General features: G+C 42.9%; 1 protein-coding gene and 1 pseudogene across 7 annotated transcripts; one reads left to right on the top strand and one right to left on the bottom strand.

Moving 5' to 3' along the window:
- Positions 1-31,909: 31,909 nt before the first annotated feature.
- Positions 31,910-140,372, top strand: UGGT1 (UDP-glucose glycoprotein glucosyltransferase 1). Of its 7 annotated transcripts, none has more exons than XM_065525342.2 (42): positions 31,910-32,102; positions 36,008-36,133; positions 37,884-38,019; positions 45,319-45,401; positions 49,746-49,876; positions 51,789-51,901; positions 55,535-55,709; positions 57,371-57,467; positions 58,490-58,568; positions 62,768-62,868; positions 63,919-64,018; positions 65,942-66,002; positions 70,172-70,263; positions 71,980-72,130; positions 76,429-76,548; positions 78,137-78,222; positions 82,409-82,544; positions 86,753-86,884; positions 92,439-92,603; positions 99,491-99,611; positions 102,178-102,276; positions 103,082-103,105; positions 103,938-104,032; positions 106,439-106,645; positions 107,386-107,517; positions 108,141-108,271; positions 111,397-111,492; positions 116,923-117,025; positions 117,844-117,923; positions 119,416-119,605; positions 120,623-120,781; positions 121,603-121,688; positions 123,627-123,711; positions 124,641-124,729; positions 125,285-125,389; positions 126,617-126,701; positions 127,720-127,902; positions 128,944-129,104; positions 130,476-130,590; positions 134,406-134,522; positions 135,160-135,325; positions 137,707-140,372. In XM_065525342.2, the coding sequence occupies exons 3-42, from the start codon at positions 37,898-37,900 to the stop codon at positions 137,730-137,732; spliced, it is 4,599 nt and encodes a 1,532-aa protein (XP_065381414.1). In that variant the 5' UTR covers positions 31,910-32,102; positions 36,008-36,133; positions 37,884-37,897; the 3' UTR covers positions 137,733-140,372. The 7 variants fall into 7 exon arrangements, with proteins under 7 accessions (XP_065381414.1, XP_005572889.3, XP_015287419.3 ...); XM_005572832.5 differs by having other exon boundaries at positions 31,910-32,135; XM_015431933.4 differs by lacking the exon at positions 36,008-36,133.
- Positions 83,427-84,271, bottom strand: LOC102146535 (spermidine synthase pseudogene; annotated as a pseudogene).
- Positions 140,373-143,710: the final 3,338 nt, after the last annotated feature.

The following is a 143,710-nucleotide window of genomic DNA, read 5'->3' as shown; positions in this document are numbered from 1 at the left end:
GATTCCAGTATCAACTGGGAATCTTGTCCTCTTACAGCAGAGCTTCTCTGCTGAAGTTGGTCCAATGTTCTATGAAATACTAAAGAACAAGCGTGGACCGCCCCAGCTAGCACTTGCAGTTTCTTAAAACCATATACTCATTTTACTAAAGGAATTACCCTTCCCAACTGTCAGTTGAACCAATGTAATCCAGCGCAGATTACCATCTCTGCTCCCCAGAGTTCTTCCCCTTCATTAACCATTTCTATGATATAGGAGCAGAAGTGTCGGGGAAGGACCCCATAGGATCCTTTGAACTGTGCTTCATTGCTTCCCTACCTCCTGCACCCCCTTCTCCCTCTCCTAAGTTCTCTGCTAACCAAACCTTTTCTCATTATATACCCAATGGTAAAACCAAAGTAGCTGTTGTAGTGGTTAAAGATTTAAAATAAATTATAGCAATTGAAACAGGGTATCAGGACGCAAATGCTTGGCTGGAATGGATTAAATATTCTGTTCACACACTAAACAAAAGCGACTGTTATGGTTGTGCGACAGGCAGGTCAGAGACCCAAATTGTCCCCTTTCCACTTGGGTGGTCCTTTCCCGACCGGGCGTGAGCTATACGGTAGCTCTCTTCCAGAATCCCACGGCTGGAGGCGATGAGTCATGCAAGACTCTTTCACTGCTGTTCCCTGAGGTCAAGAGCCCTGTGGGTCAGCCCTGAGGGCCATCAGACCTCCAGCCCCTGATGTTAACTTCACCTCGTGCCTTTCACGGCAGGGGGATATGTTAGAATTCCTTGGAGACTTAACAGGGTTCATTGAAACCAAGCCCTTTCAAGAGCTTACCAATCAGTCTGCCCTTGTTCATCCCCGAGCAAATGTGTGGTGGTATTGCGGGGGACTATTGCTGGGTACTCTGCCAAGTAACTGGAGCAGCACTTACGCTCTAATCCAATTGGCTATCCCTTTCACCTGGCATTTCGTCAACCAAGAAAGTTGGAAACAGAATATTGTAAAAAGAGAGATGTCTCTCATGGATCCTTTGATCCTCATGTTTTGTATAGATCCTATCAGAGTACCATGAGGGATACCAGATGAATTCAAATCCTGAATTCAACAACACTTTGTTAATTATACTAGAGATGCTATGAAAGGAAGAGTTGAACAATTAGGCCCTACCAGCTAAATGGTCTGGGAAAATAGAATAGCCCTTGACGTGGTATTAGCTGAAAAAGTTGGGGTTTGTGTCATGATTGGAGTCCAATGTTGTACTTTTATTCCTAATAACATCATCCCCAATGGAACAATAACAAAAGCTTTACAAGGCCTTACCTCCTTATCAAATTAGTTAGCTAAAAATTCTAGAATAAATGACCCCTTTACAAGCCTCATGGAAAAATGTTAGGAAAATGGAAAGGAATTATGACCTCAGTACTCACCTCCCTTGTGATCATTATAGGTGTGCTCATTCTTGTAGTATGCTGTATCATATACTGTATTCGTGGTTTAGTGCAAAGATTATAGAAACAGCTCTCACCAAAACCTCCCTTAGTTCACCCCCAGCTTATTCAGATAAACTCTTCCTTCTAGATGCCCAAGAAGAACAACAGAGCTGAGATATGCTAAGGCATTTTGAAGAGAAACAACTATAAAATCTAGAGGGGAAAATTTGCAGAGATGATAAATTCCTCTTCAAAAGGTTTTAATACCCTGTTCTTCCAGTTCTTTGTTTCTCTAGTTTCTATAGTTACCAGTGCTTAACCAACCCTTCCCACCCTTGCTGTGCCCTGACATGCCCTGAGAAGCCTTGATATGCCTTCAGATATGCCTAGACATGCCTAATGGATAGCCTTCCCCTTCCCACCTGGAAAGCTGTGTTCAATTTCAAACATTGGCCAATTGGGTTAGTTTAGACTGTACAGTCCAACCCCAGTCAATGAAGAAAGAACACAGCAGTAGGAACCTATTTCATTAGGGGTAAAAATGCCTGCCCTATCCTGTTCCGTGTGCTCTTGCGATAGTGACCGATGCAAGCTGCACCCTTCTGCAGAAGTAAATTTGCCTTGCTGAGAAAATTTCTGTTCGAGTGCTATTTCTTTTGTGGCACCAAAACTTGTTTCTAACACTAGCTCAGTCTTAGGCCAGCCCTATAAAAAAACAAAAACTAAAGCTAAGCAGGGACACAGCAGAGGAATCCTCCAGGGAAGAGGAGGCATCAGAATATGGGAAAAGTGATGTTCGTATGCAGAAATGCAGAAATGATTCTCTAAAATATGGCACTTGGACATGCTGAGTATATCTGAAAATCTAAATGCCTCAGGAATGAGCCCCAGAATCAAGGACCCTCTAATCTTGTCTCATTCTTTCTCCCCTCCTGTCCCCCAAAGGGCACAGAGGGACTCTCTCTGAAATTTTCTTATCTACACTAAGAAAGCTTCTTATCAAAAGAAACACAATTGCCTTCTAAACCCCTTACTGAATCTCATTTCAGACCTAGGGATGTTTGAATTACTAGGTGCAAAAGTAGTTGCAGTTTTTGCATTGTTGGAATTTGCAATTTGATATTGGAATTCATTCTTAAATAAATGTGATTATGGGTTGGGCATGGTGGCTCATGCGTGTAATCCCAGCACATTGGGAGGCCGAGGTGGGTGGCCTCTGAGAGGTTGCTGAAGAACTCAACGTCAAACATTCTATGGTCATTCGGTATTTGAAGTAAGTTGGAAAGGTGAAAAAGCTCAATAAGTGGGTGCCTCTTGAGCTCAGGGAAAATAAAAATAATAAAAAAAATTGTTGTTTTGAAGTGTCATCTTTGCTTATTCTATGCAACAGTGGTGAACCATTTCTCAATCAAATTATGACAGTAAAAATTGGATTTTAGATCACTTGAGGTCAGGAGTTCCAGACCAGCCTGACCAAGATGGAGAAACCTTGTCTTTACTAAAAATACAAAATTAGCCAGGCGTGGTGGCTCATACCTGTAGTCCCAGCTACTCAAGAGGCTGAGACAGGAGAATCACTTGAACCCAGGAGGTGGAGGTTGCAGTGAGCCCAGATCGAGCCATTGCACTCCAACCTGGGCAACAAGAGCAAACCTCCATCTTAAAAAAAGAAAAGAAAAGAGAACAAAAGAGAAAAGAAAAGAAAAGAAAAGAAAAGAAAAGAAAAGAAAAGAGAAAAGAAAAGAAAAGAAAGAAAAGTGGATTTTATACAATGACTGGTGATAACTAGCTCAGTGGCTGGACCAAGAAGAAACTCCAAAGCCCTTCTCAAAGCCACACTTGCCCCCCAAAAAAGGTCATGGTCACTGTTTGGTGGTCTGCTGCCAGTCTGATCCACTACAGCTTTCTTTCTTTCTTTTTAATTATTTTTTTAAATTTCCATAGATTATTGGGGAACACGTGGTGTTTGGTTACATGAGTAAGTCTTTGGCGGTGATTTGTGAGATTTTGCTGCACCCATCACCCGAGCAGTATACACTGCACCCAATTTGTGGTCTTTTATCCCTCACTCTTTTCCCACCCTGCCCCCCTGAGCCTGCGAAGTCCATTGTGTCTTTCTTTTATGCCTTTGCATCCTCACAGCTTAGTTTCCACATATAAGTGAGAAGACACAATGTTTGATTTTCCATTCCTGAGTTAATTCACTGAGAATAATGGTCTCCAGAGGCCAGGCGCTGTGGCTCATGCCTTTAATCCCACCACTTTGGGAGGCTGAGGTGGCTGGATAACCTGAGGTTGGGAGTTTGAGACCAGCCTGACCAACATGGAGAAACCCCATCTCTACTAAAAATACAAAATTAGCCAGGTGTGGTGGCACATTCCTGTAATCCCAGCTACTCGGGAGGCTGAGGCAGGAGAATTGCTTGAACCCGGGAGGTGGAGGTTGCAGTGAGCTGATATTGCACCACTGCACTCCAGCCTGGGCAACAAGAGCAAAACCCCATCTCAAAAAAAAAAAAAGTCTCCAATCTCGTCCAGGTCACTGCAAATGCCATTAATTCATTCCTCTTTTTTTTTTTTGGAAACAGAGTCTTGTCTTGCTCTGTTGCCTAGGCTGGAGTACAGTGGCACAATCTTGTCTCACTGCAACCTCTGTCTCCCAGGTTTAAGCGATTCTCCTGCCTCAGCCTCCTGAGTAGCTGGGACTACAGGCGTGCACCACCACACCCAGCTAATTTTTTTTTTTTTTTTTTTTTTTGAGATGGAATCTCACTCTGTCACCCAGGCTGGAGTGCAGTGGTGCAGTCTCGGCTCACTGCAATCTCCGCCTCTAGGGTTCAAGAGTTTCTCCTGTCTCAGCCTTCCAAGTAGCTGGGATTACAGGCATGCAACACCACACCCGGCTAATTTTTGTATTTTTAGTAGAGATGGGGTTTCACCATGTTGGCCAGGCTGGTCTCAAACTCCTGACCTCAGGTGATCCACCCACCTCGGCCTTCCAAAGTGCCAGAAACACAGGTGTGAGCCACCGAGTCCGGCCCTCTTTGTTTCTTTTAACTGCTGTTGCTTTAAAGTTTGTTTTGTCTGATATAAGAATAACTACCCCTGCTCTCTTTTGGTGTCCATTTCCATGAAGTGCCTTTTCCCACCCGTTTACTTTAAGTTTATGTGAGTCCTTACGTGTTAGGTGAATCTTCTGAAGAAAGCAGATGGTTGGTTAGTTCTTATCCATTCTGCTGTTTTGTATCTTTTTTTCTTTCTTTCTTTCTTTTTTTTTTTTCTGAGATGGAGTTTTGCTCTTGTTGCCCAGGCTGGAGTGCAATGGCATAATTTCGGCTCAGTGTAACCTCCGCCCCCTGGGTTCAAGATTCTCCTGCCTCAACCTCCCAAGTAGCTGAGATTGCAGGTGTGTGCCACCAAGCCCGGCTAATTTTTGTATTTTTAGTAGAGACGGGGTTTCACCATGTTGGTCAGGCTGGTCTTGAACTCCTGACCTCAGGTGTTCAACATTCCCTCTATCCACCTCAGCCTCCCAAAGATGTATCCCAAAGATACAGATGTCCGGCCATCTGTATCATTTAAGTGGAGCATTTAGGTCATTTACATTCAAGTTAGTATTGAAGTGTGAGGTACCATTGCATTCATCATGCTCTTTGTTGGCCTGCGTACTTAGTTTTGTTTTTTGTTTTTGTTTTTGAACTTGTATTTTTGTTTTACAGGTCCTATGTGATGTATGCTTTAAAGAGATTCTGTTTTGAAGTGTTTTCAGGACTTGTTTCAAGATTTAGTGCTTCTTTTAGCAGTTCTTGTAGTGGTGGCTTGGTAATGGCGAATTCTCTCTCAGCATTTGTCTGGAAACAATTGTATCTTCCCTTCATATATGATGCTTAGTTTCACTGGATACAAAATTCTTGGCTGATAATTATTTTGTTTGAGGAGGCTGAAGATAGGGCTCCAATCCCTTCTAGCTTGTAGGGTTTCTGCTGAGAAATCTGCAGTGAATCTGATAGGTTTTCCTTTATAGGTTACCCGGTGCTTCCATCTGTCTCACAGATCTTAAGATTCTTTCCTTCATCTTAACTCTGGATAACCTGATGACAATGTGCATAGGCGAAGATCTTTTTGCGATGAATTTTCCGGGTGTTCTTTGTGCTTCCTGTATGTGGATGTCTAGGTCTATAGCAAGACTGGGAAAGTTTTCCTCGATTATCCCCCCAAATATGTTTTCTAAGCTTTTAGAATTATCTCCTTCCTCAGGAACACCGATTTTTCTTAGTTTGGTCATTTAACATAATCCCAGACTTCTTGGAGGCTTTGTTTATATTTTCTTATAATTCTTTGTCTTTGTGGGATTGGGTTAATTGGAAGACCTTGTGTTTGAGCTCTGAATTTCTTTCTTCTACTTGTTCAGTTCTATTGCCGAGACTTTGCAGAGCATTTTGCATTTCTAAAAGTGTGTCCAAAGTTTCCTGAATTTTTTATTGTTTTTTCTTTAAGCGATCTATTTCATTGAATATTTCTCCCTTCACTTCTTGTATCAACTTTTGGATTTCCTTGCATAAGGCTTTGCCTTTCTCTGGTCCCTCCCTGATTAGCTTAACAACTAACATCCTGAATTATTTTTCAGGCAAATCAGGGATTTCTTCTTGGTTTGGAGCCACTGCTAGTGAACTAGTGCAATTTTTGGGGGGTGTTGACGAGCCTTCTTTTATCATATTACCAGGGTTGGTTTTCTGGTTCTGTCTCATTTGGGTAGGCTCTGTCAGAGGGAAGGTCTAGGGCTGAAGGCTGTTGTTCAGATTTTTTTGTCCCACGGGGTGTTCCCTTTAGGTAGTACTCTCCCCCTTTTCCTGTGGATGTGGCTTCCTGTGAGCCGAACTGTAGTGATTGTTGTCTCTCTTCTGGGTCTAGCCTCCCGGCGAGTCTACCAGGCTCCTGGCCTGGTACTGGGGAGTGTCTGCACAGAGTCCTGTGATGTGAACCGTCTATGGGTCTCCCAGCCACGGATACTAGCACCTGTTCCAGTGTAGGTGGCGGGGGAGTGCGGTGGACTCCAGGAGGGTCCTTAGCTTTGGTGGTTTCATGCTCTATTTTTGTGCTGGTTGGCCTCCCGCTAGGAGGTGGCGCTTTCCAGAAAGCATCAACTGTAGCAGTGTGGAGACGGACCAGTGGTAGGCAGCGTCCTGGAACTCCCAGTATTATATGCCCTTTGTGTTCTGCTACCAGGGTGGGTAGGGAAGGACCATCAGGTGGGGTCAAGGCTAGGCACTTCTGAGCTCAGACTCTTCTTGGGCGGTTCTTGCTGCAGCTGCTGTAGGGGTTGGAGGTGGAGTTCTCAGGTCACTGGACTTGTGTACCTAGGAGGATTATGGCCGTCTCTGCTGAGCCATGCAGGTTGTCAGGGAAGTGGGGAAGACGGGCAATAACAGGCCTCACCCAGCTGCCACGCAAACTGAAGGGCCAGTCTCACTCCCACCGTGTCCCCTGCAATAGCCCCAAGTCTGTTTCCAGGTGGAGGGTAAGATGGGCTTGAAAACTTGCCCATGGCTTCCCACCTCCCAGCTGTGAAAGAATTGGGCTTTAGTTCCTCCTCCGCCTGTGAAGTCGGTCAGATTCGCACCCTACCGCCACCGCATTCGGTTCTGGCCAGGAGGCTTCTCGCCCGGTTCAAATTGTTACTAAGTTCAGCTACAGAACCCCTTCTCCCTGTGGAGTTTTACCGCCTGGGTGTCCGGCGTTGGTTCCTTCCAGTGGGTTCTTGGTCTCGCTGACTTCAAGAATGAAGCCACAGACCTTCACCATGAGTGTTACAGCTCTTAAAGGTGGCACGGACCCAAAGAGTGAGCAGCAGTAAGATTTATTTTGAGGACACAAAGCTTCCGCAGCTTGGAAGGGGACCCGAGGGGGTTGCTGTTGCTGGTTGGGGTGGTGGGACAGCTTTTACTTCCTTATTTGTCCCCACCCACATCCTACTGATTGGTCCATTTTACAGAGCGCTGATTGGTCCATTTTACAGAGTGCTGATTGGTCCATTTTACATACCTATAGCTAGCTACAGAGCGCTGATTGGTGTGTTCTTACAGAGCACTGATTGGTGCATTTTACAAACCACTAGCTAGCTACAGAGCACTGATTGGTGCATTTTACAATCCTAGCTACAGAGTGCTGATTGGTCCATTTTACAATCCTCTTGTATGACAAAAAAGTTCTCCAAGTCCCCACTTGACCCAGAAGTCCAGCTGGCTTCACCTCTCACCTGCTCCTCTGGCCACCCTCCTAATAGATCCCTATCGTGCTGGGCAGGAATGGGCTGCTTCGGGACCCAGTGAGCTACCAGGGCCTTTCTGCTCCTTCCTCTACCCCTGTGTTTCACTGGGCTTGGCTCTAACTTGACTCAGCTCCAGGTAAAGTCGGGAACTTCTCCTGTAAACAGACCTTCAGCTTCTCCAGTGGGGGTGTGTGTTCAGGAGAGGGGGTCTCCCTTTTCCTCTTCTGCAGTTGGGGCGCTCACCGTATTTGGGGTGTCTCACAGGTCCTGCAGGAGCAGTCCACTTCCTTCAAAGGGTCTGTGGGTTCTCTCAGGATTGCTGGTCTGTTCTTCCAGTGGATCTGGAGCTAAAATTCACAGTGCAAGCCTCCGCACACTGCTCTGTCCAGAGCTGCAATCTAGTCCTGCCTCCCATGATCCAGCCCCAGCCAAACATCTATTTTTTTTATCCATTCCAGCTTTCTGAATCCTTGTGAAACTATTACGTCTGAGAAGTATGCTCACAAAATTGATGAACTGCACCAAAAACTGCAACGCCTACAGCCAGCATTGATCAACAGAAAGGGTCCGAATCTCCATGACAATGCCCGACCACACGTCGCACAACCAACGCTTCAAAAGTTGAACAAATTGGGCTATAAAGTTTTGTTGCATTTACCGCATTACCCTGACTTCTTGCCAACTGACTACCACTTCTTAAAGCATCTCGACAACTTTTTGCAGGGAAAATGCTTCCACAACCAGCAGGATGCAGAAAATGCTTTCTAAGAATCACGGACTTTTTTTTTTTTTGAGATGGAGTTTCGCTCTTGTTGCCCAGGCTGGAGTGCAATGATGTGATCTCGGCTCACTGCAACCTCTGCCTCCTGGGTTCAAGCGATTCTCCTGCCTCAGCCTCCCAAGTAGCTGGTATTACAGGCATGCGCCACCACGCCAGGTTAATTTTGTATTTTTAGTAGAGACGAGGTTTCTCCATGTTGGTCGGGCTGGTCTCAATCTCCCAACCTCAGGTGATTCACCCACCTTGGCCTCCGAAAGTGCTGAGATGACAGGCATGAGCCACCACGCCTGGCCCTGAAGCATGGATTTTTATGCTGCGGAAATAAACAAACTTATTTGTCATTGACAAAAATGTGTTGATTGTAATGGTTCCTATTTTGATTAATAAAGATGTGTTTGAGTGTAGGTATAATGATTTAAAATTCATGGTCCAAAACTGCAATTACTTTTGCACCAAACTATATCTGGATGAACTTTTACACAAGATTAATGCATGCCTCTGAGGCTCATTCAAAATCCAAACAGAATCATTTGCAAATTAATTTTTATTCCCCTTGTCCATTCATTCTCCCTAATTATCATTTACTGCCCTTCAAAAGAATTGTCTACATTCCCATGTCCTCCCTCTCCTATGAAAAAGGATAGGTACAGCCAGGCACAGTGGCTCCTGCCTGTAAACCCAGCACTTTGGGAGGCTAAGGCGGGCTGATCACCTGAGGTTGAAAGTTCGAGACCAGCCTGACCAACATGGAGAAACCCCGTCTCTACTAAAAATACAAAATTAGCTGGGTGTGATGGCACATGCCTGTAATCTCAGTTGCTTGGGAGGCTGAAGCAGGAGAATCACTTGAACCCAGCAGGCAGAGGTTGCAGTGAGGCGAGATTGTGCCAGTCCACTGCATCCTGGGTGACAGAGCAAGACTCTGTCTCAAAAAAAAAAAAAAAAAAAAAAAAAGAAAGGAAGAAAGGTTGATCAAAGACTCAAAAGGATACAGGCACTTGCCTTTTACCTATGCACACCCTTTTAAAAATTACTTCTTCTCTTGGCTGGGCGTGGTGGCTCACGCCTGTAATCCCAGCACTCTGGGAGGCCAAGGTGGGCGGATCATGAGGTCAGGAGATCGAGACCATCCTGGCTAACACGGTGAAACTCCGTCTCTACTAAAAATACAAAAAATTAGCCTGGCGTGGTGGCGGGCACCTGTAGTCCCAGCTACTGGGGAAGCTGAGGCAGGAGAATGGCCTGAACCCGAGAGGCGGAGCTTGCAGTAAACTGAGATCGCGGCACTGCACTCCAGCCTGGGCGACAGAGTGAGACTCTGTCTAAAAAAAAAAAAAAAAAATTACTTCTTCTCTCTCCAATACCCTCCCTTTTCCTTTTAAATATTGAGACCCCTTAGACTCTCTTTGGAAAAAGCATGGACCACAGTTTTTCCTGTGGACCTAAGGTCTTTCCTGGGAGTGTCCTTAACTTTGGCAAGTAAGCCTCCTCAAACATTGAGACTTACCTCCGTCATTTTCTTTGATTTACAAATGGGAGAAAAAGATTTGTGTGACTAGTTGGGTATAGAGACTCTGGATATTTTTGGTATGAATATTCATATTGTCTGACCCCTTTCCTCCCAGAAATAGTCTTGTCATTTGCCACTGTCTTTCTGTGTTGTCCCGTCCTAAAGAGAGATACCAGGAGGGGGAGAACCTGGCCTGAAACCCCCGTAAGCCCGTTGTTGCAGTTGGCGCTGCACGCTGGTCAGTTTTGTGGTTCTGACCACACTGGCATCCATTTAGATAAACTTCGTTGTCGGTCCCCAAAATAAAAAGCCTCATCTTGTTTTAGGTCCCTGAGAATTTGACTTGTGACCGAGTGGGAATACTCTCGCTCTCCACCATCTGAAAGGTGTCATTTTTGGGGCATGTCCGGTGGCCAATCTAAAAATGGCTGAGAACCTGGAGACATGTAAGGTTTTAACCAGCACACTCTTTGTTCCAATCCGTAAGAGTCTTTTGTCATCTCAACTCTTATTTCCTGGTTCGTCCTGGGGAAGTCCAAGCCCAGGAGGACCTACCAGGTGTCATAGATTAATGGGTCCCTGACTGGTGGCCCTCCACAAATTTGTGGGATACTAGAGGTATTGTGTGCACAAGCACCATCCTTAACCTTCTGTGGCAACAAGTCTTTTGCCATCTTAGCCTATTCCTGGGAATGAATTTCTTGAAGTGAGGGGGTTTGATCATCAGGACTGCCTCTTTGATTTCCTCTCCAGGAAACACCCAGTTTACATGGTAAAAAGTTACACTAAACCAGGAAAACTACCTCTAAGTTTTCCATGAAGAAGCTTATTGAATTGAGTCACTATTGGAATGAGTACAGCATGGGAAATTCTAACCATCAGTGGCCAAAAGATGAATCCTATCAATTAGAAAGACCCTTAAATTGAAGAAAAAAAAAAAAAGATTTTAGAGCGATCTCTTGTTCTAAACAATCGCCCTTTTTTGTTTGTTTGTTTGTTTTTTTGAGACAGAATGTCACTCTGCTGCCCAGGCTGGAGTGCAGTAGCGCCATCTCAGCTCCCAAAGTGCTGGGATTATAGGTGAGAGCCAATGGCCCAGCCAAGACCCTGTCCTTTTTCTTTCTTTTTTTTTTTTTTTGAGACAGAGTCTCGCTCTGTCGCCCAGGCTACAGTGCAGTGGCCTGATCTCAGCTCACTGCAAGCTCCGCCTCCCGGGTTCACGCCATTCTCCTGCCTCAGCCTCCCAAGTAGCTGGGACTACAGGCGCCCGCCACCTTGCCCAGCTATTTTTTTGTACTTTTTAGTAGAAACGGGGTTTCACCGTGTCAGCCAGGATGGTCTCGATCTCCTGACCTTGTGATCCGCCCGTCTCGGCCTCCCAAAGTGCTGGGATTACAGGCTTGAGCCACCGCGCCCGGCCTCTTTTTTTTTTTTTTTTTAAGTCTGTTTTTTAAGCCACCCAGTCTTTTTAAGCCGCTGCAGCCTCGGCCTCCTGAGTTCAAATGATTCTCTTGCCTCAGCTTCCAGGTAGCTGGGACTACAGGCACGCACCATTGCAACATACCACGTAGGGCCAGGAAGCATGATTTTAGCACATTCAGGATATTTAATGGCTCAAAGGACATTATTTTTACAGTAAGTTAAAAAATAAAAAGGATGATTGCCTTAACTACAATATGAAGCAACCATTACAGTGGAGATAGGTTGAATAAACAAAATGGGAGGTATTGTTACATCTCACATTATCTGTCTTACTTTAACTTTTGCTCTTGCCATTCCACAAGAAAAATGTGAAACATTAAAGAAAAATATTGAGATAAAAGTATCCATGTGTTGATAATTGAATTAAATGCGGAGCCTGAAGGACAAGCTGATTTCTTATTTACACTAAGGAATGATTATGAAACATTAAGATGAAAAAATGTAACTATCAAGTAGAAAGACTGTAGTGTTATTATTATCACTGTTTCCAGTGACCTTCCAATGTCAAACACAGAGGCAACCCTGACCTGATTAAAGTCAAAAGCGAGTCCTGGCTCTTGTGCCTGGTGTATTGTCCACGTGTTTCAGGCTGTACTGAATTTATCAAGAAGCAAGGACACTCATTACAAAATATATGGAAAATATAATGTAATATATACATTAATATAAAACTATAAAATATATGATATAAGAAATTTTTTTTCCGAGTGGAAGAGAAAGGATTTGTTGATCTGTTTGTTATGTACTGAAGGGTTGTGTGTCTCCTCACATTCCTATATCCCCGTTGTGATGGGATTTGGAGGGGGTCCTTTGGCAGATAATGAGGTCATTAGTGCAGAGCTCTTATTATGGGATTAGTTCCCTTATAAAAGAGTCACAAGACAGATGATCCATCTCTCTCTCTCTTTACCATTTGAGGATACAAGGAGCAGATGGCGTTCGCAAACCAGGAAGAGCGCCCTTAGGAGACACTGCATTTGCTATTGGACTTCTAGCCTCCAGAACTGTGAGAAATAAACGTCTGTTGTTAGCCACGTGTAGTGGCATGCACCTGTAGTCTCAAGCTACTGCTGGGACAGGAGTCCAGGAGTTCCAGGCTGCAGTGTGTTACGGTCATGCCTGTGAATAGCCACTGTACCCTAGCCTAGGCAACGTAGACAGAGCCTGTCTCTTTGTTTGTTTTTTTGAGACAGGGTCTCACAATATTGCCCGGGCTGGAGTACAGTGGCAGCATCACAGCTCACCGCAGCCTCAACTTCCCAGGTTCAAGTGATCCTCCCCACTCAGCCTAACCAGTAGCTGGGACTACAGGCACATGCCATCAGCCCGGCTAATTTTTTCGTATTTTTTATAGAGACGGGGTTTTGCCATGTTGGCAAGGCTAGTCTTGAATTCCAAACTCCTGACCTCAAGCAATCCACTCACCTTGGCCTCCCAAAGTGCTGGGATTATAGGTGAGAGCCAATGGCCCAGCCAAGAACCTGTCTTTTTTCTTTTTTTGTCTGTTTTTTAAGCCACCCAGTCTATGGCTTTGTTATAGTGGCCCAAATGGACTAAGACACTGCTGTATTTAAAGAATATTTTGGGCCGGGCACGGTGGCTCATGCCTGTAATCCCAGCACTTTGGGAGGCCAAGGCGGGCAGATCATGAGGTCAGGAGATCAAGATCATCCTGGCTAACATGATGAAAACCTGTCTCTACTAAAAATACAAAAAAAATTAGCCGGGTGTGGTGGCAGGCACTTGTAGTCCCAGCCACTTGGGTGGCTGAGGCAGGAGAATGGCGTGAACCCAGGAGGTGGAGCTTGCAGTGAGTTGAGATCGCACCACTGCACTCCAGCTTGGACGACACCTGTAATCCTAGCACTTTGGGAGGCTGAGGTGGGCAGATTGCCTGAGCTCAAGAGTTCAAGACCAGCCTGGGCAAAAAGGTGAAACTTCGTCTCTACTAAAATACAAAAAATTAGATGGACGTGGCAGCGTATGCCTGTAGTACCAGCTACTTGGGAGGCTGAGGCAGGGGAATTGCTTAAACGCGGGAGGTGGAGGTTGCACTGAGCCAAGATCATGCAACTGCACTCTAGCCTGGGTGACAGAGCGAGACTCTGTCAAAAAAAAAAAAAAAAAAGGAAGAATGTGGCCGGATATGGAGTCTCATGCCTGAAATTCTAGCACTTTGGGAGGCCGAGGAGGGCAGATCACTTGAGGTCAGTAGTTCGAGACCAGTGTGGCCAACATGGTGAAACCCCATCTCTACTAAAAACACAAAAAATTAGCCAGGCGTGGTGGCGGGTACCTGTAATCCCAGCTACTCAGGAGGCTGAGGCAGGAGAATTGTTTGAACCCAGGGGGCAGAGGTTATAGTGAGCCAATATCATGCCACTGCACGGCAGCCTGGGCAACAGGGCGAGACTTGGTCTCAAAAAAAAACGAAACAAAGAATATGCTTATGTAAATATAATTGTTTTTCCTTACTGTATATTACGGGTAGGATAATGTTCCCCCTAAATTCATATGTTGAAGTCCTAGCCCCAGGACGACAGAATGTGACCGTATTTGGAGGCAGAGCTTTTAGGTGATTAAGTTAAAATGAGGTCATTAGGGCAGGCCCTAATAGAATCTAACCAGTGTCTTTTTTTTTTATTTTTTGAAATGGAGTTTTGCTCTGGTTGCCCAGGCTGGAGTGCAATGGAGCGATCTCAGCTCACCGCAACCTCCGCCTCCCCGGTTTGACTGGTGTCTTTATAGGAAGAGGAAGTCTGGACGCAGAGCAACTTCAGGAGCATCCAACTACGTGGAGGAAACATCATGCGAGGAAGTGGCTACCACGAGAAGAGAGGCCGGAGAAGAAACCAGCTCTGCTGAGACCTTGATCTTGAACTTCCAGCCTGCAGAACTATGAGAAAACAAATTCTGTTGTTTGAGCCCCCCAGTCTGTGGCATTTTGTCATGACAACGCTAGCAAATTAATGCACTATATGGAGTAGAATATTCTTTTCTGAAATTGCAGTTTCAGCTGTGAGTATGTGTACTGGGTGTCAATACAAGATGCATTTCTTTTTTTTTCTTTTCTTTTTTTTTTTTTTTTGAGATGGAGTCTCACTGTGTCACCCAGGCTGGAGTGCAATGAATGGCATGATCTCGGCTCACTGCAACCTCCGCCACCAGGTTCACGCCATTCTCCTGCCTCAGCCTCCCGAGTAGCTGGGACTACAGGCACCTGCCACCACACGGGCTAATTTTTTTACTTTTAGTAGAAACGAGGTTTCACTATGTTGGCCAGTCTGGTCTCAAACTCCTGACCCAAATGATCTGCCTGCCTCGGCCTCCCAAAATGCTGGGATTACAGATGTGAGCCACTGCGCCCAGCCAAGATGCATTTCTTATTATGGGATGTAGGTCAAAATGTTTGAAAAATACTGAGCTAGAAGAAAGGAAAGCTTTTGCCTCTCCCTCTGAAAGAAGACGGTTGAAGTAGAAACTTCCACAAGGCAAACTTAGAGAAACCCTAGTCCCACATTTCCCAGGGAAGGACTGAGAAAAAGAAATGGCCTCTATGGCTTTGGATTCTGTAGGTAAAAGACTCTAGAGCACTGTTCTAAAGTGGAGTCGTCGAGATAGGATCTAGTGGGTCCGTGAACTTGGATGGGAAAAAAGTGCATATTAATTTTCATCAGTGTCTCTGAAAATTGCCATTTCCTTCCATTATAAATACAAGAACAGATTTTGGTAATATTAGCAGTACCTGTAATTTTGTCACCAATAGAAGTTACATGTATTTTCAAATCACATTGCACAAACTCTATGTCAAAATACAAATTGCAATCATCACTATCTTGAAGGTATATTGGTTATTAGATTTACTGATAGAGGTTGCTCCTTAATACATTGATAAAGAAGCATAGGTATTACTATGCACAAATTTGCCTTGCCTTGCCTTTCCCTTCCTTTCCTTTCTTTTTTCTTTTCTTTTTCCTTCTTTTCTCTTCTATTCTCTTCTCTCTTTGAGACAGGGGCTCCCTCTGCCACCCAGGCTGGAGTGCAGTGAGGCAAAATTGGCTCACTGCAACCTCCACCTCCCAGACTCAAGCAATCCTCCTGCCTCAGCCTCCCAAGTAACTGGGTCTACAGGTGTGCACCACCACATCCGACTAACTTTTGTATTTTACTAAAGACGGGGTTTCACCATGTTGGTCAGGCTTGTCTTGAACTCCTGACCTCAGGTGATCCGCCCGCTTTGGCCTTTCAAAGTGCTGGGATTACTCACTGTGCCCAGCTAATTTTTAAATGTTTTTGTAGAGATAGGGTCTCACCATGTTGCCCAAACTGATCTTGAACTTCTGGACTCAGGAGATCCTCCCACCTCGGCTTCCCAACATGCTGGGATTGCAGGCACGAGCCACCATGCCTGGCCCAGATTTGTTTTCATACATTTTGATAATAAACATGTGTGTATATAATTTGTTCCCTTTGGGGCCCTATGTATTTTATCTTACACACTTAAGGACATTTTTCTTTTTTCTTTTTTTTTTTTTAAATTGAGACAGAATCTCGCTCTGTCGCCCAGGCTGGAGTGCAGTGGCTCGATCTCGGCTCACTGCAACCTCCACCTCTGGGGTTCAAGCGATTCTCCTGCCTGAGCCTTGCGAGTCGCTGGAACTTCAGGCGCCCTGCTGTAGAGAGGGGGTTTCACCATGTTGGCCAGGCTGGTCTCGAACTCCTGACCTCATGACCCGCCCACCTCGGCCTCCCAAAGTGCTGAGATTATAGGCGTGAGCCACTGCGCTGGGCTGAGGACGTTTGTCTTAAAAGGATGATTGGGTTTCTTAAGACTGTCAAAGGTGGTCTGTGGCAAATAAAAGGTTAAGGACACTTCTACAGCTCTATTCTTAGAGACTCAGGCCCTGCCTCCTCTGCACTTCACCTTGATTCTTGTCTTATCTGTTTCTTTCAACTTCCATCCTTTTGGCGACTACGAGAACTCTCCTTCTGACCAGTCTCTTTTAACTGAGGATTTCTTTGGTCCTAACATTGACTTGACATCTTCCTGAGGCTGCCTCTTCATTTTCCATCTCTGCTCTGGCAGTGCAGCTCAAGGGTAGCGGTCCTGCTCTGGCACCTGGCCCAGGCAATGACCCACAGTGCTGTGACTTCAGGACTGCCATGCACCAGCCAGAAGATATGTTAGCCACCCAAGGCTACGAGGCCACCCAAGAAGCCAATCGCCCTTAGAAAAACAGCTAATAGCATCAGGCTGGGAGTGGTGGCTCATGCCTGTAATCCTAGCAATTTGGGAGGTCGAGGCGGGTGGATCACTTGAGGCCGGGAGTTCGAAACCAGCCTGGCCAACATGGTGAAACCCTGTCTTTACTAAAAAAAATACACAAGAAATTTAGCCAGGCATGGTGGCAAGAGGGAGGCTGAGGTAGGAGAATCGCTTGAACCCAGGAGGCGGAGGTTGCAGTGAGCTGAGATTGTGCCACTGCACTCCAGCTTGGGGGACACAGTGCGACTCTATCTTAAAAAAAAAAAAAAAAAAAAAAGAAAGAAAGAAAAAGAAAAACAGCTAATAGCATCAGCAGTACAGAATGGGAATTCCTGTGGCCCCACGCCCCGTGGACCTGTTCCTGCCTCCGGAGGGTGTTGGCCCTACTTCTGTGGCTTCCCTGACCATGTCATTTCATATTTTGACACCTGGCTCATGACCTGCATTTGTAGTGCCACACATGGCCTTCTAGATTGAAGACGTCCGCATTTCCATTGCTCACTTAACCCCGTCAGTGGCCATATGGAACATATCCACCTCCCACAGAGCATCCTTGCATAGCCCGTCTGCCAGTTCGCAGTAATTAGGTTCGCCACTCCCTTGGTTTTCCTTAGCATTTCCACTGTGGCACCTGCTCAGCATTTGGAGGAATTCCACGCTCCCATAAGACCAGAATGATGCCTTCAGGTGGCTGGAAAGAACCACTCCTAAATCTCCAGCCAACCAACCCCATTTGTAGGAGAGGTCATCCCAGAGAGAACCCTGTGCAGCTCAGCTCCTGCACTCCCCGTGCGTCAGTGGCACACTCTGGCCTCTAGAGGGATCTCCAAGAACAAGGAAGAGAAGGAGGCTCTGCACTGTCACAGAATGGGGGTCCAGGAGCTTACCTCACCAGCTGCCCTGGAAAAGGGGGCTCATGTCCTGACGGTGTCTCTAAATGCACTGATGTCCTTTGGTATCCTTTGGGCAAGCACGTCCTACTTGATTTACCCCGCCTGGCCTGTTTTTTCTCTCTGGCCGCTGGCAACATTCATCTGTGACTGCTTAGGCTGAGCCTGGCCTCACCATCAGTACCCAAGCGCTCCCTTAATGGAGACTCCAGAGTTTGGCCAGGCGCAGTGACTCACTCCTGTCATCCCAACACTTTGGGAGGCCGACGTGAGTGGATCACCTGAGGTCTGGAGTTCGAGACCAGTCTGGCCAACATGGTGAAACCTTGTCTCCACTAAAAGTACAAAAATTAGCCAGGTGTGGTGGTGCATGCCTGTAACCCCAGCTACTCAGGAGGCTGAGGCAGGAGAACCACTTGAACCTGGGAGGTGGTTGCAGTGGGCCGAGATCACGTCACTGCACTCCAGCCTCGGCAACAGAGCGAGACTCTGTCTCAAAAAAAAAAAAAAAAAAAAAAAAATCCCGAGTTTGACAAACAGGTAAACCAGGTACAGTGGATATATCTAGAAAGCAACATGGGCAAATGTACATATCCAATCTCATCTAGGCATCTGTCTAGGATGAAACAGTGTTCTGCATTATGTTTAGTTTTGACTTTGTCCTTTAAGTTTACTGTCTGAAGTACTTAAAAATATTTTTCTTTTTCCATCTTATTTTGAAATTTCCAAACATCATAGAAGAGATGGAAAAAAAAGTATAGTGAGCAGCTATATTCCACCTACCTAGATTCAACCTTTTTTTTTTTTTTTTTTTTGAGACAGTTTCCGTTACCCAGGCTAGGCTGGAATGCAGTGGTGCAATCAGGGCTCACTGCAGCCCCAAACTCCTGGGCTCAGAAGATCCTCCTGTCTCAGCCTCCCAAGTAGCTGGGATTACAGGGTGCATGCCACCACACCTGATTATTTGTCTGTTTGTTTGTTTTTTGTAGAGATGGGGGGATCTCACTTTTTTTTTTTTATTTTTTTTGCCCAGGCTGGTCTCAAACTCCTGGCTTCAAATGATGCTCCTGCTCGGCCTCCCAGAGTACTGAGATTCAAGGTGTGAGTCACGATGCCTGGCTGATTCAACCATTTTTAACATTTTGGACATCTGCATTTCTTGTACCTTCAGTCATCCCCCTATACATGTATATAATTGTGTACATTTGTATACACCCACTTTTTTCCCCTGAACTGAATATACGTTCAGTCGTAGTTGCTTCACTATAAAATACTTCAGTAAGCATCCCCTAAGAAGGATAATTTTCTCCAACACTGACTTGCTACAATGAGCTCCAGGGTCCCCAGAGAAACTGGGTCCTTTATTATTCAGTTATCCCCGCAGGTGGCTTCTCAGCAGGTGGATCAGTAGGGGCAGGCAGGCACCCAGTGCCAGGCTGTTGCCTCCAGCTGTTCCCAAGGGCCAGCCACTGAGCCTCTCTTTTAATGGTTCGGTGGGGCCTAGTCCTGATTCTAATTAAGAGGCCAGTCATTCAGATTCCAGGCTTCCCAGGAACAAAAAACCCAGTAATCCCTTTATTTTATGTTTCACATTTTATTCTTTTTCAACAGGCCTTGCGGCCGGGTGCTGTGGCTCATGCCTATAATCCCAGCACTTTGGGAGGCCGAGGTGGGTGGATCACTTGAGGTCAGAAGTTTGAAACCAGCCTGGCCAACGTGGTAAAACCTCACCTCTACTAAAAATACAAAAATTAGTTGGGCATGGTGGCGCACGCCTGTAATCCCAGCTACTCGGGAGGCTAAGTAAGGAGAATCGCTTGAACCCAGGAGGCAGAGGTTGTAGTGAACTGAGATCATGCCACTGCACTCCAGCCTAGGTGACAGAGCGAGACTCTGCTTCAAAAAAAAAAAAAGAGAAAAGAAAAGAAAAAAAAAAAAGGCCAGGCATGATGGCTTACACCTGTAATCCCAGCACATTTTGGGAGGCCAAGGTGGGCGGATTGCCTGAGGTGAGGAGTTCAAGACCAGCCTGGCCAACATGGTGAAACCCGATCTCTACTAAAAAAAAAAATTAAAAAATTAGCCAGACAGTGGCTTGTGCCTATAGTCCCAGCTACTCGGGGGGCTGAGGCTGGAGAGTCTCTTGAACCAGGGAGGCAGAGGTTGTGGTGAGCCAAGATTGCACCACTGCACTCTAGCCTGGGTGACAGAGTGAGACTCTGTCTCAAAACAAAACAAACAAACGAAAAATAGGCCCTGCATTCACACATTTTAAATGTATGTACATGGCAAAGTCTTCCCACTTCTGCCTCTTGCTTGCTCACTTCCCTCTGGAGGAAACCAAACTTACCAGCTCTAGTGTGTCATTCCCAAGGTTGCCGACATGTTTACAAGCAAATCTGTGTATATATATATGGTCCTTTTTTGTTATAGAAACAGTAGCACATTATATATGCTGTTCTGCACGTTTCCAACAATACTTTAAAAGCATGTAACTAGAATGAGGGTCTAAGTCCACGCAGCCAAAGACCATGGTTAGCAAGATAAAGATGTGCAGATGAGCCGGGTGGGGTGGCTCACACCTGTAATCCCAGCACTTTGGGAGGCTGAGGCAGGTGGAGTACCTGAGATCCAGAGTTGGAGACCAGCCTGGCCAACCAATATGGTGAAACTGGCTACTAAAAATACAAAAATTAGCTGGGTGTGGTGGCGGGCACCTGTAATTCCAGCTACTCGGGAGGCTGAGGTGGGAGAATCACTTGAAGCTGGGAAGCGGAGGTTGCAGTGAGTCAAGATGGAGCCACTGCATTCCAGCCTGGGAGACAGAGCAAGACTCCTTTTCAAAAAGAAAAAAAATGAAAATAAGGTCGGGCGTGGTGGCTCATGCCTGTAATCCCAGCACTTTGGGAGGCCGAGGCGGGCAGATCACGAAGTCAGGAGATCGAGACCATCCTGGCTAACATGGTGAAATCCCGTCTCTACTAAAAATACAAAAAGTTAGCCGGGCGTAGTGGCACATGTCTGTAGTCTCAGCTACTTGGGAGGCTGAGGCAGGAGAATCGCTTGAACCCAGGAGGCAGAGGTTGCAGTGAGCAAAGATCATGCCATTGCACTCCAGCCTGGGTGACAGAGCAAGACTCTGTCTCAAAATAAATAAATAAATAAATAAATAGCATGTGACCAGAGTGAAGGTGTAAGTCCAGGCCGCCAAAGAGTATGGTTAGCAAGATAAAGATGTGCCGATGAGCTGGTGCAGTGGCTCACACCTGTACTACTAGCACTTTCGGAGGACGAGGTAGGCAGTTCACTTGAGGTCAAGAGTTCGAAACCAGCCTGGCCAACATGGTGAACCCTCATCTCTACTAAAAATACAAAAAATTAGCCCGGCGTGGTTGTGGATGCCTGTAATCCCAGCTCCTTGGGAGGCTGAGACAGGAGAATCACTTGAACCTGGGAGGTGGAGGTTGCAGTGAGCCGAGATTGTGCCGTTGTACTCCAGCTTGGGCAACAGAGCAAGACTCCATCTCAAAAAAAAAAAGATGTGCAGATAAGAGCAGAAATTAACCAAAAGTCGATAGAAACTGCAGAAAGAAAACACCTCAAAGAGTTGCTGAGAGCTAAATTAATTGAATGTGGCTGGAATTGTAAAAGTAGTTAAAGAACTGGAGCACAGGCCGGGCGCGGTGGCTCAAGCCTGTAATCCCAGCACTTTGGGAGGCCGAGGCGGGCGGATCACAAGGTCAGGAGATCGAGACCACAGTGAAACCCCGTCTCTACTAAAAATACAAAAAATTAGCTGGGCGTGGTGGCGGGCGCCTGTAGTCCTAGCTACTCAGGAGGCTGAGGCAGGAGAATGATGTGAACCCAGGAAGCGGAGCTTGCAGTGAGCCGAGATCGCGCCACTGCACTCCAGCCTGGGCAACAGCGTGAGACTCCGTCTCAAAAAAAAAAAAAAGAACTGGAGCACATTACTGTTGATGACTTGGTGGTTGAAATCACTCCAAAAGGCAGAGCCCTGGTACCCGACAGTATAAAGAAGGAGCTCCTGGCCAGGAGCAGTGGCTCATGCCTGTAATCTCAGCACTTTGGGAGGCCGAGTTAGGTGGATGGCTTGAGCCCAGGAGATCAAGCCCAGCCTGAGCAGCATAGCAAAACCTTGTCTCCCCACCACTAAAAAAAAATTAGCTTGACACGGTGGCACATGCCTATAGTCCCATCTACTTGGGAGGCTGAGATGGGAGGATCACTTGAGCCCAAGAGTTTGAGGCTGCAGTGAGCTATGATCACTGCATTCCAGCCTGGGTGATAGGGCAAGACCCTGTCTCAGCAACACACACATGTAAAACAAAGAGGGCGACTGTGGTTTTGACTGCTGCTAGTTAGTTTCCAAAGTGTCAGAGGCCAAGTACAGGCCAAGCACCATTAGAAATAGGGTCATCTTGCTGGTCCAAGTGCAGTGGTGTTTACAAACAATTGATCAAAACCAGTGACAGATTTCTTTGTTCCTTCTCCACTCCCACTGCATCTCTTGACTAGCCAAAAAAAGAAAAAAAAAAAAAAAAAAAAAGAAAGAAATAGGGTCATCATTATCATAGTGGACAGTAAGTATGGATGGACAATAATCAGAATGACTTTACTCAAGATATTCTCCCCGATGTCTCACTGATTGTGATGTCCCTAGGCATAAAACATACGGGAACTGCACTAAAGTCTTGCTTTCTTTTTTTTTTTGAGACAGAGTCTTTCCCTCTCTGGAGTGCAGTGGCGTGATCTCGGCTCACTGTAACCTCTGCTTCCTGAGTTCAAGTGATTCTCCAGTCTCAGCCTCCCGAGTATCTGGGATTACATGTGCGTACCACCATGTCTGGCTAACTTTTGTATTTGTAGTAGAGATGGGGTTTCACCATGTTGGCCAGGCTGGTCTTGAACTCCTGACCTCGGGTGACCCTACTGCCTCAGCCTCCCAAAGTGCTGGGATCACAGGTATGAGCCACCGTGCCTGGCCTTACTTGATATTAAGAAGTACAAATGTTCTTCCCCCACCCCTGACCCCCCACCAATACAGGGTCTCGCTCTGTCACCCAGGCTGGAGTGCAGCAGCATGATCTTGGAACCTCTGTCTCCTGGGCCTCAAGCCATCCTCCTGCCTCGGCCTCCAGAGCAGCTGGGACTACAGGCATGTGTCACCACTCTGAGCTAATTTTTCTATTTTTTCAGTAGAGACAGGGTTTTGCCATGTTGCTCAGGCCTGGTCTCTTAACTCTTGAGCTCAAGCAATTCACCCAGCTTGACCTCCCAGAGGGCTTAAATTACAGGCATGAGCCACCGCACCTGGCCAAATAAGTACAACTGTTATAATTATGGAGTCCCCAGACCTGATTGTAGGGTCATTATCCCTCATCCAATTCTCACACCTGAGCCAGTTTATAGACTTAGCGCTTCTTGAATAAAGGGGAGGAAAAGCCCCGGGGAGGATGACCCTGCAGCGTGGCCACACAGACATATGCCCTCTTCTTCCTTGCCTTCCCACGGGGGATCTGTGGCCTTTTACCATAGAGATGGTGCATTGTAGAAAGGAAAATACCCAGAATTGTCAGGGATTGCTGGATGCGGTCTCTTAACTGATGCTGTGTCCTGAGGAACTTTTGTGTGGTGGGCTGAATAATAACCCCCCAAAATGTAGTCCACTTCCTAATCCCTGGAGTGGAAACTGGGAATACGTGGCTTGGCAGATGTCATTAAGCTGAGGATCTTTGATGGGGGCATTATCCTGGATTATCCATGTGGAACCAACGTGATGGCAAAGGTCCTTATGAGAGGGAGTCGGGAAGGTCAGAGAGAGAGAAGGACGTGCGACAACAAAGGAGAGGTTGGAGTATGTGGGGCTATGATCCAAGCAACGCGGACAACTTCTAGAGGCTGGAAAAGGCAAGCAAACAGACTCTCCCCTAGAGCCTCCAAAAAGAATGCAGCTGGTCAACCCATTTTAAACTCCTGACCTCCACAACGGTAAGACTTTGAATTCTAATTGTTTCCTGAAAGGGCTGTAGGCACTGTGCATATTGACTCGCGCAGGTAATTCTAGTATTTTGGGAGGCCAAGGTGGGATGACTGCTTGAGCCCAGGAATTCGAGACCAGCCTGGGCAACATAATGAGATCCCATCTCTTAAAAAAAAAAAAATCACTGGTTGGCTGGGCGCAGTGGCTCACGCCTGTAATCCCAGCACTTTGGGAGGCTGAGGCGGGTGGATCACTGGAGGTCGGGTGTTCGAGACCAGCCTGACCAACATGGAGAAACCCCATCTCTACTAAAAATACAAAATTAGTCAGGTATGGTGTCACATGCCTGTATTCCCAGCTACTCGGGAGGCTGAGGCAGGAGAATCACTTGAACCGGGGGGGGGGGGGGGGGCGGTGGTTGCCGTGAGCTGAGATCGCACCACTGCACTCCAGCCTGGGTGACAGAGCGAGACTCCATCTCAAAAAAAAAAAAAAGTAAAGGACGGTTGAAGGCAACCCTCCAAGGAGAGTACATGAGTCATGGCCTATAATTTGATAACATCAAGGTTGACACGCTCTTACGCTAAAGACAGTAAATAAAGTGGAAATCCTGGAGGCATTCCCAGGACGCGGGTTAATCAGAAGTCAACATGGAAGATTAGCGTCCAAGATGGAGTCACTAGAGTCTCCACACTGGTCAAAGTGGCGACTTTTGGAGTCATGATAAATGGAGTTATCGTCTACGTTCATCCCACAGTAAGTCTAGTGTTCTGCGAACTCACTGTGTATTTTTTTTCTATACTCAATAACTGGTAAAATCCTCACAATGGCTCTCTGACCCATGGAAGGAAAGCTGCTGTTATGGTACGAAGTGCCAAGTGGAAGCCCCGAAATTGCCCCCACACCCCTTCAAAAGCAATACAGCATCCCTTGGGAAACTTCAGAGATTAATATCACCATTAAAGAACACAAAGATTCTTTGTGAATTAGTGATTCCTCACTTCATTTACCTATTAGTTCTGTGCAAAAAAATGATTTTGAGGAGGACAATGGATTGTTGTAAATTTAAATTCCAATTGTGGCCGGTCGTGGTAGCTCATGCCTGTAATCCCAGCACTTTGGGAGGTCGAGGTGGGCAGATCACAAGGTCAGCAGATTGAGACCATCCTGGCTAACACGGTGAAACCCCATCTCTACCAAATATACAAAAAATTAGCTGGACATGGTGACGGATGCCTGTAGTCCCAGCTACTCGGGAGGCTGAGGCAGGAGAATGGTGTGAACCTGGGAGGCGGAGCTTGCAGTGAGCCAAGATCGTGCCACTGCACTCCAGCCTGGGCAACAGAGCAAAACTCCATCTTAAGAAAAAAAAAAAAAAAATCCAATTGCTTGCTTGCTTGCTTGCTTGCTTGCTTTATTTATTTATTTATTTATTTATTTATTTTAAGATGGAGTCTTGCTCTGTTACCCAGGCTGGAGTGCACTGGTGCAATCTCGACTCATGGCAACCTCTGCCTCCCGGGTTCAAGCCATTCTCCTGCCTCAGTCTCTCAAGTAGCTGGGATCACAGGTGCCCACCACCACGCCCGGCTCATTATTTTGGTATTTTTAGTAGAGATGAGGTTTCACCATGTTGGCCAGGCTGGTCTTGAACTCCTAACCTCGGGTGATCTGCCCGCCTTGGCCTCCCAAAGTGCTGGAATTACAGGCGTGAGCCACCACGCCCAGCTGCAAATGCTTTTTTCTAACAACCAATTAAGAAAAACCGTAAAGTGTTACTTGTTTTCACCTAGAAAGAATAGTGGTCCTATTTGCTGGAAAGCATTCAGCTCTTCTAAGGGACTCCACTTCACTAAGACAGACTGTTTGGCCATACTTTTCTCCCTCCTGCTCTGAAGTCTAGGAATTAGAAGGAAAACAACCCCCAAATCTTCTTCTTCTTTTTTTGGGGGTGGGGGATAGGGTCTTGCTCTGTTGTCCAGGCTGGAGGGCGGTGGTGCAATCATGGCTCACTGCAGCCTCGACCTCTTCAGGCTCACATGATCCTCCCATCTGGGCATCCCAAGTAGCTGGGACTACAGACACGAGCCACCATGTCTAATTTTTTTGTAATATTTTGCGGTGGGGGGTGGTTCACCATGTTGCCCAGGCTGGTCATAAACGCCTGGGCTCAAGCGACCCTCCTGCCTCGTCCTCCCAAAGTGCTGGGATTGCAGGTATGAGCCACCTTGCCCAGCCCTCAAATCTTGATCTCAGTGATTTCCTCCTGTTCCTCTCTGATGAACTAATCTTCCCCCTCTGGGTTACCCTCTGCTTTTCATGGCTGAACAAGTTTCCCCCGGGATGGGTACTCTATGGAGCATAATATTTTAGTGACCATAACACTTTTTCTGCATTTTGTCTCACCAACTTGGAGTGCAAGTGATGGCCTTCTCATGTGTCACCTTTTGCACATGTGCAGTCCATCACTATAAATTTTTTTTTTTAGACACGAGTCTTGCTCTGTCATCCAGGATGGAGTGCAGTGGTGTGACCTCGGCTCACCACAACCTCCACCTCCCAGGTTCAAGCAATTCTCCTGCCTCAGTCTCCCAAGTAGCTGAGATTACAGGCACGCACCACTACACCTGGATAATTTTTGTATTTTTAGTAGAGACAGGGTTTCACCATATTGGCCAGGCTGGTCTCGAACTCCTGACCTTGTGATCTGCCCACCTTGGCCTCCCAAAGTGCTAGGATTAAAGGCATGAGCCACCACACCCGGCCTCATCACTGTAACTCTCACTGAGTTGCACTCCTTTTCCATCTGGAAATCAAACATTAAACGGCAACTTTGCTTTCCACAATCAATTTGGCTATTGTATTAGGCCACTCTTGCATTGCTATAAAGAAATAACTGGGACTGGGTAATTTAAAAAGAAAACAGGTGTAAGTGGCTCACAGTTCTGTTGGCTCTACAGGGACCACGATGCAGGCATCTGCTTGGCTTCTAGGGAGGCCTCAGGAAGCTTCCAATCATGACAGAAGGTGAAGGGGGAACAGGCATGTCACATGGTGAAAGCAGGAGCGAGTAAGGGGGGGGATAAGGTGCCACCCACTTTTAAATGACCAGATTTTGAGAGAACGCACTCAGTATCACGAAGATAGCACCAAGCCTTGAAGGATCTGCCCCCACCCCAGACCCCTACACCTCCCACAAGGCTCCACCTCCAGTACTGGGAATTATAGTTCAACATGAGGTTTGGGTGGGAGCTTAGAAACCTAGAGGATTCTATGCTGTGTCTCCAGCAGCTCAAGGGGCATTTACTGATTTCAAGGTGTGTCCTTTGCCCATCAGCCACCTGGATGTGAACAGAACAGCCGGCCAGCTCAGTTGAGTGTATCCTCATGGATAGAGGAGGGAGGTGCAGAGAGAACTGTTCATCCAGTATTGGTTGAGCAATGTCCTAGGGGCTAAGGATGTAGCACTGAACTAAATGATGTCCCTGTCCTCATGGAGTGATACCTACGGGGGGATGCAAACTATCAACATACATAAAATGGGAAAAAATTAAAAAGGTGGAGGAGCGATAGTAAGTTTGAGGACTGAACTTCAAAAAGTCAGGAAAGGTCCTTTGTTTTTGTTTGTTTGTTTTTTTGAGATGGAGTCTTGCTCTGTCCCCCAGGCTAGAATACAGTGGCATGATCTCAGCTCACTGCAACCTCTGCCTTCCGGGTTCAAGTGATTCTCCTGCCTTAGCCTCCCGAGTAGCTGGGATTACAGGCTTGTGCCACCACGCCCAGCTCATTTTTGCAGTTTTAGTAGAGATGGGGTTTCACTACATTGGCCAGACTGGTCTGGAACTCCTTTGAGATCAGGTGATCCACTCGCCTCAGCCTCCCAAAGTGTTGGGATTCACCGCGCCTGGCTCTGGTGAATAGTTCTTAGACACGTCACTAAAAGCAAGATCCATAAGAGAAAAATGGATAGACTGCACTTCACCAAAATTAAAAACTTTTGCTCTAAGAAAGATCCTGTTAAAGGCACGAGAGAACAAGCTATACACAGGGCGCAAGTGTTTCCAAACAACGTATCTGACAAATAACCTGTATCTAAAATATATAAAGTACCCTCAAAACTCAATAGTGGTAAACCAAATAATTTAATTAGAGAATAAGCTAGGGCATGACGAGGCATTCCACCGAAGGATATACAGATTGCAAATGACCATGTGAAAATATGTTCATCACTACCATTAGGGAAGTGCAAACTGAAACCATGATGAGGAATTACTATATGCCTATCAAAATAACAAAAATTTTTTAAAAATGACAGTACCAATTGTGGGTAAGAATGCAGAGAAAATGGATCTCTCATACACTGGTGATGGGAATGTAAAATGGTACAGCCATTCTAGAAAATAGTTTGGCAGTTCCTTACAAGCAAAATGTACATTTACCATATGATCAAGTAATTGCACTCTTGGTCATTCATCTCAGATAAACAAAAACTTAGGTCTAGGCCAGGCATGGTGGCTCATGCCTATAATCCCTGTATTTTGGGAGGCCAAGGCAGGCAGATCACTTGAGGTCAGGGGTTCGAAAACAGCCTAGCCAACGTGGCAAAACTCCATCTGTACTAAAAGTAAAAAAAGTAGCTGGGTGTGGTGGCACACACTTGTAATCCCAGGTACTCGGGAGGCTGAAGCAGGAGAATCGCTTGAATCCAGAGGCGGAGGTTGCAGTGAGCTAGATCATGCCACTGCACTCCAGCCTGGGTGACAGAGCAACACTCCATCCCAACAAAAACAAAAACATACAAAAAACTTGTGTCTATGTAAAAAACCTGTACATAAGGCTGGGTGTGGTGGCTCACAGCTATAATCCCAGCACTTTGGGAGACCAAGCGGGGAGGACTGCTTGAGCCCAAGAGTTCGAGACCAGCCTGGGTAACATGGTAAGACCTGATTTATTAAATAAATAAATTTTTTTATTTGAGATGGCATCTTGGTCCTCACCCAGGCTGGAGTGCAGTGGCGCAATCTCTACTCACTGCAACCTACTCCTCCTGGGTGCAAGCAATTCTCTTGCCTCAGCCTCCTAAGTAGCTGGGATTACAGGCGCCCACCACCACACTCAGCTGATTTTTGTAATTTTAAATAAATAAATAAATAAATGAATACATAAATACATAAATAAAAATACAAATCTGTACATGAATGTTAATAGGAGCTTTATCTGAAATAGTCCTGAACTAGAAAAAACCCAAATGTCCTTCAATAGGTGATGCTAAAATGAATCCGTGTTTGTACCATGGAATATTACTCAGTAATAAAAAGGAACAAACTATTGATATCTACAACTTGTATGGCTCCACAGGTGGCTATGCTGAGTAAAATAAATAAATAAGCTACACACTAGATGATTCTATTCATATAACATTGTAGAATTGGAAAATCTTATATTTAGTGATCAAAATGATGGTTGCCACAGTCTAGGGGTCTTGGGGGTGGGAAGGTAGTTCTGACTTCATAAAAGGGTGGCACGAGGGAGATCTTTGTGGTGCTGCAATAGTTGCGGGTCTTCATTTTGGCAGTAGTTACAGAAATGTACAGACACATACAAAACTATGGAAATACCCCTGTCTCCCCCACACAATGTACCAAGTCAATTTCTGGTTTTGATACTGTAACATAGATACTTGAAATGTAATCATCGGGGGAATGGGCTTAAGGGTACAAAATACCTCTGTGGGCTGGGCACGGTGGCTCACGCCTGTAATCCCAGCACTTTGGGAGGCCAAGGTGGGCGGATCACAAGGTCAGGAGATCGAGACCACGGTGAAACCCCGTCTCTACTAAAAATACAAAACATTAGCCAGGCGTGGTGGTGGCGCTTGTAGTCCCAGCTACTCAGGAGGCTGAGGCAGGAGAAGGTCGTGAACCTGGGAGGCGGAGCTTGCAGTGCAGCCGAGATCGCGCCACTGCACTCCAGCCTGCGCGACAGAGGGAGACTCCGTTTCAAAAAAAAAAAAAAAAAAACCTCTGTGTACTATCTTTGCAACTTCTTGTGAATTTACAATTATTTCTAAATAAAAACTTTAAGTTTTTTAAAATCTGTTTTTGTTCAAGTAAGGTAGCACTTTTCAGAGAAAGGTTTGGAAAAGGTGAAATCCAACTTTCTTAGAAGCTCTGCACTACCACTTAGTTGTATTTTAAAACTAAGCAAACTTTGGTTTTGTTCATGTATCACATAGCAGAAGATCAAGATAAGGCCAAGAAAAAGTATATAATCAACTTTGTAATATGGTGAATTAACAATTTCCTTTTTATGGAAGCATTAGCTGATGTGATTTTAAGAGGGCTAGAAAACACGCTAAGGAAAGCTAACGCAACAGCTCCCTTGTGAAATAAATTTTAAAATGCTCATTGTTTTTTCTTTTTGTGTGTGTACACATTTAGTTTTATTGTAACAAAGCAACTTGTACACTTTTAACCCTTAAAACTGAGCATGAGCTTTCCTTTCCAGTGAAACAAAATTTAAAACTAAACAGCAACAAAATTACAATCGAGAATGTCAATTCCAAATAAGATCCTAGGGGTTCTGCTGATTCTCCCACTGAGTGGCAGGGCTCAAGTCATCATTAGGAGATAATTTATTTTAAAAGTGTCATCTTACGCAAGGATGTCTATCAAACATCACAATTAAACATGCCAAAGGAGAAGCCATGTTGTAAAATGTCCACTGAACCCATCCAAACATCTCAGACCCATTCTTTGCTGAATTCTAGAATCCCATTTTTAAAAAGTTTTTCTTTCTTTTTTTAAACAAGAGAAAGTAGACAGAAAGATGTTGGTAAATGCTAACTGTCCATATTCACTAGAGACCCAGTGTACTCTCCGAGCCCAACATACAGAGCCAGCAGGAAGAAAGCTAGAATTGAAGGCTCTGCTACGCAGGGGCCTAGAGCCCTCCAGCTTCCAGCAGAGCGAAGGAGGTAGGTTTTTCTTTTTTTCCACAGAGCTGGGTGGTGGTGATTCCATACAGTTTTTGCTCAGACAGGCAAGGGATAAAAATGAATTTCGAACAGAAAGCGTTAGAGCCTCTTTTCCCATTGTATTCTGCTCAAGGTATTTCCCCCAAAATAAGTTGAGAACCAGAGTGTAAAGAAACCTCAAGAACAGGGAGACTGAGCACAAGTAGAGGGCGGGGGGGAAAGACTGCAACTTGCTCCCAGGGACTGGAGAAAATGTAAAAAAAAAAAAAAAAAGAAAAAAGGAAGGCTGGAATCCATCAGTGTTCTATTACTCATCTCCTTCATCCTCCTCTCCTTCCTCCCCTTCATCATCATCTTGGCTCATGTTTATTTCCTAAAATTATCTTGGGCCGGGTGTGGTGGCTCATGCCTGTAATCCCAGCACTGGGGAGGCCGAGGCGGGTGGATCACCTGAGGTCAAGAGTTCGAGACCAGCCTGGCTAACAGAGTGAAACCCCGTCTCTACTAAAAAGACAAAAATCAGCCCGGTGCGGTGGCGGGCGCCTGTAATCCCAGCTACTGGGGAGGCTGAGGCGGGAGAATCGCTTGAATCCGGGGGCGGAGGTTGCAGTGAGCCGAGATTGCGCCACAGCACTCCAGCCTGGGAGATAGAGCCAGACTCCAAATCCAAAAAAATACAAAAGTATTTTTGGCTTTTCATTCACTTTGACTTAATATAGTTAAACACATACCCTCCAAAGAGACATTCATTTCTGGGTGGGTTAAATGCTACCTATTGCAAAACAATTTTAAACTGGTTTACATTAGTTAAAAATAAATAAATAAATAAATAAAAGGACAAAGCAGTCCCTGCAGACTAAGCTGCCGCTGCCCGAATAAGATAAGCTAAATCGGCTCCTAAAATTTAAAAAGTCTTCCTTTCATCATGCCCCCTGGAAGGTAGCTATCAACATTTTAGGGTTTAGTATAAAGTCGAAGATGCTCAGAAACATTAAGCCAAGTGTCCTTACTGTGCCACCGAAAGGCTAAAGGGAGTCAGCTTTTAACAAACGTTTAACGGAGTAGGTCCCAGAGTCCAGATTGGATTTTATCGACTGTTAAAGGTTTCGGGTCTCAGCTGCTGGCACAACGAACCTTCCCAAGACCTTGAGGACTGGCAGCCGACCCGCCACCCAGGAAAGCGGAAGTGCGGAGAAACGCCGGACGCCCCCGCTCGGGGATAAGACGCCGACCGCCCGACGCTCTGGCCTGCTAGGTCTCGACTCGGTAGCCGGAAGTCCTCTAGCGTTCGCCTTTAGGAAGCGGAAGTAAGAGGGCGGCCGGCAGCCGGGCAATTGCTTTGCGAGACTGGGTGTTGAGCCGAGCCGCGGGAAAGGCGCGTGTCGGCTTCTCACTGGCGCAGCCTGCACCGCCGCTGCAGCCCCGCCCCGCCCTGGCGTTGTCCCTGGCCCTGTGGCGGACTAACCACGGCCCGGGCATAGGCGGCAAGGGAGACGCGAGCGGTGCGTGTGCCGCGGCTGCGCTGCCGGTGACAGGTACCCAGGGGTGGCGTGAGGAGGCCTCATGGATGGAGAGAGGGTTTGGAGCGCAAGGCGACCCTGTGCCCCCGTCACATTGAGCTTTCGCCTCTACCGTGACTCAGTTTCCCCTCTGGTGTCCCATCCCTTCCCCTATTCGCGAGCGCCCTGAGTTGCCCTCAGTGGTGGTCTTGGCAAGGTATCGCTTCCGCGGGGGTGGCGGCTGGCTCTGTTCAGAGATCTTGAACCTTTTCTGAAGAGCTTTGGATCCTTGTGCCCAAGTGCAGAAGGAAGTGGGGGAAGTGTCCTACCATGAATTTAGACCAAGCTTGATCCTCAGTGAGTTGAGAACCAGCACTTTGCTGGACCCTGATTGCAGAACGACGTGCCTTTTAAAATAGATTTCTATTTTTCCTAAAATGAATTCGGGTTGATGTGCCTTGGTTGCTGTTTTCGTTTAATACTGTGATCTGTTGGCTGGAAATTGGATGATCCGGTTTCACTTTTAGTGTGGGACCTGCCAGATTGAGATCTGCAGCGTCGCCAATAACTTATAGATATGAACTGTTTTTGTTCCTTGGCCAGAATCTGCAGTTGTTTTGCATTTCTTGCCAGATTTGAGAAGGAGCATATTTTGTTCGTTTGAAGTCCTGGGGTCTTTTGCCTTATTGTGCCACACTAACTGTTTCGGAAACATTCACTGATGCACTTGCCAGCCAATTTTAGTGTAAAGTGCGCTCTTTCTTTCAATAATCTTACACTTGCAAGCGTTTGAAGACAGCACCAAAAAACTTGGAATGATTGTAGCCTTTCACTTTGTTTTTTTTTTTTTCTTAAAGCAAGTCGAATTTAGCAACACTTGACTTCCTTTTGATAAACTTAGCTGAAGCTTATTTTTTAAAAATTCTTATTTATTTTTTTGTAGAGACGAGGTCTTGTTATGTCCCAGTCTGATCTTGAACTCCTGGCCACATGAAACTTATTAAAGGAAGTGAGCATAATACTCGCATAGTAGCATAGCACATTTATAATGCACATTGAACTTCAGGGGAATATATTAAACTATGAAGAAAATTCTTTTAGAATTTTCCTGCAGCTGTCTGTGAGCATTTTCTTTTTTAAGTTTCCCTGTAACAATACAAGACAATGTGATAATTTTCTTTTTTCTTTTTTTTTTTTGAGATGGAGTTTCGCTCTTGTCTTCTAGGCTGGAGTGCAATAATGAGGCGATCTCGGCTCACTACAACCTCTGCCTCCGCGGTTCAAGTGATTCTCATGCCTCTGCCTCCCAAGTAGCTGGGATTACAGGCACGTGCCACCACGCCCAGCAAATTTTTTGTATTTTTTGTAAAGATGGGGTTTCACCATGTTGGCCAGGCTGGCCTCGAATTCTTGACCTCAGGTGATCCACCCGCCTTGGCCTCCCAAAGTGCTAAGATTGTAGCAGGACAAGCCACAGACAAAACCCCTCAGACACCGAGTTAAAGAAGGAAAGGTTTTATTTGGCCGGGAGCTTTGGCAAGACTCACATCTCCAACAATGGAGCTCCCCAAGTGAGCAATTCCTGTCCCACTTTAAGGGGGTCCGCGTGAGAGGATCGTGATCGATTGAACAAGCAAGGGGTATGTGACTGGGGGCTGCATGCTCCAGTAAGAACAGAAGAGAACAGGACAGGGATTTTCACAGTGCTTTTCTATAGAATGTCAGTAATCTATAGATAACATAACCCATTAGGTCAGGGGTCGATCTTTAACTACCAGGCCCAGGGTGTGGTGCGGGGCTGTCTGCTTGTGGATTTCTTTTCTGCATTTTAGTTTTTACTTCTTTCTTTGGAGGCAGAAATTGGGCATAAGACAATATGAGGGGTGATCCCCTCCCTTAGGATTACAGGTGTGAACCACCACGCCCGGCCTGATGTGATCATTTTCATATCAGATGTATAATAACCACTTCTAGCTGAAATTAGATTTATGTGGTTCACAGGAAATGGCTTTGCTAATAGATACATAGTAAATGTGTGTTATGCTTAATAATTTGAGAAGTTAATTTGTTTCTTTAAAAGGATACTTCCTAATATTTTTCCTTGCTACTATCTCATATATAGAATCTCAGATGGCCGTGTATAAACTTGCAGATTGCATTTTTTTTTTTTTTTGAGACAGCTGTCACCCAGGCTGGAGTGCAGTGGCACGTTCTTGGCGCACTACAGCTTCTGCACCCTCCAGGCTCAAGCGACCACCATGCCTGGCTACTTTTTGGTATTTTTAGTAGAGACGGGGTCTCATTATGTCTCCCAGGCTGGTCTTGAACTCCTGAGCTCAAGCGATCCATCCACCTGCTTTGGCCTCCCACAGTGCTGGGATTACAGGTGTGAGCCACCCTGCTGGGCCTGCATATTGTTTTTTAAGAGTCTGTTTTTTTTTTTTTTTTTTTTTTTTAACTAAAAAAAACTATTAGTTTAAAAACGGGAAAAGAAAAAGTTGGTGATGACTTAGAATTTTCATGCCTCTCCTGTTTTCCAAAAAGGGTAAAGGATTTTTTTTTTTTTTTTTTTGAGATAGGATCTCACTGCCCAGTGTGCAGTGGTGCTGTCCCTGCTCATTGCAGCTTTAAGCAATCCTCTGATTTCAGCCTCCCAAGTAACTAGGACCATAGGCGTGTGCTACCCTGCCCTGGTAATTTATTTTTTTTTTTTTTTTTGAGACGGAGTCTCGCTCTGTCGCCCAGGCTGGAGCGCAGTGGCCGGATCTCAGCTCACTGCAAGCTCCGCCTCCCGGGTTCACGCCATTCTCCTGCCTCAGCCTCCTGAGTAGCTGGGACTACAGGCGCCCGCCACCTCGCCCGGCTAGTTTTTTGTATTTTTTGTAGAGACGGGGTTTCACTGTGTTAGCCAGGATGGTCTTGATCTCCTGACCTCGTGATCCTCCCGTCTTGGCCTCCCAAAGTGCTGGGATTACAGGCTGCCCTGGTAATTTTTAAATTTTTTTGTAGAGATGGGATCCGTGTCGCTCAGGCTGGTCTTGAACTGACCTCCAGCAATCCTCCTGGGTTGACCTCCCTAAATGCTGGGATTATAGGTGTGAGCCACCATGCCTGGCACATAATATTTATTAATATTCCCTATATTTTACTGCAGATAAATAAGCAAGAGATAGTGTTTTAATTTTTTTATTTTTATTTTTTGTTCGTGAGACAGAGTCTTGCCCTGTTGCCCAGGCTGGAGTATAGTGGCATGATCTTGCTCGTTGCAACCTCCACCTCCTGGCCTCAGGCGATCCTCCCCGCTCAGCCTCCTACAGATGGTTGTTGATAGTTGGGCCTAGAACTTGTTAAAGAGTGTTTTCTGTTTATTCATCATGCCGCAAGTATAATGCCTATGATCATGCAACACCACATGGCACATTCTGATGGCCATTATCTCAGACTGTTTGTCTTTATAAGCAACATTTAAGGACCCCTAGGGTCAGAGTGATAAGGGAGCCTATAAAATGAAGACATACTCAAACCAGAGACCGCTCCTCTTCCCGTTCCTCTTCCCCTTCTCCTCCTCCTCCTTCTTCTTTCCTCGTCCTCCTGTCCCGCTCTCCTCCTGTCCCGCTCTCCTCCTATCCCGCTCTGTTGCCCAGATGCAGCATGGACCTCCTGGGCCCAAGCTATCTTTCCACCTCGGCCTCCCAAGTAGCTGGGACCATAGGTGCATGCCACCATGCCTGGCTGATTTATTAATTTTTTTTTGTTTCAAAAGAAGCTGGCAGTGCCTAAACTTAAAATGCTTCTAAAAGCCACTTTTCTATTTGGTGTAGTTTATTTTGCTTTTGCCCATCGTTCTTCAGAGATATTGTGTGTTATATGAAGCAGGATGTTAACACAAATGATGCTTTTTATAAAAGGAAGGTATTGACTGGTCCCCAATGTGGACGGCCTCCCTCAATGATAGATTTTATAAGCAGTACGAAGGAACTGGGATGAGACGGAAGTGAACCTTAGCAGAGCGAACATCCTGAAGCCAAGGACAGGTTAGTGCTTCCCACATAGTCATCCCCCTTTAGCTCTCATTCAAATGGGTAGAGCTTGGATACTGACTTTTCTGTGGCTCAGGGGAGGTCTGATTAGGGTTCTGTTAGGTGGACTTTTGGGATGAAAATCAGAGACATCTGCAGCTGGACACCTTTTTCTGAAATTGTCTGGATGCTGTCTGTGAGGATCTTGACAGGCTTGGAGCGGCTACTGAGGGAGTCAGGAGGCCTGCATTCTGTGGCCATCCACTTTGCCAGTGACCCCAGATCCCTCATTTTGTGGATGGGGACGGTTGGCTTGGCAAGCCACTAAAATTTTACATTTATTTCAGAACCTGTCTGAGTTTACATTTGAGACCCGTTATGTTCGTTTCCTAGGGCTACCACAACAAAGTATCACAAACTGGGTGCCTTAGAACAACAGACATTTACTGTCTCACAGGGCTAGAAATCCTTAATCAAAGTTTCACAGGACCATGTTCCCGCTGAACTCTTCTTAGGAGAATCTGTCTTTGACTCTTCAGCTTCTGGTAGTTTCAGGCATTCCTTAGCTTACAGTATAATTTTAGTGTGTGCCTCTCTCTTCCCCTGGTGCTTCCCTGGGTCTCTACATAGTTGTCCCTCTGTGCTGTCTATCTCTGTCCAGATTTGTCCTCTTTATAACGTCAGTCATTGAATTAGTGCCCACCTAATAACCTTGTTTTAACTGATGACCTCTGTAAAGACTGTATTTACAAATAAGTTGACATTACGAGGTACTGGGGGAGAGGATTTCCATATCTTTTTTGGGGGACACAGTTCAACCCTTAATATCCATCATTTATATTTTCATCTATCTCAGCTTTGCTTTCCTGCTTTATAAAGAATGGTTGTGTGCAAGCTGGGGTGCCACCAACTGATTTTTATACCCCTGTATAGTGTAGATTCCTTGGGAAATGAAGCAGAGCCTTTGTAGGAAAGTATGTAATAACCTAAATGCCTTCAGTTACAGTATCAGTCACTCAGCAAATATCTGTTGGACTAGCTAGATATTAAGTGCTATTATATGTCAGAAGCATTTCTGTTTTGCTAACTTATGTTATTTTTTTTTTTTTTTTTTTTTTTTTTTTTTTTTTTTTTTTGAGACGGAGTCTCGCTCTGCCGCCCAGGCTGGAGTGCAGTGGCCGGATCTCAGCTCACTGCAAGCTCCGCCTCCCAGGTTCACGCCATTCTCCTGCCTCAGCCTCCCAAGTAGCTGGGACTACAGGCGCCCGCCACCTCGCCCGGCTAGTTTTTTGTATTTTTTTAGTAGAGACGGGGTTTCACTGGGTTAGCCAGGATGGTCTCGATCTCCTGACCTCGTGATCCGCCCTTTGTGTCTCCAAGTATTAGCATTGTTATTTTGTGTCTCCAAGTATGAGGTTAAAATTACTTTGTAGCAGGCCGGGCGTGGTGGCTCATGCCTGTAAGCCCAGCACTTTGGGAGGCTGAGGCCTGCAGATCACGAGGTCAGGACTTTGAGACCAGCCTGGCCAACATGGTGAAACCCTGTCTCTACTAAAGATACAAAAAATTAGCAGGGTGTGGTGGTGCATGCCTGTAATCCCAGCTACTCGGGAGGCTGAGGCAGGAGAATTGCTTGACCCTGGGAGGGGGAGGTTGCATGAGCCGAGATTGCACCACTGCACTCCAGCTTGGGCGACAGAGTGAGACTCCGTCTCAAAAAAAAAATTTCCTTGTAACAAAACTTTTTTTCTTTTTTTCCTTTTAGGAGTTTGCTATAAAATGGGAGTTCTGATTGTACTCACTGTTCTGTGGCTGTTCCCCTCAGTAAAGGCCGACTCAAAAGCCATTACAACCTCTCTTACAACAAAATGGTTTTCCACTCCATTGTTGTTAGAAGCCAGGTAAGAGAACGTTTTTTTCCCCTCCACGTATTTGAGTATAAATATAGGCTCTGACAGTGAACATTCAGGAGCTTTTTAAGCAGTGAGATTATCATCAAATGCATTTATGAAGAGCCTCTTTCAGTGTGCACTGTGGTATGTACTGTACAAAGGCTGTTAGGGCATAGCATCATTCAGTAGGACAAGGGCTATGTGGGTTTATAGAGATATGTAGAACTTTAGACAAATAACTGTTGGATAAGTTAGTATGTTACTTTCCAAAAAGCATAACAAGGGAAGACAGAGTTGTGTTTATTTATTTATTTATTTTTGGAGACAGGTCTCGCTCTGTTTCCCAGGCTGGAGTGCAGTGATGAGATCTTGGCTCACTGTGACCTCCACCTCCTGGGTTCAAGGGATTCTCATGCCTCTGCCTCCCGAGTAGCTGGGATTACAGAAATGCTCCACCACACCCTGCTATTCTTTGTATTTTTAGTAGAGATGGGGTTTCACCATGTTGGCCAGGCTGGTCTTGAACTCCTCAGTCTCATGTGATCTGCCCACTTTGGCCTCCCAAAGTGCTGGGATTACAGATGTGAGCCACTGTGCCTGCACAGCTGTATTCCAATTTTCTCCTTATTTGAAGGAAGTTTTAAGAGGTGATTGATAAAAGGAAAAGAAGAGGGCTTAGCAACGTGGGGGAAAGAGGACTTATTTCCCATAAGAACCTGGAAGAAGGCTGGGTGCAGTGACTCACGCCTGTAATCCCAACAGTTTGGAAGGACAAGGTGGGTTGATCACCTGAGGTCAGGAGTTCGAGACTAGCCTGTCAACAATTAGCTGTGCATGCTGGCGCGTGCCTGAGCATCAGATTAGGAGGTTATGCCCATGCAGTTCAATCTTTCTTTTTTTTTTTTTTTTTGAGACGGAGTCTCGCTCTGTCGCCCAGGCTGGAGTGCAGTGGCCGGATCTCGGCTCACTGCAAGCTCCGCCTCCCGGGTTTACGCCATTCTCCTGCCTCAGCCTCCCGAGTAGCTGGGACTACAGGCGCCCGCCACCTCGCCCGGCTAGTTTTTTGTATTTTTTTAGTAGAGACAGGGTTTCACCGTGTTAGCCAGGACGGTCTCGATCTCCTGACCTCGTGATCCGCCTGTCTCGGCCTCCCAAAGTGCTGGGATTACAGGCTTGAGCCACCGCGCCCGGCCTCAATCTTTCTTTTTAAATGATAAAAATGGTGGCTAGGTACAGTGGCTCATGCCCTGTAAATCCCAGCACTTTGGGAGGCTGAGGTGGGTGAACTGCTTGAGTCCAGGAGTTTGAGACCAGCCTGGGCAACATGGGGAAACCCTATCTCTCAAAAAAAAAAAAAATAGCTGTGTGTGGTGGTTCGTGCCTGTAGTCCCAGCTACTTGGGAGGCTGAGTGAAAGAATCACTTGAGCCCAGGAGGCGGAGCTTGCAGTGAGCCAAGATCACGCCATTGCACTCCAGCCTGGGCAACAGAGCAAGACTCCGTCCAAAAAAAAAAAAAAAAGAGAAAGAAGTTACCTTACAATTAAAATGGGTAGAATTTTTCATAAAACAACAGTTGTCTTAAAATTAGTGAAACACAATATAGTAAATAATTTCATGAGAAATTTTGTATTCCAAGTGTGCTTTTCAGTGAGTGTTTGTAAGTAAATATAATGAGATATCTGTCTGTATAGGTAGGGCTTAAATGCTTATGGATGGAAACTTATTTGATTGTATCTCAAGTAACCTAGAGGTAGAACTAGCAGAGACTATCCAAAGGATAAGTGTGGGTAGACTGAGCAGCAAGCACTTGGTAAGTCTCAGCGTTTGAATGTGCTAGAAATTTGGGCTGTCACATCACTTCGATCAGCCTTGTGGTCTGCCTTCTTCATCTTCAATTTAGAATTTTTTTTTTTTTTTTTTTGAGAGTTTTTGAGACAAGGTCTGTCTCTTGTTTTTCAGGCTAGTGTAGTGGTGTGATCTCAGCTTACTGCAGCCTCTGCCTCCTGGGCTCGAGCCATCCTCCCACCTAGGCCTCCCTAGTAGCTGGGACTACAGGCGTAAGCCACCACCCCTGGCTTATTTTTGTATTTTTTATAGAGACGGAGTTTTACCGTGTTGGCCAGGCTGGTCTCGAACTCCTGAGCTCAAGTGATCCACCTGCCTCGGCCTCCCACAGTGGTGGAATTACAGGTGTGAGCCACCACGCCTGGCCTCTAGAGTTTTGTATTCTAACATTTTCCCCTTAATTCCTGGAAAAATGTGGATGAAGAATTTTGCTATGTTGATTATGTGAACGAATGGTTGCACCTCTTAAAGAGAAAGCCCCATTTGATATTGCCAAAAGGACCAGTGGGAAGGGGCATGCAGCAGCCGGTCTTGACTAGCTCAGGAGACTAGCAGACTTTCTGCTAAATAGACTTCCTTCCATCGCCTCTCTCTGCCTTTCTTTCTCAGCATGGAAGTGGCAAAACAAAGACAAAACCATTGTATATATTTCATAGTGATAACTAACTTGATAAATGGGTCCAGCTTCTCAAATGTCTGAACTTTATTAGATATGGCATAGTAGTAAATGTGAAGTGGCTCTTTTTTTAGAGTTCTTATGGTGGGGAAAAAAAGCCCAATAAAGCAAATAACAAACAAAAGAACAGTGACTGAAGATATTTTGAGACTGCCTGAGCTAGACCACCTGAGCTTGGACCCTAAAAACTAAAGTTTTTCTTTTCCTTTTTGCTAATCTTATTTTGGATGATTTGTTTGGTATAAATCTGTCATTGAGATTTACAACCCCTCCCCCCAGCCCCACTTTGTTTTTGAGACAGAGTCTCATTTTGTCGCCCAGGCTGGAGTTCAGTGGCGCCATCTTGGCTCACTGCAACTTCTGCCTCCCAGGTTCAAGCCCATTCTCATTCTCCTGCCTTAGCCTCCCGAGTAGCTGGGATTACAGGCATGTGCCAGCACGCCTGGCTAATTTTTACATTTTTAGTAGAGACGGGGTTTTACCATGTTGGCCAGGCTGGTCCGAACTCCTGACCTCAGGTGATCTGCCCGCCTTGGCCTCCCAAAGTGCTGGGATTACAGGCGTGAGCCACCGCGCCTGGCCAAGATTTACTATCACTTTCTGATTCATTTTGTAAAATTAACTGTAACAGTTGTTTTTGTGAGAGTCTGTTTAACATTCTTTTTTTTTTTTTTGAGGCGGAGTCTCACTCTGTCGCCCAGGCTGGAGTGCAGTGGCGCAATCTTGGTTCACTGCAAGCTCCACCTCCTGGGTTCACGCCATTCTCCTGTCTCAGCCTCCCGAATAGCTGGGACTACAGGCGCCCGCCACCATGCCCGGCTAATTTTTTGTATTTTTAGTAGAGACGGGGTTTCACCGTGTTGGCAAGGATGGTCTTGATCTCCTGACCTCGTGATCCGCCCGCCTCAGCCTCCCAAAGTGCAGGGATTATAGGCGTGAGCCACCACGCCCGGCCAACATTCTTTTTTTAAGATGGAGTTTGCTCTTGTTGCCCAGGCTGGAGGGCAATGGCGTGATCTTGGCTCACCGCAACCTCCGCCTCCCAGGTTCAAGCTATTCTCCTGCCTCAGCCTCCTGAGTAGCTGGAATTACATGCATGCACCACCACACCTGGCTAATTTTGTAATTTTTTTTTTTAGTAGAGATGGGGTTTCTCTATGTTGGTCAGGCTGATCTGGAACTCCCCACCTCAGGTGATCCCCCCTCCTTGGCCTCCCAAAGTGCTGGGATTACAGGTGTGAGCCACCGTGCCCGGCCTCTGTTTAACATTCTTACCCCGAATTACATTTCGTTACTTTCACTTTTATTTACACTAACTTCTTGATATTTGTACATTCTTGATCATTGTACTAGAAGATTCCTATGGCATAAAACTATGGAGTTTTGAGAAAGAATGCTAAATTTGCCAGCCCTAATTGCTCGATATTTTCAGTTTCTTTGGTCACTGTGAGGTGAACAGGGTATACTGTTTTCTTCATCAACTTGCTTATCACAAACATTTCCCCCTTTCATGATATCCCTGGTCATTTGCCATTTTGTTTTATTTTTATTTTTATTAATTTTTTTCCTTGGCATGTGAAGTAAGAGCCACATTTGCCATTTTGGTTTACTATTTTTAGGCCCCTTCTCCTGTGGCTGTTTGTATACAGTTTGCCAAGGTAATACGACATGTAGGCAACTCATAGAAATGAACTATGCTTATTTGAATCCACTTGGTATTCACCTCCAGAGCTAGCAGAGGCCACTATTCTTCATTCTCATGTCTGTGGGAGACCCTGATGAAGGATCCAGGTACTCTGTCCATCTGGTTAAGGATGAAGGGTCAGGATCTTTTACTACACTTTATGGCATGCGGCCACCACAGATCTTTTGCCTTCCTTGCATCTATCCCTCAGGGACTAAAAATATTCCTGTTGTGTATTTTTAGATTGGACCTGATGTTTGTGAAGGAGTTGTAGCTTTGTGGTTGTCAATGAAGTGATACTTATCTTTAATTGAAGTGAAACACTAAGTGTGTTTTCTGCAGCTGTAGCTACAGAAATATTACATAAGCAGGTATTATTAAAATCAAAACTAATAATCATTTATTGAGTGCTAAATTTTGTAATGACCCAGAATGTAGCGTGATAGAAGTATAAATTAAATGGACATGAATTTATATTCCAGCTTTTCCATTGACTCACTCTATGTCTGTAAGCAAGTTAGTAGCGTCTCTGAATTACAGCTTATTTACTTGAAAAACGGTTATATCTGAGGGTGGCTGTGTGGATTTGAGGACACAAGTAAATATGCCAAGCTTAGTGACCGTCACGTCATAGACCCTCCTTAAATATTAGTTTCTTCTCTCCTTCTAGTTCTACATAGAAGGAAGACCAATGCTGATCTCCCACAATAGCTTTGGAAATCTAAGAAAACAAGTTGCTACCCTATTTGTACTATCTTGTGGGCATTCATTCTGGTTGTTTGTAGCTTTTTTTGTGTTGTAGATTAAAAATTTGTCCTAGATTATGGCATTTCAAAACATTTACATATGGAGAGAATGGTATAATGTACTGTCTCTGCACCCATCACCCTGTTTTAACAATTATCAATTTAAGTACAATAACCACCATCACCACCACCTTCTCTCCTCCCGCACTAGAATATTTTAAAGCAAATCCCAGACATCATATAATTTGTAAAATCATGATTTTTGGGGGGAGGGGGAGGGAGTTTCACTCTTGTTGCCCAGGTTGGAGTGCAATGGCATGATCTCGGCTCACTGCAGTCTCCCCTTCCTGGGTTCAAGTGATTCTCCTGCCTCAGCCTCCTGAGTAGCTGGGATTACAGGCGCCCGCCACCACCCTCGACTAATTTTTTCTATTTTTAGTGGAGATGGGGTTTCACCATGTTGGCCAGACTGGTCTCGAACTCCTGACCTCAGATGTTCCACCTCTGCCTCCCAAAGTGCTGGGATTACAGGTGTGAACCACCGCGCCCGGCCTGTAAAATCATAATTTATACTCGGTGGAATAAGTGTTAGATAAGAAGCTAAAAAAACAAAAAGCAACAAAAATATGCTTTTAAAAAAGGCAGCATTTCTTTTTTTTTTATTTTATTTTTTTTTTGAGACAGAGTCTCGCTCTGTCGCCCAGGCTGGAGTGCAGTGGCCGGATCTCAGCTCACTGCAAGCTTCGCCTCCTGGGTTTACGCCATTCTCCTGCCTCAGCCTCCCGAGTAGCTGGGACTACAGGCGCCGCCACCTCGCCCAGCTAGTTTTTTTTGTATTTTTTAGTAGAGACGGGGTTTCACCGTGTTCACCGGGATGGTCTCGATCTCCTGACCTCGTGATCCGCCCGTCTCGGCCTCCCAAAGTGCTGGGATTACAGGCTTGAGCCACCGCGCCCGGCCTTGGCAGCATTTCTTTAATAATATCTTGTATTCTTCTCTCCCCTGGGTTGTTTCAGTGGATCTAGTAAGCAATATTAGGACTGTTCCAAGTTTAGACCTTGTAAGACTTATGTAGGCAGTGGGGTGAAAAGAATGTATGTTTCAAGAAGCTTCCCTGTAATTGTATGAAAAGCATGTATTTGTGTGTGGCCTTTACTGGGAGAGTCTTCGCCTGATTGAATCTTAGTTTTCACCACACTGGTGAGTGTGTCACCTTCCCCCTCTCTGCTTATCTTGTGAATGTGCCTTTAATTAATTAATTTAGTGTTTATTTGCACATCCTGGTTTATCTGTCTTAGTACTTGTTTTCTTAGACTATAAGCTATGCTAAGCTTGGTGTGTTGTCTATGTCAGTTACTAGAAAGCCTAGAAAAATACTACTCTCAAGGAGGCATTAAGAAATTTAATATATTATGATAATGAGTATTTTCAGAAACCTATTTTTAGAGAAGCTGTGCATCACCAGGAAATGTGTCTTATTTTCCCATATTTCTGTGTCTAGCTGTGGAGTAGAGTGAGATTGTACACCTCAGTGTTCACAAGTAATGGGAAGGTCTTCCTTTGGCTAGGTAAGCTGAGGTCCAGATCTGTAGTTTGCTTTAAGACAGTGAAAGATCACTACTGCATTAGTATTATGGCTCAGAGGAGAAGAGAAGCAGTTGACATGAGTCATTCAATTACTACATGCATTTCCTTTTAGGGGTTTTAGACTCTTGAATGAAGGGAAATTTAGATTGGCCATTATTTTAGTAGTGTAAAGTTGAAAAACAATTAAGATGGCATTAAGTTCTTGGATCTGATTTTGTTAGATCAGTGCTAATTTTAAACTAAGTTTGGTGATCTTGAAAATTTGGATTTAGGGGTGTTAAAAGATTACAACATGCTGCCTTTAGTCTCCCAGAAATTTTTCTGTGGTTCATATTTTACTGTGGGAGAACTTTAGGCAAAACATATTTTTTGTTCTTTGTAAGGCCTTTCAGAAAATAAGTAAACAGAACTAATACTAGAATCATCAGTTCCTAGTTCTGCTTCCACTACTCATAGTATTTTTGTCAGTGGGGTTTCATAAGCTTTCTTTATATTGAGACTTCCCTTTTATGTTTTTATTATTCCAAGTTTCTTAAGAAATAGCTATTGGGTGAAAAAGTTCATAGGCTAAGTTACTAATAACTAATATGCTGGTAGGACTTGCTTATCATTAAAAACATATTATACATAAAGGAGTATTATGTATTATAGATTAAAAGTCAAACTACGGACATTTGGAAACTTCAAAACTTAATTTTACTCTCTTTAGTCATATAGCTTATATTAGAAAATTTTATTAAGTTGTTTTATTTCTGATCTTTTCTCCCAGTGAGTTTTTAGCAGAAGACAGTCAAGAGAAATTTTGGAATTTTGTAGAAGCCAGTCAAAATATTGGATCATCAGATCATCACGGTAAAATTGAAGCAAATTCCTCTTTGACTTTGGTGTCTGGGAATATATTAGGAGAAAATGGTCTCTGTGTAGTATGTGTGGCATGGCCGTTAATGGAAAACATTGTTGTCTTTAATGATTGGAGTTATGATCGTGGTCAGGAAGAGCCAACACAACACAAATAATTAGTTTTGAAGCAGTTTATAACTTTGGCTATAAGTGGTACCTTTGTTTTTTTCCCCTTTTGTTTTTGTTCTGTCATGATCTTTTATTAAAATGCTATGTGAATATTTTGTGGAAGTACATTTCATTTTAAGTCATTCAGTATTAATAACCATCTAATCTGATTCACTGTTTTTTTTTGTGTTATGAACTAATTACACAACTGATCTATTATCTATTAAGTTCATTGTCGTTAAGTTAGTATCATCCAGAATGTTTTCCACTATGCCTGCCAGCCACCCACAACTTGAGTGTTAAGGTGTCAAATTAATGATTATCCTGTAAAACCTCATTTACAGTTTTTATGATGTGCTTTCACATTTTTTAAACTTAGTATAAGCTATATAGGGTGTAAACATTAATAGTTGGAGATGCTGATATGTGAGTAGTTAAAACCTTGAATATTAATTTACATTGACAGATACAGGTTATTATTATTTTTTTAATTATTATTTTTTGAGACGAAGTCTTGCTTTGTTTCCAAGCTGGAGTGCAGTGGCGTGATCTGGGCTCACTGCAACTTCCATCTCCCAGGTTCAATCATTTCTCCTGGTTCCAAGTTGCTGGGATTACAGGCATTCGCCACTACACCTGGCTAATTTTTGTATTTTTAGTAGAGATGGGGTTTCCCCATGTTGGCCAGGCTGGTCTCGAACTTTTGACCTCAAGTGATCCACCCGCCTCAGCCTCCCGAAGTGCCGGTATTACAGGCATGAGCCACCTTACCTGGCCAGATACAGGTTCTTACAGAATAGGAACTGTTTCAAAATTGTGTGACTGCTGTTGATGTTAATGGGTTGGTTTTTTTTCTTCTTTTAAAATTATTTAATTTAAAAAAAAAAATACAATGGAGATGAGGTCTGTCCCATTGTGTTGCCCAGGCTGGTCTCAAACTTCTGGGCTCAAGTGATCCTCCCAACACAGCCTCCTAAAGTTCTGGGATTATAGGCATGAGCCACTGTACCTGGCCTGTATTGATTTTTTAACTTTTAAATTTTTTATTAAAATAATACATATTTTAAAAGTTGTCTGAATCTTTTTGTTTTGTTTTTATTTTATTTCACTTTTTTCACTCGGTGTGATCTATCCAAATATTTATTTTATTTAATTTATTATTATTTTTTATTTGGGCTAATTAAAAATTTTTTTTTTTGTAGAGACAGGGTCTTGTGTGTTGCCCAGGCTGGTCTTGAACTCCTGAGACTCAAGCGATCCTCCTGCCTCGGCATTCCAAAGTGCTGGGATTACAGGCGTGAGTGACTGCACCCAGCTAGATTTTATTTATTTTTATTTTATTTTATTTTATTTATTTTTTTGAGACAGAGTCTCGCTCTGTCACCAGGCTGGACTGCAGTGGCGTGATCTCGACTCACTGCAATCTCTGCCTCTTGAGCTCAAGCCATTCTCCTGCATCAGCCTCCTGAGTAGCTGGGATTACAAGTGCCCACCATTGCGCCCAGCTAATTTTTGTATTTTTAGCAGAGATGGGGTTTTGCCATGTTGGCCACGCTGGTCTCAAACTCCTGACGTCAGGCAGTCCACCCGCCTCAGCCTCCCAAAGTACTAGGATTACAGGTGTGAGCCACCAAGCCCGGCCTATTTTGATTTTGGAAACAGAGTCTGGCTCTGGAGGCTGGAGTGCAGTGGTATGATCATAGCTCACTACAATCTTGAACTCCTGAGCTCAAGCAGTCTTCGTGCTTCATCTTCCTTAGTAGCTGGTGTTATAGGTGCGTGCAGCTAGGCCTGCCTAAGTTTTAAATTTTGTTAAGATGGGTCTTGCTATGTTGCACTTGCTGGTCTCAAACTCCTGGCCTCAAGGCATCCCTGCCCCGCCTCCCACCTTGGCCTCCTAAAGTGATGGGATTACAGGGGTGGGCCACCATGCCCAGCCTGAATCTTTTTTTTTTTTTTTTTTGGCAATATAGATATGTAAATATTTTAAACAAGCATCTGTAAGTTTTACTAATTTCAAGGCAACTAGAATTAAGTTATCAAAAAATACTTTATTTTTAAGATTTTATAGAACAAATTTATCAAAGTGGGTTTATAATCAAATTTGAACTTTGACATTTAAAATGACATTTTTTCAGTAAAAATGATAATACATATTCATTAAAGCTATAGGAGTATGAATTCTATGAACAACATAAAAGCGTGTTAAACATTTTATTTGTTTGAAATATTATTTATATTCCTGCCACCCAAGATTGACACCATTAACATTCTGGCATCATTTTGAGATATTTCTTATCTATTTTTTACATAGAGGATGCTATTACAGTATAGAACCTTTTATATTCTGCCTCATAAAATGTTAATATTTGTATTTTCTTTTTAAAATGGAACATTTTATTTTCTTTCTTTATTTTTTGAGACCGAGTCTCCTCTTGCTCAGGCTGCAGTGCAGTGGCGCCATCTTAGCTCACTGCAACCTCTGCCTCCCGGATTCAAGTGATTTTCCTGCCTCAGCTGGGATTACAGGCGCTTGCCACCTCCCATGGCTAATTTTTATATTTTTAGTAGAGATGGGGTTTCACCATGTTGGCCAGGCTGGTCTAGAACTCCTGACCTCAGGTGATCCACCCACCTCCCCCTTCCAAAGTGCTGGGATTACAGCATGAGCCACCGTGCCCTGCCTATTTTTATTTTTTAAAAAAGAGACGCACTATGTTACCAGGGCTGATCTCTTGAGCTCCTGGGCTCGAATAATCCTCCTGCCTCACCCTCCTAAAGTTTTGGGATTACAAGCGTAAGCCACTGTGCTTGTCCTTTAAAATGCAAAATTTAAGTTTTTGTGCATGGATAACATGTGATTCCCAAGTCAAAGCTATATAAAAGGTTATATGCAAATAACCTTTATATTTATATTTATAAAAATTTGAAATAATCACATTTGAACTTCGACATTTAAGATGACATTTTTTCAGTAAAAATTATTTGTGCCGGGCGCGGTGGCTCAAGCCTATAATCCCAGCACTTTGGAAGGCCCAGACGGGCGGATCACGAGGTCAGAAGATGGCGACCATCCTGGCTAACATAGTGAAACCCCGTCTCTACTAAAAAAATACAAAAAAAACTAGCCGGGCGAGGTGGTGGGCGCCTGTAGTCCCAGCTACTCGGGAGGCTGAGGCAGGAGAATGGCGTGAACCCGGGAGGCGGAGCTTGCAGTGAGCTGAGATCAGGCCACTGCACTCCAGCCTGGGCGACAGAGCGAGACTCCGTCTCAAAAAAAAAAAAAAAAAAAAATTTTTGTATATATATATAAAAAAAAATTGTTTCCTCCTTGACCCTGTTCCTTCTGTTTCTTTCCTGCTTTTTATAACATTTTAAATTAATTTGTTTAGCCTTCAGTGTTTTTTACAACAAATATATACATATGTATTTTTATTTCTCATTCTTTCTCCTAGTTAAAAAAAAATAAGTTATTATGTACATTGTTTTGTGTCCTTGCTTTTCATTTATCCTGGGGATTTTTTCACGTTAGTATTTGGATTTTTTTTCTTTAAAATAATTTGGTCCAACTTTTTGTTTAAATGCTTCTTTTCAAACTTTAAAATGTCATCAGTATTCTTTAATACTGTAACTTCCTCATCACACTGCTCAGTTTTGTTTAGTTTTTGGAATAGTTACCATGTGCTAGGCATCATGGATATAAGGATAAATAGGTCATAGCCTCTGCCTCTGGGGACCAGAAGTCTAGGCGGGGTATAGATAGACAGTGAATAAATAATTTAGTAAATGATATGGTAAGTGAAAGAGGCAAACAGAGAAGTGTTCTGGGATTGAGGAAGAGATGTAACTGGTCCATTGAAGCATGGGGTAGGGACTGTGGAGACTTCCTGGAGTAGGTGATTTCACAGCTGAATTATTTCTGAGGAAGTACGTAACTATCAGTCATCCAGGTACGTGGGAAAATAGTGGTCCAGGGGAGGGAATAGTTTGAAAGGGAAGAGGAGAGGAAGAGCCCAACTGCATTGTGTATTCCAGGGAATTTTAAGCATTTGATGAGAGTTCAAGACAATATACTGGTAAAACTTGCCATCACATACCTTTGTAACACAGCTTTGTGCTTCATGAGCTATCTTCTTTAGATTTCTCCAGTCATATGCAATTACTTTGGTTAATGTTCTTCCTTGACAGGTACTGATTATTCCTATTATCATGCAATACTGGAAGCTGCATTTCAGTTTCTGTCACCTCTCCAGCAGAATTTGTTGAAATTTTGTCTGTCTCTTCGTTCCTACTCAGCTACGATCCAAGCCTTCCAGCAGGTGGGTCCCGTGCTCTTAAAGAACAGCATTTTATGTCACGGTGAATGGATGTCATGATGAATGGATGTCATGATGAATGGATAGACTGCAGCTGTCCTGGAATTGAATTACAGAGCTATCACTTTTTTGCCTGAAATTTTCTAGGATTTATGATTTAAAAAAAGAAATAATAAGCAAAATTGATGTTAAGTCTTCAACCCGCAGATTTAAAAAAAATAAGAAAAAGAATATCGGTATGGAAAAGAGACAGCAATATTTTATTTATGCATTGCAGCTTGGGAGATGTAATCTTGTTAAACCAATGAACCAGCATCTAATCACAGCCTGTAGTTCTAAAAGCAGTTCACAGGAAATACAGGAGGCAAGAAATGTTTAGCATAACCACAGGGATGCAGTCAGGAAAATCAAGAATACAGGAATCGTTGTAGTAATCCAGTTTCTTCAATAAATAAATTATGGAAATTTCTATTGTAATTGAAAAGAAAAAGAGGGACAGAGGAACCTCAAGTTAAGAGAGACTTAAGGCCGGGCGTGGTGGCTCACGCCTGTAATCCCAGCACTTTGGAAGGCCAAATTCCAAAAGTTGGATCACGAGGTCAGGAGATCGAGACCATCCTGGCTAACACGGTGAAACCCCGTCTCTACTAAAAATATAAAAACTTAGCCAGGCCTGGTGGCGGGCGCCTGTAGTCCCAGCTACTCGGGAGGCTGAGGCAGGAGAATGGCGTGAACCCGGGAGGCGGAGCTTGCAGTGAGCCGAGGTCATGCCACCACACTCCAGCCTGAGCGACAGTGAGACTCCGTCTCAAAAAAAAAAAAAAAAGAGAGAGATTTAAGAAGAGACAGTCAAAGGTGTCTTCACCAACTAGATATTTGATATAAAAGCAAAGTTGATTTTAAAATTATTTTTTATTATAAAATAAAACATAGAAAAACCACTCACAAAAAATGTATAGTAATGGATTATTATAATGTGAACAGCCTTGTAATTTTCACCCAAGTCAAGAAGCAGGACTTGATCTGGTGCCATGGAAAGCCCTCCACGTACTGTGTCCTGACTGTGGCCACCTTTCGCCCTCTGAAACCAACCACCCTGTTAACTTCTGTTGGAATCACTTGCTGTGTTACTGTATTGTTGTATTGCCCAAGGATACATCGTCATAATATGAAGTGGTTTTTTTTTTTTTTTTCATTTTTCTTTATTTTGGGACAGAGTCTTGCCCTGTCGCCCAGGCTGGAGTGCAGTGGCGCAATCACAGCTCACTGCAACCTCCACCTCCTGGGTTTAAGTGACTCTCCTACCTCAGCTGGGGTAGCCTGCTACCACACCCAGCTAATTTTTTTATTTTTAGTAGAGACAGGGTTTTGCCATGTTGGCTAGGCTGGTGTCGAACTCCTGACCACAGGTGATCCACCCTGCCTCTGCCCCCCAAATTGCTGGGATTACAGGCGTGAGCCACTGTGGCTGGCCTGTTTTTGCGTTTATTGATTTTGTTTTTTTGAGACAGGGTCTTGTTCTGTTGCCCAGACTGGAGTGCAGTTCTGTGATTATGGCTCACTGCAGCCTTAGCCTTTCAGGCTCAAGCAATCCTCCTACCTCAGCCTTCTCAGTAGCTGGGACTACAGGCGTATGCCACTGTGACTAACTAATTTTTTATTTATTTTATTTTTTGTAGAGATGGGGTCTCAATATGCTGCCCAGGCTTAAGTGGCAGGCTTAACTGCCCAGGTTTGGGCTTAAGTGATCCTCCCACTCTGGCCTCCCAAAGTGCTGGGATTACAGGCACGAGCTACCACACTCAGCCACTTTCACCAATGTTTTCTTGTCATAATTTAATCACCTGTTTTGATTATACATGTCTTTATCTCATCCTTGGTTAGAACTTTAAAAAGTGTGTGTCTTCTGTGACAGATCGCAGCTGATGAACCTCCACCGGAAGGATGTAATTCGTTTTTTTCCGTGCATGGAAAGACGACTTGTGAATCTGATACCCTGGAGACTCTTCTACTGACAGCCTCTGAAAGGTAGATTGTGTGTTCCTTTGTTTTCATATCACGCATTTCCAGTGCTGCTTCTGTATGTCATCTACCTTCTGATTTTCTCATCTGTTTTGTATCATTAGGTGTAATGGTTTAGAGTATGGCTTCTGGAACCAGACTGACTAGATTTGAATCTCAGCTCCGTCACTTAAAATCGTTTTGTGAAATGTGGCAAATTAATCTCATTTCAAAATGGAGATAATACAAGTATTCAGTATTAACTGTTATTATTTAGTAATGACTGCATCTGAGCAATGACATGGGCTTTGTCATTAGCTTAGTAAGAAATACTGTGTGTGTTAAAGCCAGTGCCTGAAATAATGACATTAATGATAATATCTCTCAGGATATTATTAGTTTCAGACAAAGGAGGATATTTGAAAGATAATTGCAGGCTTGATTTGAATATTAATTTGGTAACTAATGTACCAGCTTTTTTGCCCAAAGGTAGGTTTCCTGTGGTAGACAACTCGGCTGTGTATCATTTTGCTGACTGGTGAGGGCAGCAAGCCGCCTGTACCTCCTCTAATGCTGTTCATAAACACAACAGTGAGCTCTACATGGGGCTGGCCTGCCCTGTCAGCACTGCTAATGGCAGTGAGGTAGTGTAGGTCTTCTTTAGTGAGATTGTCTGCCCAGCACCCATCCTCTGCCCACCAAACGTCAGTAGTGATTCTTACTCAGAGTGCTAACCAAAAAACACAGTGTGCACTCCAGCCCTCTCAGGGTCAAGACATGGACATTCAGAAACGGCTGCATGTGATACATTCGTGCTCTCTCGGGGGAAACAACATTGATGGCTTTGTAATTCTTTTAAAAAACTTTATTTGATTTGCTACAACAATAATGCACACCTTTATAAAGAAAAGAATAATAGTGTCTCCTCTCTGAGAAGTGGTAACTACTTTTAATGGTTTGGCATATATACCTTCAGACTTTTTTCTATGGTTTTAAATTTATACATGTAGGTAGTTCTATTTTTATAAAAGGCATCTTCCCATGTAGTACGAGTGGGTGTATCTCATCGTTTTGAACACATGCATAACCTATGTAAGACTGCCCCATAATTGATAATTTATCTCTTACTGATGGATTTTTAAGTCATTTTCTTTTTTTACCCCTGTTACAATAAGGTTATATGGAGCATCCTTATTCATGTCTTTACTTTCTGCTGAGTTATTGGTAGGTCATAAAGTCTGCATTAAGATCTGTTAATATCTTGATGCCATCCTTAGATAAGTTTTTTGGGGAGAAGTTTTAAAATTTATGAGGAAAACTGAAATGTTAAGTCCATTAGAGGCACAAGCCTGTAGTCCTAGCACTTTGGGAGGCTGAGGCAGGAGGATTGCTTGACCCCAGGAATTCCAGACCAACCTGTGCAACAAAGTGAGACACTGTTTATCCAAAAAGTAGCTGAGCGTGGTGGCAGTAACTGGGCACACGCCTTTGGTCCCAGCTATTGGGCTGTGGTGGGAGGATCACTTTAGCCTGGGAGGTAGAGACTGCAGTGAGCTGTGTTCATGCCACTGCACTCTAGCCTGGGCAACAGAGTGAGACCCTGACTCCAAAATAAAAACAGAAACAAAAATGTCCATTAGGAAGATCATAGTAGTAAAAATAGTAGAGGAGATAGACTTAATATAATTGGCAAGTAATATGCTTAATGTTAGCCTCTGCTTTTTGCATTATTTATACTTACTTTTTTTTTTTTTTTTTTGAGACGAAGTCTTGCTCTGTCGCCCAGGCTGGGGTGCAGTGGCCGGATCTCAGCTCACTGCAAGCTCCGCCTCCCAGGTTTACGCCATTCTCCGACCTCAGCCTCCCGAGTAGCTGGGACTACAGGCGCCCACCAACCCGCCCGGCTAGTTTTTTTTTTTTTGCATTTTTTAGTAGAGACGGGGTTTCACCATGTTAGCCAGGATGGTCTCGATCTCCTGACCTTGTGATCCGCCCGTCTCGGCCTCCCAAAGTGCTGGGATTACAGGCTTGAGCCACCGCGCCCGGCCTACTTTTTTTTTTTTTTTTGAGACAGAGTCTTGCTCTGTCACCCAGGCTGGAGTGCAGTGGTCGGATCTCGGCTCACTGCAAGCTCCGCCTCCCGGGTTCACGCCATTCTCCTGCCTCAGCCTCCCGAGTAGCTGGGACTACAGGCGCCCGCCACCTCGCCTGGCTAGTTTTTTGTATTTTTTAGTAGAGACGGGGTTTCACCGTGTTCGCCAGGATGGTCTTGATCTCCTGACCTCGTGATCCGCCCGTCTCGGCCTCCCAAAGTGCTGGGATTACAGGCTTGAGCCACCGTGCCCGGCCTATACTTACATTTTTAAATGAAAAGGTAATCATATTCTATTTATAGGGTAGAAAAAAGTACTTGGCCAGCCGTGGTTGCTCACGTCTATAATCCCAGAACTTTGGGAGGCAGAGGCGGGTAGATTGCTTGAGCCAGGAGTTCGAGACCAGCCTGGGCAACATGACAAAACCTCATGTCTACAAAAGATACAAAATTTGGCTGGCATGGTGTCATGCACCTGTAGTCCCTCGTTGAGCCCTGGAGGTCGAGGCTGCAGTGAGTGGAGAGATCATGCAACTGCACTCCAACCTGAGCGACAGACTGAGGACTTCTTAAAATATAACATAGTATATAACATATTATATTGACCGGGCGTGGTGGCTTATGCCTGTAATTCCAGCAATTTGGGAGGCCGAGGCGGGTGGATCACCTGAGGTCAGCAGTTTGAGACCAGCTTGGCCAACATGGTGAAACGCCATCTCTTACTAAAAATACAAAAATTAGCCGGGTGTGGTGGTAGATGCCTGTAATCTCAGCTACTGAGGAAGCTGAGGCAGGAGAATCACTTGAACCTAGGAGGCGGAGGTTGCAGTGAGCCGAGACCATGTCATTGTACTCCAGCCTGGGCAACAGGAACGAAACTCCATCTCCAAAAAAACAAACAAACAGAAATATTATATTATGTTTTACACACACACACACACAAAAAACACATACATACATACTCAAGATTTAGTGGTCATTTGAATATGTGTCCTTTTTTGGCCCTTTTCCTCCCTTTTTAGGAATTGGTAGCTATTATTAATTGAGGTTTATTTTATTCTTTTTTTTTTTTTTTTTTTTTTGAGATAGGGTCCTGCTCTGTCACCCAGGCTGGAGTCCAGTGGCATGATCATGGACTGTTGCAGCCTCAATCTCTGGGGCTCAGGTGATCCTCTCACCTTAGCCTCCCGGGTAGCTGGGACTACAGGTGAACGCCACCATACCCAGCTAGTTTTTGTTATTTATTATAGAGTCGAGGTTTTGCCATGTTGCCCAGGCTCTTCTTAGTTATGATTACAGGCATCACGCACTGGACCTGGCCAGTGTTTACATTTTATAGTTAGTATTTTGTATAATGTACTTTTGTTATTTTTAATTATGAATAAACAAGACTTATACCTGATAGTAATTATTTAAGAAAATATTACTTAAATAATATCATGCTGCCCTTCATATTAAGATGCTTATAATCTTTATTTAAATTTTCATAGCTGTACTTTATATTTTGTGACATTTTTAGTGTTTCACAATTATTCTTAAAGTTTTAAGCTTTTATTATTTATTTTCAGACCCAAACCTTTATTGTTCAAAGGAGATCACAGATATCCGTCATCTAATCCTGAAAGCCCAGTGGTGATTTTCTACTCTGAGATTGGCTCTGAGGAATTTTCTAATTTTCACCGCCAACTTATATCAAAAAGCAATGCAGGCAAAATCAATTATGTATTCAGACATTATATATTTGTAAGTATTGATTTATTTTACACCTGTTTTGAATGTAATTTGCCCAGCGTGACCTTAGAACATAATAATCTCCCTCTTTATAAAATAATCTAGTTATTTGAACCCCTTTTTTGAGAAATCCAGTAGTTTCATTGAGTTTGTTATTTGCACATAAGATGTGCTTTGCTTCACTTTCTGAAGAAATAAAAAACATGCTAAAAAAAATGGCTTGATAAAGTTTACATTTTATTTCAAAGTGAACCATGTAAATAATCTTTTCTAACTTTAATATGGTCATTATACTATGGAACTGATTGTTGAATTCAGTTTCTTTTCCAATCTTTTTTCTTCTGTTTTCTCTTTGCCACCTTTTTATGTGCTGGAAGCGGGAGGATTTTCTAAATAGGCGATTCATAGGTAGACTTGATATAATATTAAGCTTTTAAGACTCTGTGTAATATTTAGTCATTTAAAATATTTATATGTAAAAGTTGTTAGCCTTTTAAAGTTTCTGTGTCATTATAAGCTCAGTACTAAGTTCATGCCAAAAAAATAAAAATTTTATTGATTGATTCATTTATTTTTGAGAGGGAGTCTCGCTCTTGTCACCTAGGCTGGAGTACAGTGGCACAATTTCAGCTTGCTGCAACCTCTACCTCCTGAGTTCGACTTTCCTGCTTCAGCCTCCCAGTAGCTGTCATTACAGGCACATGACACCATGCCAGCTCATTTTTTGTATTTTTAGTAGAGACGGGGTTTCACCATGTTGGCCAGGATGGTCTCGAACTCCTGACCTCAGGTGATCTGACCGCCTCAGCCTCCCAAAGTGCTGGGATTACAGGCGTGAGTCACATTTTATTATTATTATTATTTTCGTAATTATTTTTAATATTTTAATAATTGTTTTAAATTATTTTTAATTCAACATTTTTAATATTTAATTTTAATATTTTTAATAATTATTTATAATTATTTTTATAAAATTGTAAATGAAAATTTGTACAAGCAGAAAGTTTTATCAAAGTCCAGTTTTTGACTCTCCCTCTGCCCCCTCTATTGCTGTTAGGATAGATGTTAATGTCTGAAGGGCCATCTTCAGTCAGGATGCTGGTGAGTCTGTGACATCTGGTCAGTCCAAGCTCCGCTCAAAGGCATTTAAATTTAATAAAAAGCAGACTCCCATGGGCCTCAGAAACATCTCTGGGATTGAGACCTCACCACCTTTCAACCCTGCTCTGTAGGTTCTGGAACTTCTTCTTTTCTTTCTCCATTTCTTGTGGTTGGGACCTTAGCACTTTCGGCTGTCCATTCTTCTGGTTTTGCATCTACCTTGAATTCCATTCCCACAGTTGTGGCAGCCTACAACATGTAAGGGAGCCTAGGATTTTATAAGGAGAGAGATACAGACTCTGAATTGATTTTTAAAACGTATGATCAATATTTTAATGGTAGATAAGTGCTTTTATTACTCTTGATTTTTTGGTAGATTTTGGACTAAAAAAATTTATTTAGTGAACTTTCTTAGCTATATAGCTAATACCCTTAAAAAACAATTTAAAGATATTTTGAGTGCATAATCCTAGGTAAAGGCTAGTAGATGCAACATTAACATGGTCATGCTGTGTACACTGTGACATAGAAAGAGCTAGGTGGTAATGGTGGAATTCTTGCTTTCCTTGCAGAATCCCAGGAAGGAGCCTGTTTACCTCTCTGGCTATGGTGTGGAATTGGCCATTAAGAGCACTGAGTACAAGGCCAAGGATGATACTCAGGTGAAAGGTGAATTGGTAAAAGTGGGACCAATGTGCTTTCTTCAAATATGAGTTAAAGGGGAGTTTGTTTCCTTATGAAAAGTTTAGGCGTATGCTGAACCTGTGTTTGCATCCTGGTTCTGTTACATCTGAGTGGGTGACCCTGAAGCAAGTTCTCTAGGTCCCAGTTTTCTCTTGTGTAAAATGCAGGTAATGATACATGTCTCTTCCAGTATTGGGGAGGAATAAATAAGATGTGTAAGTAAAGAATTTTTTCATGTACTGAAAAAAAAAAAGAAAACACACCAAGAAAGAACCTGGCACAGTTTGCCCAAAAACGTTCAGCAAGTAGTAGCTATTGTTGTTGATGTTATATGGGGTTTACAAATAGCCATTTATTTGTGACTCCAACGTGAAATCTTAAAGTATCCTATATTTAGCAAACAATTTTGTGGTGTTTATTAGTTCTGTACATGGAACAGTTTACTGTGGATACTTTCTGTTGTAATACTCTAGGGTTTTGAATTTATTTTATCTACAAGTTTTAAATGCTGTTTTTTTCATTTCTTTCTTTTAAGCTCATTTTAAAGATAAAAAATCTGAGTAGTAAAGCAGATGGAAAATAAACTACTACCTCATCCTTCTGTTTTCTTCAATAATGTGTTTAGGATTAAGTTGACTAATTATAAATTCTTCAGAATTTTGATATTGAAAAATTCTTTGTTCATAGTGTTTAAAACTGTTAATTTCATAGTTGTCCATAATGTTTAAATCTATTAATTTTGAAGATTTTAGCATATAAAATTTTCCAAAGTTTAAGGGAAAAATGCATTCTTTATCCAGGAACACAGGAGATACTAAAATGCATTTGTTTGTTTAAAGAACCATTGCCAAAGGGTAATTGTGATAGTCAACATTTTAAATGGTATAATTTCAGGGGTTTCTGATTTTTTTCACATTATTCAATTTTATGATGTTTATGAGACTAGTAACATTTTTGCTTCAAATGTGAGCAATTATTAATAATATGGATTTTCTGTTCTTTCGTAGGAACTGAGGTAAACACCACAGTGATTGGTGAAAATGATCCTATTGATGAGGTTCAGGGATTCTTCTTTGGAAAATTAAGGTATGTATGTTCTGTGTATTTTGGGAAACGCCCTCATTTTCCTTAAGCCTCCAGGCTTTCTTGCATTTTAAGCATCATCTTGTTGATTACTGTCTGAGTTACCCATCTCCTAACAGTACTTCATGTATGCAATCCTATGTGGAGAGTCAACCACTTAGTTTATAGTACAGTTTATGATTTCACATTATTCTGAAGCACATTATTCTTTTTTTTTTTTTTTTTGGAGTCAGTCTTGTTGTGTTGCCCAGGTTGGAGTGCAGTGGTGTGATCTCAACTCACTGCAACCTGCACTTTCCAGGTTCAAGTGATTCTTCTGCCTCAGCCTCCCGAGTAGCTGGGATTACAGGCGTGCACCACCACACCTGGCTAATTTTTGTATTTTTAGCAGAGATAGGGTTTCACCACATTGGCTAGGCTGATCTCAAACTCCTGGCCTCAAGTGATCCACCTGCCTCAGCCTCCCAAAGCGCTGGGATTACAGGCATTAACCACTGTCCAGCTTGAAGCACATGATTCTTAATTGATACTTTGGCTACCTGCCCACAGTTTAAGTGCATTTTTCTTACCTCTCAGTTGATGGCATTAAGTTACATACCATTTTTTGATTGCCGTAAGAGGAGAAATTGAATTGTTTCACTTAATATTTTCCCAGGAAAAAAATGTATTTAAAAGTTTTTTTCTTTTTTTTTTTTTTTTTTGAGACAGAGTCTCGCTCTGCCGCCCAGGCTGGAGTGCAGTGGCGTGATCTTGGCTCACTGCAAGCTCCGCCTCCCGGGTTCACGCCATTCTCCTGCCTCAGCCTCCCGAGTAGCTGGGACTACAGGCGCCCGCCACCTCGCCCGGCTAGTTTTTTTGTATTTTTTAGTAGAGACGGGGTTTCACTGTGTCAGCCAGGATGGTCTCGATCTCCTGACCTCGTGATCCGCCCGTCTCGGCCTCCCAAAGTGCTGGGATTACAGGCTTGAGCCACCGCGCCCGGCCTAAAAGTTTTTTTCAAACATAGTCTGAGCAAAAATGCAAAATAGATACAGTAAATTTTATACATGCTCAATGGAGAAAACATTTTACTATTATTACTATTTTTATTTATTTATTTGTTTATTTATTTTGAGACCAAGTCTTGCTCTGTTGCCCAGCCTGGAGTGAAATGGCGCAATTTCAGTTCACTGCAAGCTCCACCTTCTGAGTTCAAGTGATTCTCCTTCCTTAGCCCCCTGAGTAGCTAGGATTACAGACACCCACCACCATGCCTGGCTAACTTTTGTATTTTTAGTAGAGACAGGATTTCACCATGTTGGCCAGGCTGGTCTTGAACTCCTGGCCTCAAGTGATCTGCCCACCTCACTCTCCCAGAGTACTGGGATTACAGGTGTGAGCCATGGCGCCCAGCTCAGAAAAAAACGTTTTATTATAATTTGCTTTATGTGAAAGGAAATGGTATTTTTTAAAATTCCGTAATTACATAATGATTTAATGAAAGCATCATAACCAATTAATGTAAGTATCATAGTGTTTTATAGCTGGAAAGTCGTCTTCTTAGCTGTTGTTCTTTTTTTTTTGAGACGAAGTCTTGCCCTGTTGCCCAGGCTGGAGTGCAGTGGTGTGATCTCGGCTCACTGCAAGCTCCGCCTCCCAGGTTCACACCGTTCTCTTGCCTCAGCCTCCCAAGTAGCTGGGACTACAGGCATCCGCCACCACACCTGGCTAATTTTTTGTATTTTTTTTTTTAGTAGAGACAGGGTTTCACTGTGTTGGTCAGGATGGTCTCGATCTCCTGACCTCGTGATCCACCTGCCTCGGCTTCCCAAAGTGCTGGGACTATAGGCGTGAGCCTCCGCGCCCGGCCTGGAAAGTCTTCTTAGCTGTTATTCTAAAAGTTGAAGTTATTTCCCTCATGGCTTGATAATTGTTTAGAGCCCTGAATTCTGCTTTATCTGGAAATTTTTATTAGGACATTGTGTGTGTGTGTGTGTGTGTGTGTGTGTGTGTGTGAGAGAGAGAGAGAGAGAGAGAGAGGGAAAGAGAGAGAAAGTGATCAAATAGAAATAGTATATGCTAGGCTCAGTTTTATATACTTCAGCTCTGAGATTTGGCCAAGTGAAATAACCAGATTAACAATTTAGAAGATGTATCTTAGTTTACATTGAATTACATGTTGAGTTCGTCCTGCACATATATACATTTCTTGTTTAACATCAGTTTTGGCCTCATTAGAATGTAATCATATTCTATTTTTATTTGACTCAGGCTTTCAGAATTCTTTTTTTAAAAAAAATTTTTGAGACAGGGCTTTGCTCTGTCATCCAGGTTGGAGAGCAGTGGCACAATCACGGCTCACTGCAGCCTTGACTTCCTGGGCTCAAGGGATCTTCCCACCTCACCCTCTCGAAGAGCTGGGACTACAGGTGTGTGCCACCATGCCTGGCTAATTTTTAAATATTTTGTAGAGATAGAGTCTTGCTATGTTGCCCAGGTTGGTCTTGAACTTTGGGTTCAAGTGATTGTCCTGCCTTGGCTTCCCAAAGTGTTTGAATTACAGGTGTGAGCTACCACTCCCAGCTTCAGAATCTTTTTTTCACATTTATGTTGTTTATGTTTATTTTTTGGGTAGCATTATGATTTTATGCATTCACAGCACAAAGGTATTATCAAGAATATTGAGGCTGTTTTACCTTTTGGACATTCAGAATAGTTATTTAGCTATCCAAAGTAATTAGGCCGTTTTTTTTTGTTTGTTTGTTTGAGACAGGCTCTCAGCCTGTCACCAAGGCTGGAGTGCAGTGGCGCCATCATGGCCTGCTGCAGCCTCCATCTCCCCAGGCTCAGGTGATCCTCTCACTTCAGTTTTTGTATTTGTGATAGAGATGGAGTTTTGCCATGTTGCCCAGGCTGGCCTTGAACTCCTGGGCTCAAGGGATCTGCCCACCTTGGCCTCCCAAAGTGCTAGGATTACAGGTGTGAGCCACTGTGCCTGGCCTCATTTTTGGTATTTAAGAGTTTATATAGGTTGAGTGTCTTTTCTGAAATGTTTAAACTAGAAGAGTTTCAGATTTCAATTTTGAAATATTTCCATTATGCTTAGCAGTTGGGCACTCCTAAGTCTGAAAATCTGAAACCTGAAGTGCTCCTATGAACATTTCCTTTGATGTCGTGTTGACATTTAATGAGTTTTGGATTTTGGAGCATTTTGGATTTCAGAATTTTAGATTTGGGATGCTCAGGCTGTAGTAACTGACAGGAAGTGGGTTGGTTGGACAGTGAACGGTCTGAGGGAATTCTAATTTCTGTATTTTGTATTAAGAAATTTTGAGTTTATAGCATTTAAAAGAAAAAAGTAATGTACTAACCATCTGTCTGTCTGATGTAAATGTTATATCTCTGCCCCAGATCACCTCTCCTTTACTGTAGTGGAATATGCTATATTTAAAGATAAAACTCAGTAACTATGGTTAGCCTAAATTGTATTCATGTGACTAAGAGATTTATGAGCATGTAGGCTAAAGGAAACTCATTTTGGGACTGGTAGCAGTTTTTTTCCCCTCAGTTTTACTTTGAGAAATTAAAATGATTCACAAAAGCATAGAGGAGAATTTATTCCCACATACTTACGACCCAGAATAGATTGCTGTTACCATACTTGCTTTTCTGTCCTATAGAACTATTTATTAAGCTTTCTTTTTTTTCCTATATAAGCCTTCTTTTACTTTAAGAACAAAAGAAAACAAAATAAAACAGATCCGTAAACACTGCAGGTATAGCTGAAGTCTCCTTTGTTCCTTTCTTTTTTTTTTTTTTTTTTTTTAAGAGACAGGGTCTTGCTGTGTTGCACAGGCTGACCTGGAACTCCTTGGCTCAAGCGATCCTCCTGCCTTGGCCTCCTCAGTGACTGGGATATGAGGCGTGAGCCACCACACCTGGCCTGAAAAGTCTCTTTTGTTAACCACTCCCAGTCTCCTTATCTACCTCACAGGGAATTGCTATTCTAGCAATTTTTCTATAAATTTTGTGAGTTTTAAACTAACTTCTAATTTTCTATTTTTTTAAAAGAGGAATAATTATACTTCATTTTTTCCCCTTATATTGTAGAAAATTTCCTAGGGTTGGAAGAGGAAAACCATGAAGATAAAGTTGGTTTACTTCTTCTTGTGTTCTGGGAAAGAAAAAATAATGAAAAGGACTGATTTTTATGTTTCTTTTAGAGATCTGCACCCCGACCTGGAGGGACAGTTGAAAGAGCTCAGAAAGCATCTTGTGGAGAGCACCAATGAAATGGCACCTTTAAAAGTTTGGCAATTGCAAGGTAATGAAAACAGGGAGAGGTCATTGGCCAACTTTTTGGCTAAGTTTTATGGCTTTAAAAATGCAAAATTTGGTTTAATTGTATGTAGTATGTGATTCTGAGGGTGCCTCTGATTTTAAAGATAAGAATGGTTAATTACGATTAGTCAGGGAAGAAAGGAAATCCTTTTGTAAACAGACAACACTAGGTGGAAGTAATATATATAAACAAGCGGCAAGTCTTTCTGTGTGACCATACATAAACTTGTAATACGAGAAACAGGTCATAGTCTTTAAGTTCCTACATATATATACACATTTCTTCAACTGTTTCTCTATAGAGTGTTAAAGACATGTTATTGACATGTCATTGTGGCAGGACGTGTGTGTTTTTCTCTGTTCCAAAGAACTATTTTTCTTTTTTTTTTTTTTTTTTTTTGAGACGGAGTCTCACGCTGTTGCCCAGGCTGGAGTGCAGTGGCGCGATCTCGGCTCACTGCAAGCTCCGCCTCCTGGGTTCACGCCATTCTCCTGCCTCAGCCTCCTGAGTAGCTGGGACTACAGGCGCCCGCCACCGCGCCCGGCTAATTTTTTGTATTTTTAGTAGAGACGGGGTTTCACTGTGGTCTCGATCTCCTGACCTTGTGATCCGCCCACCTCGGCCTCCCAAAGTGCTGGGATTACAGGCTTGAGCCACCGCGCCCGGCCAAAAGAACTATTTTTCAAGTATTTTTCACAACATCATTTGCTGAAAGTCTCCATGCTGTATTTTGTGATGTACTGTAAATTTAGAACAGGGAAAAGGACTTGGGCCTGATCCAGCCTCTGCTGCATGCGTTAGTGTGTGCCCTAGTGTCTTCTGCAGGTTTATCAGAAACGGCTCAGCTGAGCGCTCCAGGGATCTTTGAAGTGAATACAACCTGAAATAAAATCCTGGGCACTCTCTGGAATGGTTGCATTCTAAGACATTCTTAATTACCAAGAAAAGAGTGGGAAGTAAATGTGGATTTTGTTTTCTGCTTCTCATTGCGTTAGATTAATCCACTTTTAATTATATTTGACATCATCGCAGATCTCAGTTTCCAGACTGCTGCTCGAATCTTGGCTTCTCCTGTTGAGTTGGCTCTGGTTGTTATGAAGGATCTTAGTCAGAATTTTCCTACCAAAGCCAGGTAATACAGAATAATGCTCCTCTCCTTAACATCATACCCAGTTGTCGTCATGTTCACTTGCCAAATGAGGTAATAAAAATATGAAAATGCTTAGAAAATTAAGATTTTTTTTTTTTTTTTTGAGACGGAGTCTCGCTCTTGTTGCCCAGGTTGGAGTACAGTGGTACGATCTCGGCTCACCACAACCTCCGCCTCCCGGGTTCAAGTGATTCTCCTGCCTCAGCCTCCCAAGTAGCTGGGACTACAGACGTGTGCCACTATGCCCGGCTAATTTGTTGTAGTTTTAGTAGAGACAGGGTTTCACTGTGTTGGCCAGGCTGGTCTCGAACGCCTGACCTCAAGTGATCTGCCCACCTCGGCCTCCCATAGTGCCGGGATTACAAGCGTGAGCCACTGCACCCAGTGAAAATTAAGATTCTTTATGACCACCACCACCACTACTACTGCAGATGGTGCCCTGTGTCTTGAAGATGGCAAAACCATGCGTCGTGTGGTTGAAGTGACAGATTTAGGTTATGTTCCTGGCACTTCTGCTTATTAGTTGTGTGACCTTTGCAAATAAACAACCTCTCTTTACCTCAGTTTCCTCAGCAGTGGAATGGGAATAAAAATACCTGCCTTTCAGGATTGGATGGGTCTTGCTCATGTAACTGACTAATCTAGAGTCTGTCCCAGACCACAGTGGTTTTCTTCACGGAAGGTTTTATATATGTCATCTTACTGAATCTTGAAGACACTGAGCCATAGAGGCTAAGTGACCTCTAGGCTAAGCCGTAGAGGCTAAGTTCATAGTGACAGAATAAGATTTTGTTTGAGCCGGGCTTGGTGGCTCACGTCTGTAATCCCAGCACTTTGGGAGGCCAAGGCCTGGCTAATTTTTGTATTTTTAGTAGAGACAGGGTTTTGCCCTGTTGGTCAGGCTGGTCTGGAACTCCTGACCTCAGGTGATCCACCCACCTTGTCTGGTACCCAAAAGGGGGAAGTGGACCAGGCGCGGTGGCTCATACCTATAATCCCAGCACTTTGGGAGGCCGAGGTGGATGGATCACTTGAGGTCAGGAGTTCCAGATCAGCCTGGCCAACATGGCGAAACCCCTTCTCTACTAAAAATACAAAAATTAGCTGGGTGTGGTGGCGGGCGCCTGTAATCCCAGCTACTCGGGAGGCTAGTGCAGGAGAATCGCCTGAACCCAGGAGGCGAAGGTTGCAGTGAGCCAAGATCATGCCATTGCACTCCAGCCTGAGCAACAAGAGCGAAACTTCATCTAAAAAAAAAAAAAAAAAAAAGATTTTGTTTGTACATTTTCTGGCATTGCCTTCAATTCTGTAATATTGCTGCACGTCACATAAATGTAAGGCAAAATTGTTTTACAAGCCAAATCTTTAGAAACTATTGACTTGAATGGTTCCCAGTCATTTTCTTGAGTCACTGAATGAAGTGTTTTGACTTCTGATGTGAGATATTTTGTAACTAAGTTTGTTTATTTGGGACTTAGACATCATGTAGTGAATTCTCATTTAGTCCAGCTGCTACTTGAAGGTATACATGAATGATTCCACCTCCACCATAAGTGCTTGAGTGGGAAGAGCAATCTGCTGCCTTGGTGTATTCGACATTATCCTTTTAGCCTGAGAGTAGTACAGATCATATATAGAAATGGGGTGCATATGTTTAAGAACTTGGAAGCAACTGCACCTGTTTTATAATGCTATGGCTGCTACATTTCTTTGATTTTGTATCTTACAAAAAATATACACATCTGAGAAAGGAGAAATGTATTTATCAATTATAAAGATTTAAGGTTTTTGCCATCTAATTTTTTCTAATCTGTTGAATAATGTGTTTCATATTTTAAAATATGGAAATTGAAGACTTTATATCAAATACTAAGCCAAGCACTCATAATGTTTTTATTTCCTTAGAGCAATAACAAAAACAGCTGTGAGCTCAGAACTTAGAACCGAAGTGGAAGAGAATCAGAAGGTATTCACCGATAGAAAATACTGACCTGTTTTGTATTCTGTCTTTCAAGATAAAGAAATCTGAGTTTAATCAGCAGCATTTAACAGTGTCACTCTTCTTTTATCTAAGATTGTGATTTTTTTCATTTCTGTGATCTTTGTATTTTTAGTTTTTAATCAAAGTTCAGTATGCATATAACTGAAAGCATGAGATGGTGCTACCATGTTGTTTAGAAAAGCCGCACCCCTAACATGTTTCACCCCATTCCTGAAAACATACACTTTCAACATTTTGCTGATTCTTCTGATATTTCTCTCCAGATTTCTAGCTTACATCGGTACTTTATTTTTCCCGTTCAGACGTTATATATTGGCCTCCTATTTAAACAATGAGGTTTAACTTTCTTTCAGTTCTCTCCCTCTGTCCCACCACTGTTCCATATTGGCACGGTTCCTGTCTATCTGTCTTCCCAATATTGGAGGTTTTGATTTTATCTAGTTTTGATGTGGTCTAACATGGACTGGTTGCTCTATATACCTGGTGCGTGCTGGTCATCCTGGGACCTTCCTTTAACCTCTTTTGTTGGATCCACTGTTGCTTGATTCCACGTCATCTTTGTTTTTGGTTAATTTCCTTATTTTGGTACAGCTCATCATTCTCTGTGAGAAAAGTTGCCTGGGAGGCAAATTTGAAATTCTGAGAAATCAATTTTCTACTTGTTTTTATTGATAGCTCATTATACAGTATTGGCAGGTTATACAATTCTAGGTTGGAAGTCATTTCGAAATTTGAAACAAGACTTCGCCTCTTGGAATTTTAGTTTCCATTGTGGCTGTTGAGAAGTCTGAAGCCTTTGTATGAGATCTCTCAAGGATCTTTTCTTTGACTCTAGTTATCTGAAATTTCATAATTATATGGGTTTTTTAAAAAAATCTCTCCTGTAGGATGGTTCATGGGCCCTTAAAATCTGGAAAAATCATTGCCTTTAGCTTTGGGAAACTTTCTTGAATTCTTTTTTGTGTTTCTTCTCTCTGGTTTCTCTCTCCTCTTTTCCTAGAAATATTTATTTATTTTTTTAAATGTTGCACCTCTTTGACTAGTTGGCCTTTTAACTTTAAAAGTCTTTTATTTCCTATTCTTTTCTCTTTTTCTTTTTTTTTTTTTTGGAGACGGAGTCTCACTCTGTCCCCCAGGTTGGAGTGCAGTGGCACCATCTCAGTTCACTGCACGCTCCGCCTCCCAGGTTCACCCCATTCTCCTGCCTCAGCCTCCCAAGTAGCTGGGACTACAGGCGCCCACTACTATGGCCGGCTAATTTTTTTTGTATTTTTAGTAGAGAAGGGGTTTCACCGTGTTGGCCAGGATGATCTCGATCTCCTGACTTCGTGATCCGCCCGTCTCGGCCTCCCAAAGTGCTGGGATTACAGGCTTGAGCCACCGCGCCCAGCCTTTTTTCAAAAAAAAAAAAAAAAAAACTTTCTGGTAAGAGTTTTCAACCTGTGTGTGTCTTTTTTCCTTTAGTTGTCAAATATTTAATTTTCAGGTGTTTCTGTTGTTCTTTTTATGGTGTTCCTGTGTATCTCTGAAGACAGTGGTGCTTGTGTTTTCTGTCTGAAGACAGTGGTGCTTGTGTTTTCTGTCTGAAGACAGTGGTGCTTGTGTTTTCTGTCTGCAAAGTCTGTTTCCTCTTAAGCTCCGTTTTCGGGTTTTGGTCTCTTTAGTGGTGGAGGCCTTCCTTAGGTGTCTGGCAGTCACACCCAGAGTGAGGCACTAAGGACCTGGTTGGAAGTCCTAATGATTGGCTTTGTGACTGTAAGGTGTTGTGTTGTGACCGTTTCCTAGGGAACCCCAGTGACAGTATCTTTGTTCCTTTTCTTTTGGGTTGGTCAGTCCTTGTCAGTCTCCAGAAAAGGATCCGTTAGTCTTCTGTCTGGAGGGTGAAATCTGTTTGCTAGAGCTGTAGAAGCACAGTAGGGAAGAGCATTTGGTGACTTGCCTTCTGTTCCCCATTTTGTGTGTGGGGGTCCCTGTCCTCCTTGTGCTTGATTTGCTGTTGTCCACAGATGTTCTGTTTTGTTCTTTTCCAGGGAATGAGCCTTCCTTTTGCTACAGTAGAGGGTGGCACTGACTGCAGTCACCTGGCTGTGGGAAATCAGTTGGGGGACTGGGGGGTTTTGTCTTAAAGGGCTTTATCTCAGAACTTAGCTAAAAATCACCCCTTGTACACGTCCTGTGTGCTGCCAGTTCCTGAGCCTTTGGTGAGTTCCGCGGGGTGACACAGGTTTCTTGTTGAGCTTGCCCGTTGTTGGTCTAGCATTCAGCTTTCTCAGGGCTACTGGGACAGTAACTCCTCACGCACCTCTCTTCCAGCTTCCAAAATTTGGTGGCCTTTTTCTTTCCTGTTCTCTCTGTCTTTGTGGATTTATAACTGAAAAAGTTGCTCTACTGACATTGCAGTAGAGTTTCAGGAGGGAAAAAAGTTCTTACGTTCAATTCACTATCTTTACCCCAGATTTCCTTGATCTTCATGTCTGAGATATTAGTGAATTAAGTACATCTGAGGGATAAATAAATGCTTCTCAAATGTTTACTAAATTGAAAAACCTTATTGGGAGTTTATATTTACTTTTTAATTTCCAAAATTAAAACATCAAATATTATCTTAAATTTAGGGCCTTTTTCCCCCTAAGGAAGACAAAATTATTCTATATTGCTGTTTCATGGAGTCTTAATTTTTTTTGAGTAAAACATTTTATTAAAGCATAAATATATACTTCTGTTTTTGAGATGGAGTCTTGCTCTGTTGCCCAGGGTAGAGTGCAGTGGCATGATCTTGGCTCACTGCAACCTCCACCTCCCGGATTCAAGTGATTCTCTTGCCTCAGCCTCCCAAGTAGCTGGGACTACAGGTGTGCGCCACCACGCCCAGCTAATTTTTTTGTATTTTTAGTAGAGATGGGGTTTCACCATGTTGGCCAGGATGATCTTGAGCTCCTGACCTTGTGATCCACTCACCTTGGCCTCCCAATGAGGTGGGATTACAGGCATGAGCCACCATGCCTGGCCAAATTTTTTTTTTTTTTTTTGAGATGAAGTCTTGCTGTGTCACCCAGGCTGAATGCAGTGGCATGATCTTGGCTCATGGCAACCTCTATCTCCCAGATACAAGCAGTTTTCCTACCTCAGCCTCCTGAATAGCTGGAATTACAGGTTTCTGCCAACCACGCCCAGCTAATTTTTTGTAATTTTAGTAGAGATGGGATTTCACCATGTTGGTCAGGCTGGTCTCAAACTCCTGACCTCAGGTAATCCACCCACCTCGGCCTCCCAAAGTGCTGGGATTACAGGCATGAGCCACTGTGCCCAGCCCAAAATGTATGTATTTTATATGAAACATAAAGAAAGAAGCACACAAATTCTCATTCATTTGATGAACTTTCCCAAAATGAACCCATGTATATTACCAGTGTCCAGACCTAGAAATAGTTAACGACTGTATTCACCAGCTCAGGGTCAGTCTTGTTTTTTTTTCTGGAGACAGCGTCTTGCTCTGTCATTCAAGCTGGAGTGCAATGGTGCTATCTCAGCTCACTGCAGCCTCTGCCTCCTGGGTTCAAGTGATTCTTGTGCCTCAGCGTCCCAAGCAGCTGGGACTACAGGTGCAGGCCACCATAGCTGGTTAATTTTTGTATTTTTAGTAGAGACGGGGTTTTGCCACATTGTCCAGGCCGGTCTCCAACTCCTGGCCTCCAGTGATCCACCCACCTTGGCCTCCCAAAGTGCTGGGATTACAGGTGTGAGCCACTGCGCCTGGCCTGGGTCAGCCTTTTTGTATCGTCTGCGGGTGCTGTGCACATAGCCGGGGCGTGAGAAGATATGAATTCCTCTCTCCCTTGGAAGAAATTCCAGTTCTCGATTGACTCACCTGTCCATGATCTCCTTGTTTTTTCCCCTCTTTTTAAAATTAAAAAGTAAAAAATGCGTATTTTTGTGGTGTACAACATGTTTTGAAATGTGTATACACTATGGTATCCCCTGTCTTGCTTGCCATTGAATCCCAACAGCATCTTGAAGCAAATCTTAGCCCTGCTTTAGGATGCCAAGATTTGTACAGGTAGTGAAGCCCAGAAACACTGAAATTTTTTTAAACATTCTCTCACAGCTCCCTAATAATCATTAAAATTTTTCAGTATTTCAAGGGAACTTTAGGATTACAACCTGGAGATTCAGCCCTCTTCATCAATGGACTTCACATTGATTTAGATACACAGGATATATTCAGGTAAGGATAATATTTTTCATTCTCTGAAAAGTTTTTGTAACGTGTAGCACCTTGTAACATGTTCATATTGCTGTTCCTTGTTGATACAGCGTAATGCAAAGCCTGATGGCTTACCAGGCCCCACTGGATGGATGTAGGTAGTAGGCACATGCTGTGATGGGTGGGCAGGATGACATGTCTCCATCTTGTGTTACAGTGTATGTTCGGGGCCTGAGTGTTTTCTGAGGCTGTCCTTTTAGAAATGATACTTTTCCACTTAACCATGGGAACAGGTTCTTTGACTTTTGGAACAGTGTGGAGTAGATTTATTAAGAATACTGCCTCTGGGCTGCGCACGGTGGCTCACGCCTATAATCCCAGCACTTCGGGAGGCTGAGGCCAGCGGATCACTTGAGGTCAGGAGTTCGAGACCAGCCTGGCAAACGTGGTGAAACCCCATCTCTGCTAAAAATACAAAAATTAGCCATGCCTGGTAGTGCGTGCCTGTAGTGCCAACTACTTGGGAGGCTGAGGCAGGAGTATCACTTGAACCTGGGAGGTGGAGGTTGCAGTGAGCCAAGATTGTACCCATGCACCCCAACCTGGGCAACAGAGTGAGACTCCATCTCAAAAACCAAAAAAAAAAAAAAAAAAAAAAAAAAACCTGTTTCTTGTGTCTCAGAAGGTGTTCTGTCTACATATATTTAATACCACTTTTTGGTAAAATGTGGTTCAGTATTAAATTGCATTTGATTGTCTTCATGATTTTGGGGTGGGTAGCAGACAGTGAGGTAGAATTCAGACTTTATTCATTTGGTTTTTTTTTTTAATCACATCTTATTTCTCCTTCCTGTCTTTTTTTTTTTTTGGAGACGGAATGTCACTCTGTTCCCCAGGCTGGAGTCCAGTGGCACGGTCTCAGCTTACTGCAACCTCTGCCTCCCAGGTTCAAGCAATTCTCCTGCCTCAGCCTCCTGAGTAGCTGGGATTACGGCACCTGTCACCATGCCCGGCTTTTTTTTTTTTTTGTATTTTTAGAGAGATGGAATTTCACCATGTTGGCCAGGCTGGTCTTGAACTACTGACTTTGTGATCTGCCCACCTTGGCCTCCCAAATTGCTGGGATTACAGGCGCCTGCCACCATGCCCGGCTATTTTTTCTGTATTTTTAGTAGAGATGGGGTTTCACCATGTTGGCCAGGCTGGTCTCGAACTACTGACCTTGTGATCCACCTGCCTTGGCCTCCCAGAGTGCTGGGATTACAAGGCGTGAGCCACCGCTCCTGGCCCTTCATCTCTATCTTTTCTATATCTCCCAGCAAACCTCTAAGTTGAGTGTGGATTCTTCCAGGCTTTTTTCTGTGGTCATGTTTGTCTGTATGAACTGGTACTGACATTGAAACATATATTGAGCATATATAATGTAGTATCTCTTTTTAATCTTTATTTTGAGATAATTGTAAATTCACATGCAGTTATAAGAAAGAATACAGAGAGATTAATATACTGTTTTTAAAATCATGTCGTGTAAAAGTACAGATTTGGGGTTTTATGCTCAATTTGTGTGTTTATTCCCTTTTTTAATTTCTCAATTAATTTGGAGAAGAGTTCCCTTTTTAAATTTCTCAATTAATTTGATTTGGCATTGAGGTTGACCTGATACATTTATTTTCATGGTAAGAATTTTTTTTAAAAGCTTTTTTTCCCTAGTAAATGCCTTTTTTTCTTTCCCCCCAGTCTGTTTGATGTGTTGAGGAATGAAGCTCGGGTAATGGAGGGTCTGCATAGGTTGGGAATAGAAGGCCTTTCTCTGCATAATGTTCTGAAGCTGAACATCCAGCCCTCTGAGGCAGACTACGCAGTAGACATCCGGAGCCCTGCTATTTCAGTGAGTATTCTGTTAGGGTGATCAGAGGACTTTCTGACCAGGAATCTTTTTTATGGTTTTCTAATTTGTCTCCTGTGAGGGTGAAGTTCCTCCCACCATCTCTTTTGCTGGTGTGAAAGATTTACTGTTGCTTGTGGGACTTAGTGAAGGTAATAAAGTAGGCCCTTAACTGCTTCAACAAGTTGAGTCATTGTTGCTAGTGTGGTTAAGACAGGGATTTTTTTTTTTTTTTTTTTTTTTTCTGAGACGCTCTCACTCTGTTGTCCTGGCTGGAGTGCAGTGGTGCAATCTTGGCTTACTGCAAGCTCTACCTCCCGGGGTAAAGCAATTCTCCTGCCTCAGCCTCCTGAGTAGCTGGGATTACTGGCGCCTGCCACCACGCCTAATTCTTGTATTTTTAGCAGAGGGGGTTTCACAGTGTTGGTCAGCCTGGTCTTGAACTCCTGACCTCAGGTGATCCATTCTCCTCTGCCTCCCAAAGTGCTGGGATTATAGGCATGAACCCACACGCCCAGCCAAGACAGTGATTTTTTTCACTTGAGCATGCCCCTGGGATTCAGCTGAGCATCTCTCGGGAAAAAGTGTTTAGTCTGTATTTTCTCGATGGCATACGATCTGGTGTGATTCTGTGACCTCTGTAAATTAAAGCTATTATTGAAAATGTCACTTTTTAGCTAAGAACCTTCTTTAGTAGGATTTTGATATCTGGGATTTGAAGGATTTATATAGATTTTTGCCTGCTGTATGATCTTTCTGAGCCTTTGTCTCATCATCTGTCAGAGAATGTGGGGTATAGGGTTGGGCATGGTGGCTCGTGCCTGTAATCCCAGCACTTTGGGAGGCCAAGGCGGGTGGATCACCTGAGGTCAGGAGTTCAAGATCAGTCCGACCAACCAACGTGGTGAAACCCCGTCTCTACTTAAAATACAAAAATTAGCCGGATGTGGCATTGTGCACCTCCTAATCTCAGCTATTTGGGAGGCTGAGGCCGGAGAATCACTTGAACCCGGGAGGTGGAAGTTGCAGGCAGCTGAGATCATGCCACTGCACTCCAGTCTGTGCGACAGAGCAAGGCTCCGTCTCAAATAAAAAGAGAGGGTGTGGGGATAGTGCCATCTTGGGCAGTTGTGGTAAAAATAAGATGGGGGGAGAGCTGCTCTTATTTTTTCTTGGTTTCTATACTGCATTCATTTTAGAAAAATTTTATTTAGGAGAAATAATGTAGAATGTAGATAATCATTACTTGAATTCATACTTGGTGATGTAACTTATTTTGATGAAGACATTGTTAATGTCATTTGCTTTTCTGTTAAAAGTACTTATAAAGAGTAAAAGATAATAACATTAACATGACATATTTATGCAAACATAAAAGGACTAACAACCATACGACCCATCATCATGCTTACTAAATGTTAACGTTTAATCATTTTGTGTCAGATTTAATTGTTTTCTTGGAAAAAAAAAAAGGCAGTTTTAGTTGAAGCTCTTCTTTGTCCCTTACCAGCCACCCCTCTCCTTCCTGAAGTTCTTATCTTTTCTCAAGTTGGTGTACATTCCCTTGTCCCTTATTTTATCCTTTCCTTTCCTTTTTTTTTTTTTTTTTTGAGACAGAGTCTTGCTCTGTTGCCCGGGCTGGAGTGCAGTGGCCGTATCTCAGCTCACTGCAAGCTCCGCCTCCCGGGTTCACGCCATTCTCCTGCCTCAGCCTCCGGAGTAGCTGGGACTACAGACGCCCGCCACCTCGCCTGGCTAGTTTTTTGTATTTTTTAGTAGAGACGGGGTTTCACCGTGTTAACCAGGATGGTCTCGATCTCCTGACCTAGTGATCCGCCCGTCTCGGCCTCCCAAAGTGCTGGGATTACAGGCTTGAGCCACTGCGCCCGGCCTGTCCTTTTATTTTCTATCAAATATATTTTTCTTTCTTTCTTCTGTTTTTTTAGAGACAAGCCTCACTATGTTGCACAGGCTGGACTCAAATTCCTGGGGTCAAGCAATCCTTTTGCTTCAGCTTCCTGAGTAGCTGGAACCATAGGCATATACCACCTTGCCTGGCTCCTATCTAATACTCTAAAAATTTGAGGCCAGGCACAGTGGCTCACACCTGTAATCCCAGCACTTTGGGAGGCTGAGGCAGGTGGATCATTCGGGATGAGGAGTTCGAGACCAGCCTGGCCAACATGGTGAAACCCCGTCTCTACTAAAAATACAAAAATTAGCCGGGTGTGGTGGTACACGCCTGTAATCCCAGCTACTTGGGAGGCTGAGGCAAGATAATTGCTTGAATCCAGGAGGTGGAGGTTGCAGTGAGCCAAGATCGTGCCACTGCACTCCAGCCTGGGCGACAGTGAGACTCTGTCTCAAAAAAAAAAAAAAAAAAAAAAAATTCGATAATCCAGTTAGGCGCGGTGGCTCACACCAGTAATCCTAGCACTTCGGGAGGCCATGGCGGGTGGATCACTTTAGCTCAGGAGTTCGAGACCTGCCTGACCAACATGACAAAACCCTGATGGAGTGCAGGGATGCAATCATAGCTCGCTGCAGCCTTAAACTCCTGTGTTCGAGAGGTCCTCCTGTCTCAGCCTCCTGAACCATTGCTCTTTGCGGACATGTAGTTGTTTCTGATTTTTTGCTGTTGTAAACACTATTTTAATTAGGCTCTTTTTTCCTCTCTTTTTGTGTATACATGTGAATTTATTTGGGGTAGATACCTGGAACTACTTAGTGGTGCTGCTGTTGTGTTGTGTTATGTTATGTTATGTTATGTTATGTTATGTTATGTTATGTTATGTTATATTATGTTATTTTTAGACGGAGTCTTGCTCTGTTGCCAGGCTGGAGCGCAGTGGTGTGATCTCAGCTCACTGCAACTTCCGCCTCCCAGGTTCTAGCGATTCTTCTGCCTCAGCCTCCCGAGTAGCTGGGACTACAGGTGCACATGACGATGCCCAGCTAAGTTTTGCATTTTTGGTAGAGACAGGTTTTCACCATGTTGGCCAGGATGGTCTCGATCTCTTGATCTTGTGATCTGCCCGCCTTGGCCTCCCAAAGTGCTGGGATTATAGGCATGAGCCACTGCACCCAGCAGTACTGCATTCATTTTAGAAAAATTAGTACTAATATAGTCTTCAACTTTATTAGATCCAGTTCTCTGAAGTGATTGTCCACACACCAGCATTTCATGAGAGTTCTCTTTGCTCTGTATCTTTTCCTGTTCTTGGATCTTGACAAACTTTCACTTTTTTTGTCTAGCAGGTATGAAATTTCATTGAGGTCTTAGCTCATGGTTCCTAGATTACAGTTGAGGGTGTACACATTTCTTATGTTTATTGCCCATTTGGGTTTCCTCTATATATTTCTTATTCATATTTTTTTTTCCAATTGTTTTTTTACTTTTTCTTTTTTCCTTTGTTCTTAAAAAGTTTAGGGCTGGGTGCTGTAGCTCACACCTGTAATCCCAGCACTTTGGGAGGCCAAGGTGGGCAGATCACTTGAGGTTAGGAGTTCGAGACCAGCCTGGCCAACATGGCGAAACCCCGCCTCTACTAAAAATACAAAAATTCGCTGGATGTGGTGGTGGGCGCCTGTAATCCCAGCTACTCGGGGGGCTGAGGCACAAGAATCGCTTGAACTTAGGAGGCGGAGGTTGCAATGAGCCGAGATTGTTCCACTGCACTCCAGCCTGGTCAACGGAGAGAGACTTCATCTCAAAAAAAAAAAAAAATATATATCTATATAGCTTCTTCCTCTTATTTTTATGTATTTCTTCATTCTTTACATTAGTCCTTTATTGGGTTTGTAGGTTACAAATGTCTTTATCTATCCTGTGGCTTGTCTTTTAGTCACTTATTTTTCCACTCAATCTTTTTATCTTTTTTGTTTGTTTTTCTGAGATAGGGTCTTGCTCTGTTGTTCAGGCTGGAGTGCAGTGGCACGATCATGGCTCACTGCAGCCTTGAACCCCTTGGGCTCAGGTGATCCTCCTGCCTCACCCTCCTGAGTGGCTGGGACAGCAGCCACCATGCCTGGCTAATTTTTATATTTTTTTTGCAGAGATGGGTGTCTCATAATATTGCCCAGGCTGGTCTCGAACTCCTGGGCTCAAGTGATCCTCCTGTCTTGTCCTTCCGAAGTGCTAGGATTACAGATGTGAGGCACTGCACCCAATCTTTTTATCTTTGAAAATGGTCTTGTCTCATGTGATTCTTCTTCAAATAATTCAAAGTCTTATTGTTGTTATTGCAGATTTTACACCTGGTGACTAATGTGCATACATCCTGTTGTGTTATTTTTTGTAGTGGGTCAACAACCTAGAGGTTGATAGCAGATATAATTCGTGGCCTTCTAGTTTACAAGAGTTGCTTCGACCCACCTTTCCTGGTGTTATTCGGCAGATCAGGAAAAACTTACATAATATGGTAAGTAACTCTTATTGTCTGCCTGTGAATTCTGTTTCTCCCTTGGCCTAGTCCCTCTTTTTTTGTCGTGTAGAATGGTCACGTCTCGCCTTTACTAGCTGCTTCCTCCCCCACCCTCCACCAAATACTCTCCCTGTTCACACTGGGAGGGCTTTGTAGTGTACTGGCCTCTTGTGGGGCTGTGGGACGTAACAGGAGCGTTACAGCCCCCCTCAGAGTGTGGGGAAATGCTCATTTCTAACATGAAGGTTTAGACTGTTGTTTTACTCTTTTAATTTGTTTTTAATTTTAAAACACTTTTTAGTTTTTAATTTTTATTTTTTCTCATCAGCTTTTCCAGATTGAATAAGTTTTCATACTCTTCACACCATTCAGTGATGTGTTTGTTTTTAAGACTATATTTTTTAGAGCAGTTTTAGGTTCATAGCAATATTGTTTTATTAGTTTTAAGATAGCTCTTTTTTTAAGTAAGAAGGTGCATATTGCTGCTGTTTTTCTTTAATATCGTAATCCCTAGAATTCAGCAGTTTCATTTATTCTCTTAAATAAGGCTGTTTGCCAACTCCTACTTGTTACTCCTTCTTGCGCTGCTTTAGAGAGAGAGAAAGGGTTCTTAACTGGCCCACTTTTTCCCTCTCGTTTCTTTCCCTTCCCTCACATAGCTGGGAAAGAGATAGTGGTAGGGTTAGTGCCAAGGTTGGCCTCCTCAGAACTTGCAGGGAAAATTGCCGTCTCTACCTTTCTTCTTCTCTCTTTTTTTTTTCCCCAGAAAGAGTCTCGCTCTGTTGCCCAGGCTGGAGTGCAGTGGCAGGATCTTGGCTCACTGCAACCTCCGTCCCCCCGGGTTCAAGCGATTCTCCTGCCTCACCTCCCAAGTAGTAGGAATTACAGGCGCATGCCACCACACCTGGCTGATTTTTGTATTTTTAGTAGAGACGGGGTTTCAACACATTGGCGGGGCTGGTTTCAAACTCCTGAACTCAGGTGATCCACCTGCCTTGGCCTCCCAAAGTGCTGGGATTACAGGTGTGAGCCACCACACCTGGCCACTTTTCTGTCTCTTGAAACCACTTTTTTCCTTTCTGGTCAGAATTTAAATCTCGTTCTGTTTTACCATATGCCTGAACTTTATTAAGTGAGAGAATATGTCTAAGTTGCTTAGCACCTAATACGTGTTTATGTGCTTACCTGACAGCTGTGACTGTGGTCTAAGAATTAGGTTCTAAGTGAATTCTTAATTCAGAGATCCTCAGAAATGAATATACAAAAAGGCAGGCTCCATTTTTTAAGGTGAGAGAGTTGCTAAACTTGGTTTTTGTTTGGTGTAGTAGAAGAACCAGCATCAGCACTCTGGAGTACAGTTCCCTTGTTATCAGCCTAAGTCCGTGAGAAAATCGCCTAGCCCTTCAGTACCACGTATTTTGAACTTAGAGGGAGGTAGCTGCTGTTTGTATAATTCATCTTTTATGTGGTTCAACCGTAGCTCGAAAAAGGTTGACTTCATGTACAGTGACTCATAACATTTTTCTCAGCCCACGGATACTCGAATAAAAGTCATTTCATGTGTTCTTTTCCCTTTCTTCAACAGGTTTTCATAGTTGATCCTGCACATGAGACCACAGCAGAGTTGATTAACATAGCCGAGATGTTCCTTAGTAATCATATACCACTAAGGTAACACTGGTATTGATTTGATGATATATCTAATTTAGCTGAGGTTTTATTTGTCATTTTTAAATGCAAGTGTGGTGCTACTGAGTTGTAGGATAATTAATAGTGCACATCACTAATGGCAATTTTATCTTCTGGTCAGTATGAAGCCAGTGTCTTTTGGGACTGAGAATTTGCTTCTCAATGAATAGAAGCTTACCACCATTGAATTATCAATAAATAGCCCATGTAAAAGTAGTTTCTGGCTGCAGCTTGCTTCCCAATGGAAGGGAATTTTCCTAGGTGAGTGTCCACATCACAAAACCTATTTCCACTTTCAGCAGAGGTACAGAGCATTGCCAATAACTTGTTAGCCTGTCAAGGACTAAACATATACACAACCTTTTGTAGATGCGAACAGTAACAGTTACTTCTCTTGTGTTGCCAGACCTGCCAACAGGGTACTGAATGATTGGATTTCCACTGTCCTTTTAAGAACAGTTTATTTTTATTTTTTATTTTTTTATTTTTTAAAGGTTTTACATATAAATGCTAAGGTATTTTCACCTACATTTTGAATAATTCTGGTAATTTTACATGTTGGTGAAATTTTAATTCTTAGAAAATGTGAAAATAAGAAAACAACTCTTTATTCAATAAATATTACTATGTGTTCCATGATTACTACTGGGCTAAATGCTATAAATATATATGCCTTATTCTACCTTCTTGGAAAAGATCCTCTGTATACTTTCAAACCCCTTAGGGAGATACGTGATCAACTGCTAGGTTATGTCCTACTGGTTAGTTATAAGTGCATTAGAATTTCAGAGAAACAAAAACATCGTTGAGATATTTGGGAAGCACAAAGCTTTATGGAGAAGCTTGATTTCAGATAGGCTTTGAGGAAAACAGAGAGTTCTGATAGTTGGAAATGCAGATATTTTGAGTTTGATGACATTTTTCATATAAAGCATGATACATCTGGTTAGATGGAAGAACCTATTACTGGATCACAACCAGAGCTATGTTTTGATTAAAAGAGGAATATAAGAACACAGAAGAAGTTGGGTCGTGGTCGACAGTTGGCACTAATACAGTATTTCTTGAGTTGAGGAACAAGAAGAGGGCATGTGGTCTTCAGATTGCAAAGGCAGATGGGAAGAAGATACTTGAACTCCTAGGCACCTGAGAGATTGTGAATAGCTGGAGAGAGCCGGGCGTGCAGGCTCCTCTTCCTTTCTTTGTAGGAGCTCATGTGGTCCTACAAGTTGACTACTAAATATTGATACATTATTATTAACTAAACACTGTAGTTTACATTAAGATTTGTTATTTGTGTTGATGACACAAATGTATGATGTCAAGTATTCATATTACAATACAGTTTAATACAGATTAGTTTCACTGCTCTAAAAATCTCCTGTGCTTCAGTTGTTTATCTCTTCCTCCCTTCCCCTAAATCTTTGGCAACTACTGGTCTTTTTACTGTCTTCATAGTTTTGCATTTTCCAGAACGTTCTAGGTTGCAATCATACGGCATGTAGCCTATTCAGATTGGTGTCTGTCACTGAGCAATGTGCATTTAAGCTTCTTCCTCTGTGTCTTCTCATGGCTTGATAGCTCATTTCTTTTTATCACTGGATAATAGTCATTATATGGATGTCCCCCATTTATTTATCCATTCACTTAATTGAAAGATACCTTGGTTGCCTACAAGTTTTGGCGGTTATGAATAAACCTGCTGTAAACATCTGGGCTCAGCTATTTGTGTGGACATGTCTTCAGCTTCTTTGGGTAAATACTGAGGAGCGTGATTGCTCTATTGTGTTAAGAGCATGCATAGTTTTGTAAGAAACTGACGAACTGTGTTCCAAAGTAGTGGCACCATTTTGCATTTCCACCAGCAGTGAATGAGAGATCCTGTTGCTCCACAGCCTTGCAAGCATTTGGTTTTGCCAGTATTTAGGAGTTTGGTCATTCTGATAGGTGTGTGGTGGTATGTCATTGTCGTTTAATTTGCCGTGCTCCACAGCCTTGCAAGCATTTGGTTTTGCCAGCATTTAGGATTTTGGTCATTCTTATCGGTGTGTGGTGGTATGTCGTTGTAGTTTAATTTGCCGTTCCCTAATGATATATGATGTTCAAGATCTACTTATATTTATCATCTGTCTGTATATCTTGTTTGGTGAAGTGTCTGTTCAGATCTTTTGTCCTTTTTTTTTTTCCCCCTGCCCTTTTGTCCGTTTCTAAAACTTTGGTTGTTTTCTTATTGTTGAGTTTTAAGAGTTCTTTGTAGGCCGGGTGCAATGGCTCACGCCTATAATCCCAGGACTTTGGGAGGCCAAAGTGGGAGGATCGCTTGAGGCCACAATTTGAGATCACTGTGGGCAACATGGGAAGACCTCCATCTCTACAAAGACTTAAGAAAGAGTAGCCATGTGTGGTGGCACACACCTGTAGTCCCAGCTACTTGGGAGGCTGAAGTGGAGGATTGTTTCAGCCCAAAGGTTTGAGGCTGCAGTGAGCTGATCGTACCACTGCACTCTGGCCTTGGCAACAGAGCAAGAACCTGTTGAAAAACAAACAAGAAGAGTTGCATATTTTGTTTACCTGTCCTCTATCAGATGGTGGTTTTGCAAAGATTTTCTGCCACTCTATGGTTTGTCCTTTCGTTCTATTAATAATATCTTTCACAGGGCAGACATTTTTAATTTTAGTGAAGTCCAAATTAACCAGATGTTGTCTTTCATGGATTGTGCTTTTGGATCTAAGATCATTGCCAAGCTCCATACCACCTAAATTTTCTTCTCTGCTGTCATCTAGGAATTTTAGTTTTTGTGTTTTACATTTAGACCTGTGATCCACTTTGAATTTTTGTGAAAGATATAAAGTCTGTGTCTAGACTGATTAATTTGCATGTGCATGTCCAGTTGTTCAGCACCATTTATTGCAAAGATGATTCTTTGTCCATTGAACTGCCTTTGCCCCAGTATGGTCAGTGCGATGTCTTTTTTGCCAGCCCATCTATAGATATATAATGGTATGTTTGTGGTTAATTCCTTTATTTTAAAATGTAAAATCTGGTAAACGTTAACCTTGATTATTGCTTTTTGTCGTGGGACAGTTGTAAACCTTTTTCGGCTTTTCTTTTTTTTTTTTTTTTTTTTTTTTTTTTGTTGTTGTTGAGATAGAGTCTCGCTCTGCCGCCCAGGCTGGAGTGCAGTGGCCGGATCTCAGCTCACTGCAAGCTCCGCCTCCCGGGTTCACGCCATTCTCCTGCCTCAGCCTCCCGAGTAGCTGGGACTATAGGCGCCCGCCACCTCGCCCGGCTAATTTTTTGTATTTTTAAAGTAGAGACGGGGTTTCACCATGTCAGCCAGGATGGTCTCGATCTCCTGACCTCGTGATCCGCCCGTCTCGGCCTCCCAAAGTGCTGGGATTACAGGCTTGAGCCACCGCGCCCGGCCTCGGCTTTTCTTTTACCAATAATTCTCATACTGCATGTGCTAAATGTCACAATCCCCCCCCCTTTCTGTTTACTTTGAAAGTGTGAAAATTTTTGTTTCTTCTAATTTTTGTTTAAAAGCAGAAAAAAATTTCTTAAAACTATAGCAACACTCTTCATGTCAGTGAAAGCAATCTTTTCATGACGTGGAAATGGCTTGCTTTAACAGTAGAAAGGCCTAAGCCACATTTGAAAGCCTGCTTTTTTATTAATACTTTGTAAGTGGCCGGGTGGTGGCTCATGCTTGTAATCCTAGCACTTTGGGAGGCTGAGGCTGATGGATCACCTGAGGTCAGGAGTTCGACACCAGCCTGGCCAACATGGTGAAACCCCGTCTCTACTAAAAATACAAAAAATTAGCCGGCAGTAGTGGCCTGTAATCCCAGCTACTTGGGAGGCTGAGGCAGGAGAATCACTTGAACCTGGGAGATGGAGGTTGCAGTGAGCTGAGATTGCACCATTGCACTCCAGCCTGGGCAACAAGAGTGAAACTCCGTCTGAGAAAAAAAAAAAACTTTGTAAGTCGTGTATGTATATCTTTGCCAATCATGTTAGAGGAGAGTGGGCTGTGAACTGTGCTTTTCTCTCAACGGGTTTTCCTCTGTTAGCTATAATGTATGAGAAGGGTGCAAGGATGTCATGCTTTTTAGCCGTTTGCATTATTTGACATGTTTCTTTTTCTTCTTTTCCCTTCCCCTCCAGAATTGGTTTTATCTTTGTGGTTAATGACTCTGAAGATGTTGATGGGATGCAAGATGCTGGAGTGGCTGTTCTTAGAGCGTATAATTATGTTGCCCGAGAGGTGGACGATTATCATGCCTTCCAGACTCTGGCACAAGTACGTTTTTGTTCAGGATGGCACATAATTTTTTCAGATCCAACTTACTCTTAATAGCAACGTGTGGCCATTGTAGGCTGGATAGCTGTGGTATCTAGAGCTCAGGGGTGGATCCTGAATTTAAAAGTCATGTCTGCTGCAGTGTGTAGAGATAGATCTGAGGAAGGGCAAAGCAAAGTGGCAGGGATGCCAGTTCATGAGCTGTTGCAGTGATCTCCATGAGAAGTAATGGGGAAGGTAGCAGCAGGGCTGTGGAGAATGAAATGGGTTCAAAAGAAGTCACTCAGAGTAGTAAGTATTTTATACTTTGTTATTTTATTCACTTTGTCTGTGCCTAAGGTTTGCTTTTGTTTGTTTGTTTTAATATATCTTCCACAATGGCTACCTTAACATTTTATTTATTTATGTACTTTTTGAGACCAGGTCTTGTTATATTGCTCAGGCCGGTCTCAAACTCCTAGGCTTAAGGGATCCTCCCATGTCAGTCTCAAATACGTGGGATTACGGCTGGCTGTGCACCACCATGCCCAGAGAATAAGTATTTTAACTCTGCTTTTTAAAGTTTTTATTTATTCATTCATCTATTTTTATTGTTATAAGTACATGTGTTTGATTGAGGGGGCCGCAGAAGACAGAGAGATGGTACTGTATGCCGCTGGTATAGGCTTGGAGGCCGAACGCCACACACAGACAGACACGGAAACAGTCCAGCACTCAGCAGGGAAGGCTGGGCATTATTCTGAGGCGTGTAACACTTGGTTGGCAGGTGACAGTCAGCAGGGGATCTGGCCTAGGACTGAAGGGGCCCAGGCACCCTGGAGGCTCCCAGATCTGAGGTCCCAGGTGGCATCCGCTGTGGCGCCTGGGCTCAGCTCACATTATTCAGGGACTTGCAGACAAATGGGGGCGGTACGAAGGCAGCACTACACGTCTGAGCAGCTGCACCTGCTCCACCTGCTGCCGTGTCACTTGTTGCTTGGGCTTCTGGAAGTTGGTGCTCAGGTTTTTGCTGCAGAGCATGAAGCCAGTCTGGCTGCTGGGATAGGTGGGGACAGTGCAGTAGGCGTGTGCCACCATGGGGAAGAGTGACTGGCAGAACCACCGTGTCTCCTTGATGAGGTCCAGGTGCAGCCACTGGTCCTTGCCCTGGCAGCAGAGAATGCTGTCCTCATTGAGGGCCATCTTCATGAGTGGTAATAGGATTCCTTGAAGAGGCTTTCATGGATCCCAGGAGTCAGTGATCATATTGAAGGCATCCTGGTTCTGTTTCATGAAATCAAAATTGTCACCCATATGCAGGGTCAGCTTAGCGCTAGAGGAGCCAATGGCCATACCCGGCAGGAATTTCTTAAGAGACCTGAATGCCATCCTCTTCAGCCTGTCATTGGACCACAGACTCCACAGAGGGGTGCTTCACCACCTTGTGCAGGATGCTGTCTCTGTCCCCGATGATCAGCACCTTTTGTGGGATGGGTGGTTGCAGAGTGGCAGGTTGATTCTCATCTAGTAGAGAACTTACCCCTGTCCATGCAGGGGATGATGCCATCCAACACCAGCACACTGCTGTGGGTCTTACTGTGGGGAACAAGGATGTCCTGGATGCGTGAGTGCTGGCAGTGGAGCAGCTGCTCCATCTGTAGGAACAAGGCTTCCTTGGGCCTCAGGCTGCAGGTCTCATGGAACCAGCCCTCCTAAATGGCAGCGTGACCACTGAAGCCGGGCTCCATGTCTTTTGGGTCCTGTGGCCTGAGACTGCAGGCTGTGCAGAGCCACAGCACAACAGGACCAGCTACACCCACCACCCGCTGTTTATTTTATTCTATTAAAAGGGTTGTTGTAGAGACAGGATCTCACTGTTGGCCAGGCTGGAGTACGGCAGCGCAGTCAGGGCTCACTCCCGGCCCTAGGTGATCCTGCCGCCTCAGCTTCCTGGAATTGCTGAGACTACGGGCACGCATCACCATACCCAGCTAATTTTGTTGTTGTCGTTTTTAATTTTTGCTGGGGATGATGTCTCACTGTGTTTGCCAGGCTGGCCTCGAATTCCTGAGCTTAAGCAATCTTACTGCCTTGGCCTCCCAAAGTGATGGGATTTTCGGTGTGAGCCACTGGTGCTTGGCTGCGGTTTTTTTTATTTCAGAAGTGAAGTAATACTGCTCACTGTAAAAACAGTTCAGGCCGGGCGCAGTGGCTCACACCTGTAATCCCAGCACTTTGGGAGGCCGAGGGAGGCAGATCACCTGAGGTCAGGAGTTTGAGACCAGCCTGGCCAACATGGTGACACCCCGTCTCTACTAAAAATACAAAAATTGGCCATGCCTGGTGGCTCATGCCTGTAATTCCAGCACTTTGGGAGGCTGAGGTGGGTGGATCACTTGAGGTCAAGAGTTCAAGACCAGCCTGGCCAACATGGGGAAACCTCATCTTTACTAAAAATACAAAAATTGGGCCGGGCGCGATGGCTCACGCCTGTAATCCCAGCACTTTGGGAGGCCAAGGCGGGCGCATCACGAGATCAGGAGATAAGAGATCAGACCATCCTGGCTTTAACGCGGTGAAACCCGATCTCTACTAAAAATAAAAAAAATTAAATGGGCGTGGTGGTGGGTGCCTGTAGTCCCAGCTACTGGGGAGACTGAGGCAGGAGAATGGCATGAACCCAGGAGGCAGAGACTACAGTGAGCTGAGATAGCGCCACTGCACTCCAGCCTGGGCAACGGAGTGAGACTCCATCTCAAACAACAAAACAAAACAAAACAAAACAAAAATTAGCCAGATGGTGGCAGGCACCTGTAATCCCAGCTACTTGGGAGGCTGAGGCTGGAGAGTCTCTTGAACCCGGGAGGCGGAGGTTGCAGTGAGCCAAGATCGTGCCATTGCACTCCAGCCTGGATGATGAGTGAAACTCTGTCTCAAAAAAAAAAAAAAAAAAAATTCAAATAAATAATATTCGTGTCGATTTCGATTTCTCCGTCTCTCCCCTCTCCCTTTCCTCATCCCTCCTAAACATCATGGACATAGTTTTTATTTCAATGACTACTTATAAGTGTTCAGATTTCTCTCTCTCTCTCTTTTTTTTTTTTTTTTTTTTGAGACAGTCTCTCTCCATCATCTAGGCTGGAGTGCAGTTGTGTGATCTTGGCCCACAGCAACCTCTGCCTCCTGGGTTTAAGGGATTCGCCTGCCGCAGCCTCCTGAGTAGCTGGAATTACAGGCGTGCACTACCACGGCAGGCTAATTTTTGTATTTTTAGTAGGGTTTCAACATGTTGGCCAAGCTGTTCTCGAGCTCCTGACCTCAAGTGATTGACCCTCCTCACCCTCCCAAAGTGCTGGGATTACAGGTATGAGCCACCATCATACCTGCCTGGCCTATTTAGATTTTTCTTAACGTATTTTTTTGTTTGAGACTTAACATGACTGAGCTGATTCCAGCCGGGCACTGTGGCTCACGCCTATAATCCCAGCAATTTGGGAGGCTGAGGAGGGCGGATCACAAGGTCAGAAGTTCAAGACTAGCCTGGTCAGTATGGTGAAACCCCGTCTCTACTAAAAAATACAAAAATTAGTCGGGCATGGTGGCATGTGCCTGTAGTCCCAGCTACTCAGGAGGCTGAGGCAGGAGAATCCCTTGAACCTGGGAGGCGGAGGTTGTAGTGAGCTGAGATTGCGCCGCTGCACTCCAACCTGGGTGACAGAGTGAGACTCCATCTCAAAAAAAAAAAAAAGAATATTTAATTTCCAACCTAGAAAGCCATCTTAATAAGGAAAAGGAAGAATTGCTAACATGTCCCAATTTGACCTTTCAAGAAAAGTAATCGGCCAGGCGCAGTGACTCACGCCTATAATCCCAGCTTGGGAGGTTGAGGTGGGCAGATCACCTGAGGTCAGGAGTTCAAGACCAGCCTGGCCAACATGGTGAAACCTGTCTCTACTAAAAATACAAAAAATTAGCTGGGCATGGTGGCGGGCATCTGTAATCCCAGCTACTCTGGAGGCTGAGACAGGAGAATCACCCAAATCCAGAAGGCGAAGGTGTAGTGAGCTGAGACTGTGCCGTTGCACTCCAACCCGGGTGACAGAGCAAAATTTCGTCTCAAAAAAAAGAAAAGTTATCATATTTTCCTCTAAATTCAGAAAAATGTGGAGTAAACACTTTGAAATTTGAACTTAAAAGTGTAGTTAACCAACTGTTTTTTCTTCCTTCAGATCTATAACAAGGTGAGGACTGGAGAAAAAGTGGAAGTTGAACATGTGGTCAGTGTCCTGGAGAAGAAATACCCGTATATAAAAGTGAATAGCATTTTGGGGATTGATTCTGCTTACGATCAGAATCGGAAGGTAAAAAATTTCTTTGTTTCTTATTTGATTGCAACCCTGTACTGTCCTTAACCCCCTGTTTGGGGGCTTTGGTAAATAATGGTGTTGGTGGTTAAAGTGTTTCAGTACTTAGCGTTTAAAAGTTTAGAAAACAGATCACTTTTTCAGTGTTTGAAAAAGTTGTTTCAGTCTTGTGAAGATAGGACTGATTTTTAACTTGCTTATTAACTATTACATTGAAAAACAATTTTTTTTTCATAATGAATGGTAGTACCTCCATGAAGTTTGCTGTGGATAACATCTGCTGGCTGTATAGAGCCAGGATATGATGTACAGCTTAATATATATCATACTGGCTTTATTTCGTTATTTAGGCTAAGGATGGAAGTATATTAAGAAATGTAACAGAATGGCAAAGTATTGTAGTAATAAGGATATAATAAGAAAGTTTAAAATTTTTTAACTTAAAGATAATTTTTTTTCTTTTGAGGCTTTAGACACAGTCAAGGGTCTTTACCTATTGAAAGCACAAATTGTTGAAAATGTATTAACAAAAGGAATTATACATTTCTGAAACATTCTGATTTTAAACATATCAAAATGCATTTATTTACTAGTGTTTCAATGTTTTTTCTCCTTTTTTAAGGGAGGATTTTTTTTCCCCCAAATGAAAAACAGCCTGTGATTCCTGTTTTAAGATCTGAGCTATCATCTGTTTATAAATGATATTCAGCATGAATTGTTTATGAGTCCTGTTTCATCTGATACAGAATCCTTGTAGAGTTTTTTTTTTTTTTTTTTTTTTTTGAGACGGAGTCTCACTCTGTCGCCCAGGCTGGAGTGCAGTGGCGCGATCTCGGCTCACTGCAAGCTCCGCCTCCCGGGTTCACGCCATTCTCCTGCCTCAGCCTCCCGAGTAGCTGGGACTACAGGCGCCCACAACTGCGCCCGGCTAATTTTTTGTATTTTTAGTAGAGACGGGGTTTCACCGTGGTCTCGATCTCCTGACCTTGTGATCCGCCTGCCTCGGCCTCCCAAAGTGCTGGGATTACAGGCGTGAGCCACCGCGCCCGGCTCCTTGTAGAGTTTTATAATCTCCCTCCCAAGTCTTTATGCTAGTTGTTTGACAGACACCCAGTTCAATATCATTTGGTTTTAGCCTCTCATCTTTATGAGTTTTCTAGTCATTCAATTCGTTTTAGTGGGAAGAGTAACCTCCTTTTTGTACTCATATTTTATTGGTTTACATACTATTAAATCATTTCACTAACAGGAATAGTCGGTTTGGGAACAGACACAGCTAATCCTTGGTAAGCAGATAGCTCAACTGGGAGGAGCAAAAGGATGTGGGCATCCTATTCCCTGTATCTAAAATGCTGCCTTTTACTTGTTGACAGGCATTTTAGTGTGGTTTATGTGTAATACCAAAGAAAGAATATTGGACACCTCTCACATTTTATAGATGATCTTTAAGGTCAGATGTTTTTAAAGGTCAGTGTGACAAAAATAGTAGCAAGTTAAACTTTCGAGTTACTAAGTTAGACTAGTTTATACTTTAGGATTGTCTTTAAACAACTATTCAAAAACACGTAGAACCCTGGAACTGCTGCGTATGTGTGCTTGTTAATGGCGCTTTTGCCACCTCATTGGAAAGTTTTAAGTGGAGGAGATAAACAGTTAAAAATTATGTGTGATCATAAGGCTTAAGATAATTACAAACAAAATCACAGATCAAAAAAACAAAATATAGGCCAGGTGTGGTGGCTTATGCCTGTAATCCGATCACTTTGAGAGGCTAAGGTGGGAGTTTGAGACCAGCCTGGCCAACATGGTGAAGCCCCATCTCTACTAAAAAATAAAAAATAAATAAAAATAAAAACGTATGTGGGCGTTCTAGAGAGTAGCTCACCAGTGTAAATGTTCAGCATACTTTAATAGCTGGTATTTGTTAATCAGATAAATTCGTTAATTGGGATTGGTTGAGAGATCTGCTCCTGTAAGTCGATTCAGGTTTTAGAGGGAGAGAACAAAATCATCTTTAGCAAGATCAAAACACAAGAATTTAACAACTAGAGAAATTTCTGAATTGCTTTAGAATAAGTAACAGAGTTTCAGTTTTAAAACGGTAGTATTGAGTCATCGTGCCAGTCCTAAGACTAGAAAGTTGAACAAGATGTGGTATGAACTTGGGCAGTTCACACAGCCTCGCTGGGGGAGACAACACATGACAGCAGTATGGCTTTGGTGATGGTGAGGTTCTGAGTGTTTACACTTTGTATGTGGAGGCTCAGTGGCCGCCGAGCTAGATGGCAGCTAAGCTGGATGGGCAGCTCTGCTAGTTTGGGACAAGGTGATTATGGAAGGCTTCCTAGGTATAGCGACAGCTGCCTGCTCTGTGAATTCAAGTTCATAGAGGAACACATATTTGTTGTGTGTGTAAGCTGATGTTGAATACAAGGCGAATTAAAATACTAGCTCTGTACCAGCTCTTTTACAAAGGTAATCTCATGCCAGGAGCTGGAAGGTCTTTGAGCATGCCAGTCTGCCTCTCTTCTTTCTCTTTTCTGTTTTTGATTCTGTGCTTTGGTATTGTATCTGCTCACTTTAAGGTATATCCAGTCAAGCTTGGAATTGAAGCTGGAAGTGACATCTACTCAGTATAGCCTGAGAAGGGTTACTATTATTATTATTTATTATTTATTTTTTATTTTTTGAAATGGAGTCTCGCTTTTGTCTTCCAGGCTGGAGTGCAGTGGCGTCATCTTGGCTCACTGCAGCCTCTGCCTCCCGGGTTCAAGCCATTGTCCTGCCTCAGCCTCCTGAGTAGCTGGGATTACAGGCGCTCACCATCGTACCTGGCTAATTTTTGTACTTTTAGTAGAGATGGGGTTTCACCATGTTGGGCAGGCTGGTCTTGAACTCTTGACCTCAGGTGATCCACCTGCCTCGACCTCCCAAAGTGCTGGGATTACAGGCATGAGCCACCGTGCCCGACCGATTACCATTATTTTATTGTAGCCTTCTGTCCAGTCACTTATCTTTTCTGGGTTTTTAAGTAAAATAATATTGCTGTGGGTACCTAGTAACTATTTTTCTCCCAGATAGACACAAACAGCAATAATAGTAGTCTGTAGAAAAAGAATTTAAGTGAAGTAAAAGAAAAAGGCCACTTTGAGAATATGAAAGTTTTGAGGGACTTTGTGGAATTTTTTTTATATTTCATATTTAGAAACTGTTTAAGTCTCATTTTCTCTTACCCTGCTGAAGAAAAAGTACCAGTAGCTTTTTATTGTGGATGATTACAATATCAAAAGTATTTACTCGAAAAATATTGAATAGAGTGGACAAACTGGAGAAAGGGGTATTTTTATATCTTTACCTGTGTTGAAATCTTGATTGTGCTGAAAAATTGAATGAGAGTATCACACACCATGCTCCTTGGTTTGCTAGACGTGGCCATCTGTACTGATTAGAGGCTCTTCTGTATGCAAACAGGTCATATTATTTATATTTCATCCATTTAATTGTCTAGCTGTTTGAATAGAAGTACTCCCAAGGCAGGAATGTGGAGAGTATCGCAGAAGTCCTAACAATCTAATGATTCATGAGATTTTTTTTTTTTTAAACTACAGGAGCTTTACCCCTATACAAAAAATCCAATGGGATGGATTCTTTTGAAATGGTTAATTTTAGGAAAAATGACTGCTTCTAATAAATGTCATTGCACTTGTAAATCTGTTCCTTTTGTTACAGTGAAGCTATGATATCTTCTGTGTCTGAAAGAAGTAATTATTTTAAAAAGTAGGCAATGCAATTAAAGTTGAAATTTTAAACAGGCGAGAATATAGTCTGATAGGTGTATATTTATATCTTTCAAAGCCGGTAAGATAATGATATTAGGAAAAGTTCTAGCCTGCACATGCAAACACTTTACCTTTAGAATATTATCTTTGAGTCCTTACTAATCTCAGTTGCATGTGAGTGGCTCAGTATACAACTACCAAAAATTAATGTTTGTATATTATTTATCATTATTGAATATTTTTAGTTAGCTGTTGATAGAAAATTTGTCCATATGAATTTTCAGTTTGGCTGTTTGATAATTGTGCTGCATTCTGTTATTTGGTCTTGTAAACTATTTCTGAGTGGTGAAAAAGGAAGCTACATAGCAAACACCTCCCTCTCACTCCTGACTGCTACTCAGCTACCGTTTGCAGAGAAAACCAGTGTTATTTATCTTATTGTCACTTGGAATTATAATGCAAGTTTTCTGGTCTTGTTTTAATTGGTTGACGGGGATGATTTTCAAAACTAAAGTTAGATTAAAATTGAGTTTTAATGGATATCTGTGAAATAGTTGAGATGTCAAAGAACAGAATTAACATGGTAAGAGTTTTAGGGGTGTATATTTAAAACATTTAAACTATGATGTAGAGAAATGGCTGAAACCAACCTAGAAGGGTTTTTTGGCTGTGCCATGTTTTAGGCTGTCCGTTTCTGTGCCGTTATCTGTTACCGTACTAGTCTGATGAGAAAGTAAGCAGTCTGTTACCGATGGCTCGGATTAGTTACCCGATGGGAGTACTTTTCTATTGGTGCTATCTAAAATGGTTATAAATAATTACATTCTGCTGTTTTCAGAAAACGGCAATTACAGGGTGTGCGATAGGCATTTGTAAAGTGGCCCACTTTACAGCTTGGGTGGTAATAGTTTTTACTCCGGAAAGCTCGTCTGAGGGATGAGCGCCTGTGTTGACAGTCAGGAAGAATGTCCATCTTGGATACATTTGCCGTTTTGTTGCTCCAGTATTTTCTGGCCAGTGAACCTCTTTTGTCCTGGAGAAGGGAAAAGATTGGGTGTATTGTGTCTTAGAGCAGTTGTTGAGCACTGTTTCCCCACAAACCTTGTTTTGTTTTCTGCAGGTGCAATTTATTTGTTAGTGATATGGACCCTTATTTAGAATTGGGTGCAAATATTTCCCTCAGGCTTTTTGCATAGAGCGCTTATAATTTATGGTAGTCAAAACCTGTGTACTTCATTTTGGCAGCCCATGGTCACATGTAGATTTTTAAATGGAAATTAACTAAAATTAAAGATTTAGTTACTTGGTCATAGTTGGCAGGTTTCAGGTGCTCAGTAGTTACATGTAGTTAGTAGTGGCCACTGCATTGGACAGCACAGACAAGCACAGATAGAATATTTCCATCACTGCAGAAAGTTCTGTTGTGTAGTGCTGACCATAGTATATGTAGTTCAGTTTTGATAGCCTGTGCAACACACAGACACACACACACACACACACACACACACACACACACACAGACACACTCTTCATAATCTGCAAGCTTTTGTGGTTTTGTAAAAACTCCAACTCAGTAATTCAATCTCAGATTTACATAGTAGGATATTAACTGTGATGTCATTTTTCATTGTTTTAAAAAGAAGTATCTTATTTTTTCTTTACAATATTTCTGTTGATTGTTGTTAGAACAGTCATGTAAGAAAAATATGCTCTGTTCCATTTGTCTCACAAAAGGCAAAAATCTGCTGTTTTTCTTGTTCCTTCTGTTTCAGGAAGCAAGAGGCTACTATGAGCAGACTGGGGTTGGACCCCTGCCCGTTGTGCTGTTCAATGGAATGCCCTTTGAAAGGGAACAGCTAGACCCTGATGAGTTAGAAACCATCACAATGCATAAAATCCTGGAGACCACCACCTTCTTCCAAAGAGCGGTGTACTTGGTGAGTCATGTTTCAAGGTGGGATTTTTAGAGACAACAGTTGGCTTACATTTTTTGTTGCCTCTATAGTAGGCAGTAAAATTCTTAGTATCACTATTTGGGAGGCTGAGGTGAGAGGATGGTTTGAGGGTAGGAAGTCTGAGACCAACCTGGGCAATATGGCAAGACCCCATTTCTAAAAAAAAATGAAAAAATTAGCTGGGCTTGGTGGTGTGCACCTGTCGTCCTAGCTACTCAGGAAGCTGAAGTGGGAGGATCGCTTGAGCCCAGGAGTTTGAGGTTGCAGTGAGCTGTGACTGCCCCGCTGTACCCCAGCCTGGGTGACAAAGTGAGACCCTGTCCCGTTAAAAAAAAAACAAAAAAACTATTTTCTATATGTCACTAGTAATTGGTTTGCAAACTCTTGGCAAGTCTTGCTATGATGAAAATATTCATAAATCTTCTGTATATGGTAATTGAAATAACTAGTATTATTGATTTCAGGATTAAATGTTTATCTTAAAAATTGCAAGCAGTTCTAAGAAACGTTTATTCTGTTTGTAGGAAATTTTGACTTTGGAGAGACTCAATCTTATTTTTCATTTATATATAAATATTAATATATATAGTTCTTGAGCTATAATTCAGACAGCATAAAAGTCAGCTGTTTAAAGGGTAGTTTAATTCAGTAGTTTTTATTCTCTATACACAGTTATGTAACTACCACCTCTAATTTCAGAACATTATCATCACCCCCAGAAGAAACCCCATATCCAGTAGCAAGGACTCCTCTCCATTTTGCCCATTTTGTCCTACTCCCCGCCACCCTGCCACTGGCAAACACAGACCTACTTTCTGCTTCATGAATTTGCTTGTTCTGGACATTTTATACAAATCAAATTTGCAGAGAACAGGATATTACTGGACAGATAGCCTATTGCTCAGAACCCCAACTCTCTAATCATGGTTGGTCTTTCTAGTGTTACCAGCCCCCAATCTGAGTCATGGCATTAGCACAGTCTCTCAGGCCCCACTGTGCATCACCCCGGAGTAGAAACCATCACATGTGAGCTGAGGGGCTCAACATGAATCACTGGATTTACAGTTTACATCCCAGGAACTAGGGCCAGCCAGATTATTTACCACACACCGTCCTTTTCTCTTCCCTCCTCTCATTCTGGAAATATGCGTATGTTGGTACTCTCTCATGTCCCATAGATCTCTCTCTTTATGTCCCTCAGACTGGATAATCTCAGTTTATCTTCAAATTCACTTATTCTTTCTTCTGTCAACTAAAATCTGCTATTGAGCCTCTCTAGTGAATGCTTCATTTCAGTTAGTATAAATCCAGATTTCTATTTGGTTCTTTTTGATAATTTCCTTAGGTTTATAGATACTATTTTGCGAGACGTAGGTCTTAAACTTTACTTTGGTAGACTTCGTTTCTTTTAGTTCTTGAGTATATTTGAAATCATTTATTTAAATTCTTTGTCTAATTAAGTCCAATGTTTGGACTTACTCAGAATAATATATGAACATAATGTAAGAATATACATTATGCATTTTACTTATATAATAATAAGAATAGTATGTCTTGGCTCCTTCTCTTCCTGAGTATACACCATACTTTTTTCTTTCTGCATGTCCTTTTTTTTGTTGTTGTTACAGGGTCTTGCTCTGTCACCCAGGTTGGAGTACAGTGACATGATCTTAGCTCACTGTGGCCTCCAACTCCTGGACTTAAATGATCTTCCCACCTCAGCCTCCCAAGTAGCTGGGACTACAGGTGCATGCAACCATACATGGCTAATTTTTGTATCTTTTTGTGGAGACGAGATCTTGCTGTGTTGCCCAGGCAGGTCTCAGATCTCGAACTCCGGGCCTCAAACGACCTTTCTGCCTTGGCTGCCCACAGTGCTGGGATTACAGGCATAAGCCACAATTTCTGCATATTTAATAATTTTGCTTTTGATAACTAGGACTTTGAAATAATGTGACACTTCTTCACCGTACCAGGGTTTGTTTGTGTTGTTCTTTGTTGTTGTTGCGACTGTTATTTGTTTAGTGACTTTCCTGAACCAATTCTTTCTTTTATTTTCTTTCCTTTTTTTGAGACAGAGTTTCGCTCTATTACCCAGGCTGGAGTGCAGTGGTGCCATCTCGGCTCACTGCAACCTCCGCCTCCTGGGTTCAAGTGATTCTTGTGCCTCAGCCACCCGAGTAGCTGAGATTACAGGAGCACACCACCAAGCCCAACTAATTTTTGTATTTTTTCTTTTTTTTTTTTTTTTTTGAGACGGAGTCTCGCTGTGTCGCCCAGGCTGGAGTGCAGTGGCCGGATCTCAGCTCACTGCAAGCTCTGCCTCCCGGGTTTTTACGCCATTCTCCTGCCTCAGCCTCCCGAGTAGCCGGGACTACAGGCGCCCGCCACCTCGCCCGGCTAGTTTTTTGTATTTTTTAGTAGAGACGGGGTTTCACCGTGTTAGCCAGGATGGTCTCGAACTCCTGACCTCGTGATCCGCCCATCTCGGCCTCCCAAAGTGCTGGGATTACAGGCTTGAGCCACCGCGCCCGGCCTAATTTTTGTATTTTTAGTAGAGATGGGGTTTCACCACATTGGCCAGGCTCTAATTTCAGAACACTGGTCTCGAACTCCTGGCCTCAAGTGGTCCACTCACCTCGGCCTTCCGAAGTGCTGTGATTACAGGCGTGTGCCACCGTGCTCGGCCCTGAACCAATTCCTTAACATCTGTATTCTTTTTCATGTGTGGCTTCTGAAGTTTCAGCTTGTTTAACTTACTGGTCAGCTGATGAATGAACAGAGATTTCCTTTGATGCATGAATTAAAAAATCTCCCAGTTTTGCCAAGGGTCTCTGTGTTGCATTGGGGCACACTTTCCACACTCAGGCAGTTGGCAACTCGGCCTTAGTCTTCTGTTTTTGCTTGCACAGAGCCCCAAGGTTAGAGGCAAGGGTTTAAGGCCTTCTGAGATTTTTCCTGGTCATTCACATACCCCTGGGCATGATGCTTATGGTCGTTCAGATTCCAAGAAGTTTGTCAGAGCTTTTCTTTTTTTTTTTTTTGAGACGGAGTCTTGCTCTGTTGCCCAGACTGAAGTGCAGTGGCGCAATCTCGGCTCACTGCAAGCTCTGCCTCCTGGGTTCACGCCATTCTCCTGCCTCAGCCTCCCGAGTAGCTGGGACCACAGGCGCCTGCCACCACACCCAGCTAATTTTTTGCATTCTTAGTAGAGACGGGGTTTTACCCTGTTAGCCAGGATGGTCTCAATCTCCTGACCTCATGATCCACCTGCCTCGGCCTCCCAAAGTGCTGGGATTACAGGCATGAGCCACCGCGCCCGGCCTGTCAGAGCTTTTCAAAGTCCCTTATGGACATCCCATTCCCTGGCCTTTTTTTTCTTTGTTTTTTGACTAGCTTCATGTTAGCCCATGTGTTATCTGCCACCTCAGGCAGCTGAGATGTTAAACCGTTGTCCAGTTGTGTTTGACAGATACCCCTAGGGAAAAGGCTGTTGGCACTGAGTGAGGTCTGCTTCAGCCCAAATAAAGAGAAACCCTGAGAATTATCTAGTGTCCTAGTTGTTTTATTTTGGGGCCATTGATTTTCAAGGCTTTGTGCAGCTGGGGAGATGTACATAGTGGGGCAAATCAGTTGTCACAAAGGTCACTTTCCTTACCAAAACTTTTTTGAGACAGGGTCTCTCTGTCACCTAGGCTGGAGTGTAGGGAGTATGATCATAGCTCACTGCAGCCTTGAACTTCTGGGCTCAAGCAATCCTCCTGCCTCAGCCTCCCAAGTAGCTGGGACCATAGGTGTGTGCCACCACACGAGGCTAATTTTTGTATGTTTTGGAGAGTTGGGGTTTTGCCAGGTTGCCCAGGCCGGTCTCCAACTCTTGGGCTCAAGGAATTTGTCTACCTCGGACTCCCAAGGTGCTGGGATTATAGGTGTGAGCCACTGTGCCTGGCTAATATTCCATTATAAAAAATAAATAGCTGGGCGTGGTGGTGCATGCCTGTAATCCCAGCTATTCGGGAGGCTGAGGCAGGAGAATCGCTTGAACCCAGGAGGCCGAGGTTTCAGTGAGCCAAGATTGTGACATTGCACTCCATCCTGGGTGACAAGAGCGAAACTGTCTCAAAAAATATATAAATAAAATAAACATTTACTTCATTCCCTAGTATTGGACATTACTTCTACATTTTCACTAGTTACAAACAGTGCTACAGTGAATATTCTAATATGTATATACCTTTGTACATTGTCTTGAAAAATACCAAGTACTAGAAAATTTGAACTAAATACACTACAGAAAGATGTGTTACCAGCCAGTTGTGGTGGCTGACGCCTGTAATACAACACTTTTGAGAGGCCGAGGCTAGAGGATTAGTTGAGGCCAGGCACTGTGGCATGTACCTGTAGTCTGAGCTACTTCGGGAGGCTAAGGCAGGAAGGTTGCTTGAGAATTGAAGCTGTAGTGGGCTATAATCATGCCACTGCACTGAGCCTGTGCAACAGAGCATGACCTTGTTCCTTTAAAAAGAATTAAGAGATACGCTATGCCAATGGTATGAAATTCAAAACATAGAGATGTAAATGAAGAGAAACTTTTAGCTATACACTCCTGTCCTGTATTACTCATTATTTCTTCCTCAAGACAACTACTGTGTGTGTGTGTGTGTGTGTGCATGCATGTGTGCATGTGTGTGTATACAAGAGCTGGTTAGAAGGTATTACATTTACAATTATTTAACAACTTTTTTAAACAAATGTTTATTCTTATATGTACAACAGGCTTCAAAACACTTCATTCCAGCTATAGATGGCAAAAGGTGCTATGGCAGGGAATACAGATGTTTAAATAGGAATGAAATCAAGGGTCACCATCTCCTCAAGGCACAAGGCACAGCTTACTTGTTGCCAGATTTTTTTTTCTTCTCTTTTTTTGAGACGGAGCCTCGCTTTGTCACCCAGGCTGGAGTGCAGTGGTGTGATCTTGGCTCACTGCAACTTCTGCATCCCGGATTCAGGCGATTCTCCTGCCTCAGCCTCCTGAGTAGCTGGGATTATAGGCGCCTGCCACCAGGCCTGGCTAATTTTTGTATTTTTAGTAGAGACAGGGTTTTGCCATGTTGGCCAGGCTGGTCTTGAACTCCTGACCTCGGGTGATCCACCCGCCTCAGCCTCCCAAAGTGCTGGGATTACAGGCATGAGCCACTGCACGTGGCCCAGATTTCTTAATTTCACCTGCGGCCAGGGGACCCTTCCCCATAGACTTCGATTTTAGCTCCTGTTTTTGTTTATTCTGCTCCTCTTTTTGTTTCTGCTTGAAAGTCTTACCTTCCTCGTCCATCTCTTTGGCCTGCTTCTTGGGCTGTTTCAGCAGCACCTTCACAGCCAGACATGGCTCCTGCCATGCCTTCCCCAGGCCCTGCCCCCCTACATTTAAAATTTTTGTAGACTTTGGCAAATTCCCCTCCTTGAACTAGATAGGCTTCTAATTGGAGTCAAGTCGATTTGTAATCTTGACCAAAGTTGTGTACATGGGCCAACATGGACAGTGAGCCATCTAATACCTTTGTCTTTTGATTTGTATGGTTGGTTCATATGCTCCTTATTAAATAGCTACAAACAATGTCTAATTAGAATTATTTAGACTTAAATGTGTATATTTGACTCACATCTTTATCTTGAAAATGACTTTAGGTGGGGCCCAGTGAGAGAGGATCTCTTGAGCCCAGGAGTTTGAGACTAGCGTGGGCAATGTGGTGAAACCCCATCTGTACAAAAATGCGAAGGTCAGCTGGGCGTGGTGGCACATGCCTGTAGTCCCAGCTATTTGGGAGGTTAAGGTGGAAGGATCCCTTGAGCCCTGGAAGTTGAGGCTGCAGTGAGCTGTGGTTCTGATTATACTGCTGCACTCCAGCCTGGGTGACAGAGCAAGACCTTGTCTCAAAGGAAAAAAAAGAAAATGGCTTTAAAGTGTGTTTGTATGTTAAATATTTTAAGTGTGATAAATCTGCACATTTGCATAGTTGTTGACACGTGGCTCTGAGATCACCCTCAAGAAGTGTGACTATTTCTGTAATATGAGCTGTGCGAAAGGGAAGAATGAATAACGAATGATCTCTCATCCTCTCATTTTAATTCTGACTCCGGAGATATAGGGTTACTTGGATGGCTGAGATTGAACAAAGATGGGAGTATTTTTATTACAAAGTATATTAACTGCTTGAGAGAAGACCTTTGGCTTTCTCTTTTTTTTTTTTTTCCTTGAGACGGAGTTTCGCTCTGTAGCCCAGTGCAGTGGCGTGATCCTGGCTCACCGCAACCTCCGCCTCCCAAGTTCAAGTGATTCTCCTGCCTCAGCTTCCCGAGTCGTTGGGATTATAGGCACCCGCCACCACGCCCGGCTACTTTTGTATTTTTAGTAAAGATGGGGTTTCATGGGGTTTCACCATGTTGGCCAGGCTGGTCTTGAACTCATGACCTCAAGTGATCTGCCTGCCTCAGCTTCCCAAAGTGCTGGGATTACAGGCGTGAGCCACCACTCCCGGCCTGGGTTTGCATTTCATAATCACTTTGCATTGGCTTTGTGGGTTTGAGTAAGTTATTTAACCTTCTGTGCCTTAGCTTCCTCATCTTTGCAATGAATGTCAACAACAATATCTACCTCACGTTGTTGATAGAGGTAGAGATGCTGTAGGTGACGTGCCCAGGTATGCTTGGCAGTGACAGGGACCAATAACATACTAACTTCTGTCTTAACTATTATTAGCACAGAGGAAGCAGTTTATAAAGTTCATAATTTTTTAGTTCCTAATGAATTATTATTGCTAACATTTGCTTTACACTCCCCCCTCAACCTCCTATTTTTTTTCTTGCAGGGTGAAGTGCCCCCTGATCAAGACGTGGTAGAGTATATCATGAATCAGCCAAACGTTGTTCCACGAATCAATTCTAGGATTTTGACAGCTGAACGAGACTACCTGGATTTAACAGCGAGTAGTAAGGAGCATTTCAGGAACAACCTTACACTTTTTTTGACTTGTGCTTCAGAGTCTTTACATTTTTCAGATTTTAATATTCCAATTATCTTCTGCAGTGTTCAGAGGATAGCCCAAGATTGTGAAAAAATTTTATGTGTAAACTCTTTGCACCTTTAGTTCATGGTATGAGCTTCTAAATTCACAAGAGTTTCCTCCTAAAGAAGAAAACATCTTCCCGGGCAAAAGTCTGTGAACTTTGAAACATATTTAGTGCCATTAAAATGCCAACTGTATAGACAATAGATGATGAGAATGGACCTGGATTGTTGGCTCCCCTCGTCAAAAAGAGTTCTCTCTCTTCATCCTCATTCTAGAATCAGTCAACAAATTTCTCACTGAATTTCACTGTGAGAACTTAGGAAGGCCTTTAGCAGCTTCAGCAAGATATAATGTATATGCTGTAGAACTCAACCTTTTAAAGTATACAATTCAATGGTTTTTTAATGAAAAAAACTCCACAAACTTTGTGCAGTCATCACCACTGTCTAATTTTATATCATTATCATCACCCCCCAAAATTCCCCAAAATTCCATATACCTATTAGTAGTCACTCTCTGTTCCTCCCTTCCCCTATCCCCTGGCAACAACTAATCTCCTTTCTGTCTCTATGGCTTTGCCCATTCTAGACATTTCATATAATTGGAAGCCTTTTGTGCCTGGCTTCTTTAATTTAACGTGTTGTTAAGGCTTATGCATGTTGTTATGTATGTCAGCATTTCATTCCTTTTTATAGCCCACTTTATGGATAGTCCACATGTATGTGTTCCTCAGTTGGTGGACACTTGGGTGTTTTCTGCTAGAATACCTTACAAGGGCCAAATATGTTAAGCCCAGGTGCAATTTGTTCCTTGTGCCTTCCTGAGACTCTGAGGCCTCTTCAGCAGACACCTGGAAATAGATGGAGCTGTCATCACTAGCCCATGAAACCTCACTGGGGAAGGAGAGATGTGTGTAATGAAGTCATAACCAGCTATTTATTGTTATAGTGGAGTATAATGAACATATCAATCTATTTATGGTTGTTAACTTAAAGCATTATCTCTAATATACTTGAAACTGAAAGTTTCTTTTAGGTAGAGGAAAAATACATACATATATGCACACACACACACACACACATACCCATACACACCTCTATACATAAGCACACACACTGAGGAAAAAGTATAAATGTAGGCTTATATTTGAGAAAGAAACTACCCAGAAAGTGAGCTTTTTCTTCACAGCTGGGTTTTCCTTTCTTTCCTGAAGTTTCAGTAGAGCAAGGTGAGCGTGTTGCGGCTCTTTGTCCTGTTTGTTGTTTTCAACATGTTTATTCGAGTTTAAGACAACCGTTGAACTTGAAGGGTTGTCTCTGGAATACACATGAATAAGGAACATAATAGTGGTTTTCTTTTAGAATTTCCTTTTCCATTGAGTGTTGCAGCAGTGAGCTATGAAACAGCGCTAGTCCGCAGTGGCAAAGATGCCACCTGTCAGCTGAACCCAGTGCAGACATCAATTAGGAGGCACTGGCATCCTCCTGACCTGGTGGTGGTGGCACTATCACCCAGGTTTCTTTGGCTTTTGGTGTCCTGGAACCTTTTTAGTAGGATACTAATTTTTACTGGCATGGTGTTCTCTCACTTCCCCCGCATGATATCATGGACCGTGTGTGACTTATTTTCTACTGTTTTCCTGAATAGTATGCTATGGATAGTAGGTGTTCAGCGTGCATTGTCGAGTAACAGTGTAGATGGATGAGCGTGTGCACAGATGAATAGATGGGTGGGTAGGCAGGCAGGGTGTGTGTGGCAGACTGTGTATGAGAAGGCTGACATTTGTATAGGGTGCAGTAATGTTTAAGACTGGGGAGATTGTTAGAGGGTTTACACTACTAGGCTGGAGACCATTTTGTAGCCTGTAAGAAATTACTGGGTGGTTTAGAGCAAGAGAATGACTTGATGAAACTGGAATTCTAGGAATAATAATCTGAGGGGAAATGAATAATGAGGATTGCCCTTTGACACTAATTGGAGAAGGGACATATCTAAAAAGAGTGGAAATGACCTTTTATTTCTGTTAAGGGTCTAAAAGGTGATATTTTGTTAGACCTGAAAAATAAAAATCAGTTTTCTTATGTATTTTCTCTTTAACCCCTGCTTCCTTCATAGGAGCAGGAAGAGCTTACTCTACTGGTTGGACTAGGGAAGGGAGAAATGAGTTAAGGGGATCTCTTTGAGACTGTTCTCCAGTTGACAAGTGACAGGAATGGGAATGGGATGAATTTCAACCATTAAACTGACACGTACTTATATGATAGCTGTGTGAGATATGTATGTTTTCATCAGCCTTGTGTCTTTGATGTGCGACTTCAATAGGGATAGGGGCCATGCTGTGAAGTTGTTCAGTAAACATGGAACTTAATATACTTCACTCATGCATTTCTATAAATCTTATATGATGATCAAGTCAGGTTATCAGTTGAATATTAAGAATAGATTGGACTGGAACTAATATATATGTATTTCATTTTTTCTCCCAGATAACTTCTTTGTGGATGATTATGCTAGATTTACTATCTTGGATTCCCCAGGCAAGACTGCTGCTGTAGCCAATAGTATGAACTATCTGACAAAGAAAGGTAATCCATTTGAGGCTTATTATCTTGCATTCAACATTTTTTTGAAAGTATTTGCATATTCATCTTAGTGTGCAAATCAAGAGAAAAAAGGGAGAGACTTCATAATTTTTCTTATTATTTCTTATAGTGCTTTGAGTCTAGAAAATATCTATTTAAAATTTAATTCTTTGTATATTTGTTGAAAATATACGTTTGTTTAAAACTTCAAATGTCTTCATAAATTTCATATTACCTGTTTTGCGTTTTGACTTTAGTCAAAAGGAAAATATTTCATAGTTCAAATGGAAAAACATTTGTGATATAAAAGTGGGTTAATGGATTAAAAATGACAGTACAGGGTTAATATTATTTTGGGGTTTATAAGATAAAGTTGGTTTTAGAAAGCCTTGTATAATCTTTGAAGCTGATTTTAGGTAGAGGTATTTATTTAGGCTAAGATTGTGTAAAATGACGCCCCGTTAGTGGCGGACAGATTCTGTCCCCTTTGGGTCAGTGCTTCAAAAAAGCACTGGCTGTCTTTTAAGGCAGCTATTTTTACCGCCTTTTTAAATCCCCGCTGTGGTTTCTCCCTGAGAGAAGTTCTGGTTTCCCAGCTATATGTAAAGTACAAGCAATTACTCCATTTGGTTCTTTAAAGAAACTGTTTCTTAGGGTACTGGGACAGCACCATGATGCCGACAGGACTAAGCAGCAGGAAGAACCATAGACCATGTTAGCCATTGTTTAGACTTTTGACTGTTACAGTAGGCATTCATTACAGAAATGATACTTTCTTTTTTTCTACTCTCTTTTTACCTTTGTCCAGGAATGTCTTCCAAGGAAATCTATGGTAACTTAAAACTTCAAAATGTTCTATTTCTTAATTTTCTTCTTTGATTTCTGCGACCATTGTAATTTAGAATTTATCAACACTTAATTATACTGTTTCTGGAATCTGTGGGTAACAGGAAGCTATATCAATGTAGATTATTATTATTATTATTTTTTTTTTTTGAGACGGAGTCTTGCTCCATCACCCAGGCTGGAGTGCAGTTCCGTGATCTCGGCTCACTGCAAGCTCCGCCTTCTGGGTTCAGGTGATTTCAAGTGATTCTCCTGCCTCAGCCTTCCAAGTAGCTGGGATTACAGGCGCCTGCCACCACGCCCAGCTAAATTTTTTGTATTTTTAGTAGGGACGGGGTTTCACCATGTTGGCCAGGCTGGTTTTGAACTCCTGACCTCAAGTGATCCACCCACCTCGGCCTCCTGAAGTGCTAGGATTACAGACATGAGTCACCGCACCTGGCCAATGTAGATACATTCTGTATAAACATTTGTGAAGAATTATTTTCAGAAAATAACAAATTAATATGATTAAAAATGACAATATGTTACCCACATGTTCAAAGGCTGTTTTTCATTTTACATGCTAACAGATGCCCAGACCACAGTAGAATTAATCAGTGCATGTTCCTAGTCTGTAACTAAATTCTATGGGAAGATTCCCCTGCTTTCATTATAGTAAAGGTTTACCAGTGTTTCTTCTATCTTTATTAAGCTTGTCATTTTCTTCTTTTTGCATGGTTCTCACAAATTATTTGGTCAATTTCATTTTCAGAATGTTGAAACACAGAATGTGCTTTTCTCCTCCAACTCAATTAACTGTTTTTGTTTTTCTACAGATGATTCTTTTATTAGGCCAGTCACTTTTTGGATTGTTGGGGATTTTGATAGCCCTTCTGGACGGCAGTTACTGTATGATGCCATCAAACATCAGGCAAGTATCTGTGACTTCATTTTATGTTTTCGTTTGCAGCTGTAGCTGTCCTCCTGGGCGTCGCTGTGCGACTTGGGTTGTTCAGTGGGAGTTCGGAGTCCTGCTTTCTTAATGCTCGAGGGAACGGAGCATCATTTCTATAGAGCTCTGCCAGCTCTCAAGAAAAGAGATCTAAGACTACAGTATCCAGGCTTTGTTGAACGGGGTAGATTCTTACAGAGAAAAAAATAAATAGCGAGATCCTCATCATAGACAAGTTTTATCACATGCCTGTTCATGTTCTTGGAGCAGAGTTGCTCCAACAATTGTGTTGTCTGCTGTATCGGGGAGATGGGGTCCTTACCACGACAGAGGTCTGGACGTGGGGGTAGTAGCACACAGGAATGGTAGTGTGTGTGTTTAGTAGAAGTAGATCCAGATGCACTGAGGGATACACACATAGACGTTCTGAAAAGATATGCTGCCGTGAATAGCTGGGCTTGAGTGAGTGGCAGTGGCAGGTGGTTGGGAAGCAGCTGATTGTTCTGGAGAGTGTCATTGTTGGAGGATGAGATGGCAAAATTATTCTTCCTGAGCTGTTTCAGTTTGCGTCTTCATCCATGCCTCACAACCCTCCTCATGGTCCCCTTTCCACCCTATACCTGGGAAGGCTTACTGAAATAAGGAACCCTCCAGGTGGTTTCAGTTTCACTCATGTGCCGAGTGCCTTTATTGTCCGAGGAGTGAACCAAATGCTGTGGTCAATTCGAAGTTAGATCAGGGCAGTTCTAGCTAAGGGCAGTAGTTATATGTGAAAGGCACTCTAACACAAATGCATAAATCTTCACATGGTGGTAAGGTGGGAGAATGGGGAAGGAGAGTTGCGTTTTTTAATAACTATTTTAATTGAAGTAAAATGTAGGTTCACAAGAAGTGCTCAAATCATAGGATACACAGTGTCACAAAGAGAACACACTCTTGTGACCACCACTCAGGTCAAAAAATAGAGAACTCTCAAATTCCTGAAAGCCCTCCCACACTTGTGCCCAGACAGTACCCCTCTTCCCTCTTCTCATATTAGTGAATAGGTGTGCCTATCTTTTAGTTTAGTAAAATGGAATCTTATGCAATTTCATTTGTGTTTGTCTTCTTTGCCCAATCTTTTGTGAGATTTATTCATGTTGTTACAGGTAGGTGTGTATAATCCTTTTTCATTCTGTAGTATTATATCGTATGGCTGTACCACAAAGTTTTGTTTGTTGAAGTTATTTGAAGGACAATTGGGTTTTTAGCTTGGTGCTATTCTAAGACTGCTGCGACGAATATTCTTGGATGTCTTTTGGTACACCCAAATATAAATTTCTATTGCTTATGTTATTGGTACGAGCCCTGTTTTGGCTTTTTGTGTCCCAAAATGTGGGAAGGCCATGTGAATGAAGAAGGGTTTGAGCAGAGCACTGAAAACACTTCTAACACAAGTGTGTTAGAAGAAACAACATGTGTGGTAGAAGAATATAAAATGTGTTGAGTAGAGATGGGACTCTGAGGGTCTGTAATTTATGCTATATTTACAGGGGTGGTAAGAAATGAAGTTGGAAAGGTGGGCTGGGGGCCACTTCATGTAAGGTTTTGAGTGCTTGATGATGGCATTTTAATTTTATTCTGAATGCAAAGAACTACTTGAGAGGTTTTTTTGTTTTTGTTTTTGTTTTTTTTCTGAGACGGAGTCTCCCTCTGTCGCCCAGGCTAGAATGCAGTGGCGTGATCTCGGCTCACTGCAAGCTCCACCTCCCAGGTTCATGCCATTCTCCTGCCTCAGCCTCCCGAGTAGCTGGGACTACAGGCGTCCACCACCACGCCTGGCTAATATTTTTGTATTTTTTTAGTGGAGACAGGGTTTCACCGTGTTAGCCAGGATGGTCTTGATCTCCTGACCTCGTGATCTGCCTGCCTCGGCCTCCCAAAGTGCTGGGATTACAGGCATGAGCCACTGTGCCTGGTCGAGACTGGTTTGTTTGTTTGTTTTCTTTTTTGAGATGGAGTCTTGCTTTGTCACCCAGGCTGGAGTGCAGTGGCGTGATCTCGGCTCACTGCAACCTCTACTTCCCAGGTTCAAGCGATTCTCCTGCGACAGCCTCCCGAGTAGCTGGAATTACAGGCGCCTGCCACCATGCCTGGCTAATTTTTTATATTTTTAGTAGAGACGGGGTTTCACTCTATTGGCCAGGCTGGGCTTGAACTCCTGACCTCATGATCCGCCCGCTTCGGCCTCCCAAAGTGCTGGGATTACAGGCATGAGCCACTGCGCTCAGCCTGAGACTTTTAAGAGATATTATTTGCTACTTATTGAACATGACCAATGTTAATGCTGCTTTTTAAGTTCAAAAATATCTACAATGTGACTCCCATTTCCCATTTTGTGAACAGAAATCCAGTAACAATGTTAGAATAAGCATGATCAATAATCCTGCCAAAGAGATAAGCTACGAGAACACTCAGATCTCCAGAGCAATCTGGGCAGCTCTCCAAACTCAGACTTCCAACGCTGCTAAGAACTTCATCACCAAAATGGCCAAGGAGGGGGCTGCAGAGGCCCTGGCTGCAGGAGCTGACATTGCGGAGTTCTCTGTTGGGGTAAGGCTCCGAGCCTCTCATGAGGCTGCCCCATTCTGTCTGCCACGGAAGCTCACCCACTACAGCTTCCGTGGTCCATTCATGATCGTGATTTGTCATTTTAGTCCAGAGTCTCAGGGAATTCTTTTTTAATTTGGAAGAATATTTCCAAGAAATAATTCTGTCACGTTCCCTTTATTACTTTTAACCTTGCCTAGCTTTCGTGCGGTGCATGATTGGGGTTTTTGTGAGTTTTAAGCGTGGGGCCATTTGTTAGGCACAGTTTTTAAAAGAGACAATATGGCTTATTTATAGAGCAACTTGTGAGCCAGTTACGGGTTCAAGGCTTATGTGTTCTTGATGTGTTTCCAGAATAAGCCTGTGTTTATTCATTTATATTTTGTTACTTATCACAGTTTTGTAGTTTTTAAATTTTTTACAGAATGATGAGTATACACTATTTGACGTTTCAGTTAGGAAAAGAGGCTGTCACTGGAAATTAGCAAGATTTAAAAATGCAGAGTGAAGGAATGATGAATAGTCTGCCAGTCGAACAAATCACAGGAAAAGATAAGGAAATAGCAGTTACTCTAAGTAGTAGGGAGATGGCGGGGAGACTGGAGAATTGACACATCTTAATTATGAAAATTAGTTATTACTTCCCAGGGAAAGAAAATTTTGTGGTTTATTCACTGTGTTTATTTGTTTATATGATTTGCTTAATAACAACTATTTTTCCTTAATAATGATTACTTTCCTAGGGAATGGATTTCAGTCTTTTTAAAGAGGTCTTTGAGTCTTCCAAAATGGATTTCATTTTGTCTCATGCCGTGTACTGCAGGGATGTTCTGAAGCTGAAGAAGGGACAGAGGGCAGTGATCAGCAATGGAAGGGTGAGGATTTGTCAAGCTTGACTTCACATTAGATCCGTGAACAGTCTTTGCAGCATTCTCCTCTGAAGCTAGTAAACTCTTCAAACAGAGCCACTCTTTTTTCAAAGGTGATTGGGGTTTATGAAGTGCCGTTGATGTTTCTGCCTCCTATTTCCAAGGAGCTGTGCTTTTTGACACAGACAAATATCCCCGTATGATAGAGCCTTCCTGCTGTGGATTTGTGTCCTGCGATTGTGTGAGGCGGTGAGAGTGTGGTGGCTCTCAGAAAGTCAGGCGGTACGGCCTTTGTACATAAAGTAGCCTTTGTTGTTTTTATTCAGGGAGAATTAATGAAAACTACGTTACGATTTTATTTTACTTTGGAGTTTGCTTACTGTAATATACTGTGATGCACACAGTTTTACACTGTGTCCTTGAGGAATTGATAAGTAAATAACTACAAGTATTTGTTTTGGGCTTCACTTTCTATTATTTCACTGATTTTATCTAGACATGTACCTGTCTCAGGTCTTTAGGGTGATCTGGTATATGAGGTAGCCTGAGGACGCCAGAGGGTTCCTTACCAGCTTGCTGAGTGCAGGCAGCCTTCCAGCTCTGAGCGCCCGCTCTTCTCTCCTTCACAGATCATTGGGCCACTGGAGGATAGTGAGCTCTTTAATCAAGACGATTTCCACCTCCTCGAAAATATCATCTTAAAAACCTCAGGACAGAAAATAAAATCTCACATTCAACAGCTTCGGGTAGAAGAAGATGTGTAAGTTTTGCCGTACGAGGAATTACGGGGTTATATAATTGGAATTTCCTCATTGATCAGTTAGGATTGTATGTTGTTTCTCATACTACATATCCCAAGGTGTTTTATTTCCAGTTTTAAAATCTAACAGTACTCTTCAATTCCAGTTTTAATGTATGCTTCTGTTGAAACAAGATAATTTATTTTGTAGGGTACTCTTTAAAGAACGGAATTAGTTCTCTCTGTTTTTATTTTTATGATTTTTGGTTGTGGAAAATTTCAAATATATGCAGAAGTAAAGAGGCTAGTTTATTTATTACCTGGAATACTTACGTAAAATGATACTTTTCCTCATTATCTATTTGGTTACCCTTCAGTTTTATTGTGTTCAGGAAAGGAAAGGCAGTTTAAATCTTTCTTTTATTTACCAGTGCAGAATACTGAGTTGTTTCCCTTGTATCTTCAAAGCTGTGATGAATTGGTTGTTGTTGGTTTTTTAATTTTAATTCTGTCAGTATTATTATAAGCTGATTATTTTAGTGTGTTATTTCTCTTAATGGAAGAAAATGAATTGTTTGGATGAATCCCTGGAGTCCATAGTTATATATACGTAGATTCTGCGTTAAACATCAAATAACTGGGTAGTTGGAAGATCTATTTCTGTGTTTAATTTTTGAGGAGCCACAATACCTTTCCCACAGTGGCTGTACATTTTACATTCCTGTTGACAATGCTCAGGGTTCCGGTTTCTCCACATCCTCACAGCACTTGTAATTTTCTGGTGGGGGGAGGGGTTGGTTGGTTTGTTTGCTTTTCATAATAGCCATCCTCGTGGGTATGAAGTGCTGTCTCCTCGTGGTTTGATTCACGTTTCCCTAATGATTGGTGATGCTGAGCATCTTGTCATGTGCAGATTGGCCGTTTATATATCTTTGGGAAAATGTCTATTCAAGTCCTTTGCCCATTGTTAATTGTGTTGTTTTTCGTTGTTGAGATGTGGCAGTTCTTCGTACATTCTGGATGTCACTCTCTTACCAGATACATGATTTGTAAACAGTTTCTCCCGTTCTGTGGAGATGTGTTCTTTGATGCATAGTTGGAGGACGTAAAATTTAAAAGTTCTGCTCGGGAGGTTGCAGTGAGCCGAGATTGCGCCACTGCACTCCAGCCTGGGTACAGAGTGAGATCTGTCTCAAAAAAAAAAAAAAAGTTCTGCTGAGTTTTTTTCTTACGTCCTCATACTACAGAGTTCAAGAGAAGTGTCGACTTGGATAGCTGTCAGAGTCAGCTGTTGCCATATCTTGTATGACCTGGGAAGAAATCTTTTCTCATTTTGGCCAGTACTGGGGCTGCAGATAAGGAGGATCCCTCTTACCTCAGTGACTCCTGAGTGGTGCCCCTTGTCCCGACCTGTGAAACGCTTCCCTTGATGCAGGCCGGGAGGTACTCGTGACTCGAAGCAGCCACGTCACAGGCATAGGCTTGGTGTGGCGTGCTGTTGGACCATTGCAGGGAGCTCCTTAGAGTCTTTTTGGGTGATGTAATTGCCAGACTGTGCTTTGAAGACCTGCCTTTTGCCAACGAGAGATGGCTGTCTATCTTTCCTGGGTGAATTTAGGGAAATCAGGTAGTCATGGGGCCAAAAGACGAATGCTAAAACTCTTAGGCTTCCCAAAATTACCTTGTCTGCGTCGGGTTTTCATTAGTGCCAGAGCTGCTCCACCTTGGAGTGGCCCCTTCCCCGTGACAGCCACAGCTTTCATTCATGACCCAGTCTGCATCCCCATGGCTGCCCTGAAGCTTAGCTCTGTACACTTTGATCATTGTACTTTGTCAGCCTTCAGGGAGTTTCTTGTTGGCCTGCTCACCCCAGTCCACGTAACCAAGTGCCCCTTGACATGTTTTGTAACCCTGTGACCCATCACAGGAAGAGAATGGCCTGTATTATATATATTTGGCATCTATATTGAGATGTTGAACCAAAATAGTTAATTTGATGTATTTGCTGGGTTCAAAGAAAATGTATGGGCTTAATTACAGTTCAAATACATTTCGCAAGTGCTCTTTTAAAATTCTTATTCAGGATTTAGTCTTCGGTTCAGCAAGTTGGAGTTTTTTTTTTTTTTCAGGTTTAGTTCAAGATCTTTTTCAGTTGGAAATCAATTTTAGAAGGGGCAGGGACAATAGTGGTTTACTGCAGTGTTGATTATAATAGTGAAATTAGAAACAACATAGATGTTCAGTAGTTGGTTGGTTGAATATTTAGATTATTTTGTGTCCATAAATATAACATTATGCAGTCATAAATATATTGAAATAGGCCGGGCACGGTGGCTCACGCCTGTAATCCCAGCACTTTGGGTCGAGGCAGGCAGATTGCGTGAGCCCAGGAGTCCAAGACCAGCCTGGGAAACATGACAAAACCCTGTCTGTACTAAAAATACATGAAAATTAGCTGGGCCTGGTGGTGCACGCCCTGTAGTCCCAGACACTCGGGAGGCTGAGGTAGGAGAATAACCCGAGCCTGGAAGCTCGAGGATGCTGAGATCGAGCCCTGGGCAGCTAGAGTGAGACCCTGACTAAAACAAACAAGCAAAAATATTGAAATCCCACTGTATTTATTAACCAAGGAAAGGATTTTTATAATATGTTTTAAGTGAAAAAGCAGGCCGTCGGTTAGTATAATTTGTTTATGTTTTTAAAACTATACAATTATAAGCCAAAATATTGGAGCTTATTTCTTGATATTATGTGTAATTTCAGTTTTTGCCTTTGTGTTTATTTTCCAGTGAATTATTACTCTAATAGTCATAAAAAGTAATAGTTTTAAAAGGACAAGGGAGAATGTAAATAATAGTGACAGCCTGTAATGGGGCAGGGCCTCAGCTAGGTGCCTTACAGAGTTTTATGCAGTTTTACTAGAGTCATGCAGAGTGGGTGCTGTCTCCATCTCACGTGTGGGAAAATGAGTAACTTCTCCAAGGTTATGCTACTAATCACTCTTTCTTAGTCCTGTCAGTACAGACTTTATACCTGGTTCAAACCATCTTGTTAGCATTCAGTATTTAGGCTGATGATATGTTTGGCAATAATTGGAAAACTTTTAGTTAAAAAGATGCTAAGATTTCTCTGACCCCTTCTTTCAGGGCAAGTGACTTGGTAATGAAGGTGGATGCTCTTCTGTCAGCACAACCCAAAGGAGATGCAAGAATCGAGTATCAGTTTTTTGAAGACAGACACAGGTATAGAATTAATGTTGAATTTGTGCATGTTCTTGAATATTAAACTCTTACATTTGCCTTTACCTCAGCTCCTTCATTTTACCATATAAGATTTATATGTAAGTTCTTATAGGAATCGAACATTTGTTTGGTGTGCAGTTTATAATACATATATTTGCGTTCATAGATAAAATTCATATGCAAATCTCATTGCATGAAAACTGGCATTTATTTCTAACTAAATCTGAAATAACTCTTAGTGCACCCTTGCAGTAGAAAACAGACTGCATTTATTAAACAGAGCAGTTGTACTTTTCTTAAATTCAAGTATATACAAAGGCAGGTCAGGGTAGCTCATGCTTGTAATTCCAGCACTTTGGGAGGCTAACGTGGGAGGATTGCTTGAGCCCAGAAGCTCGAGACCAGTGAACAAAGGGAGACCTGTCTCTACAAAAACATTTTAAAACATTAACTGGGTGTGGTGGCATGAGCATGTTGTCCCAGCTACTCTGGAGGTAGAGGCTGCAGTGAGCCATGATCGCATCACTGCACTTCCAGCCTGAACAACAGAGTGAGACCCTGTCTCACAAAAAAATAGATTGGCTGGGCGTGGAGGCTCACGCCTGTAATCCCAGCACTTTGGGAGACTGAGGCCGGCAGATCACCTGAGGTCAGGAGTTTGAGACCAGCCTGGCCAACACGGTGAAACCCCATCTCTACAAAAATACAAAAATTAGCCAGTCGTGGTGGCAGATGCCTGTAATCCCAGCTACACGGGAGACAGACAGGAGAATAGCTTGAACCCAGGAGGTGGAGGTTGCAGTGAGCAGAGATCGTGCCTGGGAGACAGAGCACGACTCTGTCTCAAAATAATAATAATAATAAAATAAACAGATTATTAAAGTACTTGTCTCATTCATCTTTTATTGAAAACTTTTTTTAAATAAAAAACAGGGTTTCAATCTGTCCTCTGCGCTAGGATGCAGTAGCGTGATCTCAGCTGACTGACTGCACCCTCCGCCTTCTGTGCTCAGGTGATCTTCCTACCTCAACCTCCTGTGTAGAAGGGACCACAGGTGCTTGCCACCATGCCTGGCTAACTTTTGTATTTTTTATAGAGATGGGGTCTCACTGTGGTGCTCTGGCTGGTCTCAAACTCCTAGGCTCAAGTTATTCACCTGCCTCATCCTCCCAAGGTGCTGGGATTATAGGCGTGAGCCAAGGTGCTTGGCCGAAAACTTTTGTTTTAAATAAGCTTAGCATAATGAGGGAGTTTGCCTTTTTGTTCTTCACTTTTTTGTTTTGAAAAGTTTAAAACCTAGAAATAGTTGAAAGACTAATATAATGAGCATCCAAATGTCCTTCACTTAGATTCACCAGTTGTTAGTGTGTCACATTTGCTTTATCTCCATCATCTGCACGTGTGCATGGTGTGTGTGTGTGTCTGCATGTGTGTGTTTGTGTAGTACTTACAGTAACTGCATTAGTAGTTTATTTGTATGTTTGCATACACACATGGTCATACTTTTTCCTGCGCCATTTGGAAATACATTGCAGACATCCTGACATAACATGTCTGACGTTTCCTGCATGTGTATCCTGAGTGCTAGGACTTCTCCAGAGTACTGTTAGCTGACCTCAGAAATGTAACCTTGATATAGTAATATTAAAAAACAATTTCTATTCACATGTCTCCGGTGTCTTTGTAATGACCTTCTACAACTGTTTTTTGTATTTGTTTTGGTCTAGATTACATATTACAGAGTTGTGTCTCTTTGGTCTCCTTTAATCTGGAAGAGTTCTCTGCCATTTTTTTTTCTAGTCTTTTGTCTTTTACGATGACATTTTTTAAGAGTCCAGGACAGTTGTCTTATGGGATATCCCACAGTCTGAGTTGCTTCTTCATGATTAGATTTAATTGTTTCTAGGAGAGAGCCCTGCACAGTAATGTATGTAGCCTTTGCCGTAGCTGGCAAGTATATACATGTACACTGATTGTGCCTTGGAATCCCCAGGGAGGCTTTAGATATAGAGGCCTGTGTCCTACTCGTCTGTGATTCTGACCTGATTAGTCTGGCATGGATTGGATTTTGGTTTAGTGGACCTGTGTTTTCTCATGACCAGTCCTCCTGGGGATGAGGTTTGTGTGGTCAGATCATTTGATGATTGTAGGCTGGAATGGAGGCCCTCTGTTTGCACTAGTTGTGTGTCCTAGTTTTTTGTGTCAGCAGTGGGTGAAGATTCTTATGGCTCCTGGATAATCTTGTGGAATTTGGCCATTAGCACCCAGATTGCACCCATTTTCTCAAGGTTTTGTGAACTCTCAGGTAGTAACTCATTAGTCACCAGCGGGAGGAAACCTTTCCGAATCAACCTGCCGTCTTGTTTACCCTTCTCGTCAGAGGTAGCGAGTCCTGAGCAAAGACCTCTTCCCTTTATAGAAATCTTCTTCTCCATGGGTCTCCATGTTTTGTATAATTAAAATACCTTAATTATAAATTCTATTATGAGACAAATTATAATTACTATTAGAGAAATTCCTCTTACTGGGAGTTGTGTCAGTTAAATTAATGTTTATTACATTTAACTCAGGAGTTTCTCATTTATGCTAGAAATAGAAAGATCTGAACCATCACTTATGTATATTCTTGCCCTCAAAGTGTGGTCCATGGAGCAGCAGCAAGACATTGTCTGGGAGCCTGTTGGAAATGCGGGCTTTGGACCCACAGCAGTCCTGAGGAATGAGCGTCTGCGTTTTAACAGGTTGCTCCTGGGGGATTCCCGTGTGCATTAATGCTAGTGAGCACAGTGTTCTTCGACATTTACTCTACGTACCCTAGGCAAATGTGTGTAATCTCCAAATCTCGTTCCTGTCTTTGTCACTTTTAGTTTTATTCTGGTCTTTGACCAATATAGTGAATACACTTAAACATAATGTTGTTCATATTGTTTCCATTTCCACACAAATACTCCTCGTTCCTTGCTTTTTTCCTAGTCCCTTTTTCTTGTTCTGGAGATGTGGGGTGAGTAAAGGAGCTCACAGGGTCAATTTCTGGTGTGCCTGTTGCTGATCACCTAGAACACTGCTGGCTCGGAATGTGAACATGTGTGAAACTCTACCCCAAACCTGGTGTGGGCAGGCGTGACTTGAGGTTACCCTCTTGTGTAGAGTCCTGTTTGAGACTCTCTGGTTCCCTTGTGAGCCTTTGTAGAATGCCGTTTTCTAATGAGCTTTTCCTTCTGGAATTCTAGAATAGCAGAGAGGTGCAAATCATATTAGGGCAGTGGCTCTCAAAATGTGGCTTTTACTTAGAGAGCTTGTTAAAATGCAGATTGCTGGACCCGTCCCCAGAGTTTCTGATTCAGTAAGTCTGGGTTGGATCCTGTCTTGCTGCTCACCAGTGCCCAGGGGAAGCTGATGCCGCTGCTCTGGAGCCGCACGGTGAGAACAGTTGTGTTAGAGTAACAGAAGTTTTGTTGTATTGGAAAAATAATCACCGGCAGTGGATTTAATCTGAAATTGTTAATAATACCAGAGATTGAAAGCACCCACCTCAACACGGTCCCAAAGCTATTCTGATGGTTATTTCCAAAGCAGTTAAGATGTGAAATAACCTTCATGAGCATGTAAATTGTTTCCAGTTTTCTTGGTTATGCTGTTTTGTAGTATTCTTTTGTATTCATTCCACTTAGGTAAATGTTGTTTGGTAAAAAAATAAAAGTAGTGGTTAGTATCGTAACCACATTATAGTATTGTTCAGAGCAAACAAACTAAAATGGTTTAAACAGTTAATGGTTTTCAAAAATTGGGTATAATTTTAAATCCTTTTAAGTCGAGTCCTTTTAAACATTCATTAGAGGTCCCTGCTCCTTTTAAGTCACCAAAGTCAGTGTGACTTCACAGGGAGTCCATGCAACAGGAAGTTACTGTTCAGTTAAGAACAGACAAGGGGGCTGGGCATGATGACTCACGCCCGTAATCCCAGTGCTTTGGGAGGCCAAGGCAGGCAGATCACTTGAGGCCAGGAGTTCAAGACCAGCCTGGCAAACATGGCAAAACACCGTCTCTACTAACAATACGCAAATTAGCTGGGCATGGTGCCATGTGCCTGTAATCCCAGCTACTTTGGTGCTGGGGCACGAGGATTGCTTGAGCCTGGGAGGTGGAGGTTGCAGTGAACTGAGGTCATGCCACTGTACTCCCAGCTGGGTGAATGAGCGAGACTCTGTCTTTAAAAACAAAACAAAAAAAAGACGAGGACCAGGTGTGGTGGCTTATGCCAGCGCTTTGAGAAGCCAAGGCAGGAGGATCACTTGAGGCCAGGAGTTTGAGACTAGTCTGGTCAATATAGTGAGACTCCCATCTCTACAAAAAAATATAAATTAGCCCGGCATGGTGGCATGTGCCTGTAGTCCTAGCTACTTAGGAGGCTAAGTTGAGAGGATCATTTGAACCCAGACGTTAGAGGCTTCAGTGAACCACGATCACACCACTGCACTCCAGCCTGGGCCACAGAGTGAGACCTTGTCTCTAAAAAAGTAAATAAGGAAAAGAACAGGCAAAATATCTATAACTTAATGCTGACAAAGGATATGGTGAAATTTATTTTTTGGCCTTGTAAATTTGTTTAGTTCTTCAGGAAATGTGCTTGACAATACTTATTAGCCACAAAAGTATTTGTATCCTTTGACTCTGTCATCTCATGTCTAGCACTTCCTTGACTCTAAAGAAATTTCCAAATGTGGAGAAAGTTGGTCGTACAAATTGTTTACAGGTTGGAAGCCATCTGTATGTCCAGCAGTAAAGAAAAGCTGGAGTAAACTCTGACAGCTTCATTTGGTAAATAGCGTATTATTTCTTACTCAGGGTGCTTGTTGTGTAACAGCATGTGGAAATCTTTATACTACAGTAGTGGGAGATGGAAGGAAACTGTTTTGAAATTGCTAATCTGTATCTACAACTAATGTTTATACAGGGATCTAGAAAGGATTACATAGACATGCAGCTAAGTGGGCTGAGATAGTGAATATTTTGTGATATTTTTCCTTTTTCTTTGCTTTGCAGGTTTTCTGGAATGCTCTTTTATTATTTTTTAAAAATTGATTTATTCCTTTTCTCTTCGTACTCTTCTTGCCAAGAAGTAAAAATTGGCATAATGTTTAATGACTATCACAAGCTAACTTCAGTAGCTTTTCTCAGTTTTTGGTTAAATACAATTTCAAGCTGTTCTTCCTCTCTTCCCATGGACCTTTCAATCCATTTCAGATCCATTATTAAGGTTTTGCAATCTTTGGGATAGACAGAATCATATAGTTGGCCATTATCAAGGTCTAGTCTTTCTAGATCTAAAGTTCTTTGAAATGCTAAGAAGGTTGAAGGTTATATTGTACAAAAAAAGCTTTTGTTTCCTGTGTCCTCCAGGTTAATGTTTTATCCTTTTGATCTTTCAGTGCAATTAAACTGAGGCCGAAGGAAGGGGAGACGTACTTTGATGTCGTGGCTGTCGTTGACCCTGTCACCAGAGAAGCACAGAGACTTGCTCCCTTGCTCTTGGTAGGAACGCTGTGCAGGCAGTGCACATCACCTTTGTTTGAAGTTGTCACATGCTCTGAGATTCACTGAGAGCTTCATTTTCCTTGAGTTACCTTCAGCAGGCACTGGACAATGCTATATGGGGTTCTAGGGCAGAGCAGTCTTCACAGAGATTGACAGTGGCTCTGAAATAGCTTCACAGCCCTGGAACGTTGGTGCAAATGTGGGTGGCTGCCTCATGTAATTTAAAAAAGTGATTAACATCCTCATTTACAGTAAAACATCCTGGAATTAAGTTGTGCTGTATTTTAATTTATAATGGCAAAGAGGTAAAATAAATATGCTTTTTCATTTTTCCTTTTTTATAACTGCCATGGATTATTTGTTTTGGCATGTGTTTTAGACATGTATAGTGTGTTACAATTTTAGGACATTTAAAAGAGCTTTGACAAAGACAGTCAGTCCAACATTCATTGCCGAATAAATCCCTAACCTTTTTTGTGAGTGTTGGTATCTCTGTTTTTTCATCGTTTGGCATGTCAGTGGTGACTCTGAGGCCTGTAGTTTTTCCATGATCTGCCTGCTGCTTCCCCACAGGAACTGCCTTTGTGTGAGGAGCAGTGAGCTGCAGCAGCCTACTTCCCATTATTTTTGGCTACGTCCTATGTATGTGTGATGTAGATTGTGCAGTAGAGTTGTGTTTTCCAGAAGTTTCTCCAGTGCAGACTCTATGGCTGTTATCTTTATATCTTTTCTTGAGATATTAATATCTCAGTGTCAAATAATAAATTTCTGAAGAAACAAATCCTAAGTATTTTGTCATCTGGTTTTCCTTCTAGGTTTTGGCTCAGCTGATAAACATGAATCTGAGAGTATTTATGAACTGCCAATCCAAACTTTCCGACATGCCTTTAAAAAGGTAAAACATGCTATGTAAGAAAACAGTTGAAGAATAGTACTGAATCCAAGGTCTGATATTGCATGTCGGAGGATCAGATGGATTTATAGGTGGACATCATGTTTGAAATGGTCATTTACTAAATGTTCAGTTTTGCCAGATTTCACTGTAATCAGAAGTTCTAGGAACATAGTGTGTTTGTAGCATTTAGGTGGCATTAATCCAGGCTGCTTGCATTTGTGCCTTTTCTTTTTTTTTTTTTTTCCCCCGAGATGGAGTCTTGCTCTGTCACCCAGACTGGAGTGCAGTGGCATGATCTTGGCTCACTGCAGCCTCTGCCTCCCAGGTTCAAGCGATTCTCCTGCTTCAGCCTCCTTACTAGCTGGGATTACAGGTGCACACTATAACGCCCAGCTAGTTTTTGTATTGTTAGTAGAGACGGGGTTTCACCATGTTGACCAGGCTGGTCTCGAACTCTTGACCTCAGGTGATCCATCTGCCTCACTTCCCAAAGTGCTGGGTTTACAGGTATGAGCCACCACGCCTGGCCCCATTTGTGCTTTTCATCTTAAAAGAAGAATATTGGCCAAGCGCGGTGGCTCACGCCTGTAATCCCAGCACTTTGGGAGGCCGAGACGGGCAGATCACGAGGTCAGGAGATCGAGACCATCCTGGCTAACACGGTGAAACCCCGTCTCTACTAAAAATACAAAAAAAAACTAGCCGGGCGAGGTGGCGGGCGCCTGTAGTCCCAGCTACTCAGGAGGCTGAGGCAGGAGAACGGCGGGAACCCGGGAGGCGGAGCTTGCAGTGAGCCGAGATTGCGCCACCGCACTCCAGCATGGGCGACTGAGCAAGACTCTGTCTCAAAAAAAAAAAAAAAAAAAAGAAGAAGAATATTCATTTCAAGTTGGAATATACATGTTAGAGGAAGCTTGCTTAGCTGTATATTGTCATGAGTTTAGGAATGGTTATTTATGAAAAAAGTGATACAAAAAGCAGTTAATGTTGTGGCTGTGGGAAATTTCTAACTTGCCAGTGTGCTGTGTTTTATAGATTAGCTTCTAGGTGGATTGAAACAGCATTTGCAAGTAACCAAAGGGTTCCCAGCTTCCACCATTATTCTTGTACAGGGGAAACGTTTAAATTATTAGTGTTTTCAGGACTAGCCTGGGAGTCCAATCAGCTTTTAGGAATGGGTTTTAAAGAGAAAAATGAATCCTCCCTGAAGGGAGGAAAATGCCCAGGACCTAATTGTGACCCTGACGGCCATCCATGTGAAAGAGTGGCCTCCTCCTCAGTGCCTTTTCTTGTTTGCCTTTTCTTGCATCTGTAGCAACCACAGGAGGCATCATTAGGTCAAAGATGGTTCTGGAAACACGTTTCCCAATCTGGAAGGGTACTCCTCCAAATCTAATTTGTTTTAACCAGTTGTTTACCTGTGTAAGGGCTTGTACACTCAAGTACCGTTGTCACATAGAAAAATATCTAACACTTTCCCTTTCAATTTCAGCTTTTACCGTTATGTCTTAGAACCAGAGATTTCTTTCACTTCAGACAATAGTTTTGCTAAGGGTCCAATAGCAAAATTTTTGGATATGCCTCAGTCTCCATTGTTCACTCTGAATTTGAACACACCTGAAAGCTGGATGGTAGAATCTGTCAGAACACCATATGATCTTGATAATATTTATTTAGAAGAGGTAAGACTATCATATCATTGCTTCCAAATACCTAATCATGTGTAATAGAGCAGATTGAATCCCAGTCTAGGGGGCCTCTGAGACATCAGTGTTCAGGGAAGATATTTTTTAAAACAACAGCTTTGTTCACATGGAACTCATGTACCATAAAATTTTCCTCATTAACGGGTACAGTTGAGAGGTGTTAGTGTCCTCACAGAGTTGTGCAGCCATCACCACTATGTAATTTTAAAATGTTTTCAGCATCCCCAGCAAAGGCCCCATACTCATTAGCAGTCACTCTCCATTTCCCCAGCCCCTGGCAACTGCTAGTCTACTTTCTATCTCTGTGGATTTGCCTCTTCTGACATTTTGTCTGAACAGAATCAAATGTGGTCTTCTGTAGCTGGCTGCTCTCACGTAACAGATTGTTTTCAAGATTCATCCATGTTGTAGTATATATCGATGCTTCATTCTTTTTAACTTGCTAGATAATATTTCATTTATGGACATATCACATTTTATTTATCCTTTCACAAATGGACATTTGGGTTGTTTTTACTTTTTGGCTGTTGTAAATAATGCTGCTATGAATGTTGTGTGCAAGTTTTTCTACTGATATGTGACTACAGGATGTCTTTGCATATAGGTCTTCAATTTTTTTCAACGTTTAGTGTCTTATCCTCATTTGTATTTTTAGAGTAACTTCGTTATTTTTTTTTCTCCTTTCTCTTTCCAACCCAGTTTTTATAATTGTATGCAGTCATTAACTACCACCATAGCCAAGATGCAGAACATTTCCATTACCCCAAAAGTTATTTTATACCCCTTTGCAGACATTAGCCTCCTCTCGCCTGGTTTCAGGCAGCAACTGATCTGCTTTCTGTCATTATAGTTTTGTCTTTTCTTGAATTTCTTAAAATATGATCATATATTATGTAAGTCATTTTTGTCTGCTTCCTTTACGTTGCATAATGCATTTCAGATTTATTCATGTTGTCTCTGAGTGCCTTCAGGTGATTGGATTTTGGCTTGCAGGTGGACAGTATAGTGGCTGCTGAGTATGAGCTGGAGTACCTGTTACTGGAAGGTCATTGCTACGACATCACCACAGGCCAGCCTCCACGGGGACTGCAGTTTACCTTAGGAACTTCAGCCAACCCGGTCATCGTGGACACCATTGTTATGGCCAATCTGGTAAATAATCTATTCATCAGATAGCGATATTGTAGTTACGTTAATTTGGGCCCTGTAATTTACGATGGAGCAGTTAGCGTTCTTAACCACAGAGTGAGATTAAAATTCATTATGGGGTGAATTTGGTCAATATAGAAATCATTAGTTCAGCTAAATTTGTAGGTTGGAATTACATGTCGAAAGAAAAAACATGCTGGAATACTATAACTGAATTGGCTCCTGAAAATAGATTGCTCACGAGCTGACAGCCTTTTTCTTTTCTTTGGAAGTGCGACACTTAAATTCATGCATCACACGTTGATTCTTCCCTGAAGCACAGCTAAAGAGCAGACGATTTCTTGGTGCGACTGGCCTTTATTGTACCAGATTTTTGTTGTTGTTTTTGAGACTCCTGCCCAGGCTGGAGTTCCGTGGTGTGATCTCGGCTCACTGCAACCCCCACCTCCCAGGTTCAAGCGATTCTCCTGCCCCAGCCTCCTGAGTAGCTGGGATTATAGGCACCCACCACCACGCCCAGCTAATTTTTGTACTTTTTTAGTAGAGATAGGGTTTCACCATGTTAGCCAGGCTGGTCTCGAACTGCTGACCTCAAGTGGTCCACCTGCCGTGGCCTCCCGAAGTGCTGGGATTACAGGCGTGAGCCACCGCGCCTGGCCTGTGCTAGAGGTTTTAATGTGTAGTTTAAGAGTTACATTGATTTGTTTACTGTGTTATTCACATTATAGTTGATTGATATTTCAGAGATAGAAGTAACTGTTCCTCAGAAATAGCATTTTGGTGTTTTGAAGAGAGCTAACATTGGACTTTTCTTCTTGTCCTAGGGCTACTTTCAGCTGAAAGCCAACCCAGGAGCTTGGATCCTCAGACTTAGGAAGGGACGCTCTGAAGATATTTATAGAATTTACAGGTAGGAGTAAGTGATGCAGGTACATTTTCCCAGAACATTTAGAAATGAGCAGTAGCTCTAATTGAATTCTACCCTGGCAGTCAGGCAACCTGAATTTAATTTGCAGTTGTATGTGTGATGAAACCGTGGTTTTCCCAGGAAATTAAATAGAGAAGAATTGTTAGAGTAGAATTAGATAATAAGAGGTATAGATGCTAATGAGTATAGTCAGGCTTTATTCTTTAATTATTCCTTTGTGCTAACAATATCCCAGAATCTAATCATTCTATCACTGTGATGCAGCTCATAGACAGGCAGATGAGAAACTTGAAGAAAGGAGAAAAGAAAGAAAGAACAGCCAAACTTTTCTGCCCAGGGAGTGTGTGTGTTGACCCTGAGTGATGTGCAAATGCACCATACATGGAAACTTCGTGCTGTTCGTGTGGTCTTCCTTGGTCTGTGGTGGTATAGTAAGAACATTCCCTCTGTGGCCAGCTTTTACCTTAAGCTGTACTGCACATATTTATTAGTTTAAAAATAATTATGTTGCCTTTAAAAGAGTTTGATATAAATTCTGCTTAACACAATTTAAATTAGTTTTAAGCTGTGTGAAAAGACCTCCTGCCGGTTTGTTTAGGTGATGATTTCCATTAGGGCACATTGGAAGCACCCTATAGTATATCCTTGCTTTAATTAGCTCCGTAGTGACACACATGAAACAGTGGATTAGTGCCTGGTTCTTACCTAGGAAAGAGAAGCATTCTGTGTTATAATAACACCATTGTAAACAGTAGAAGGTTTTTTTTCCAAATAACATTTTCTTCAGATAAGGTTTTACAAAATTTTGGATGCACTTCCAAACTCCTTCCCTTTTGGATGCCGTGGCCCTTGCCAGCCCTCCCCTTCCCAGGAGCGTGGTGCCCCCTCTTCCTAGCTGTTCAGGGCTCCCCCCCACAGAATCTTCCTTTGTCTGAGAACCCCACTCTCTGCTAGCTGACAGCAAATGCAGTGAGTTCATGTTGTAATTATCACTTTCCGCACCTTGAAATTTGGTGACTGGAAATTTTAGGCATTGCTGTTGATTAATAGGGAAACATAAATTTAATTTTTCTTCCTCTGCTCCTGTCTGCCTGCAAATAGAGTTTGTTGTAGTTCTTCTCATAGCGTATAGACACTGAGTTGAGTACAGGGCCTGTTGTTGACTGATTGTTGCCTCCAGGCAGAAATAGCAAGCAGATTTTCTTTACAACACTGTTCCAGTTAAAGAGTAGTGGCCGGGCGTGATGGCTCATGCCTGTAATCCCAACACTTTGGGAGGCCGAGGAGGGTGGATCACTTGAGGCCAGGAGTTTGAGACCAGCCTAGCCAATATGGTGAAACCCTGTCTCTACTAGAATACAGAAAGTAGCCAGATGTGGTGGTGGGCGCCTGTAAACTCAGCTACCTAAAGGCTGAAGCAGGAGAATCACTTGAACCTGGGAGGTGGAGGTTGCATTGAGCTGAGGTTGCTCCACTTGCACTCCAGGGTGACAGAGCAAGACTCTGTCTCAAAAAACAAACAAACAAACAAACAAAAAAACGGAAGCAGTGTGGTTCCAGTAATGGTTCAGGGGTCCTGTTCCCCCTGCACTCCTTTACCAAAGACACTGCTTGGCTCAGAGCTTCTGAACACAGGCGTTTGTTTAGTACTCACCATGTGGTTACCACACATCGGTTCCTCTCACTGCGTGATGGGTAATTTGAAAGAGGACTCACGAAGGAGGTTTGGGCATGCACCTTATATAAAGAGAGATTTCAACACGTGCTTCTGTGCAGCTTGAAGGAGCTTAAGGAGCAAGAAGATAGTTGGATCTGGAAAACTCCTTTATGAGAAGGATGATGGACTCAGATGCTCTGAGAACATTTGCTGCCTTTTGAGAATTGTACCTTGTAAATATTGACCTTTCTTTTCTCGCAAAGCCATGATGGCACCGATTCTCCCCCTGATGCTGATGATGTGGTTATCGTCCTCAACAACTTCAAAAGCAAAATTATTAAAGTGAAGGTGAGTTTGGTAAAAGTAGTGGCATTCTGTTATTGGACAGCTGTCATGTAAAAATATGTATCTTGGAACCAGCCCAAGAGTGTCTTTGGAATTTGCTGTGGCAATTACAGGGATACTGCTTTAAGGCAAAATGTCTTGGTAAGTGTGAGTTTGTGGCTTTCCTCAACTGGAAGATTGTACCTTTTGGGTAATCTCAGTGTGCAGAACATGTCCCATTTTCTATAAAATATTCTCACAGATGCTATGTTGTTTATATAGCCACAATTCATAGTATTGTTGATGATTCTCTTCTCAGAATATTGGGAGAAATGGCCATGAAAATTTTCAATAATAAAATGATAGTCCTATTTAATTTATTTTGACTTCTACTTTCCGTTCTCTGAATGTTGAAGCGTTTAGTACCTTAAATTCAAGTACAGTGTATTCTGGAATAAATGATCATTACACACAGCGAAACCTAAAATAGGCCATGCATAGTCGAGCAGAAAAATGGTCACTGTGCTGCCAAGAAGAAACCCCTGTTTGTGCCAGTGAATCTGAAAACTGGTTGTAGCATGAAATACCTCCCTCCCAACAGCTAGCGCCCCAGCACCACACTCTTCCCTGGAACTAGCTGTTGGCTCATTGAATCGTGCTTCTGATTTCACTGCACAGTTGAGTTTGCGGCTCTCTGCCTATGTTGCAAGCTGAAAATGGGGTTCATCTAATTAAAAGTGGTTGCTGTCTCCTCACATAAGGTTATGATGTGAATGTCCTGGTGGAGATACTTCTGTTGAATCCTTCTAGACTCTGGGTGGGGTCGTGCCTGTTTGTGAGAGAATTGGTTGATAATTCCCTGTTGATGACAGGCTCACAGTGTACACCCAGTGAGAGGCAGTTTTATGCCTGTGAGACATACTGGGAGTAAGGTTTACCACGTTTGATTGCAGGTTCAGAAGAAGGCAGACATGGTGAACGAAGACTTGCTGAGTGATGGAACGAGTGAGAATGAATCTGGATTTTGGGATTCCTTCAAATGGTAAATTGACATTATAAAGAGTTATGTTTTTAAGGAAAAACTGAGATATTAGCACCGTCCATCCCTTCTTTTTGCATCTTGGGATCCCGTCTGGGCCTTTCACATTCTACTTCGTGCAGCTACATCTCACACTTACATTTGGCATAGATGAGTATTTTCACTTGATTAATCCAAAAGAGGTTCGTGTCTCCTAATGGGGAAGTTACTTCTGCTCCATACTTTGTGACTCTCATTACCTGTTCCTGCTCTTTGGAAATTTGACTGCTCCCTGCTCAGCTGACTTCCCGTTGTGTAAGTTGTATTCTGGTGCAGCCTGTGTTCAGTCTCTTCCTAAAGCAACACTGTCGGGGAGTGAACATTCTTTTTGTTTTCCCATAGGTTGGTTTTGTCTGTCTCGTGCTCTCTCCAGGATGTGAGGGAAGCTTCATAACTGCTCCTGCTGCAGCTCACCTGCTAGGGAAGGATGGGAAGCGCCATCTCTTTCCTCTTACTTTAAAAGTCTGTGTGTCTGTACCAGTGTTTCAAGTGGTCTTGTTTTTACTCTTATTGTTATAGGGGCTTTACAGGAGGACAGAAGGCTGAGGAAATGAAGCAAGATAAAGATGACATAATTAATATTTTCTCCGTTGCATCTGGTCATCTCTACGAAAGATTTCTTCGGTCAGTCTTGATGATTTCATTATGTATGAATGAATTTGTCAGTGTTCTTATTTAGAGAGGAAAGGTTTTATGGGATTCTGCTCATACTTCTGTGTCTTTGAAGCACTCTGAGCATTGTGACTGGCTTGCCATTTATAATTGGATTTGTTTTGATCCCGTCATCTCTGTGAAGTTGAGCTATGTAGTGAGTGCCTCTGGATATTACAAGGCTGTAGCCTTTTAACATCACTGTACACCTTCATAGACTGTGCTAATGTTTACTGCCTGCCAAACATTGCTTAACCCAGAGATTAGGAGGTTGACATAGAGAATAGAATGAGAACAGAACCATGGTACTTCGCTGCCTTCTAAAGATTCACAGGATTTTAGAGCCAGGAGAGACCTTAGTTCTTACATACGAACACTTCTATTTTATAAACAGGTTGAGGCCTCAAGTGTGAAGGGACTTGTCTAAGGTCACACAGCTAGAGGCAGAAGAGGCCACAGGCCAGGGCTGACTGATGTAGTGGTGACCAGAGGCACTCGGGAGTGCCTTGTTACAGTGTCAGGAAGGCCTGAGAGTCACTTTTCTCATTGCCAGTGCTCTGTCCACTCTTAATTTTTCACTACAGATCTAGTATAGAAAATCAAAATGTCATTTTTCATATTTTTAGCCCTCTTATTTCCAAGAAATAATAGCCTACCTAAAATAGTGACACTAATAACAACTGAATTTGATTAAATTCCTCGGTTCATAAATGTGGTTTTGTTTTCTGAGTAAGGAGGCGGGAGCTGGTAGCCTTCCTCTCTGAAGCAGGACCTCTGTGTAGGCTGCAGGAGGCGCTGTGGTTACACATTCTTCCCTCAGCACCAGATGCTGCTGTGTGTGACAGGGGTTTTGGAGAGTGATGTCAGTTACCCCCATCTCCAGTGTTCATCTGGACCATAACCAACATATCAGTTCATGAAGCAGTTTATTTAGAGGTGTAACAGAATTAAAACATTTGCCTCTGTCAGTTAAGTGTAGTTTTGTAGGTGAGGAATGCCCCTTCTTTTCAGTGATAACTTAATAAGCTGGAGTAAGTACCATTTTTCATTTTCCATGACTGAGCATCTCCCTCTGCCTAATTGAGCCATTAGTTAGCTCTGCCATAAAGAGCATTTAGGTGTCTCGTGATTGACTCTACATCATGTGGAGGTTAAATCCCATTGGAAAACTATTATTAATTTTCTGCTTTTGTTTGGCAGCATAATGATGCTATCCGTGCTGAAGAATACCAAGACTCCTGTGAAATTCTGGTTCTTGAAGAATTACTTGTCCCCCACATTTAAGGTTTGTTTCGCAGAGGAAGGGAAAACATTCTTATTAAGGAGATATTTACTGTATATGTTTCATGACTTTTGTTTTATCTGTATACTTTAGCAAATTTTCCATTTACTAAGATACCCTAATTTGGTTGCATATTTCTATTTTGGTTATTCTTCCAGATTGGTCTGTTTGAGGGAAACAGTTAAATTGTGTTTAAAAACTTGGATAATATAGTAGGAGAGCGTGTTGTTGTTGTTATTAGGAGCGGTGTCTTAGGAGATAACGTTTCCTTCCTCGGAAGCCTGCGTGCTTGCTTTCAGTTAGAAAGCACAGCAATGGTTTACATTCAGGAGCATGACTGGTGTGAGCATGAACCACTCCCAGATGATGTATGGAAGTCATGCTTCCTCTGTGCCAAACAAAACACGTCCTTGGAATGCTTTCTGCATTATTTATATCAGCCAGTATTTGTCATCTAAGTTGATTTATTTGCATCCTTTTTTTTCCTGTAGAATTTACTAAATGACTTTTAATATATTCAATAACCATTCTCCTTGATAAGCACTTTCCTGCTGGGCCCCTAAAGGTGCTTGTACTTAGAATCTGAAAGACTTATTCATAAAGGACAACGTATTTGTCCAGAGTTCTGGCTTTGCAGTGTTATTCCCCGGATTAGATCTGGCCTTGAGGAAGGCTTGTCATCAAGCTCGGTAAATGCCTTACTGAAATCAAGTTCAGACAAATGGGCTTAAAGTTCATGTGCGGTAAAAACACACACAGAGGGATGTACATCTAAAATCCTTCTCTTGAACATTCTCTGATTTCATGTGGTGACCAGAAGTCATAAAGAAATGGGGATTTCACACAGGTTTATATCTGTTCTTCTCTATAGTCATGAGTGGGTCAGGGCCAGTCTTTGTGAGACCACTGTTTTGGTAAATGTGTTTTATTTGTCCCGTATCATGGTGGTTGGCTTACATTATGAAAGCAGTTTTCTTAATCAGAAGAAATGATTATTTGTTGTTCTCATGTCTCAAAACAGGAGTTTATACCTTACATGGCAAACGAATACAATTTTCAGTATGAGCTTGTTCAGTACAAATGGCCCCGGTGGCTTCATCAACAGACTGAAAAACAGCGCATCATCTGGGGCTACAAGATCCTCTTCCTGGATGTACTTTTCCCGCTAGTTGTTGACAAGTTCCTGTTTGTGGACGCTGATCAGGTAGCCCTTAAAGGCCACGTTTTGACAGTTTGTATTAAAAGCAACAAATTGCTGCTTTTTAAATGCTATTTTTTTCCAGTTATGGAAAAGGGCATGCTTATTTTACATTTAGAAAATATGGAAATATGTATCACACAGATGTGATCACTTTTTAAACATTTAGCTCATCTCCTTTACATCTTTTTCTCTGTCTTTTTAACATCGTTGTGATAACATGATGTGTGCCATTTTGTATCTGACTTAATTCATTTAACTTGAAAACTAAAAATTAGAAAATTAACGTTTAGCAGTGCTTGTCATCATCTCTAATTATCTGCCCAAAAGGTAGGAGTTATTGTCACGGGTAATAGACGAAACTTAAGTGGATGCATGGCTTTGGCAATAGGGAACCTCCGGATATTCTTCCAGCTGTCAGGGTTTGACTTAATGAAAGGGAACATGTGATTTTAGAGTGTACAGACTCAAACAGCGTAAATGTATTTCTGCCCACAGCCTTCCACTTCAGCCCAAGCGGGCGGAAACCTGAGTCAGCCACCTGAGTGGAAGGATGTAATGTGTGTGAAAGTCACTGGGACGGAGACTTCACTCACCTCTTTGGAATTCTCTTCCACTGGCTCAGCCTGAAGTGTGCCTTCCTGATTCTAACATAGCCACATTTAATCCTTGTTGAGTACTTAAGATGGGCAAGGCATTATTCTACATCTGTCCATCCGTGTGTTAACTTACATAATCCTCCCAACAACCCCATGACATAGGTACTGTCATTATCTCCATTTTATAGATGAAGAAACTGAGGCACAGAAAGCCTAAGCAATTGAAATTTGTTTTATTCCTACTCCCACACACCTTGCTAAGCGTCTTATATGTTAGTGAGTCAACCTACTAACAAGTGGAGGAAGCAAAGTCCATCTGCCGGTAGTGCCTGTGCCACTCACCACTGAGCAGCCTTCCATGCTGCTTTAAGCGAGCCACTCTGTATTAGAAAACGGCATTAGAGCTGTCTGCATGGTTGCTTAACAAATGACTCTCGATATCCTCCAGATTGTCCGAACAGATCTGAAAGAGTTGAGAGATTTCAGTTTGGATGGTGCTCCTTACGGTTACACTCCCTTCTGTGACAGCCGAAGAGAAATGGACGGCTACAGGTTCTGGAAGTCAGGGTACTGGGCCAGTCATTTAGCTGGGCGAAAGTATCATATCAGGTACTGAAAAGAAGCACTCCTAACACCGTGATGGGGTTTTCCTAAAATTGATTTTGTGTGGTTAAAATTGTGAATAGGTAATACATTGGTATGGTTGAAAAATAAAAATTATAAAAAATACACAGTGGCTGGGCGCAGTGGCTCATGCCTGTAATCCCAGCAGTTTGCGATGCCTAGGCAGGCAGATCACCTGAGGTCAGGAGTTCAAGACCAGCCTGGCCAACAGGGCAAAACCCTGTCTCTACTAAAAATACAAAAATTAGCTGGGCGTGGTGATGGGCGCCTGTAATTCCAGCTACTCGGGAGGCTAAGGCAGGAGAACTGCTTGTACCTGGGAGGCCGAGGTTGCAGTGAGCTGAGATCACGCCACTGTACTCCAGCCTGGGTGACGGAGAGAGACTCCATCTCAAAAAAATAAAAATAAAATAAAATAAAATACACAGTGTAAAAAAAAGTCCTAATCCTGTCTCTCTCTTTCCTACTCAGTTCCTGTTCTCACAACAGATAACCTCCCAACTTTTGACTGTCTTTCCAGATTTTCTTAATTCTTACAGAAACAGCTGTGAATGTGTATTCTTTTTTCACACAAAATATGCTACCTATTTATACATTTTGTAACTTGGCTTTTTTTTTTAACTTAATGTCATATACATCTTCTAAGTGAATAGAAAGAGACCTGATTCCTTTTCATAGCTGCATATTATTCCAGTGCGTGAGTGTTATTTATAGTTTTTTCCTATGACCTACCATGTTGCAGTGAATAAATAAATTATTTTTCATATCAGATATGTTTGTGGGATAAATTCCTCGAAGTAGACCTTTTAGGTCGAACTGTGTGCATTGTTACATTTCTAATGAGCACTCCATTCTCTTCTCTGCGAGAAGTGTGATTTGAAGACGTGCAGGGAAGAGGAGCCTGTAGAAAGCGGCTCGTGCATCACTGCTGGGGTGTAGTGATGGCGGCTTCATTCTTTACAGTCCTGGTCCAAAAGAACTGTAAGGACTGAAACACTCTGGGATTTTTTTCTCTCCCTTGTAACATTGAAGACATCATCAGGATATCACTGAATAATAGTTACCAGTTACTATGGCTTTTATTACTGCCGCATTTGCTAGAAATCTTTTGTCTGAGATTATTTCTTTTGGATGGCAAATACGGAACAGTAACAAAAGCATGGCACAGGATAGATTTTGCAATGACTTTCTTAGAGATCTTAAAGCAGCACAGTTTAACTCCACTGTAGGGCTGCAGCATACCTTTTCAAAGAAAAGCCGGAACATTTGGCTAGTGGCCTGTTCCATTATTCACGGGGTTTAGTTTTGCCGTCGTATTCCGTGGTTGGTTGTAACAAGCGGGTCTTCTTTGTTCAGTGCACTGTATGTTGTGGATCTGAAGAAGTTTAGGAAAATAGCTGCTGGTGACAGACTCAGGGGACAGTACCAAGGTCTGAGTCAGGACCCTAACAGCCTTTCAAATCTTGATCAAGTAAGTGTCCGTTTTTTATGGTTAACTGTGAGTGGCGGGTATACAGAGCTGCATCAGAAAATGAAGTATTATTTGTGTCCTCAATCCTCTCCTCTCAAGACGGTGTCTTGTTTTTCCATGGTGTGTGTGTGCGTGTGTGTGTGAGAGAGATTTTTATCTGCCCTCAAGAGAAGACGTATCAGCATGAAAAATGTCGTAGATCTGATGCTGGCTGGGGAGAGAGATGGAAGGAGGATGCTGCCTCTCTGAACCATTAGCATATCTTTGTATTTTGTACTCAAACTAACCTCGTAGGTCTGTTTTTCTACCAGCTTGGGTCAGTTTGTTTTTCTGCTGTAGGAACTAAATAGCTCAGGATTCGTAGTAGAGAATCACAGTATAGTATCACAACTTCCCCTTTTTCTATGTCAGAAACCATGATGTGTTTCAAGGCTAGCTAAATTACTGTTTGTTAATGTGAAGCATTTTTCAGAGGTGAGATTGTAGTTTAAGGGTTTTGGATACATATTTCACATATTTTAAGCATTTTGTTTTGCTTAAGTCTACTTAAATTTTTTTTTTTTTTTTTTTTTTTTTTTTTTTTTTTTTTTTTTTTTTTTTTTTTTGAGACGGAGTCTCGCTCTGTCTCCCGGGCTGGAGTTGCAGTGGCCGGATCTCAGCTCACTGCAAGCTCCGCCTCCCGGGTTCACGCCATTCTCCTGCCTCAGCCTCCCGAGTAGCTGGGACTACAGGCGCCGCCACCTCGCCCGGCTAGTTTTTTGTATTTTTTAGTAGAGACGGGGTTTCACCATGTTCACCACGTTGGTCTCGATCTCCTGACCTCGTGATCCACCCGTCTCGGCCTCCCAAAGTGCTGGGATTACAGGCTTGAGCCACCGCGCCCGGCAAGTCTACTTAAATTTTTTTAAACCTTTATTGTGATATGTAACATCCATAAAGAAAAGTATACAAAAAACATGCACACATATTCACATACATCCAGGAGTTATTGTGAAGCAAATACCCAGATACCACAACCTAGTTCAAGAACTAGAGCATTCTCAGCATCCCAGAAGCCACCCGTCCTCCCTAACAAAAGTGTCTAGCATCACGACTTTTATGGTAATCATTTGCTTTTCTTTATAGATTTACTGTTGAAGCCTGTATCTGTAAACACGAGTTTAATTTGTTCATTTTCTTCTCTTCTATCACCGTGGAATAGTAAAAGATAAATTTTTTTTTTTTTGGAGACAGAATCTCACTCTGTCCCAGGCTGGAGTGCAGTGGCATGCTCTGGGTGGCACTCACTGCAGCCTCCACCTCCCGAGCTCAAGCGATTCTCCTGCCTCAGCCTCCTGAGTAACTAGGATTACAGGCGTGTGCCACCACGCCCGGCTAATTTTTGTATTTTTAGTAGAGACGGGGTTTCACCGTGTTGGCCAGGTTGGTCTCGAACTCCTGACCTTGTGATCCACCCGCTTCGGCCTCCCAAAGTGCTGGGATTACAGGCATGAGCCACAGTGCCTGGCTCTACTTGCTTTAAAATTTGTGCGATACCTGGTATCTTCTAATTTGTGGAGCGACTGTGGATCTGATTCTGTTGTATTATTTCTGTTATTCTTTTGTTCATATTATCTATCACATATCTGTTTATCTTCTGTAGTGTGTCAGGCGCTGTTTTTGCAGAACTATTTTGGGAAATAATTTGAGTTCAAAAATGGTATCACCTAACAGTTTTTGTTTCTCTCTCTCTTTTTTTTTTTTTTTGAGATGGAGCTTTGTTCTCGTTGCCCAGGCTGGAGTGCAGTGGCACAGTCTCGGCTCACTGCAACCTCAGCCTCCCAAAGTAGCTGGGATTACAGGTGCCAGCCACCTCGCCCCGCTAATTTTTTTATATTTTTAGTAGAGATGGGGTTTCACCATGTTGGCCAGGCTGGTCTCGAACTCCTGACCTCAGGTGATCCACCCGTCTCGGCCTCCCACAGTGCTGGGATTACAGACGTGAGCCACCGCGCCCGGCCTTGTTTCTTTTTGTCACACTTTTTGTCAGAAACTTGGCAATGGCTATCCAGGAGTGTTTTAATCCGTTTTAAAGATTCTGATGATTGGAATTTGAGCTGCATTCTTCTCGGGCCTTTTCTGGCTCACTCGAAATCGGAGTGTATGTTCTTTTGGTATGCCAACCCAAAGCAAAGGGTTTCGCTAGAACTCCCCTCAACCGCCACAGATCTTCCATACAAAGCTTTGTTACCTCAGGCCTGAGTAGCTGTCGAAAGCCTCAGAAAGCCTCACCAAGCAGCATAGATCCTGAGGGAAAAACCTGATTCCAGAGTTATCTTTTCTGGCCGTTGTTCTCCCCCGGACCAGTAATTACTGTCTTGTAGTTCTCTGGTGCCTTCAAAAGGTGTGTGCTTTTTGTAATTCATTCAGCTATTCTAGTTTTCCTCAGGAGGTGAGCTAGTCTCATTTACCTAAGTCCACCAATGCTGAAAGTAGAGTTCTGCTCTTTTTCAAGCAGAGTACAGAGTTGGAACTCATATTGTGTTCTTGATTCAGCTTTCTATAGCAGTACCACAAGGTCAACAGTGTGTAAGACTTTTAAGTGAAATTAAGATAAATCAAGATGAGTATGTGATACCTTAATCCACCTTTCTTTTTTTTTAAGACAAGGTCTCACTCTGTCACCCAGGCTGGAGTGCAGTGATGCGATCGTGGCTCACTGCAGCCTTGAACTCCCAGGCAAAGGCGATCCTCCCACCTCAGCCTCCTGAGTAGCTGGGACGACAGGCTTGCACCACCAGGCCTGGCTAAGTTTTTGTAGAGATGGGGTTTTGCCACGTTGCCCTGGCCAGTCTTGGAACTCCTGGGCTCAAGCGATCTACCCACTTCAGCAGGTATTTTTAAATTTTAGTTTGTTGACAGGGTTTTGTAGAGAAGTATCTATTTGTTTTTGTACCATCATGGAACATTCTTTACGAGTATGGCAGTCAATCATTTCTGTACATTTCCTTGTTCCACGTAAGTCTTAGGACAGTGGAACATTTTATTGTGGCAAAGTCAGAAGGTCTCCTCAGAAAAAAGGTTTAAAGCATAGAGTAGAATTGGCTAGAAAATATGTCACCTATTTGGGAGCAAGTCTCAAAAGATGAGGTAGATTCAGAACTTCCTTGACAGAAGCCTGTAAAATTTATGAACCACCACTCTAGTTGACGTTCAGAAGTCAGTAGGAGTATTTTTCTTAGGATTGCCCTAATGAAGGGAGGGTTAGGTGCAGGCTATTTGTAAGTTTTAAGCCAGAGCTTTTCAGTTGCTTATTATGGGCAGATGTTTTATGGATCCTCTAAAATTTGTAGTTTTGAATAATTTCTCTAAGGCATTGGTAAGGACTTTTTCCATTTTAAACATTTGTGATTGGCATGTGATCCGTAACGAGCAGGTGTACACATCACTGATGTTCTGTGCGTTTAAGCTCCCCATGAACTAGCTGGGCGCAGTGGCTCACGCCTGTAATCTCAGAACTTTGTGAGGCTAAGGTGGGTGGATTGCCTAAGCTCAGCAGTTTGAGAGCAACCTGGGCCGCATGGCAAAACCCCGTCTCTAGTAAAAATACAAAAATTGGCCAGATGTGGTGGCGGGCCCCTGTAGTCCCAGCTACTCAGGAGGCTGAGGAACAAGAATCTCTTGAATCTGGGAGGTGGAGGTTGCAGTGAGCTGAGATCGTACTACTGCCCTCCAACCTGGGTAACAGAGCGAGACCCCATCTCTCAATAAATAAATAAATAAGTACCACCAGAACTTTAGATACATGTGTTTTATTTTTATTTTTAACCAAACAGGATCTGCCCAATAACATGATCCATCAGGTGCCAATTAAATCCCTCCCTCAAGAATGGCTTTGGTGTGAAACGTGGTGTGATGACGCCTCTAAGAAAAGGGCAAAAACCATTGATTTGGTAAGTGTGTGCGGTGCTTCTGCATGTTCATCCAGTGGATGTATGAGCGAATCATGATTAATGATTTTTATTTAGATTCTTAAATTTCAGAATTTCCTAGATTCTTATTTAGACTTTCTCTGTAATTGTATAGTTTTTGTCAGGGCTATAATTATCTTAGAGAATATTCTTATAAATATTCTTATCTTATAGAATAAGTATCGTTTGTTGTATAGTAAGTATAAGTATTTGGTTTTTCAGGGCTATTCTTACAGAATATTCTTACATTATAGAATACTTCAGTGGTTTTATTTCCCCACTTACGTTAGGAAACCAAACCCCTGAGCACTTAATGGGACTGTTCCCACGACTTACAATCTGCTGAGCCGCTCCTTGGCTTCCAGTTGATCTCTGCGCCTTGTAGTTTTTCCAAATGGACTTTTACTTTTTCTGCCTTTCAGTAGCCACTCACACATTCTTTGCAGATGTAAATACAGCTTTCCATAGCGCACTACCATATTGCTTCCGGTAGTGTATCATTTGGTTCCTTACAATTGTGTTTTTGTCTAGTTAGGACTTGTAACCCAAGAACCTTTGAATTCTCTATGATGTGGCCTTTCTTCAACTCAGCTGAAGTGTGTTCTTTTGGTTTTCACAGTGTAATAATCCAATGACCAAAGAGCCCAAACTGGAAGCAGCCGTGCGAATTGTCCCAGAGTGGCAGGACTACGACCAAGAGATCAAACAGCTCCAGCTCCGCTTTCAGAAGGAGAAGGAAACAGGAACACTGTACAAAGAGAAGGCAGAAGAACCCCGCCGAGAAGGTAAACACAAACCGCTGGCTTTGGGACAGTGCTTCTTTCCATTTATGATTTGTTTGTTGTAAGGACAATAGAATAATGGATAAAAGGAAGAGAAAAATCTCCTATTGATTCTTCCATTCTGACATCGACCGGTGTATATTTTTCATTTTCCTTTTGTGTTGGTCTTCTAAGCAGTATTTAGTAATGCAATTGCCTTTTTTTTTTTTTTTTCAATTTTCTTGTGAGGAAGAGAAAGGGATTTTAATTATGATTATAATTATTTAAGTTCATGAGTTTTGTGATACATAAACCAAACCTTTTGCGGAGTTCTTGTCAGATTCCTTGTTTTTTTCATTAAATCTGTCAGTGTACTAGTGAATGAATAAATTTAGATCAAGACAAATATGTATTTGAAAAAACTATTCTTTTTTTTTTAAGACAGAGTCTCACTCTGTTGCCCAGGCTGGAGTGCAGTGGCATGATCTTGGCTCACTGCAACCTCCACCTCCCAGGTTCACGCACTTCTCATGCCTCAGCCTCCCAAGTAGCTGGAATTATAGGCATGCACCACCATGCCCAGCTAACTTTTTATTTATTTTTTATTTTTTGTATTTTTAGTAGAGACAGGGTTTCACCATGTTGCCCAGGCTGGTCTTGAACTCCTGACTCAAGTGATCCACCCGCCTCAGCCTCCCAAAGTGCTGGGATTACAGATGTGAACTACTGCGCCTGGCCGAAAAAAGTATTCTTTAAAACAAGCATGTTGGGATGGAGATGGAATGCTTGTATTTAATTTAGCGTTAAGTCTTTTAATGTTTTCCCTGTTGTGTGTGTCTTGAATAATAGCTACTTGAAAAAATCATTAGAATACGAAAGTGACTTAAAATATTAATAAGCTGGGCTCTAGATTTAAGAAAAAATTTAAACATATTTACTTTTAAACTGTCACATAATAATTGTACATATTTGTGCAGTCCATAGTGATGTTTTGATATGTAGATGGGCTCTGGATTTTTTAGATTTATTCTGCTTTAGACGAATTCCAAAAAAGTGCTGGGCGCAGTGGCTCATGCCTATAATCCTAGTCTCTCAGGAGGCTGAGGTGGGAGGATTGCTTGAGCCTGGGAGGTCAGGGTTGCAGTGAGCGACTGCACTCCAGCCTAGGTAACAGAGAGAGAACCTGTGACCGAGCAAGACCCTGTCTCAAAATAAAAATATCCAGAACATGGATCTTGAGTGATTTGCCTGTATATCTCTCAGACTGTACTATGATACTAAATATCACAGCTGGAAGGTTACATAGTAACCATAACAATAATTAATTCAGATTCGTCAGTAAAACCCTGAGAATTTCCATAGATAAATGGGCAAAGAATGTGGACACACTGTTCAAGTAAGAGGAAACACAAATCATAAATGAATTTGAGGAAACTAATCAAATTAAAGCGCTCCGTCACTAGTATCTGCGACGTGGAAGACAACAGACATAGTGATAATGCCATTTGTTTGGGAGATGGTGACGAAACTGTTGTGGATCTACCTTGATGAAGCTTTGTGCATTCGAATCGCCCTTGTTGAAAAGCAGTACACCTGCCATTAGAAGCCTTCAAGGCGTTATACCCTCAGTAATTACTCTCTTGAGAATATATCTTAAAGAAATAATCAAGTTATATACATGAAAAAAATTTATTTTACTATTACTTGTAAGCCAAAAGCATTAAAAACAGTTTAAACATCCAAGAATGAGCTACACTGATACACAGAAAATGTTTAGATGCTATTAAATGATAAAAGAAAAATCCCGACTAAAAAAATGCATGCATGTTTACTGAAAGTAAATATTGTATTTGTAAAAACAAGTCAGTTGGCAGGGCGCGGTGGCTCACGCCTGTAATCTCAGCACTTTGGGAGGCCGAGACGGGCGGATCACGAGGTCAGGAGATCGAGATCATCCTGGCTAACACGGTGAAACCCCGTCTCTACTAAAAAAATACAAAAAAAAACTAGCCTGGCGAGGTGGCGGCGCCTGTAGTCCCAGGTACTTGGGAGGCTGAGGCAGGAGAAATGGCGTGAACCCGGGAGGCGGAGCTTGCAGTGAGCTGAGATCCGGCCACTGCACTCCAGCCTGGGCGACAGAGCGAGACTCCATCTCAAAAAAAAAAAACAAAAACCAATTCAGTTGGAGTGGGATTTACAGATAGTTTCCATTTTTAAAAAATCCTTAATTTAGTTTTTGCTTTCAAAATACAGTACAAAAACACAAATCCCAAAGATGTAGTAAGTGAGATAAGATGGAGGTGGAGGTACAAAGAGTAAGTTCCGGCGATGAAAAATGCCCACTCAGTGGTGTTTGTAATTTGAAGATCATCTGTTTTCTTTTCTGTGGTTCTCCTTTTCCTTAGGTCCTCAGAAACATGAAGAATTATGATCTCTGGAGAAGGACAGGAAATTACCCCGTTTGAAAAACAGTTTTTATACTAAATATTAGTTTTTTCTGATCTGTCTATACAACTGCTGATAAACTGGCTGGGCAAGAGTGCCACACCTTTTGATTCTGAGCATTTGATTCTGACTTCTGCACTCTGGTGGCCGCTGGATCTTTGGGATTAAAGCTCTATTGGAATTGTACCTCAGAGGAAGACCAAGTGGCTGATCTTCTGGACTCTGTAAAGAGCATTCTTCTAGCCAGAGGGTGGAACGGCAGCAGCAACTGGAAGGAAATGGGTTTTTTGGTGCCCACACCCAAGAGCACACACATGCTGCGGTGTCTCAGAAAGCAGGGCCAGCTAAAGCCGCCATATTCTTCCTTACCTCAGTTTACCTGCAGCCTGCGCTGTGCTGCAGATGCCCATGCTCCCCAGGGTCTGGCCGGCAGAAGCTCTGTCCAAGGTCCACACATCTCCAGGTTGATGCCAACATGCTCCTTGTGCCCTCCCCACTTTCTCTTCCCACGCATTAGGTGCATTGTTTAACTGAAATCCAACCGACAATTGTGTGTCAAGGCTGGTTCAGTGCAGTGGCTGGGCAAATTAATTTTGGGCCGGGATGGCGGTGGGTTGCAGTGAGGGTAGGGAAAATATCAGGAGTAGGAACGTTCCGGGGGTTATGGGAAGGGAAGGAAGACCAGAACTGGCCATCCTCTTTTATAATCCATTAGTAGCACCACGGCTCATTTGAAATGAAAATGTTACACTTATTCCCCACCCAACCACAGTGAAGTTTCTAGGAAATTGTTTTGAAAACAAATTTTATATCTGTGAAAGTCTTTGCTTTTTCTTTCCACTTTCTAGAAAAGTCTGTTACCAGTTTCCTTACTGGATACAGCCATACTCAACCTCCCTCGTATCCAGCCCGTCAGGATCAGGGTCAGGCTCCCTCAAGACGAGCATCGCATTGTCTGCCCTCTCCTGCGCGGGATTTTCTCTCAGACCCAGGGGACATTGCCTTGGAGTTTCCTCTACAAATGCCCTCAGATCTAAGACCAGGAATGATTCTGCTTGTGGAACATGTGGCTTTCTGTCCTGTTTTCCTTTTATTTGAGCACTGCAGGTTACCTTTGGCGCCCACAGCAATTCTGTCTTCATGTCTCTGCATCATGAAGCCCCATTTGCCTTTAGTCCCTGCTTTGTGTGTCTTCACTTCCACAGCCAGTGTTGCCCCTCGGGGCAGCCTGTGCTGGTGAACGGGCTGTCGAGTCTTGGGTATGTTGTTGGCCTGAGTGGGCGTGAGGCCTCGGCATCTGACTCCATCTGCCAGGCTGCACTGGCATAGACAGGCACGCTCTGTCTTCCAATGTGCACCAGCCTTTTCTTACATATTTTGCCTGTTTTTAAAAAATAGGAGAGGGTGCAGATGTATAGCTGTGCCCTCACCCTTCTAAGCCAGGTAATATATTGATGTGCAGACTTTTTAAGAAATCTTAAGTTTTATCACAAATATCAAGTAATTTATTTTTTCCATTTTCAAATACAAAAGTTAGCCTAGGAAGCCTCCCAGTCATCCCGAAGGACCTTTTGACTTTGCTTTTATAATTCAAGAAAAAATGGAGGGGATTAACGGGTACAAGGAAAACAAAACAAAACAAAAATTAAGGAGAGGAGAGCCCAAAAAAGGATGAGAGGCTGAAAAGGCACCTCAGAATGGCTGCTGTGGGCAGAGTCTGTGGCATGACTTTTCCCGCCCTGCCCCTCTGGTCAGAGCAGCTGAGAGATGGAATCAGTGAGATTAAAAAACTTTTGTTTGGCCAGGCGTGGTGGCTCACGCCTGTAATCCCAGCACTTTGGGAGGCCGAGGCTGGTGGATCATGAGGTCAGGAGTTCAAGACCAGCCTGGCCAATATGATGAAACACCCTCTCTACTAAAAACACAAAAATTAGCCGGGTGTGGTGGCGCACGCCTGTAGTCCCAGCTACTCAGGAGGCAGAGGCAGGAGAACCGCTTGAACCCGGGAGGCAGAGGTTGCAGTGAGCTGAGATCGCACCACTGCACTCCAGTCTGGGTGACAGAGCAAAACTCCGTCTCAGAAAACAAACAAAAAAAAAACTTTTGTTCAAGCTGCATCTTCACACTGAATGAAGCATTCAGAGAGGTGGCTGCTGCTGTCCACAACTGTGGGCAGAAGGGTGCCTTTTCCCGGTTTATCGTCCAGGAGGTTGAACGGGAAATACTCAAATCGCCGAGGTGTATGTTTTCCAGATGCTGGCCCCCATGGCACCTTTCCCCATGTCTTTCTACCAAGCCTCTTATGTTTGCTCTATGCAAGGAAGACAAAGAGTAGACCATGTTCTCTGTGTGCTGTGTATGTCCTGGTGTCACTCATTGCCTCTTCTCTGTCACCACCCTGACAAAAGTCAGCTGAATAGTTGACTCTGAATAATGCAAGACCCAGCTTACTTCCGGAATGGTCCAGGACCCTCCTCCTCCTGCCAGTTTCTTTTTTGGTTCATGTGGCATAGTCATCTTTCAAAATTAACTGAATGCCCCAGAAAATGATGTTACCACTAAAATATTGTCTCCAAGAAGGCATACTGTAACGGAAAAGATAGTTAAGAGATTTTTCCCCCAAAAAGTAAGAACTGATTGTGTTCAATGTTCAGAGTCTGGAAACTGTTCACAGTATGTTGTTCTTAGCTGTTATTTATATATAATGAATTATTTTCTCTCAATCATGCCATAGTGGAGACTTTTGTTTCTGAGTAAGTGACAGCGTAATATGAAATACTGTGATACGTCAGAGTGACATGCAGCACCATGAGCCTGTTTTTGTGTTCTGTGAACAGTGGCATTTGGTTGAGATCAAAGCCTGTCACAGCTGCTGCTGGGGGTGTGGGGATATGCCAGAGTCCTGTGTTTGGTTTTAGAAGTTTACTGAATGTTTCCCACATGGAGAGTAATGGATGGCATGTTAGTTTCTGTAAGAGTGATAAAGTTGTACATCTGTCATTGTTGCATTTCAAATTGAACACATAGATGCTTGCCTGTCTACTTGGGTGAATGCCTCGGGAGAGCACAGATTACATGCATGATGTATGTTAAGAAACAGATTCCGGCCAGGCACGGTGGCTTAAACCTGTAATCCCAGCACTTTGGGAAGCTGAGGCGGGCAGATTATGAGGTCAGGAGATTGAGACCATCCTGGCTAACATGGTGAAACCCCGTCTCTACTAAAGATACAAAAATTAGCTGGGCATGGTGGCGCACGCCTGTAGCCCTAGCTATTCGGGAGGCTGAGGCAGGAGAATCACTTGAACCCAGGAGGCAGAGGTTGCAGTGAGCCAAGATCGCGCCACTGCACTCCAGCCTGGTGATAGAGCGAGACTCCGTCTAAAAAAAAATTAAATTAAAAAAAAAAAACTGGTTTCTGTAAATGGAGCTTGATTTGCTCGGCTGTCCTTAAGCCCTCATGAGGTTTTTTGTTTGTTTGTTTGTTTGTTTGTTTGTTTGAAAGAGTCTCATTCCGCCACCCAGGCTGGAGTGCAGTGTGGTCACCCAGGCTGGAGTGCAGTGGTGCGATCTTGGCTCACTGCAACCTCTGCCTCCCAAGTTCAAACAATTCTCCCGCCTCAGCCTCCCGAGTAGCTGGGATTACAGGTGCCTGCCACCATGCCTGGTTAATTTTTGTGTTTTTAGTAGAGACGGGTTTTACCATGTTGGTTGGCCAGGCTGGTCTCGAACTCCTGACCTCGGGTGATCCGCCCACCTTGGCCTCCCAAAGTGTTGGGATTACAGGCGTGAGCCACTACATCCGGCCAAGCCCTCATGTTCTGAACCTTGTCAAGGCTCTGCCTGAATGAGTTTTCATCTGATTGTGGGGACCAAGTCCCTGAGTAGAGGGCCAAGAGCTAGGGACAGGGGGAAGATCCTGGCCCAGGTGGTAGAGAGGAAAGAACTCCCAGAGTTTCCCTTAGCCAGGAAACCTACTCCACTGACCCCGTGACCTGGACAGTCAGATGCCACCCTGATAGTGACAAGTGTAAAATGACCCCCTTCCTCCCCCACCCTCCGGAAGTCTAGTTAGATACTTGAAAGCAATCCTTTTCTAAAATTGCCATACCTAATTTGGCCTGAATGATTAAAAGAAATAACTCAAGAGTTACAAGGGAAAAAAGAAAAAGAGTTACAAGGGCATTCTAGTCTTTTTCTGAATAGAATATTAGTACTATGGTATTGCATTTCATGGGAGTAGAAATGTGTTGGTAAAGCCACCTGATGGAAGCCTTCTCTTGGTAACAAAAATGGAGGGTGTATTATGTGCAGTTATTTAAATATTTGTATTCCGTTGTTGAGTGTGTTTTCTTTTCCCCCTGAGACAGAGATTTGCTGCTGTTGCCCAGGCTGGAGTACAATGGTGTGATCTCGGCTCACTGCAACCTCTGCCTCCTGGGTTCAAGTGATCCTCCTGCCTCAGCCTCCCAAGTGAAGCTGAGATTACAGGTGTGCGCCACCACGCCCGGCTAATTTTTGCTTTTTTTTTTTTTTTTGAGACGGAGTCTCGCTCTGTTGCCCAGGCTGGAGTGCAGTGGCACGATCTCAGCTCACTGCAGCCTCTGCCTCCCGGGATCAAGCGATTCTCCTGACTCAGCCTCCTGAGTAGCTGGGATTACAGGTGCCCGCCACCCGCCTGGCTAATTTTTGTATTTTTAGTAGAGACAGGGTTTTGCCGTGTTGACCAGGGTGGTCTCAAACTCCTGACCTCAAGTGATCCACCCACATTGCTCCCAAAGTGCTGGGATTACAGGCGTGAGCCACTTCGCCTGGCCCATTGTTGTGTAATTTTAATAATTAGTTTTTTAAGTACTTGATTTTATGGGCACATTTTTGTGGGATGATTGGAGTTAAATATAGCTTGTCATGTGTGTAGTTTGGTAAGATGACTTTTTTAAATTCATGTTTTCTCTGCCTTGAGGTAGTGAGGGAAAGATCTTAATCAGGATTTTGGTAATTACCTGAATTCAAACAAATGAGACATCATGAAGTTCAGTGGTGGTTGGTATTTCAGGGTATACACCTGAAATGCCTGCAGGATACAGATTTCTCGTTCATTCTTCGGTCTTTCATTTCTCTGTATACAGAAATGACACTTCTGGGAGGCAGTAGTAGCAGGAAGTCTATGAATTGAGTAGAGGGTCCCTTCCCTCAGGCTCTCATTGATCAGTGACAATTTATAAAAACAAACTACAAGTCTGCGTGCGGCAAGCAGCCACCTGCTTCCTAGAAGGAGCCCATGAAGGTTAAACTCCATGGTCAGTGTTCGCAAGCGCCGGGCATGGTGGCTCACGCCTGTAATCCTAGCACCTTGGGAAGCCTAGGCGGGCAGATCACCCGAGGCCAGGGGTTTGAGGATTTGCAAATGGTCCTCTCCTGAGTCTTTCACAGATACTCAGCAGTGCAGGGGCCGGCCGGGGAAGGTTGCAGTGGGACAGGAGTGTACTGTGCGCCTTGCCTTACTTGTCACCTTTGAGATTTCCAGAGAAATGGGCATAACAATTCTTAACAACAACAACAAAAAGCAAAACACATTCACCTAAGGTTGACAACAAAAGATGATCTCAAGTACCATGTTTTTCAGCCAACCAGTTATTCATGGTAATAACAAAAGAAAGGTGGGAAACTGTTAGAATTTTTAAGGAAACTATGTACTTTCTTTATGAATATCCAAATTTACTGTAATCCTGCTCCATTAAATGCAACATTGTTGTCAGGTGCTGCCCTTGCTTGGGAACAGCATTGGGCTTTTAAATGTCTGCAGAATCTCTGCACTCGAAGGGAACTGAGAAGGAACTTCGTGGTACTGTAATGAAAATAAGGTCTGCTCAACAATAAACTTTTCCTCTCTTCTCTACACCTGCGCAGTCATCCGGCGTTTGTGTTTAGGGAGGGCAGATTGGTAGACTGCAGAGTCCGACC

The sequence above is a fragment of the Macaca fascicularis genome, chromosome 12 (genome assembly GCF_037993035.2).
Source record: "Macaca fascicularis isolate 582-1 chromosome 12, T2T-MFA8v1.1".
NCBI classification, from domain to species: Eukaryota; Metazoa; Chordata; class Mammalia; order Primates; family Cercopithecidae; genus Macaca; species Macaca fascicularis.
Note: the sequence above shows the minus strand (reverse complement) of the source record. Positions and strands in the feature narration are given on the sequence as shown.

Excerpts from the sequence above, each read along its gene's own strand:
- UGGT1 (XM_015431933.4), top strand. The coding sequence starts at position 37,898 with ATGGGAGTTCTGATTGTACTCACTGTTCTGTGGCTGTTCCCCTCAGTA. Across the intron at positions 62,869-63,918 it reads AAAAGTTTGGCAATTGCAAG|ATCTCAGTTTCCAGACTGCT; the intron begins GTAATGAAAACA and ends ACATCATCGCAG. Across the intron at positions 78,223-82,408 it reads AGTAATCATATACCACTAAG|AATTGGTTTTATCTTTGTGG; the intron begins GTAACACTGGTA and ends CTTCCCCTCCAG.